This window comes from Aotus nancymaae, unplaced genomic scaffold, assembly GCF_030222135.1.
Source record: "Aotus nancymaae isolate 86718 unplaced genomic scaffold, 86718_ANA_hifiasm-v0.15.2.pri h1tg000010l, whole genome shotgun sequence".
Classification (NCBI taxonomy): Eukaryota; Metazoa; Chordata; class Mammalia; order Primates; family Aotidae; genus Aotus; species Aotus nancymaae.
In genome coordinates this window covers 26,394,778-26,498,607 of record NW_026988421.1, presented here as the reverse complement: position 1 = coordinate 26,498,607, position 103,830 = coordinate 26,394,778, and the positions used below count along the sequence as shown (strand labels likewise).

The 103,830-nt window shown below is 38.3% G+C and overlaps 2 protein-coding genes across 10 annotated transcripts; one reads left to right on the top strand and one right to left on the bottom strand.

The window, feature by feature from the left end:
* Positions 1 to 217: 217 nt before the first annotated feature.
* Positions 218 to 5,161, top strand: SFR1 (SWI5 dependent homologous recombination repair protein 1). 6 transcript variants are annotated; one of them, XM_021673010.2, is made up of 5 exons: positions 218 to 441; positions 590 to 712; positions 2,009 to 2,082; positions 2,753 to 3,148; positions 4,526 to 5,161. In XM_021673010.2, the coding sequence occupies exons 3-5, from the start codon at positions 2,035 to 2,037 to the stop codon at positions 4,715 to 4,717; spliced, it is 636 nt and encodes a 211-aa protein (XP_021528685.2). In that variant the 5' UTR covers positions 218 to 441; positions 590 to 712; positions 2,009 to 2,034; the 3' UTR covers positions 4,718 to 5,161. The 6 variants fall into 6 exon arrangements, with proteins under 6 accessions (XP_021528685.2, XP_021528682.2, XP_021528680.2 ...); XM_021673007.2 differs by having other exon boundaries at positions 2,009 to 2,130; XM_021673005.2 differs by lacking the exons at positions 218 to 441; positions 590 to 712 and adding an exon at positions 1,216 to 1,243 and having other exon boundaries at positions 2,009 to 2,130.
* A 1,757-nt stretch (positions 5,162 to 6,918) lies between these two features.
* Positions 6,919 to 102,523, bottom strand: CFAP43 (cilia and flagella associated protein 43). Of its 4 annotated transcripts, XM_064373896.1 has the most exons (38): positions 102,459 to 102,523; positions 100,863 to 101,116; positions 95,905 to 96,001; positions 86,019 to 86,186; positions 84,078 to 84,228; positions 80,660 to 80,819; positions 78,927 to 78,994; positions 77,049 to 77,180; positions 71,352 to 71,468; positions 70,273 to 70,353; positions 67,073 to 67,221; positions 65,418 to 65,521; positions 61,855 to 61,995; positions 60,901 to 61,073; positions 59,568 to 59,717; positions 58,611 to 58,741; positions 56,287 to 56,434; positions 54,088 to 54,180; positions 53,263 to 53,340; positions 47,030 to 47,155; positions 43,350 to 43,454; positions 42,222 to 42,338; positions 41,095 to 41,325; positions 39,027 to 39,233; positions 37,267 to 37,356; positions 36,887 to 36,967; positions 35,964 to 36,089; positions 27,119 to 27,238; positions 24,115 to 24,222; positions 22,486 to 22,572; positions 21,708 to 21,796; positions 19,804 to 20,017; positions 18,652 to 18,764; positions 17,186 to 17,345; positions 11,009 to 11,173; positions 9,495 to 9,575; positions 8,712 to 8,865; positions 6,919 to 7,329 (listed from the first exon to the last, which is right to left on the bottom strand). In XM_064373896.1, the coding sequence occupies exons 1-38, from the start codon at positions 102,521 to 102,523 to the stop codon at positions 7,163 to 7,165; spliced, it is 5,001 nt and encodes a 1,666-aa protein (XP_064229966.1). In that variant the 3' UTR covers positions 6,919 to 7,162. The 4 variants fall into 4 exon arrangements, with proteins under 4 accessions (XP_064229966.1, XP_064229967.1, XP_064229968.1 ...); XM_064373899.1 differs by lacking the exons at positions 100,863 to 101,116; positions 102,459 to 102,523 and having other exon boundaries at positions 7,241 to 7,329; positions 8,712 to 8,923; positions 95,905 to 96,090; XM_064373897.1 differs by lacking the exons at positions 37,267 to 37,356; positions 100,863 to 101,116; positions 102,459 to 102,523 and having other exon boundaries at positions 95,905 to 96,091.
* Positions 102,524 to 103,830: the final 1,307 nt, after the last annotated feature.

Genomic DNA, 103,830 nt, shown 5'->3' with positions numbered 1-103,830 from the left:
ACTCTCTTCTGGCCACTTCTAAGCCATTACTGTCAGATGTTACTAATAGTAAAGAGGCGATATAAATGTTTAAAATGGCCATTCAGTAAGAGGACTGAAAACACTGGCCTCCGGAAAGTCCCAACTTCCACGTGACTCAGAAGTTACTCAACTCTTTCCCTAAACCCAGTGCTCCACCCAATGTAGTTAACTTTGTCGTCGCGTAGCCACAGAAACTCGCCACACTGGAAGCCGAAGGGGTGGAGGGGTGGATTTTCTAGACTGAGGATGCTGCTGCCTGGTGGTCGGCAAGGGCCCTATCGGTCTCAAACATCTGAATTTTGGACCGACATAATCTCATTTAGTGATTATGTGTTGCGCCACAACAAATTTCCTTGGGCTAATTTTTCCCTCAGATTTGAGTAAAAGATTTGAGGTACCCTAAGGAGCCTGAATACTGAGGTACAGAAACAAGTTTTTTGTTTACTAAAAAAAAAAAAACAAAAAAAACCTAGCGACGCGACCGCCGAGTTTGCAGCAGCCAAAAAGCGATGAGCCCAGCTAAAGTGCCGGGACTCTCGGATAGATTTCTATCTCTTATTCTCAACAGGCTGGAAACCAACGCTGCTCTTTTGTGGTCTCTGCCTCTGGGGAGTCCACAAGCTGTAAATCTAACGGACAGCCAGCCGTACAGCTTCCGGCCGCGCCACGTCTGAGGAAAGCCTTTTCTGCGGTGAGCGGAGAGACTGACGGGAGCCAGGGAATGGAGGTGGCGGGCGGTGGGGCGCACTTTCAGGCGCACTTCACAGACGCACAAAAACAAGGAAGCCGGACGGAAGGCCGTTGAAAAAAAGGCAAGGGAAGCCAGGAACAGAGCGCGCGCCCCTCAGGACCGGTTGGTGGTTCCGAAGCTCAGCCTTGGCCGCCCGTTAAGCCCTGCTGCCGATCACGGCCGCGCGCTAGCGCGCACTCCCGCTGCTCTCGGGCGCTGGGCGGGGAGAGCCGCGCGCGCTGGTTAATTCTGTCAATCACGTGTCTCCGCCGCCTATTGCGTGGCCAAGCCCCGCCCTACCCGCCCACTGGCGGAGGCGCGCGCGCAGACCCGCCGCTCTCAGTCGCTGAGTGAAAGCGGCGCCTCATGCGTCAGTCAATCTGGCCAATTGCGCGTCTTTTCCGCCTCTCTCACTGTCCCGCCCTGCCACAGGATCGATTTACGGCCGCAGCTCCGCGCGCTTTTTGCTCTCGCTGGGGATGGCGGAGGGAGGTACCCTTCTGAAGGGAATGGGGCTACCTGAGACGTGGCCTTTCCTCGGGAGTCTGCTGTGGAGTCGAGTTGAGCTCGCTTTCCCGGTCGGGGGAACTGAACCTAACCTCATCTCTGGAGTCTCCGGGGATCTAGTGGGCTTTCTGCAGAGGGGGGAAGGAGGGACTCCCGCCTCTGGTTTGCCCCGCAAAAGTTTATGCCTGTCGGAGGAAGTAATTCTAGTGCACTCTCCTTTTCAGTGCCTATTCCCTGCTTAAACTAAAAGGCTGCAGATGGGCGTAAAGGCATCTCCGCTGTGTTTTTATGCCTCGGGCCGGCAGAGTACGGGTTTTAGTCACAGCTTGTAGAATTCAGGATGGGTGATATACAGGGTCCTCTTATTGTTTTTGAGTCAAGGTTTTGGCTATATCTCCTTGAATTGTGAAGCTGTCATAATAAAGAATTCCTGATTTTCTAAAGCTGTTATTTTCCCCTCCTCCCAAGGCAGAATTTGAATATTTTTTGGTAGATGAAAACAAGGACAGTCGTGACTGAGATACTAGCTGGTTGTGAGATACTAGCTGGTTGATGTGTCATGAAAAAATTAGTAGTCCCTATGTGGGAAGGTAAATGGAAAACTGCAAAAAGAACAAGAATGAATTATAAAGTGAAATTTGAAGAAGTATCTATCTTACTTGCGGATGCTTTGTACACAAAATAGTGTGATAAAAACTGACTATGGAGAGGTGTGGTTTTGATTCTCATTTTACAATTTTTCTTTTTTAGAGAAAAACCAAGATTTCATTTTCAAGATGGAAAGTCCATCAGACTCAGCTGCGGTTTTATCTAACACTCCTCAGGTCTCTGCAATTCCATCATCTCCCTATACAAGTAGTTCACGAAAACAAGTATGAACATCTTTGTTCTTCCAGTTTCTGTGTTTCTGGTTATTGTGGCAGTGGTGATTTAAATTCTACTAAAGATTGTTAATTAACATAATGTGTAGCCTAAATAAGTAGACACTTTATTAAATAATTTTATGTTTTTCTTCTAAGTTAACATATATGATACCCACACTAGCCTCCAGCCATATTTTCCTCTTGAATTAATTCATTTCAGTTAGTTTCAGATTAGGTTATTACAACACTCCAAATTGAGAAAGTTTGAATCTGTGCAGTATTATTATGAAGGTCTTTAGTGGCAGGGTCTAGGTCTTTTCCTTACTCTGTAATTCTGAAGCACCTGGATTACTGTCAGGCATGTGCTTGTTATTGAACAAATGCTTGATTACTGGGACAAACCTCTCAACACTTTTAGAAAGGTGTTGATCTTGCTGAAGTGAAAAGAGAATAAAACAAATGGAGTTTCCAGAAATTAAAGACATTTTGTGATGCCTTCTTTAGATATGGAGACAGAAAGCCATCTAGTGGTGTCTAGCATAGAAATGTAAGGCCTTTATTTCTGGTAGATTTATTTACATCAAGAATCTTCTTCTTGATTAACATTTTTAATGTTTTGTGCTCTTTACAGCCTATGAGTGCAACACTTAGAGAAAGATTAAGGAAATCAAGATCTTCATTTAATTCCTGTTACAATGTGGTGAAACGTCTTAAAGTAGAGAATGAAGAAAATGATCAGATCTTTTCAGAGAAACCAGCATCTTCCACAGAGGAAAACTGTTTGGAATTTCAAGAAAGTTCTAAATACATAGACAGTGAATTTGAAGAAAATACTTTGAAGAATCACAGTGTCTGTGAATCTAAGTCGCTTAATTCTGAGTCATGCAGTGCTCTCCAAAATGAGTTTGTGAATGAGAATCTTCCTAAACAAAGATTAAGCGATGAAAAAGCCAAATTGATGAAGCAGGTTCAGGAGAAAGAAGACCTTCTTCGGAGACTAAAACTAGTCAAAATGTATAGATCAAAGGTGAGAAGAATTTGAGGACCATTGCATAATTTTTATTTTTATATAAATTGCAGGAAAGTAATTTCAAAAATAGAGCTTTTTTTCTTTTTTTAAGCATAATAAGCAATAAGCCAAACATTCAGAAACCTGGCTTCCAACAACTTTAATTCAACTCCAGATTTAGAGTAGAAAAGGCCCATAAACACCAGGTAAAACTTTTAAAGAATCTCAGCTCTTATTTAATATGCAGTTAAACTTTTCTCTGTAGTTTCTAGCTTGCAGGAATATAAGTATTAAATGTTAGATGAAAGTACGATGGTAACAGAAGGGAAAGCTGACAGTGAATTAGTAAAACTAAAAATGAGCTGTAGAGTACAATAAAAGGTATTTTTAGTAATCATCTTGTGTTCCCCCCCCCAAATAATTAATGTGATTCAGCCATTTTATTTGAGAAAACAAGTGTATATTAGGCTTTAGATTTCAACTCAGATAGGTTGAATTAAATAGAACTTGGAAGGAGATAACCTTTATTACCTGAAAAATTCATATATATGCAATAGCTCATTTTCCCCCAACCATGTGGAATAAATGATGGGATAGAGTATCTCATTTATCTTAAATTTTTAGAGTTTTTAAAAAATAAAATTATTGAATGTTGAAAAATTGTATTTATTCATTCATTCCTTCATTTATACTTTTTTTAGAGACATGCTCTCTGTTGCCCAGGCTGGAGTGCAGTGGTGCAGTCATAGCTTATTGCAGCCTTGAACTCCTGGGCTCAAGTGATCCTCTCGCCTCAAGCTGCCTAGTAGCTGGGACTATAGGCATGTGCCGTCACAGCTGGCTAAAAAAAAAAAATTTTTTTTTGTAGAGATAGAGTCTTGCTATTTTGCACAGGCTAGTCTTGAACTCCTGGGCTCAAGCAGTCCTCCCACCTTGGCCTCCCAAAGTGCTGGGATCACAGATGTGAGCCACCACGCCCAGCCTAAAAAAAATACTTTGAACTTGAATGTTGTAATTTTAAAGAGCAGTTTTAGATTCACAGCAAAATTGAGTGGAAAGTACAGTATAGTGTAATTTTTTTAAAAGTATGGTTGTAATAGAGTAGATTTTTCCTTGTATTGTTGCTTCTTGACATAGTTTTGGCCCTATTTAATGATTTGATTTTTCCCTTGTCATAAGGATGGCTCAGAGCTTGAACCAACAAAATAGCCCTAGAACTTGCGTGGCATTGTAACCATTCTACATATGACCATCCTACTTTTTCCTAGATAGAATTCCCATTCATCTCCATGTATGTTAGCCTTTAAACCTGCACATCCCACTGATTTAACAACTTTAAGTTGAATTAGCATGACTAGTTATTGACATACATACATTTTTTTTTTCCTGTTTCAGAATGATCTGTCTCAGTTACAGTTGTTAATAAAGAAGTGGAGAAGCTGTAGCCAACTGTTGCTTTATGAGTTGCAGTCAGCTGTGTCTGAAGAGAACAAGAAACTAAGCCTTACTCAATTGATAGACTACTATGGGTTAGATGATAAATTGCTACACTATAACAGAAGTGAAGAAGAATTTATAGATGTTTAATTCTTGATATTTGCTCCAGAATATCTTTGATAATGACAACTTAATTAAAAGATACTTATGCATTTTAAAAGGAAGATAGAAACCATTAGGGCTTAGAGGAAGGTATTCTGATGCACATTAATTAAGGGCACTCTAATATATAAATTCTAAACTAAGTTCTAAAAGGAAAATTAGTATTTTGGATAGATTTGCCAAAGAAAAATTGACATTTAAATCATGTTTAAAAAGTTATTTGGGCAGTTCTAGAAACTAGTTTTAATACATTTGTTTTTTTGTGGCAAAAAGTTTTATTTTAAATGTCAAAAATTGTCCAATCTGGTGAATGTCTAAAGTTTAAAAATTTCTGCCTCAGTCTCCTAAGTTTATGCACCTTGTTTCCATCCATTTACCACATATTTTCATCTGAAAATCTAGCAGGTAATTAAACTCATATGTCCAAAACTATTCTTCCCTGTCTCTTCAAATTTGTTTCTCATATTCGTCATTTAGTGAAACAACTATCTATTTCTTTTAAAACTACATTTCCTTATCTCCCACCCACATCAAGTTTTCATGGCATATAAGATTCTTCACATTTGTTTGCCTTTCTAGCTTTATCTGTGAAATAGATTAAACTTCGACTGCTTATTTATAAACCCACCTCCACAGGATTGGGTTTCTGCTGACAAGTTATACAATTGTACCTATCATTTTGGCCATATATGGATATAGGACCCAAGCTGGGCTGGTCCCTGAGAATTTGGAATTTAGCTCAGGAAAAGAAAGCCCATCTCTTTTTGTGACTGGAGCTGTTGTATGTACACCTGGAAGGAGCAGAGCTGGCATGCTTAAGGGCAGTGGGTGTGCTTACGGAGTGATAGGAGAGAACTTTGTGGATCAGAGGCTTCCTGGTTTTAGTTGCTAGTCATTCCTGGGGGCTTTCTGGATTTCTGCTTTTGGGTCCTTTTAAGTGTTTAAAACAGCTTTACTTAGCTTTTTCAAAAGCACTTCCCTACTAGTTTAGCACTCCTCTGAACCCCGGTCAAGTACACGCCAATTTCAGCCCAGCCCCTCCCCTCCCCATAATCTAACCAGTATTAAGTGTTGACCTGGGAATCGACAGAGAATTATCTAGTGAAATTTATGGCACTGACTACTGGCAAATGGAGTCTCCAGACAGCTCACTTAGGTGAAAATGAAGTTTGTGTCGCCAGAAAGATTGTAAAAAATCAAGTCTAGTACATCTATGGTTGACTCAAGCCAATAGGACCGAGAACTGGCAATCCCATCTTAAGTTTAAAGTATTTGTACCCCCATCCTGGGGTCTGTCCCCACAACTCTCATCTCAGGGATAATTTTAAAGGACCCCAGATGTAGGAAATGTTACCCATGAGCACTTCCCTACTGAATAAGCCAAACTGACTACTTCAGGAGTCAGTCTAGTACAAAGGAGGGGAGTCATAAAAATGCTGGTCCTATCATTTCCCTTATCCCCATCCAGCACAGATCACTATGTGGGTGATCAATTACATCTAAAGATTTTTTTTTTCTAAATAGATTTTATAATAGCTCTCTTACTTTGTCTACATCAGTGTATATTGGATATGGTACTGAGGATTAAACTTAACGTTGAGTTCATAAATTGCAGAACAGTGAGATACTGACATCATTTGGAGATTGTTGTCCATGATCCCAATGATATAGCAGTCCACAGGCTATGGAAGGGCAAAGGAGTTTTCTGGCCAGTTAGTCATTTCATTATGTAATTATCAGCATCTACATGGGTAAAGTGATAAACTATTTCATGGAAATAAAGTATTTTTCTGTTTGTTAAACCCTATTGGGTAGAGCACGAAATTGAATTCTATTACAACATAAAATAAATGTAGATTATGTTTCTAAAATATGTTGTAAGGTACAAAGGATAGAAGGCTTGGAAAAAGCTAACAATTTATCTTGTTCTCATTGGTGAAGCAGGGAATAATCTATTCTCATAATTTTTTTTCTGATTATGAAAGAAATGCTTACTGAAGAAAACAAACAGAAAAGCATAAAGATAAAAATTATCCATAATTCTCATAACTTTTCTGACAGTTTTATAAAATTAGAAATGCTAGTGTGGCAAAGAATTTCTTTTTAAGTTTTCTATACTATAACTATGAAAATATATCAGCTTTGATCCAACTCAGATTAAATGAGTAAAATAGATCTTGAATACTTTCTGATCTCAAGTCTTGTTTATTCTTGAATAAAAACAATTCATGGTATTTTACACATTTATTCATGCAGGACAAAAATTTGTATACAATTAAGGCTAAAACTAAACATTTTTTTTTAATCTAAAACATGCAATTAAGAGGACATACTACTTCAATTTGCCAGTAAAAAAGAAAAGGAAATCATTTTGCCCAAATGAAATGATTTTTTAAATGATTGATTTGGCCTTGTGTTTTCCTGCCAGTGTTTTTACATTTGAACAAGGGCAGGAAATGTTTTCATCCTTAATCTTTCAACTTCAGCCTGTAGTACTGAAATCTCTTCAGCTTGTTGTTTTGAAATATTTGTTAACTTCTGCTGTTGCATCATGTTTTCATACCGTTCTTTGGCAATCTTTTCACAAGTCAGTTTAGACCCTATCCCAAAAATGAAGAAAGGAATTAGATTATTTATCAATACTTTCAAATACAGAAGCAGCACTCAGAATCAATTAAGCATGTAGAAGAAATGCTGGTAGCAAAAAGGCATATGCACTTGTATGTTCATTGCAGCACTATCAAAATAGCAAAGACAAAGAATCACCCTAGGTACACCATCAACAGTGGACTGGATAAAGAAAATGTGGTACATATACACCATGGGACACAGCCATTAAAAAAAGAATGAAATCATGTCCTTTGCAGCAACATGATTGCAGCTGGAGGCCATTATCCTAAGCAAATTAATACAGAACAGAAAACCAAATACCACATGTTCTCACTTATAAATGACAGCTAAACAGTGGATACTTATGGACATAAAGATGGCAACAGGAAACACTTGGAGACCACCTGTAATCTCAGCACTTTGGATAGCTGAGGTGGATGGATCACTTGACCTCAGAGGTTCGAGACCAGTCTGGCCAATGTGGCAAAACCCACTCTCTACAAAAAATACAAAAATTAGCCAGGTGTGGTGGTGCGTGCCTGTGGTCCCAGGTACTTGGGGGCGCTGAGGTGGCAGGATCACGTGAGTCCAGAAGGTGGAGGTTGCACTGAGCTGAGATCATGCCACTGTACTCCACCTGTCTCAAGAAAATGAACAAAAAAAATCCCAAAACACTGGGGACTACTAGAAGGAGGAGGCAGGGAGGGAGGAAAGGCTGAAAAATTACTGGGTACCATGCTCAGTACTTGTGTAACAGGATCATTCCATATCCTAAACCTCAGTATCACACAATATACCCAAGTAGGTAGGGGTTTCTGTAGTGTAGTGGTTATCACATTCGCCTCACACAATATACCCAAGTAACAAACTTGTATATGTACCCTCTGAATCTAAAATAAAAGTTGACATTATTTTAAACAATTTTTTGAAAAGAAATGGTGGTAACTTTTTAACTATTGTATAGATTTTAGGATTACTGATTACTTTTTTTTTTTTTTTGAGACAGAGTCTCACACTTTGTCACCCAGGCTGGACTGCAGTGGCACCATCTCGGCTCACTGTAACCTCCGCCTCCCAGATTCAAGTGATTCTCCTGCCTGTATCCCAAGTAGCTGGGACTACAGGTGCGTGCCACCATGCCCGGCTAATTTTTTTGTATTTTTTGTAGAGACAGGGTTTCACTGTGTTAGCCAGGATGGTCTTGATCTCCTGACCTCATGATCCACCACCCTCGGCCTCCCAGATTGCTGGGATTACAGGCATAAGCCACCACGCCTGGCCACTGATTACTTTTAAAGAAACCTACAGTTAAAGAAAAAAATGCTTACCCATTGCATTATAGATATCAGGAAAAAAGAAAAAACATGCTTACCCATTGCATTACAGATGTCTTTTCTCTCTGAGACAGCTACCAACTCTTCTCGTAGATTGCAGCTTAGGGTATAATTTGCTATATCTTTTTGATTGCTGACCTTTCCAAGTTTTTTGAGTAGTTTCTTGCAGTTTTCCACATTCTTTTTGTGGGTCTGAAATTTTTGTTCCCATGATACCCCACAAAATTAATTTTGAAAAATGTAAGTTATCCTATAAAGACATTATTCTTATATTTTAAATACATTATCATCATTAAGATAACATCTTACCACCATATCCATAGTGCCTGGCATAGTAGGGACTCAAGTTGTTTGTTGAAAGATAGAATGGTATGTTAATACCAAATTTTAGAAAAAACATGTAAATTCTTAAAAAGAGACTATTTAAAAAGCTTGAGATTGCTTTGTTTCTATCTAATATATGCTACATAATAAAACTATGCATTTTTATTCAGTTATGATTAAATAAAATGTTTCCAATGCCGAGCAAAGACTACCAACATTCCTATTACATAAATCCTAACCTAATGTGAAATAGGAAATCCACTTACACTCAGATAGGTCCCCAGGAGTTAATTCTAATGTTAAAGGAAGTGCTTAATTCTATTTCATTGGGTACGACTGCAAAGACACTACTTAGGGACTTCTAATTACCTCATAAGTACTAGTAAATGACCAAGATTTTCTTAGGGCCTAGGTAAATTCATGATTTGAAACACTATTACTTCGTTCAAATGATTTACAACTGTTAGGATATAATAACCCATGTCTTTGAGACTTACCTTATCTATAACAGCAATGGTTTGTTCCATTATTCCAATCTGAATACTAATCAGAGCCTCATAGTTTGGTTCATTTAGGAACTTTGAAATTTAAAAAAAAAAAAGTAAGGATATTTTTCTCTCTTTCAATAGGTAACTTTATAAAGATTGTTTTAGTTTTGAAAGTTACTGTTTTTCATAATAAGTATCTATGTAAGTTAAGATTGACTTGGCTTGGTCAGGCGCTGTGGCACATGCCTGTAATACCAGCACTTTGGGAGGCTGAGGAGGGTGGATCACCTGAGGTCAGGAGTTTGAGACCAGCTGACTAATAAGCCTCGTCTCTACTAAAAAATAAAAAAATTAGCCGGGTATTGTGGTGCATGCCTGTAATCCCAGCTACTCAGGAGGCTGAGGCAGGAGAATCACTTGAACCCGGGAGGTGGAGGTTACAGTGAGCCAAGATCATACCATTGCACTCCAGCCTGGGCAAAAAGAGCAAAATGCTGTCTCAAAAAAGAAAAATTGATTTGGCTTTTGTGCCATAATATTTCCTTGTATTTAGTCATCAATACATTCACGTACACTAATTGTTATATCAAAGCACAAATTATTACAAATGCCTAGTTTATTTTCTCATTCATTCATTCATTTATTCAATTCACCAAACATTTAATTGTTCCACTTGAGTATCACACTAACAAAGTCCTAGTTAAAGACACTGAGGGAGATACAAAGATAAGTAACATGTCCTAGTCTTCATGGGAAAATGATCATATAGATATGATTGGCTGCCAGAAGACATGTAGAATGTCGTGCTAATTCAAAGGTGGTTTGTGATGAGATGGAATTTCTCCAGGCTTGGGAAACCAAGAAAGGTTTTATGAAGGAGTGGGTGGTATTTAAACTAGATCTTGAAAAGTAGATTTGGGATGTACAAAAAAGCAAACTAAGAAGAGAAGCTGCTAGGAGGTGAAAAGTATACAAATGGGGCATGGCTTGGAATCCACAGAACTTAGATTAGTTTTTAGAAGTAATTGTTGAAGTTAGAAAAACAGAGGACATCATCCAAGGAGAGGTATGGAAAAAACCACAAACATAGCTAAGGCAAAAATCTTGAAGAACTGCTACACTGAAGTGTTAGAGGCAAAAGAGAATCCAGTGAAAGAGGCAGAGTGGTATGACATGTTGGAAGAAAAATTAATTTAGGGTGATGAAAGCCAAAGGAATGGGAAATTAAGATGGTTAAATGCTACAGAGAACTGAAGGACGGTAATGACTGGGAAAAGGACCATTGGGTTTAACTGGAAATCCTTAGTGAGCTCTAAGTAAAATGATTCTACTGAATGGGTCATGAAGAAGTGGACGTAGAAAATGCAAACTACTGAAAGAAAAATAACTCACAAATACATTAGAAAACACTCCTGGCTTAGAATATGCTTGATATCATAGAGGCTTCTTATTAATACTGGTTAAATGAATGAATACACTAATGAATAAAATTAAAACTATGTAGGTGGGTAGGGAGAACTTACCTTTTGACGATCTCTGGAAAAAAACAGCATCTGAATATCCCAAGCCTTCTGATTTAGATCTTCCCTTTCCATCTCCATTTTCTTATGTTCCCACTCAATCTGAAATATTCTTTTGTGTACATCTTTACTTTCCATCATGCTAGCAATTTTCTTTTGTCCTTGAGTCTTTTAAAAAAAGTACATTAGATATCCATGTAATATGATTCTGCATATAGAACATAGAATATTTGAGGCTGACTGCTAGTTTTAGAAAACAGTTGGATCACAGGGATAATTCTATCTTCTTTTTAAGAAGCAGATATTAAAAAATGGCTTCTTGGGCAAAATATCACTATAAAGCATGATAGTCACTAAACAGAAGAGATTATAAGATACATTTAAATGGCAATTTACTTTATATGTCAACAATTAGGCAGGAACTTTTTTGTCTCACCCAGTCTACCAACCTGTATGCCTTTTTATCCCTACTCATTGTCCTCCCTGATGCTATGGATAAAGGACTATAGTTTAATGCAGCAAGGCACAGCAGTATCTGGCTGGCAGGAAGAAAAAAAGTTAAAAATGACACTTCAACATCTAGCTGTTTTGCACTTCACTTTGAATTGTCTACATAAAATTTAGGAATATTTTCATAAAATTGCTCATAGATTGCTAATTGTGAAACCACTATGTCTCCAAAATAAATCTGTACAGGAATTCTATCAGTTAACATTTTACATTCTTCCTCGCTTCGCTTTCGCTTTTTTTTTTTGAAGTTCATGCCACCAGTCTATATTATCTGCTACTGTTTTTTGTTATTTTCATCTTCTGATTATGGCTTGATCTTTCAATTCCTTGGATTTCACATTTTCGGTGATATTTTTCTCCATCTCACTTCAGCCACCCAATTCCCATGGTCATATCCTTTGCCTTCACTAGCTCCAAACCTTAAGTTCAAATATTTCTCTGGAGCTTGAACTTTCTCAACTGGGGGAAATATTTCTCCACCAGAGAATATTTGGAAACATTTTTGGCTGATATAACTGGAGGTAGTTTGTTTTACACATCTAGTGGGTAGTGGCCAGGGATGTTGCTAACCATCAGGCACAGGACAGCCCCCACAACAAATAATCATCTGGCCCCGAATGTCAATTTTCCAAGGTTGAGAAACACTGCCTTAAAGCTGTATCTTCTCTCTGGTTTCTTTTCAACCCATTTTTTGGTAAGACTTATTTATAGTCACTTTTTTAGGGGGGCAAGGGGATAGAGTCTCGCTCTGTCACCAGGCTGGAGGACAGCAGTGGCCAATACTGCGGGAAAGGCACAAAACCCTGCCCAGATCCTTTCTCTTACAGAACAAAAGCTTTGAGCCACTGAGAGAAGGGCAAGAAACCCTATCACTCCCAGGGCCAGAAAAGCAATTTCCTCTAGAGGCGAGTTGTGATAAATACATCATAGGAACCACAGTTAGGCACATTCTACAAAAAAAAACTGACTATTTCTCTACAAAACTGTCAAGGTCATCAAAAACAAGAAAAACTGAGAAACTGTAACCATCTAGAAAGACGTGACAACCAAATAAAATGTATCCTGATGAGATCCTGGAACAGAAAAATGACCTTAAGTAAAAACTAAGAAAAAGTAAATAAAGTTTGTACTTTAGTTAATAATAATGTGTCAATATTATTTCAAAGTTGTGACAAACGTACCATACTGATGGAAAATAATAAAAATATAGAAAACTGGATAAGGAGTATATGGGAATTCTCTGTACTATCTTTATAACTTTTCTAAAACAAAAATTTTTGGAAACGGTAGACAACATGTATGAACAAATGGGAATTTCAGCAGAGGGATGGAAACTAAGAGTTAAACAGAAATACTACATATATGTCTGTCTATCTATTGATCTACCTATCAATCAACAATAATGTGGTAATGGATATTTTGCCTTTGATGGGCTTATAATCAGACTAGACACAGCATAATAAAGAATGAATGAACTTGAATATAGGCCAATAGAAATTACCCAAACTGAAACACAAAGAGTGAAAAACAATGAGTATAGAATATCTAAGAGATATGGAACAATATCAGACAATCTGACATGTGTGTAATTGGAATCCCAGTAGAAAAAGAAAGAGCAAACAGTACAGAAGAAATATTCAGAGATAATCAATGAGAATTTTCCAAAGATAATGACAAATATCAAATCACAGATTGAGGAAGCTCAGAGAACCTCAAGAATCTCACGGACACATGTGCACACCACCCCCATCCCTGCCGCCTAGACACATTGTGTTCAAACTGCTGAAAGCCAAAGATAAAAATCTCAAAGGCAGACATATTAAATTCAGAAGACCAAAGATAAAAAATATAGCAAAAAACCTTGTCAGAAACTATATAGATGTTCAAAAGAAAATTAACATCTTTAAAATGAAAAGAGAGAGAGAATAAATGAACAAACCTGGCAATCCAGTGAATCTAGCAAACTATCTTTTAACAATGAAGGTGAATTTAAAACTTTTTCAGATAAAGAAAAATTAAGAGAATTCATTACTAGCAGACTTGTACTTCAGTTAAGTTAAAGGAAGTTCTTTTTTTTTTTTTTTTTTTTTTTAGAGAAAGAGAGAGAGAGAATAGGAAGGAGAAAAAAGGAAGAGAAAGAGAGAGAGAGAATGGGGAGGAGGGAGAAGGAAAAGAAAGAGGGAGAGAGAATGGGAGTATTGCTTTCTTGCCCAGGCTAGAATGCAATTTAGTAATGGGTATTGAAAACCTCTTTTATACTGATAATTATACTTAATGATGTAATCAGGAAGGAGTAAGGGAAGAAGATAACAAACAAACAGCCAACCAATATTTAATTTAAACCTATGAAATGCTATGCGATTACTGAGGAGTGATTTACTTCCAATTATATAGTCACCTTTGGAATAGGTGTGAGGTGGTAATGTATGTTTTGTGTATTTGAAGTGGAGAGTACTATAAATATTTATTAAGTTTACTTGTTCCGGGTCTGAGTTCAAGTTCTGAATATCCTTGTTAATTTTCTATCTCGTTGATCTATAGAATCGTTAGCTCTTCTTGTTGCATTGATCCTTTTGCCATTATGTAATGTCATTCCTCGCCTCTTTTGATCTTTGTTGCTTTAAAGTCTACTTTATCAGAGGTGAGAATTGCATCTGCTGCTTTTTGTTTATTAGTTTATTTTTACTCTCTGTTCAATTGGTAAATCTTCCTCCTTCTCTCTGAGTCTTTGTGTATTGTTTCATGTAAGATGGGCCCGGATGCAGCATACCGATGGGTTTTGGCTTTTTATCCAATTAAAATATATGTAAGTTTAATACCAGCATTTGATGCTAGCTGGCTGTTTTGCCCATTAGTTGATGTGAATATTTTATTGTGTTAAAGTTCTTTGCTTTTTGATATATTTTTGGAAAGGCTGATATTGGTTGTTCCTTTATATGTATAGTGCTTCTTTCAGAAGCTCTTGTAAAGCAGGCCTGGTGGTGGTGAACTCTCTAAGTACTTGTTTGTTCGCAAAAGATTTAATTTTTCCTTCGCACATAAAGCTTAGTTTGGCTGGATAGGAAATTCTGGGTTGAAAGTTCTTTTCTTTAAGGATGTTAAATATTGGTCCCCACTCTTTTCTGGCTTGTAGGGTTTCTGCTGAGAGATCTGCTGTAAGTCTGATAGGTTTCCCTTTATGGGTAACCTGAACTTTCTCTCTAGCTGCCCTTAGTATTTTCTCCTTCATTTCAACCCTAATAAATCTGGCAATTATGTGCCTTGGGGTTGGTCTTCTTGAAGAATATCTTTGTGGTGTTCTCTGTATTACCTGGAGTTGAATATTACCCTGCCTTGCCAGGTTGGGAAAATTTTCCTGAATGATATCCTGAAGAGTATTTTCCAACTTGGATTCATTCTCTTCATCACATTCAGGTACACCTATCAAACGTAAATTAGGTCTTTTCACATAGTCCCATATTTCCTGGAGACTTTGCTCATTCCTTTTCATCCTTTTTTCTGCATTTTTGTCTTCTCGTTTCATTTCACTGAGCTGGTCCTCGACTTCTGATATCCTTCCTTCCGCTTGATCAATTCGACTGTTTAAACTTGTGCATGCTTCGCGAAGTTCTCGTGTTGTGTTTTTCAGCTCCATCAATTCACTTATATTCTTCTCTAAATTGTCCATTCTCATTAACATTTCGTTAAACCTTTTTTCAAGGTTCTTAGTTTCTCTGCATTGGGTTAGAATAAGTTCTTTTAATTCACAGAAGTTTCTTATCACCCACGTTTGGAAACCTGCTTCTGTTATTGGAATACCGGTGTAATCTATTAAGCCTTGTTCCGTTACTGATGAGGAATTGCAATCCCCTGTAGAGGGAGAGGCATTCTGATTTTGAGTATTCTCTACCTTTTTACGCTGGTTTCTTCCCTTCATTATATATTTGTCCGTCTGTCGTCTTTATAATTACCGACTTTCTAACTGGGTCTCTGACGTCCAACTTGTTGATTCCCTGCGCCGAAATCTGAGCAATCCACTGAGCCGGCCAAAAGAGCGGTGTTAAGATTGATGGTGCTTTTCTGCCCGGGAATATCCGGACTCTGCACCAAGAACTGGCGTGCTAAGGCACCAGCAAAACCGCCACGCCGGCCACAAGAGTCGCCCTGGCGACCCGTGGAGCTCCTCCACTGGGAATCTCGTGGTCCGTTAGCAACTAATATTCGTCTGAAAGTGTGGCGTCCTCTCGTTCTTTGCGCTTTCACTGGGAGGTACATGCCCGAGCTGCTGATCATCAGCCATCTTGGATCTCTCTCTTAAGTTAAAGGAAGTTCTTTAAGCAGAAGGTAAATGACACAAGATGGAAATTTGGATCTACACAATGAAATAAAGATCTTTCGAAATAGCAAAAATTAAGGTAAATAGAAAATACTTCATTTCATATTTTTATTATTCTAAAAGATAACTGTCTGAAGCAAAAATAATAGCAATATATATTTCTGTTTATGGCATCTGTAAAAGTAAAATGTATGAAACAGCACAAAATCCCCATACATTTAGAAATTAAATAACAAACTTTTAAATAACCCATGAGTCACACAGGAACTCACAAAAGAAATTAGAAAATATTTAAATGGAAAGAAAATTAAAACACAAAATATTAAATTTGTAGAATATAGATAAAGTAAAGCTTATAGGGAAATTTTTTTAAGGACTCAATTATACCTAAAGCTTATAGGGAAATTTATAACACCAAATGTTAATATTAGAAAAAAAAAAAGTAAGGACTGAAATCAACTAAACAAGCTTACCTAAGATTATCTTTGTGTGAGTAGGTTGGGCCTAACAAAATGATGGCATACTAGAATGAACATTTAGCCCTGTGATCCTTCCTGAACCTTACAATTATGGAGGGAGGGCTGGGCGAGGTGGCTCATGCTTGTAATCCCAGCACCCTGGGAGGCTGGGGCAGGCAGATCATGAGTCAGGAGTTCGAGACCAGCCTGGCCAATATGGTGAAACCCTGTTTTTACTGAAAATACAAAAAATTAGCCAGGCATTGGGGCTCACACCTGTAGTCCCAGCTACTCAGGAGGCTGAGGCGGAACAATTGCTTGACCCGGGAGGCAGAGGTTGCAGTGAGACTCTGTCTCCAAAAAAAAAAAAAAGAATTATGGATGGAGGAGGGAGGAGCTCTTAAAAAATACTCATGCCTGGGGTGGAGGGTCTGGGCACATTTATCAAGTTCTTCAAGTGATTCTAATCTGCAGCCACAGTTAGGAAATCACTGACTTAATTGAACTAAAATTACTTATGAAAATGGGAGAATAATGAAGAATATTTGACAGGGCAGGCAATATGTTATTTTTTTTAAAAAAAGTATAATTGGCCAGGTGCAGTGGCTCATGCCTGTAATTCCAGCACTTTGGAAGGCCAAAGCAGAAGGGTCGCTTGAGCTCAGAAGTTCAAGATCACCCTGGGCAACATATTAAGACTGTTTTTACAAAAAAAAGAATTGTAAAACCATTAGTTGTGTGTGGCGGTGTGAACCTGTACTCCCAACTACTCTCAGGGTGAAGGCAGGAGGATCTATTAAGCCCAGGGGTTAAGGCTGCAGTGAGCCATGATTGTGCCACTACATTCTAAACTGAGTAACAAAGCAAGACCTTGTCTTAAAAAAAAAGTATCATTACCCGAATCACAGAATTCAGGTCTTCAATTATGTTCTTGTTGATGAGAATTGCATCAGCATACTCCAGTACTAGCTGGAAATTTTCCAGTTCTACTTGTCCTTGTTTAAGAAGAATTTGGATTGTCAAATTCAACTGGAATCTCACTTTCTCGTCCTGTAATCTAAAGTAAAATGGACTTCAAAGCAAGTAGTTGTAATATATTTCAAATTTCATCTATTATCTGAGAATATAAAATTCAAATCAGCTTAAGGAAAACATGTCGAAGATTAGTGTGGAGAACATTTTCCTGATGATGAGCTTTCCTGGAGGTCTCTCTGAAACCTTTTCCTATTGATGTGGAATTATACCTGGGTTGCTCAAAGAATGGTATGGACAGAAATACATTTATAGACTTTTACTTTACGATTAAGAAAAGAGTATATAATTTTGACCACAATAAAAGTAAAGTAAAAATAAAGAAAATAGAGATGCTTTTAAATAACAAATCTGGCCAGGCACGGTGACGCATGCATGTAATCCCAGCATTTTGGGAGGCCGAGGCTGGTGGATCATCTGAGGTCAGGAGTTCAAGACCAGCCTGGCCAACATGGCGAAACTCTGTCTCTACTAAAATTACAAAAATTAGCCAGGCATGGTGGCAGGTGCCTGTAATCCCAGCTTCCTGGGAGGCGGAGGCACGAGAATCTCTTGAACCTGAGAGGTGGGGGCTGCAGTCAGCTGAGATTGTGCCACTGCACTCCACCTTGGGTGACAGAGTAAGGCTCCATCTCAAAATAAATGAATAAATAAAAAATAAATAAATAATAACTCTATTAAAATTCTGAACTTATTTATTGATTTCTTACACTGTATTAACAATATTTAATCTGTAAGCTACTTAACAAATCTATTTCTGGGTAATTCATATTCCTCTCTATAGCCTAAATCTAAAAATGATGTGTAACAATGAATTTGGGAACATCAGAGAAGTATTTATCGATGAAACTATAAATATAGCCAAAAAATGAAGCAAGGACTTAAATATCTTAATCACTTAGTAAACAACAACAAGCTCCCTTAAAGAAAAAGATATTAGTTGGCTGGGTGTCTACATGAAAAGTTCTTAGACATCTGCTTAAGTTTCCACACAGTTAGCTAATATGGCTTGAGCCCCAAAATACTGACTGGAAGAAACAGGTTCTTTGTATTTTTATTCAGAATAGACAGAGTTAAAATAATATTAAGATTTTTCTAAAACTTGTTTATTTGTAATAAGAGCAATAAAACATGTGGGAAAGTTCCATCCTGAATCAATGTTTTATTTAAGAAAGCGCACTTTTTAAAATAGAAATTTTAAAGCACAGTGCTGGAAGGGAGATAGCTGTAAAGCAGTCAGTCAGTAGACATTCCCCCACAGTGATAACACAACCTGACTTAGCCCTACTTAGACTTTGAATAGGTGAACATGAAAGAAAGCTTCAAATTACAGGATGAGTTCATGGAACACCCTCTCAATCTCCTGTTGCACCTTTTCATCCTCCTCAACTCTCTTCTGGAGGAAAGCTGCCATTTCCAATAAGCCAGCTGCTTTCTGCTTTACCTAAAGAAACCGAGTCAGAAACATGTCAGGACATATGGAGCTTCAATTTTAGAGAACATACATCTTTTAATTTTTTAAATGTAAAAATTTAATAGGTCTATCTTTCGAAGAAAGTAATAAAAATTTAAATTTAAATGTCTGAAACTTACATGGGATATTCCATGAACAATTTGAAAAGCACAAATTTGCTTCTTGGTGAAAATTAAGTATGCAAGCAACTATAAATTCTCTTATATCTTATTTTTAAAATATGTTCTCATCACTTTAAGTGAAATTATAGAACTACAGGTACTTTAACAAAAATATGCCAGCCAGATGTACGTGGGCACTAAATTTATGGAATTTGGGTGAGTGGTCAAGAAGCAACAAGAGGAAGGATTGTCTTCCCAAATAAACACGCTCTCAAATTTTTACCCATTGCTACCTTCTAGCAAAATTATAAAGTTGGTTCTGCTGAGCTAAATATAATTCTAATCTATGCAAAATGAGATAACCTACAACAGTGCTGTCCAAGAAAAATATAATGTGAGCCATAAATGTGAGTTACATATATTAATTTTAAATTTTAGAGTAGCCACATTATAAAAAGTGAAATGAAAGAGATGAACTTAATTTTACTAATATATTTTATTTAATTCAATTTACCCAGAATATTATCACTTCAACCTATAATCAATATAAAAATATTAATCAGATGTATTTCTTTTTGTTCATATTAAGTCTTCTAAATCTGTGTATGTTTTCCACTTACAGCACATCTCAATTATGACTGGCAATATTTATTTCAAGTGCATAATAACCACTTGGCGGCTAACGGCCACTATTTTGAACAGCGCCAGTCTACAAGCAACAGGCCTACACTTAGCCTTCAATAGCACCAGGGTTAATACAGTATTTCATTATGTTCTTATTACTATGATCAAATACTACCCTAGCAGGGAAACCTAAATAATGAGCTTTTCTGGTTACACTGACCAATGTAAACTATGAATTTGATATTAGTATACTAAAAATTAAATTAAGTTAAAATAGTATATACTTTCTGTTCATTTTCCACTTTTGCTCGTCTTGTCATGCAGAAACGATTCCAGACCAAAGGGTCCAAGCCTTCTGGCATGCTACTAATATTGTCCAACTCATCCATGGCTTTCATTAACTGGGCAAAGGCATCCTTATTCAACTTGCCAGATCCTGGTCGTTCTCCGAAAGGGACAACATGAGTTGTATCTGAGTGCATTTTCTGTTTGGGAATCCTGGTATTAACAAGAAAAGCCCATCAACATTTCACATTCTCACAAAAACATCAATGTTAAACAATTAGGCCCTTAGCACAGGCATAACATATTTTATGGCTCTTTCCTTTGGCATTTGAGGGCTGGTGGGTGAGTTATTCCACAGATAAAGGCACCCACTTTGCCCTTCCTTCCATACTCTCCAGATTCTCAAATGTGACCTTGGTAGACTATAGATGTCTCCAACTGTTGTTAGCACTGACAGCCAGCCATACCTGTGCTAGGACACGTTTCCTTTCTGTGTACTCTAAGCAGACAAATAAATCAAGCGATTGTCTCATTTTGGCTTCCCAGCATTGGGATTACAGTGGTGAGCCACTGCCTGGCCAACTCTCTTTTTGTCTACATTAATAGATTAGTTTTGTTTCCCTGTGCTTCAGCTGGGAAGGGAAGAAGGGTACAAAGATTTGTGCGAGGCACTCACTATCAAGATGCTTTACAATACACTGTGAGGTTGAAACTATATTATCATCCCCATTCTCTAGCTGAGGAAAGTCAGCCTCTGAGAGAAGCTCATGGTCCAAGATTATAGGTCTGATAGGTGATAGAGTTAGAATTTAAAGTTAATTCTGTTTGACAAGAAAGCTTGTGTTTTTCCCACTGCTGCAGGAGGTCTCACTTCTTTTTTCACAAGGAAAAGGTATGTAATTGGGCTAATTATTGCTTGCTTTTTTAAAAATAGGAAAACCAAGACAAGAGGTATATTCTAGGTTAAATTCCCTAGGTTGCCTGTAAACCTGTCAGAGTTTGTATCTCAAATACAAATTAGCCTACATCTTTGTGACAAACTCCATGATTTCTAAATTACATTTGATTGAAAACTATGAAAATCTGCATTTATAATGGTGGAAATCAGTGAGTGCTACTTTCTTAGAACTCTTTTCAAATGGTTATTTTCAACCATTCATACTGGCATCTTTCAAACTTTGAGCACAAGCACATGAGATAATCTGAGGAAAAGCAATTTATAGCGAAATAAGTTTGGAAAACACTGCTTACTCTGTTTCTTATACTTGGAGATTGAAAGGCCAATAACAAATTCTGCAGTAAAAAAAAAAAAAGCTGCTTAACTTCCTTTTTTTAACCCAGTATTTTCCCCAAACTTATTTAGTCCTGGAAGCCTATTACAAGTAGTTCTGATTTATACATCAAGAAACCTGTGTCTGTTCAAACACAACTTGGAAAAAACTGTTTTTAAATCTGTGTGGCATCTATGACATAAGAGGAACTTCCCTAATGTATAAAGCAGAACCTACAATAGCACCATGCTTACATAGATCCTTAACTATTTTTAAATAATGAAAACAAATTATTATTCTCTACCTTAAAATATAGACATACTCTCAAAAAATACTGAATTATGATCAAAATCCTTAAACATCTCCACCTAAAAGATATCATATTGAATAATTCCATTTTTGGGAGAAAAAAGCTGAAATCTAGTAACACTCTTCTTTCTTTCCTTTTTTTTTTTTAAGACAAGGTTTCACCATGTGGGCCAGGCTGGTCTTGAACTCCCGACCTCAGGTGATCCGCCTGCCTTGGCCTCCAAAGTGCTTGGATTACAAGCATGAGCCACCATGCCTGGCCAACACTCTTCTTTATTTACAAACTTTTTTCTCAGAAACACAATAGTGAAGGAGAAACAAACCTTGGTCGGCGTTTAAAAAGTTTGTAGAGAATGTCCACTTGATGACTGGGAATTTCAGCAAATTCCTTTTTAAAGCTGCGATCCATAACCTAAGAACAAACGTGATTTTGAGGATTGCAACTTGGTTTGGAAACCTTTTATTTGTTAACAATATGCTTCAAAATACAGGTTGTAGCATTTTGGTTTTAAAAATTCATGAAACCTTGATTTATAAAGTTGTCAGATATTAACCATTCTCTGTGCAAAGATTTCTCAAATATTTGTTTTGAATAAGAAGCATCTAAGTGTATTAAAAATATTATTTCATATAAGAGGTCTTAGAAATCATCTAGAAGTTTCCCCAAGAAGTTTCCTAAAATATATTTACCCAAAAAACATGACTGTTACCCTATTATTTTCTTTTCTATTCCATTCTGTCTTCTTTATGCTATTCCATCCTATTCTTTTCCATTATAAAACTGCTGGTCACAGCCTACTAAATTGATTTCATGGCCCAGTAATGGGGTCTGCAACCTAAAGTTTGAAAAGCCTTAAAGCCTAGATGATTGCCCTGTATTTTGTTTAAGAGAAGGCTTAAACCAGAAAAGCTTGTAAAAATTCATTTTACACATGGATTTTCAAAAATATACAATGGCATAGAATGAAGTTCACCCATAACTGAGAATTAAGTGGGAGAAAAATCTTTGAGAAAATTATATTATATCCCCTTTAACCTTCCTCCAATCTAGGCAGCAACAACTCTACTGCACTGTCTAGTGAGTAAGACAATGACTCTCACTTTGTCTTCTGCCAGCAAGTTGTCATAGTGCTCCTTGTACACATCCAGGTCTTCTCTAGATTTCTGGACAGCTTCTGAAGTCTGGCTCTATAACAGCATCAGGAATAGTTGATTGAAACTGGAGACTTTCCAGCAAAAACATAAATATTGGGAATACTAAAAAGAGCAAGAAATTTCCTAGTACAAGAGAAATATGTCCATGAAGTATTCATTATAGATAACATTTATAGAAGAAAATAAACCAACTAGGGACTTTGAAAGAACACCCAATCACTTGTTTCTAAATAGTCAGCTCTGTATGTGAGCATGTGAGTGTCTATGGAGCACACTGCATTCTTGGTAGGTCAGTGTGGAGGATGAAAGTGCACAGGCTTTGGGATCACTTGGACCGGGGTTCTGAGAGACTGAATATACATGTAGACAAGGGCCAGACCATATACAACAGAACTCTGACCCACAACCTCTACAATCACCAGCTGGGAAACTAACAGCCTTTGTAAGGATTGACCTCAAACTTTCAGGGCTTGATTATAACCACCAGCTTCCATAATTTTGTCCCCATTTCCAACCTAGGACCATCCAGAGAAAGCCAAATACCAAACCAATCACACGGGTTGTCTCACTTCTAATTGGTTTGCCTCTAGCTTCCTCATGCCAACAACTTCCAATCATGTTGCACCTGAAGTCCTCCCTTCTTTGCATTATAAAGCTTTCCCACTCCTTTCCTGCCTTTGAGTCTCTGCCAAAAAACTGACAGTGGATGAGACCCTTGCTGTGCCAAGCTCAGAATAAACAGCCTCTGCTCATTTGCATTTGGATGGTCTTCATTTATTCCCACAGTTCATGCTGCTGCTCTATTACACACTAGTGGCTGACTTAGGCATGTTACCCAGACTCTCTGAGATGGTATCCTCATCCGTGAAAGAAATCTAGTATGCTGCAGGGTTGTTATATGTAATGTTGTATCTAGAAGCTGCTTTGCATATGCTGTTTAACAGTCTCTTAGAAAAAAGTTAAGTTCATATGTTATTTATGTTACAAGTCACACATTCATAAATGCTCTTTACTAATACTACTAATAAAAGCTGGTATCTGTTGAAACATATTTACGTGATAAGCAATTGGTATTCATTGTCTTTTTAATGAACCGTATCTATCCATGCTCATATTTAGAGTTTTTCATAATACGACAGTTTTTCATTCTATAGGCGAGCCCATTGCTTACATCTTAGTAAATCTTAGAGTGTCAAATGGTCCAGAGAGAGAAACATTCCCTAAAGAAGAGCCTGTAAACAGCTTAAAAGGTTATAGGCCTTGTCCAAGGTCCCACAGCCAGTGCTTTCAACCATGAAGCTATATGGCCTCATTTTATAAACCTCGCCATATGAAAGCTACACAGTTTTTTTGGCTAAATGACTGCAGATGCAGAATCACATAACTTACACAGATTGGAATGGGTACTTTCATCTGGCCCTGGAGCAAAGTTCCAGACAGGGAGCCAAGGGATGCACATGGTTATGTGGGAATGGTGGAAAGAAGGAAAGAAGGGTCAAGACACATGAGCTCTTGCTCACAAGGAGCATGTCTATCAGAAAATGTTTGTATTCAGATTTCAGACACTATTCTTACCTTCTCCTGCTGCTTCCTTGAAAGGTAGTTGTTCAGGAATTTTTCTCTGGAGCTTAATTCTTCATCCAACAGTAAAGAAAACACAAGATTATTTATTTTCAATTCCTCCTGTAGAAATATTTAAGAAAAAGGTTGGTGGAGATGATCAATACTTCTACCTGAGACAGTATTTTCTATAGACTTGGCATGAATCAAGCAAGTTTATGACATACAGGTAAGAGAAATATTTTAAAGAAAAAGGGAACATAGCTTATTGCAACAACTTTAGTTATTTTACCTTTTTCATCATTTCATTGTTAGGTAAATCACATATACAAAAAATACATAACATGAACATATAATTTAATGGGTTGTTATAAAGGCAAACACCCTTGTTAGCACCACTCATTGCAAGACAGAGAACTTTGACTGCAGATGCTTCTTCCAGGAGTCCTCATCAAAATCTCAACTCCAGTACTAACCACTGTCTTAACTTTTATTATATATTGTGTTTCTTTGTAGTTTTATTACCCAGGGGTGTATACTGCTGTAGTTTAGATATTTGTCCCTTCCAAACCTCATGTTGAAATGTGATCCTCAGTGCTGGAGGTGGGGCCTAATGGGAGGTGTTTGGGTCACTGGGCTGGATCCCTCATGAATAGATCAATGTCCGCCCTCAGGGATGAGTGAGTTTATACTCTATTAGTTCCCCTGAGAGCTGGTTGTTAAAGAGAGCCTGGCACACCCCTGTAGCCTCTCTGGCTTCCTCTCTGGTCATGTGATTTCTGCACACACTAGCTCCCCTTCACCTTCTGCCCTAAATGGAAGCAGCCTGAGGCCCACATAAGATGTCCAATCTTGCACCGTCTAGCCAGCAAAATTATGAGCCAAATAAACCTCTTTTCTTTATAAATTATGCAGCCTCAGATATTATTTATAGCAACACAAAACAGAATAAGACAGAAACCTAGGCAATACAGTATAACTTATTCATAATTTTTTTTCATGTCTTTTAAATCTCTTTTTACTACCTGGATGATGAAATAATCTGTACAACAAACCCCTGTGACATGAGTTTAACTATATAATAAACCTGCACATGTACCTCTGAACTTAAAATAAAGGTTAAAAATAAATAAATCTCTTATAATCTTCATGTTTCATTTCTTTCTTTTCCTCACAATTTATTCATAGTTATCAGCAGTCTCTGTAGTGTTGGACTGTCTGGTTTTAATGCCTGTATATTCATGGTGTAGTTTATTGAAGCTTCATCTTTTTTATTTCTTGAAAAATGGCAGCTGGGTCCAGAGGCCTGATCAAATCTAAGAAGTTTGATCCTTTTAACAAGACTATAGGTGGTATTGTGTTCTTTGATCGGGAGATGTATATAATCTGATTTTCTTTCTGTGATGTCAGCAGCTGTAGATACTCAATGCCCAGGTTCATTAATCCATTGAAAGATGCAAAATAGTGAAAATCTGTTTTTAATTTCCCTTTTCACTTATTAATTGAAATACTTTTATAAAGAGATGCTTCTCATCATCTACTCTGTGGTTTCCCAGTGGTATACTTCAGTTTGTATAGGAAAGGCAGAATAAATACTTGATGCATTGTTCCCTTTATCAGTTTTTAGATAATGAATTTGTTGTCATCCTCTGAAAGTGACTGATTGGCACTTCTCTTTTTAAAATATCACAAGTTCATAAATTTAAACAAATGTGATGGGTTTAATTAATTGCAACTACTAAAGATAACAGTTGTCTCATTTAAGGGAAATATTTTAAATTAGCTCCTGAATTATTTTGATATTACTGAGTAGTCTGATAGTTTCCTCATTATCTTGTATGGCAAGGGGTTCTCAGCATACCTTTAAAAAATAACAACTTTGTTGAGATATAATTCACATACCATACAATGCACCATTTACAGTGTATAATTCAGTATATTTTAGTATATTCACAGAGTTGTGTAACAATCACTACAATCCATTTTAGAACATTTCTTCATTCCCAAAAATCCTTTTTAGCAGTCATTTCCCATCTGCCCCTCTGTTACCTCCCAGAGGCCTCCTCCTCCCCACAAAAAGCAACAACTTTCTAATTTCTGTCTTTATAAGTTTGCCTATTCTAGAAACTATGTGATTCCGCATAAGTGGAATTATATAATATGTGGCCTTTGTTGTCTGGTTTCTTTGACTTAGCAAGTTTTCAAGGTTCATCCATGTTGTACCATATATTAGCACATTCCTTCTTATTGTGGGATAATACTCCCTTGCATAGATACACCATATTTTACTCATCCACTCTCAGCTGTTAAATATTTAGATTGTTTTCACCTTTTGGCTATGACTAATGCTACTGTTAGGCTGGAGCATTCATTTCCAATCTTCCCCCTCACTCCCAGTATATCCATATACCCACTCCCTGCCAGGCCAGTGATTATATTATTCCTACAGCTGGAGATAAAGACAGATTTTTTTTTCACCTGATCTTTTGGGATATGAGGATTACTTTTCATTCAACATATATTATGAACCGAGTCCTTTGCTATTTGCTGGAGATACAGGGATGAACAAGACAGACTTAGTCCCTGCACTCACGGAGTATATAGTCTTGAAAGCATTAAAAATAATCTCACATAAATTACAATTCAGTGGCAATAAATGGTAGAGAGGGGAAAAAAATAAGAGTATGCAATAGGAAGGTATTACCTAGTCCTGAGGAACTGATTTTTGAGCTGGGATCTGAAGGATGAACATAGTTCAGGAAGTAAAGAAGTTGGTAAAGAGTATTACTGGCAGAGTTGGCAGAGGCATGAGGAGGGAGAGTATTGGGTGTGTTCAAGATGCTGAAAGAGGAAGTGTGGCAGGTAAAGGGGAAGGTGCACAAGTAGAAACTGGAGAGGGACCCAGAGTCCAGAACACACAGGATCTCAGTACCTGGTAAGGATATTAATCTTTATCCTAAGAACTATGGAAGGGCCCTGCAAGCTCCTTAAAAGTCACATAAGTAAAGCTTTTATTTACCTGGTTGGTAACCATCTCTGCCTTCACTCTCCTTTCAAAAAGTCTTTTCAAATGTTCATCAAAGGCCTGTGTGCTTTCTTGAATAGAATTTTGAAGTTTCTTCAATTCTGCTTCTAATGACTAAAAGGAAATCAATAGTAAAGTTAACATTTAGGAATATTAAAGACTCCTAGGAAGTGGTGTTTACATTTCACCAAAAGGGAGGGGCAGGTGGAGGGCAGCTCTCGAAAGGTGTTCTGAGCCCTGTACCCTCTTCAACTAGAGATCCTCCACTTAGATTTGTTTAATATACTGTGTGTCAAGATTTTTGCTTAGAAAAGATTACATTGGGAAAAAAAGCTTAAAATTACTGATCATGGCTAATGATACAGGCAGAAGTAGGCCTAAGAAAGCAAATTGCAGCAAATCTTTCCAGAAAATCCTTACTCTTTATATAGGACAGCAATTTCCAGACACACGATTTAGCCCTAAAAAAATTTTATTTTTTCCAAGCACTGGTCATTTTCATGGAATTATTTCTATTTCAAGGAAATAAGAAGTGAATGTACATTTATATGTATTTATATATTTGTACTCTTTTGTTTTCTATATGTTTTGTCTCTCCAAACAGTTCTACAACAAAAGGAAAAAGTTCTCTTGTTCTTTCTTTTTAAAAAATTACACCAGCACATAAGTGAAAAGCTATAAATTTATATTTTTAAAGAGAACAACATCAAAATATGAGGTATAATTCTGATTGCACAACAGGGTGACTATAGTCAACAATCACTTACTGTACATTAAAAAAATACCTAAAGGAGTGTAACTGGATTGTTTGTAACCCAAAGGATAAATGCTTGTGCAGATGGATATCCCATTCTCCATGTTGTGATTATTTCACATTGTATAACTGTATTAAAACATCTCATGTAGCCCACAAATATATACATTTACTTTGTACCCATAAAAATTAAAAATATAGAAAGTAAAAAATGTGTAAAAATATGAGGTACATTGTTATAAATCATTTTTATCTTTAAATTTGTAACTTTTTATTTTGATTTAACTTCAAACTTATAGAAAAGTTGCAAGAATAGTACAAAGAATTCCTATATACCTTTTTCAAAGTCACCAATTGTAGACATTCTACCCTATTTGCTTTATCACTTTATCTCTCTCTCTATTGCCCCACCTATCTACTTTTCTTCCTACACTTTTCTGAACCATTTGAGAATAACTTGCAGACACTTGAAGACAGGTCACTTATTTTGCAGAATGTCACTCAGTTTAGGTTTATCTGATGTTTTCTCAATTGTATACCCAGGTTATACATTTTTAGCAGGAACACTACATAAGTCATGTTATGTCCTTCTCTGTCTACCCCATCAGGAGATACATGATGTTGGTTTGCTTCATCACCAGTGATGTTAACTTGGGTCACTTGGTTAAATACTGTCTGCCACTTTCTCTATTGTAAAGTTCGTTTTTCCATCTGTGCTTTATGAATTTGTGGAAAGATAATTTGAGACTAGGTAAATATCTTGTTTTTCATCACACTTTTATTTACCAGCTTTAGCATCCATTGCTAATTCTTATTCGAATTAATAATTACTATGATGGTAGTAAATAGTTTAAATATACATCAGTTTAAAGAGTTTAAAAAGCCAAGTTCTCTCTATGCCAGATTAATAAGAAAAGAGACTGATTCTGGGAGGATCATGAAGAAAGAGGTTTAGCAAAAATAATAGAGACATATGATGCCAGGAGAAAGACCATCCAAATAAAGCTAACAGTGAGGAGATATGAAAATAAAACAAACAAATATGAAAAAACACATCTCAGGGTCATTTGCTTGTAATAATTTATATCACTATCTCATAGCCATGGAAAAGTCCCATGGACTATGTCCTCCTGGTGGCCCTTTATCAGGTTCACCTGTTCCTAGATAATGAAAACATTAGCATATGGCAAATGGCCACAGACTCAGCTTGCTGAGGCCAGATTGTCTATGTGTCTTAGAAGTACCCTTTTTTAAAAACACTGAGATTCATTCTGGGCCTTTTGAGGGTCTCTGGTCCTGAAAGAATCTTTTTGTAATGTAAAATGGCCCTTTGCCATTTCTTCTTCAAATACCCCAAATTATTCTCATTACAGGTCCTTCTCACATGCTCTTCTGTCTACCTCTGCTTCATTTCCTACTCTTCAACTTCTTCAGTCTTTCTCACTTTTCCAATGCAAGCATAAATGCCATGTTCTCAAGAAAGACTTCCTTGGACCCTGTCTTAAGACTTAGAAGCAAGGCTTGAAACAAGATTCCAGTGCACATGATTTCTGGAGGGAGCACTCTTTAGGGGATGAGGGGAGCAGGGCAGGCAAGGGGCAAGAGCTGAGCAATGATGCCATCTCAGGTGGCTCAGCCTTGGCCTGATTCCCAGGGTTGGGAGAAATGAGAGGGATCCTGCTGAGCTGTCTCACCTTGGGGTGAGAAGGCTGGGCTTTTGTGCCCCCTTCCCCTCAGGCTCTATCAGCCCATTATTGGCTGCCCTGAGTGGCAGCAGTGGTATAAACTTGGGGATGTCTCTGGACAAGGAAGCTCCCTCGATCATCCAAGGGCAACATTCCAGAGAAGATCTCAGGTGTAAGCCTCTATCAGGAGCACTCATAGCAGTGAGGGATGGGCACAGCAACCTGCAAAGGGGACCTGGTGGGTACCAGTGGCTGATCTAAGTCAGTGCCTCTGTGTTCACTTTCATAGATGGCACCCTGAACTTGCCCTTCTAATTTACCACATTCCTGTTAAATAATTATCTTGCGAATGCACAGTTACTATATAACCATCTCCACTCCACATAATGGTCATAGTGAAGGAGGTCAGGGAGGAGAGACCAGGTCTGTCTTGTTCATGCACATCCCTCAGGACCTGCCATTGTGCCAAGCACATAGTGGGCACTCAAGGAGTACATTTGTTAAAGACATGAATGTCATTTTTCTTCAAACATTCCTAGAAAAATCTAATTTTGTCTAAAAATGTCTGTATCAGATACTGAGAAATGAGAAGTAGGGGACATGCAAAGCGAAAAACCAAGTAGGAGGTTTGTATGAACCATGCGGAAATCCATCACACCCAGAATTTCTCCCAGCTCTGAAACAACAAGGACAAAAGAAATGGCCTTCCATTTAAGAAGGTATTGTTTTAGCTGACCAGGCTGGTGAAGGCAAAGGCTGTATGCTTTAATCTATGAATCCCCAGTACTCAGAAAGAAGAGTGCCTGGCACATAACAGTTATCAATAAATTCATTTATTCATTCAAGAAATCTTCCTTAAGTGCTTATTATTGATTGAGTATCGTTCTAAAAACTAAGAATATAATATTGAACAAAAACCAGTCCTCCTCCCTCATATTGTATTTTAGTAAAGAGGACTGACAATAAGTAAACAGGTAAAAATGAAGCCAGACAGGTGGTGATAAGTATTTGGAGAACCATAAAGCAAGGGAAAAGGGACATACGGCAGGATTGAGGAGAAGCAGCGATCTCCAACATAATAGGGAAGAGGTGACAACTGAGTAGAGATCCCAAAGTGATGAGAATGCGAATCATGTAACTAAATGGGGGAAGAGAGCTCCAGGCCAAGGATACAGTGTCCCAAGGACCTGCAGTGAGAATGTGAGCTATGGGTGTTTGAGTCAAGAGTTTGCTGGGTATCTGAGGAACAATAAGGAAATCAGTGGAACTGGAACAGTTATTGAGGGAAAGAATGACAGGAGATGAAATGATATGGGATACAGGGATTGGGGAAGGGGGCAGGGAGCAGGGGGCAGAGGAACTAAGGCAATAAATCCTGGGAAAGCTGACAGTAGTCTGCATTAGGGTGGTAGCTGTAGAGGTGTCAGAAAAGCAGCTACTTTGAAATAAAAAAGAAGGGACTTAAAAGGGCAGAGGTGCAGGGGAGAAAACAGCAACTTGAAAGAGGGAGGTGCCCTGTGGAGACTTGGGAGAAAAGGGAAAGAAGGAAGAGGTGGAAATTAGGGGTCATGCAGAAACAAAAGAAAAAATAATAAAATCAGAGACACAACAGCCTCTTCCCCTTCAAATAAGAACACCGTTGCTTAAAGAAGTCAACTGTGTATCAAACTGGTAATGAATGTTATCCACCCAGAAAGGGGAAAAAAGAATTAGTCAAAGTAATTCTCAACATAATATGTTGGTGTCCTCTTAGTGGGCTATATTCTAAGAACAAAAAAAGTACAAGGAAATCTGAAAATTGCCACAGTATTTGTTTGTTTCTTTGGAGGGACTGATTCTTTATTTCCAAAAAGATACCTGTCAATATTCAGTATCAAAATGGTTGCACTATTGGTTTCTCTTTCTCCCAGTCAGCCCCAAACAGACTGCATCAAAGGAGAGTACATTATAAGCCAATAAGCTTCAGGATGTAAACCTAACAGACCTTACACGAAAACCTTACCAAAAAGCGGGGAGTGGGTAGGGAAAGAATCTTTAAATGATCAGCAAACTGCCAGCCCACAGACTGTAGAGAACTCTCACAGCCAGACAGGGTGGCCGGATGCCACAAACCCAAAGAAGCAAAGTTCTAAAATAATATAAAATGTAAAAGGTTTTGTGCATAACCTGTTCAAAATTTCTCCAGCACCCTGAAACAAAGCACAATGAGATGGCACTTTTAGTGACAGTAGCTCCAAACCCAGAAAAGGGCAAGGAGATGGCATTTATATGGCTAAATTGGTGGCAAAAACATAATCTTATTTCTTTATTTCAAGGAGGCAGGAGAGCCAGTAAGTGGTCCCCTCAACATAAGGAGCACATTGTCCATTCTGTAAGCAGTTGGGAAGGGGAGAGGGATGGGACAAAAATTTGGCCTCAGAGGTCATCTTAATTTTGGTCACTTCTAATGAAAAAAATAAAACAAGTAAAAATAGCATCGTCCAAAGATACCTTAAAGCTGAAAACCTGAACTGCACATTTTTGTTGTTGTTCTTGTTTGGTTAACACCTCCTGGAATCACCTTTCTGTTTTGGCTGATACTTTGCAGAGAACAATGTGGTTTCCCACAGGGGAGTCTTTCCCTGGGCTCCGTTTAGTTCTCAGTAAGGCAGGCCCATACACTTTTCCTTCCTCTATGGAGAGGGCAATGTGCATTAAGCTGAAAAGTCACCTTCCAAAAGTGACAAAGGGATTAGATTGCAGAGATGTAGAAGTATTTGGAATGTTTTACAAACGGTTGCTATAAAACAACAAAAAAGGTAATTACAAAATGTGCACATCACAACCCGCTTTTAAGAACATTATGCATTGTGCTCATGTTCCCTAAAATGTTACCAAAAGGCTCAGCCTCTAGCCAGCTGGAATCTCTGGGAAGAGGCAGAGGCAGTTTGGTGAAAAAAACACAGAGGGTAGATGGGGCAGCATTTTTGATAGAGCTATTTTATATACATTGTAAGACTGAGCAAATCAGTAAGTATATTTATATTTTGGGAACTAGAGTTTTCACTGAAAAAGGAGTCTAAATATTAAATGAAGGAAAGAGAAAAGAACCCTGTGCTGTTGAACTGGAATTGGGTTGGAATTGGAGCTAACTGGATGTGTGTGTGTGTGTGTGTGTGTGTGTGTGTGTGTGTGTGTGTTGAGAGAGAGAGAGAGAGAGAGAGAATGACTCCCAATCCCTACAGCAAAGAGCACATTTAGTGTCCAGATCTTGGTCTCTAAATACCAATTCCAGTAAAAGGAATCCAGGATTCTTTTAAAAAATTTTAGCTGATTCTAGGTGCCTAGAACATCTTGTTGTGTTAGAAATGGAGAAAGTGCTCAAAAACTGATGGGGACAGGTGAAAAGGACACAGATAATAACTTGAAGAAGCTCCAAACAATTAGAACAACAGAAATAATAATGACAGTCATGGATTAAAACACATTAAGTTAGAGTATGCCTCTGTAGGGCAGAGGAAAGCTCCTCTTTCCAGAAGAATACTAACTAATAAATATAGAATAAATGATAAAAACTAGAAAGGCACCATTTTGCAATCACTATAGTAATAATTGATTCAGGCAAGGCTCATCAATGGATGCCAAAAGACAGAATGAACAGAGAGTCAGACTCAAAATGTCACCCCACAGATTAGTTATTACACACAAATGAGAAAGGGAACTTCTAATAAAAAAATTTGGAGAAACCCTCCTTACCTATGATCATACTTAATGTTACCAATAGTGGGACTGACTGAAATCAAGAGCCTCCTGATATGATGCACCAAAGACACAGCATCATCTACTTAGTATGATTGTCAAAAATTTGCACCTAAATCTAATCATGAGAAAACAATAAAATTCAACTGGGGGACATTCCACAAAAAAATTGGTCTCAATTTTTAAAAAATGTCAATGTCATGGAACACCAACACAAAGCCATGAAACTGTTCTGCATTAAAGGAGACTAAAAGAACATTAAAAACTAAGTGCAATTGATTAGATTTTTGGATAAACAGCCACAAAAAGCTATGAAGGACATTACTTGGATAACAGGGTAATCTGAAAATGGACTCAATTAGATAATCACATTAATATTAAGCTTCTTTTGTATGATAATTGTACTGTGGTTATGTAGAAAAAAATTTTTGTTCTTAGAAGGTTTATGCTGTATTATTTAGCAGTATCATGATATTTGTGATTTGTCTATTCAGGAGAAAAAGAGAACAAATGTGGCAATATAAAAAACTGATGTGCACAGGTATATACATAACATATATAATATATATGCTAATGGTATATATATATGGTATATAGATGGTACTATTTATGCAACATTTCTGTACATTTGAATAATTCTAAAATAAAAATTGGTGAAAAATAATCCAATGTTAGGGAAGTGGGGATATAAAAGGAAATAAGACTGGCCATGAGTAGATAATTGTAGAATTATCTGGACAAGGGGGTCATTATACTGCTCTCTCTACTTTTATACATGTTTGACATTTTCCACAATACAAGATTTTTTTTGAGAGAGAGAGAAATTGAAAACCATTAACACAGATTTTTTTGAGTTTTGCTGTAAAGGAGACCAGAGACATTGAGTAGATCCAGGGGAAAGAGAGGTCAAAGGAGTTGGGTTTTTTCCTTTTACTCTTTATTTTGAAATAAATTCACACTGACCTAAATGTCACAAGAACAACAGAAAGAACTCTAGCATTTCCTTCCAGGAAGTATTTTTTTTTAATAAGATGAGAGATGTATGCAATTATAGCATGTGTCTATGCCGATGGGAAAAATCCACAGGGAGGGAAAAATTGACGATGCAGGAAAGATGAAGGTAAATTGATGAGTAAGGACACTGAGTAGGTGAGATGGGATGGTGGCTAGTGCACCAGGGGAGGACCAGGCTTAGGTGGATGCGAGGCCATTTCATCCGTAAGAAGCAGAAAGGCAGCTGCCATGAATTCAAGTGCAGGTCGGGGGTGGATGTGGCAGTAGAGGAGTAAGGGAAATCACTTTTAGTTGTTTCTCTTCTCTTAGTGAAATAGACAATAAGGTGAGAATTAGTTGAGGGCATCAGGTGCTGAAAGTCTGGGAGATGAGCAATGGGTGTAAAATGGTATTCTAGGATCCTGCTACTTAAAGTAGGGTCCCACTGGCCAGCAAACCTTGTTTGGAATGCAAAATCTCAGCATCCTTCCATTTTTCCCAGAACAACAATGAAATTTGAATCTGCATTTTTAACAAATCCCCCAGGTGACACGGACTCACATTCAAGTGTGAGAGTGCTTTGCCAGGGGAGAAATGGAGTAGCACTGTGGAGCAGCTCTAAGGACCCAACTGAGATTAAGGCATTGATTTAGAGTAAACTCGGTCAATAGTTTTTCTTTAGCCACTTCATGGGTGCAGGTGCAGAGAAGGCAGAGTACCATTTAATCAAGGCTGGGGTTTCAGCAGCGAGTATGAAGAAGGTGCAGGAAGTGAGGGTGCAGGCTGTGGACTATCTTACAACACAAAACTGTGAAGTAAATGTAGTTGATAGGTCACCAGCCTTTATTCCTTAGGCAGCTATACTCCCTAACTCTTTAAAATCTTTACTTCTTTCAGCATTACTGATTTTGGCTTTAGGTAAGTACCATTTTAGGTTAAAATACAAGGGACCCTAGAGGGATGCAGTGAATAAAAATGTGGACAGGTTCATAACAGATTCAAAGAAGCTCTTCATGAGATACAGCCACTAGCAAGCTGGCAAGCTGTCCTACCTTGAATGATGGTATGACTTTACTTCCTTCACAGAAGAATAAATATTATCTACTTGGCTGCACACGATCATCTTTTATATCTCTACTGTAATTGTAGGTAATTTTAATGTGACAGTGTTTCCTTCTGATGGACGGAGATAAAAGTAGAAGAACTGCACTGTAAAAACTTTGAATTAGAGTTGTAAATAAGATACTGCATTGATTGTGCCATTCGTTCTTCAAACCCTTTTCTTGAAATGGTGAACAAATCAAGCAAAAGTATTACTGAATTGAAATAAATGTACACAACACAGAGCAATACCTTGTAGTGACTTGAACATGTAATAAGTGTTCATTGAACACCTGTAGAATGAATGAAGAAATGAATTGTAATGACATGGGAAATGTTGAAATCAGTAAAAGCTTTAAAAAAAACTATTGCTATATGTTTCTTTGCTTTAAAATTGTTTTAACTCCTTAAATATATCTCCACCTACTTCTCTAACTATTCTTGAGAACTTAAGCTAAAACACTATCCTTAAGCTATTAAAGATATTGAGAAAATAGAAAACATTTGAAAAGATATTTAAACAGCACTCTGGATACGGTAGGTTATATTAATTCTTTGCTCTTCTGACCTTTCTATACTTATCTCTTTCTTCATTTAACTCCTTTACTTTTTTCTCATAATCTTTGAATTGTTTTCTTTCTTCTTCAGTCCACACAGCATCAGGTTTTGCCATGAAAGCAGGTTGAGGAATCACCTGAAGATATGAAGAAAAGCACATATTTCAGCTCAAACATAAATGTAGTAGTACAGTAAAAGCTCAGAGTTTTTTTTAAAAAGCCCTTTAAAAGGATATAGTCCTTCACATTGGCAAGGACAATGACCTGACACCTTGGGGAAAAGATATTTTAAAATGTTACAACAGTTCTTCTGTGACTTAGGTGAAGGTGAGCAGGGTGGGATATACCTAGACTCTTAGGTGATGAACTCAGAGGGGTGTTTTGGTGTTTTTATAACTATAAGTACCCCTGAGATCCAGGAACAACTATGTCAGGTATCAAAAAAAATGTTTTCTGGTTTATCTGAAGTATTACTGATGAAACAGTATTCCTGCCTTCAGTAGAGACCAAAACCACTATAGTTACTTATTTTTGTTGATTTGTTTGTGTCTTGTCAGATTGGAAGGTAAACCTGCAGTTTGAAATTTATTATCTGCCTAATGTGGTACGGTTTTGGTTTTCTGAGATAGGGTCTTGTTCTGTCTCCCAGGCTGGAGTGCAGTGGTATGATCACAGCTCACTGTAGCCTTGAACTCCTGGCCTCCTGCCTTGAACTTCTGGCCTCCTCACGTAGCTTCCTCAAGTGCTGGGATTACAGGCATAAGCCACCATGCCAGACCCTAGTGTGGTATGTTTATGAGGTACTTTGGAAGTTGTAGAATATTTGTTGCTGTAGAACTTCTAAAACCCAGGTTTACCTAGGACAAAAATGGTAAAATTTAAGTAGCTCTTTCCACCCCATTCCACCATCCACAAGGATGAACAGAAATATCACCATTCTCAAAATGTCTTCCTTCTTGACTTCCAGAACTCCTCCCATCATGTCCATCAGAGCTTGGAGTCTTGTGTTGGTGCCCTGGGAAGGAGGCAGAATCAAAGAGGAATGCTGAGACAGAGACCTGACACTCTGGGTGGCTCCAGAGGCAGCTTTCCCCCCAACATTAGAATGACTGCATTTGGGACTGGGGAAGGTAGACAGTGCCTGGAGGAGAGAAGGGAAGGAGGTCAATTGAGATTCAAGTGACCTCTGACTGTGACAAATAGGTTGATGGGTTTCTATGAGAGCATACAGGTAAAAGACTATTAAACCAAACTAGAAAACAGTATCCCTAAAGCAAAGAGGGCCTTAGGTCCTGTGTAAGTGAAGCTGCATGCCTGTATCAGAAGCCAGTGCTCCGTTTCACGATTCGTGATCAATTCTGCTTTGGCTTTGTGCCATGGCTTAACATGTTTGTTGGTCGTAATCTGAAAGAGAAAATGTCATTTCCTGCTATTATTCTTATAAAATTTAAACTCAACTTTCCTTCCACGTACTAGAGGCTAGAAGATACTAAGGGGATTAAAGTGGCTCTGCAGACTTTGCACCCAATTTTCTATTTTGGAATGAATATGAGGTCTAAAATGAGAGGGAGGGAAAAATAGATCTTTACTTCTGTATTAACTCTCAAAGTATGTGTCCACCACTAAAAAGATTATAACAGGGGACCTGAGAGATTAAGGAGGGGAGGGATGGGGGGCTCAAAGAAGGGCCATCTAAGCCAAAGCCTGAAGGATGGGGGTCCAAAGAGGTCGAGAGCTTGGGGCATTCAAGGGACTGTGAGAATAAAATTGTGACCAGAATGGAGCCAGGTGGGAGAGCAGTTGGGCAAGAAAGGGGGTAGGGGTGGGCAGTTAGGAGGAGGCTTGTGGGCTTTATCCTAAATGAAGTGAGCAACCACTGCAAGGGGCGAGACGGAAGAGAGACATAGTAAGTTTGGCTTGCAGCAAGATCACTCTCCTAAATGTAGGATGGATTAGAGCCCAAGAAGAAGTAGGTAAAAAGTGACTGCCCCAAGCAGGGCTCTATAGAGAACAGCAGAATGAGGTTCTTGCTGTCATCTTGCTTCAGAGTTTTAGGTCACATAGTGAAAGTCTGGTTCAGGAAAAACTTGCTTAAACAAGTACAGCAGAGTGTCCAGGCTAAAAGGATGAACTCTAAAGCATGATGGTTTGGGTCCAAACCCCCAACAATGACATAACTGTGGTCAAACTACTCAAACTCTCTGTGTCTCACTTTCCTCATCTATAAAATGGAAGCAATATCAGTGCCTACCTTATAAGGACTTACAATGATAAATTCGTTTCCATCCACCTAGGGCACCTAGAATGGTGCTCAGCCAGCATCCAGCAGACTGTAAAAATATTTGCTATTACTTCTAAACACCACAACTATCTTTTGCCCCCAGGAGTCAAGTTGGTTTTATGTGAGAAAAGGTTTTTCTTTGGGTATTCTCTAGCATTTTTTTTTTTTTTTTACTTTTTAAAAATAAAATATTGTCATAATTGTTTTCTTTAGGCATTTATTTTTAACTGGATCTATGCCAAAACCTTTAAAGAAGGCTGTTTGGAGAGCCCCTTTCTCTGGGATTCACACTGCCCAAATGACCTAGATCATTACTGGAGCTCCACTGGCCTCATTCCTGCAACGTGACCCAACCACTCTGAGTATAGGCACTGGACCCAAGCTGGGCCATGGAACCCCTTCCCAAATGAAATGGGAACTGGGACTAAGAGATTCTAATTCAGACCAGCTGCTTTCTTGTGTGGAGAAGAGACAAAGCAGAAATTGCTAGAAGAAGTAGAAATGCAGGGTAATGTGAACTAAGAGATGAAGAAAGAGGGCTTCTGGACCTCCCACGAGGCTCTAGTCTTTGGTTTCTGCTTCTTCCTGGGCTCAGTGTCCAAATCTTCCCTGGACTCCATGGGATTCGTAAAATAAATTCTCATTATTGCTGAGGCTACATCGCCTGTTTCTTTTATCTGCAACTGAGAGTGCTACCCAATACAATCGTTTCCCATAGAGGCAAGGTAAACAGATAGGAGCTGGGAAATATCTCCTGAGAAAGAAGGGAAGGGAGAACACAGCTAGCCAGTACCTCCTCATCTCGCACAACAAGCGTTCTCTCTGGCTTCTCACAGTCTTCAAATTCTGGTTGCCAGACTGCTTCTTCCAATTCCAGATCTAAAATAATTTCTCGAACTCGAACATTTCTTTCCTTCACGCGTGCAATTTCAAACTCTTTTTGTTTATATGCAGCATCAAACTCATTATTGAAAGCAGTTTTTACTTTGTAAATGATATCCTGAAATATTAACATGTTACTGAAAACACATCACATATTATATCTTCATTGATCCCGCAATTATACTTTCCCTCCAAAATCATTCCATGAATTATCTTTTAAGAATGTAAAATGAGTCTTTCAGAATACTACTTATATTAATTCCTTGGCTCAATAATCCACAGTGGCATCCAAGTATGGGTAGCATTAAGACAAACACGTAACTGTTAGACCATAATCTACTTCCTGAAATATAAATTGTAACTCCATGTGCAGGTTGACAAATGCTGAAGTGGGTGATGGGTACTTAGAAGCTCATTGGGCTATTCTCTCTACTTTTGTACAAAATCTACTATAAAATATTTAAAAAGCAATATACAGGATTTAAGTTGGCACATGTCTTTTCTTTGGAACCTGGATTGGGGTAGATATGGAAAAGAAGAGATGGCTTTTAGAAGGTATTTACAGAACCTGCCAGAGAATCATCACCACACACAATGCTCTTCCTCTATAAGGACATGTCATTCTCAAGTAGGAAAGAAACGTGCGCTAGCCAGCTGGAGAGACCAATTCCTAAGGTGCCAGTGGGACCAACTAGATTGCTCCCACTCCTGCTGATGGGTCAACCCAAAGTGGCCTTTATGTTGCCATGGGAGTTTAGTCTATATGTCTATCCTACTGAAGATGAAACCATTAAAGCAGGGTGAAAAAATGATCTTAACAGCTAGTACGAGAATTTCTCCTGGGCTGAAATTACCTTCTTGTAGGAAAACACCTTAATAAAGCACCAAGAAGGTGAGGCCCTCAAGGCAGAAGCTGAGCAACAAATGAGGTAACTAAATAGCTCTGAGCATAAATGAACAGAAATTTCAGGGACAAGAGGAGAAAAAGAAAAGGATAGGAAGAGAGAGCTGAGCACATGGCAGGAGACTAGAAATCAAATTGCAGACATGGCTGAAGGGCTTTCAGGAACAGGGATTGCCAGCATTAAATTTCAAACTATCTTCATTGGCACAATCTCAGTCATCGGATTTTCAAAGACCTTCAGTCAGGGCTTTTACATGTACAGATGTATTCTGAGACTGGGAGAAAGTTAAGGAGTAGGAGCTTAGCGTCAGAGGGACCCCACATCTTATCCTTGAACCCCCAAATTTACAGAAATCTTAGAGGAAATTGTCTTTCCCAGGTTAAGCAGATAGATAAGCAATCACATCTTGATCTTACAAGGAGATCCTAATTGACATTTGGGTTTACTGAGAAAATGGAATTCAAGTGTTTTCTTTTCTCTTTCAGCTTACTGAAGATCAAAGCAGAAGAATGGTTTGTGGTGTCAGCTGTTGTGGGATGTTCTTTAGAAAACTTGGTATCACCGTAACCTAGTCCAAATGGTTGAATGCAACTCTTGTACACAAGATATGGCTACGGGACTTGGAAAGTATCTGTATATTCCTCTATTTATTTTTATTTTTATTTATATATTTATTTATTTATTGAGATGGAGTTTCACTCTGTTGCCGGGCTAGAGTGCATTGGCACCATCTCAGCTCACTGCAACCTCCAACTCCCTGGTTCAAGAGATTTTCCTGGCTCAGCCTCCGAGTACCTAGGACTACAGGCATGTGCCACCATGCCCAGCTAAGTTTTGTATTTTTAGTAGAGATGGGGTTTCACCACGTTAGCTGGATGGTCTTGGTCTCTTGACTTCATGATCTGCCTGCCTCGGCCTCCCAAAGTATTGGGATTACAAGTGTGAACCACCATGCCTGCCTCCTGTATGTATTTTTAAATCATTTGATTGGCATTAGTTTTCAATGTGAACCGTTGAAAACCACCTGATGTAGAGTTTCTAGAGATTTTGAGAATAAAATGAAAATTCACCCACTTTCAGTAATATAATTTGGTTGATTTTCTCTTCTCTGGAATGAAGTTCCAATTGGCTTGACAAAAAAGAGGTGTCTACCCCAAAATCAGTACTCAGACTACCAAGCAGGTAATTGGGCAAGTTGCTACATTCTACTTTCTTGTCTTCCTCTTCCTCTTCTTCATCATCCTCTTCATGACACTTTTTAACCAATGTAACTCCAGACTGAGCCTCTACAATTTCCTTCCGTAGCTAAATGTAGAAAAAGATGACACAGAAGTTATGCAATAATAAGAATCCTCTAAAGGGAATTTTTGTGACAACTTAATTATGTCAACAATCATTTTAATTTGCTAAATTGTCTTGCCAACAACTGAATTCAAAGTGATGAACAGATTCCAAAACTGCTGCAGAAGAGATTAAAGCTTCAGAAACTGATAAACGATGGATAAATCAAAGGAATAAAAATTGTCCTTGATGATGTGTAATATTCATATCTTTCTGTCAGTATGACACCTGCTTGTAACTATTTTGAGTCTTTCTTGGTACTTAAGAAATATATCTTCTCTTTATATTTACAAAGAAACTTGTTCACAAAGGACCGGTGGGTGAAGTTTAAGAAGAATTAAGCATGCTTCCATTTTGTTTCAGAAAAAGAGTCAGTGCAAAGTTCTAGCCAAAACAAAACTACACTGAAGGGCAGTGTTTTTTTAGTGGTTTGGCAGAGATTATAGCTTAAAAAGTTGGGATTTAGGAAAACCATAATTCTGTCAAAACAAATTCTACTTCATTCTTGATCAGTTATCTTAAAACACAATCCCTAGTGACAAGGGAAGATAAAAAAGGATATGTGTGCATGAAGACAACCTCTGTGCGGATAAGAGCAAAATCCCAAATCTCAGTTTTTAAAGGTATATCCTTATATTTGAGGGCTAGCCAGTATTGTGTAGGATACAGGCTCTTTGATTTATTTTGGGGATATAGGCTCCCTATATTCATTAGAATATATTCTATAAATTAACAAGAAATAAAAATATAAATACATATAATACCTAAACTTAAATTATATCCCAACTCAAATCTGAACAAAGGAGACTCTAAAATAAAGCACATCACTTATATAAATACATATATATTTAAAATTGTACTTTTAGACACTCTGCTTCAGTCTTCTTTTGCTGTAAAACTCTTTCCAATTCTTTCAGCTCTTCAGCTGTGCGTGCTTTCATTGGGAAGTTTTCAACCACACAGGGGATATGAAAACACTTGGAGAAAAAAAAACACAAGATGAAATAAATCCATTTGTAGTATAATTGTGTGTATCTGGTGTTAAGCAAGGGATGTTTTCTGTAATTAAAATTAACCCATAGGTTATCATGCATGTGTAAAATTGGCAATGAAAACATTAAAAAAAAAAAAACAATGTATTCCCTAAGTATTGGTATATTATATAAAATACTGGGCTTTTGTGAAGGATTTATTTCTAGGTCAGTAGTTCTCAACTAGGAGCATTTTTACCCACTCCTTCCCTCTCTGTCATTTTCCCCCAAGACATTTGCCAATGTCTGGCAACATTTTTTTATTGTCATTACTGGAGGTGAACAATGCTATTGTCTCCAGATAGAGGCTAGGGGTGTTGCTAAACATCTTACAGTGCATAGAACAGCTCCCACAACAAGGAATGATCCAGCCTAAAATATATGACTCATGAGAATGCTGTTTTAGAGCAATACTTGATTACATAAAATGTAGGGTGGCTGTATACTTCATTGTCTGTACTGGGAGCATATTTAAAAGTGAAAAGGGTGCTGAAAATGGTTACTCTGGGATCACAGACATTACCTGAGACTTTTGGTCATCCTGTACAAAGAGAGAAATTGTATCGGGGAGAATCTCAGTGAAAAACAGCTCCTTAGAAAATATGAAGGCAGGCACAGGCGAAACATGAACCAGATTTTGTCTACCTTTCAATATGTGTAAAATGTGAGTGAGCAGATGGCTAGTAAGACCCAGATGCAGGGGATATCTGAGAGGAAAGGAGGAAAGAAATACTAAGACAGATCTCCAGAAATGCTGGCTGGGAAGCACATGGGGACTGAGCACAGAGGGAAGAAACCAAGAGACCGGGACACATCCAGGTGAAATTCAGTATAGGAAGGGGCAAGCCATGCTCTCAGTGCTTTGCTAAGCTATGAATTTTCTTAAATTTATTTGTAAAACTTTCCTGAGCTTTCGATGACAAATCTCATCAGGTTTTGTACCTAGGATTCTGTTACCTTAAGAGCACGACCTTTTACAGCCATTGAATTCCAACATTCTTCTTTGATAAGTTCAGCCAAATAGTTCTTGGCTAGGTTATGCATCTCTACATCCTTTTTCATCTTGAAGAACACAGATAAAGGGAAAAGATAAAAATCAAAGTGTGGCCTCAGAAACAATAATCTCTACTCTAAGTTCACTAAGTATTCATTAGCTGCACCTTCAGTGGTAGAGTTTGGTTGTCTTTTTCCAACACTTTGAGCCACCCTGCACTGAGATGTACTTCTGGGAAACACATCTCTGCCTTTAAGAATGTCTCCTGAAGTTTGTCTGTAGGCTTGATTTCCCTTCCTTGAGGACATACAGTACCTCTAAGGTTGGTCAGTCACACACATGAGTGAAGTGGGGTGTGAGGATGGATGCACTGTGGTGGTGAGCTGCATGGCCAATGTGTACAAACTCCGCTGGTTGGAACAGCAGGGAAGCAAAACCACTGAGCGAAGTCTTCCTGTTTTATTAGAGAGGATTGGAATTCATATTTTTATGTGAAACTGCTGGATATCTAAACGTTGGCTTAAATCTCACCAACACACATTTGAAGTGCCAGTTTGTGACCTCTGTCTGGGAGTCTTTACTGTACTTAATTCTTCTATTATTTATGTCCACAATAAAAAGAACCCTCTACTTACTACTCTTGGAGATCATACAATTTGCATTTTTCCACTTAAAACATGTTACTTCAGTTAGTTTTACTTGCTTAAGTAATCCCATTGCTTATTACTTAAATAATTAAGTATTCCTATTTTAACAGAGTTTGCTGAAAGGCCTGGTGTGAAAGTGAGACCTAACAATCTTTAGTCCTTAGGATCCTCTTCAGGACCTTTGTGCACTTCATTTTGTTGGCAGAATTATTAGCAAACTAGCTAAGAATAATGTCTCCCAGATTGAAAATGTCTTTTTTAGTACTTCTTGTAAATTTCTATTTATTTTATTTATTGTCTGATTAAACGACTTTAATTTGCAATTCATTTCTTTTTTATTCTGATCCAGCGAGCTAATAGCTAAAACAGTTTTAAATTATTTCTTCCTAAATAGACAGCCAGCTTGGCATATCAGTTGTCAGAACCTGCCTGATTCCAAGCCCACTCAGCCCTCCTCTGCCCACTGCTGAGGCTGTTCGATCAACTCTTCCAAACTCAGTCCCTAGTACTGTGTCTGAGTTGTCACGATTGGGCTTTGGTCTTTTTCCTATTGTTGAGATCCTGGCCAGGGCAGGGTAGTAGCCTAGTCTCTCATTCACATCCCTGACTGGCAGGTGCCACTAACTCCTCCCAAGGACTAGTATTCTGCTCCTAAACATGCTGAAAGCTCCTAAACAGCTGAGTTTATGGTGTCATCTGCTAACGTTGTTCTCTCCTGGACCACTATTGTACCCAATCTGGTGTTAACATCTCTTCAAAGGCACAGAGCTCAAGAAAAAAAATAAATAATATGAGGGAAACTAGTATGTAGAGGGCCTTTCTCTGCACCAAATCCTGCCTCAGAGGATCAAGGAGAACTCTTGAGGGATGAGGATGAATTTGGTAAATGGCAAGGAGGGGCATTTGGGGCAGAGGCACAGGGTGGTGGTGGAGTGAATAGGATGAGTTTGGCAATGGTAAATAGTTCAGTGGGCCAGGGGAGCAGGTTCACTGTGTCAAGTAGTCATATACAGCCTGGAGAGAGAAGCAACGGTGAGGAAGGGGGCAGGCATCAAATCCACATGCATTGCTGAGTGGTCAAGACGAGTGGGCTGGGAGAACCTGATGCAGAATACCAGGGGGCATTCTGAGCCTGAGCCAAGCCAGAGCCAAGGAGGAAGAGCCTGTGGCCTGGTGGCAGCAGCCAGGATCTTCCTGGCTCTGATCTTAGCCATGTGACTCTAGCTCTCTAAGCCTCTATCTAAACCTCAGTTTTTTTCAAGTGGGGCAAACTGTCACCTGCCTTTTTGGATTGTAATGATCAAAATAAATAACATTCAAAAAGCTCCTACATTGGTGCCTACTTGTTGTGCTAAGAAAATGGGATTTTTTTCCATAGCTTCCTTTTGCACATTGAATAAAAAAGCCAAAGTCTTTACCACAACATACAAGGTCTTCAGGGGCTAGCCTCTGCCTATCTCCTCCATCTCATTCCACAAGGCTCTCTCCTATCCGCCATGCTTCTGCCTTTCTGGCCGTGCTGTTCCTGGAATACTTCAAGCCATTTCTGCCTGTGGGCCTTTGCTCTTGCTGCTCCCAGTGCTTGACATTCTCTTCCCCCAGATCTTTGCACAGCCAGCTCTCTCTCTTCCTTTAGTTCTCGACTGAAATATCAGCCCCTTGAAGTGGTTTTCTTTGACCACAAAAGTAGATCTCCCACATTTACCACAGCATCCAGTTTGTTTCCATCATATACTATGTAGAGACTTGTTTATGGCCAGTCTTCCTCACTACATTAGCCCCATGACAGCAGATATGTGTCTGTCTTCTATATTGTATTCCCAGCATCTAGATTAATGTGTCTGGCACATTAATAAATGTTGCAGAATGAATGATTATCCCAGGTAAATTTTATTGTACTAAGTCAGTCTGTTGAGGTACTCTTGTCCAAATTATGTTATCCACTACATTTCCTCATCTTCTCAGTCTCATGTCATTCACTAATTTGACAAATCCTCTTTATTTCTGTATCTTCACCCAAGTCATTAATAAACATGTTTATCAGGACCAAGTCCTGGGGCACACAGTGGAAACCTCCCTCCTAGAGACATCAGTCAAATAACCAGCCTCTTCTTGGTGTAGTTGTTTAACCTATTATAATCCACCACAACCGTCCTTGAATTCAGCTCTTTCATTCTCCTGTGTTTTTATATTTGCACATTCAAAAAATTAAACTGCACTAGCAGGTTGAGAAAGAGGTAGCTTCAGAATAGCCTGTGTAAAACACACTTAGGGCTTTTATTTAAAATAAAATCCATATGAGCAAACAATCTGATGTGTCTGTCACAAAATAACACAAAGGCTGAATTAATAGAAGTATAATATGAATGGAAGTTTCAGTTTATACTTTTCTCTAAACTGGACATAAAATAATTGGAATTTTTCTGTGGGTACCATATGCAAATATAATTAATCCAGAGGAAAACAGCATGATGATGATGAGGCTATTGAAACCATAATATATGATGGTCACAGGAGCTGGGATAATTAGCCCAGACAGAAGAAGATCCACAGGGAACAAGGAAATTGCTAATCCTCTACCACTCTCAGAGGGGCTGTAGAGTAGGAAGTGCTCACAGAGTAGAAGGATCAGTGAGTATAAGAAGAAAGATTTCAACTCTAATTAAGAAAGGACTTACTAAGCCAGAAGTGTCCAAAGTTGGCATGAGGTGGCTGAGAAGACTTCCAAAAATGTTCAATCATATGGTTGGCAGAAATGTCATGAAGGAGAAGCAAACATCAGATGTCTGGCTGGCCTAGATGTTCTTCCTGCTTCTAACCCACAAATTCAAAGGTCCTCTGACTCATTACACTCATATGCACTATGTTTGCTTTATTCACATTATACTGGAAAAAGTTTTGTCATATTCACATTATTATAAAAGAGTTCCCTTTTCTATTATCTTTTTACTTCTTTCATCATAACTTTATGGTGCTTAAATTATACTTTTTCATACCTTTGCCACTTCTTCCTGACTTTCATCATGAAGCCTTTCCAGTGCCTCAAGATCCAGGCCAAATTCCTGTTGGTCTAACTTTGCAATATTTTCTAGTTTGTCATTTTCTTCCATCATATTCAGAATCTAAATGTTGAAATAAAAAAGGGTAGTGACAAAGAATTAAACTGTAACGAGATACTTTTCTTAGTTTATTTTAGGCAACAATCAATAAAAAATACATGTTCTACTTACCTAAATGTACTACTAAGTAAAGAATTAGATTATAGGCTTATTGTGGTTACTGAAGTTTTAAGGTTCATCCTTAAAAACTCATTAATCTAATAAGAAAAACTACAAAAATATATAAGCTCATCATTTCATTCAATGATATTAAAGCACTGTTGTTAGTTTGAGGTATACTAACAGCATAATGGTTATGTGTTTTAAGAGTATCACTTAGAGATACATACTGAAGTAATTAAAGATGAAATGATATGATGTCTGGGATTTACTTCAAAATAATCGGGGGTGGTAATGGATGGAAGCATCGGTGAAATGGTATTGGCCATTGGGTGTATTATGTTACAATTATCTCCAATTTTGTATGAATTTAAACTTCTGTACAATAAAAATTATCTTTAAAAGTCCATAATGTCAAAAAATTCAGGGGCAAAGGATACACTGCAACACATATGACAAAATATTAATGTCTTTAATGTATGAAGAGCACTTACAAATCAACAAAAACAAGGCAGACAACATGATAGAAAAAATGGGACTTCAGCTTCAAACTGATAGACTGAGAATTAATTTGACTATTTTTCATTTTTGCCCCAAAACATAAAGTTAAGAGAAAAGAAATATAGAATAGATAAATCTGTTACTACAATGAAGAGGAAAAAAGAAATAGAATCCTTCAGGACCATGAAAACTATAACAACTGAAAGATGGAAATCAGATGGATCAGAAGATGCATCACAGACCGGAATGCCCTCAGGACAGCACTCAACAAGAGATAGAAGCTACAGGAACCAGATACAGGAACAAGGGTTTACCTAAGAGTCCTGGCAGGTTGGTTAGCTGGGGGTACTGTATCAGAAACAGACAGTAGAACCTGCCTGTACCCCCATCTGGTAAAGTTCCCTAGGGCCAGCAGTAGTAACTGGAGTGCTTGTCTCCAGGTAGAAGCAACTGGAATGAATATTTAGATTGGAGAAACAGGGCAAGGCCCAAGGAATCTGTTAGTGGCTAGAAAGAATGGAGAACACCCCCCTCCACACAATGGGCTGCCAAGACACTTCACAACACCACCCACCCCTTCTCTTTTCACTGAGAACAGACAGCATATCTGCTAAAGTCAGATCTCCTATACTACTTCTGAAGCAGACTGAGCAGGTATCATGGAATTATAACAGGGAGTTTCAATTATAAAGACAAGCATGAAATAATAATAATAAATTACTAAATATTTGGGGAACAACAAGACCACTGAACAGAGACAATAAATTCAACAAATAGAAGACTTGTTGCCCAAAAGAAAAAAGTTAATTAAGCAAGAAGAGTATAATCTTACAGTAACTAGGGATACACAATACTGTATTTCATAAAAAAGATCACAAGAAAAGAAAATGAAGTATAAAGACTGATAATAGAGAAATACATTATTTGCAAAAGATATGATAGTCTACCTAGATAATCTAAAATAATCAAGTGAAAAAATAGTAGAACTAAAAAGAATTCAACAAGGTGGTCAGAAAAAAAAATCAATAGCATTCATATATACCAGTAATATATATATTAATATATAACATATACCAATTGTATTAGTCTATTTTCATGCCACTAATAAAGACATACCTGAGACTGGGCAATTTACAAAAGAAAGGTTTAACGCACTTAGAGTTCCACATAGCTGGGGAAGCCTCATAATCATGGCAGAAGGTGAAAAGAAAGGCACATCTCACATGGCAGCAGACAAGAGAAGAGAGCTTGTGCAGGGAAACTCCCCTTTTTAAAACCATCAGATCTCCTGAGACTTATTCACTATAGTGAGAATAGCATGTGAAAAACCCACCCCATGATTCAATTATCTCCCACCAGGTCCCTGACACAACACATGGGAATTATGGGAGCTATAATTCAATATGAGATTTGGGTGGGGACACAGCCAAACCATATCACCAATGTAATAGAAAAATATTCCATTCACAAAAACAGTATAAACTATAAGATACCTAAAATAAACCTAATAAGAAATTTACACGATGTCACTTTTGGAGAAACTATAAATTTTCACTGACAATTATCTCTTAAAACTTGAATAAAGATATATAAATATATAATTTACATATATAAGTATTATATATTTAATGAAAATATAACTTGAAAAGGTATATATTATAAAAGAAAGAAATACACAGGCCTGGTGCAGTGGCTCATGCCTATAATCCCAGCAGTTTGGGAGGCCAAAACAGAAGGCTAGGAATTCAAGATCAGCCTGGGCAAAATAGGGATACCCTGTCTCTTCAAAAAAATACAAAAATTAGTTGGGCATGGTGGTGCATGCCTGCAGTCCTAGTTACTTGGAAGGCTGAGGTAGGAGGATTGCTTGAAGCCAGGAGTTCAAGGCTGCAACGAACTACAATCATGCCATTGCACTCCAGCCTGGGTTACTAAGCAAGTCCCGTCTCTAAATAAATAAATATATAAATATATAAATATTCAGATGCTCCTCAACTTATGATGGGGTTATGTCTCAACAAACCCATCATAAGATGAAAATATCATGTCAAAAGAGGCATTTGTAGACATGATGGGATGCAAAAACATAAAACACGATATCCAAAAAATGCTGGCAAAATAGTATTCAGAGTTTTCATTGTTTACCTTCGTGATCACATGGCTGACTGGGAGCTGTGGCTTACTGACACTGCCCAACATTGTGAGAGAGTACGGTACCACATATTGCTACTCTGGGAAAAGACAAAAATTCAAAATTTAAATCACAGTTTCTACTGAATGTGCATTGCTTTTGCACCATCATAAGGTTGAAAAATTATATGTCGAACCACTGTGAGTAGAGGACTGTCTGTATATATCTTAATTCAAATTAAAAAATATTCTTCAGTAAAGTTTTATCATATATATTGATATATTATATATACTAAGGTTCAGAGCTGGCAGATAAATTCTTCTCCAAATCAAACTATAAGCAATATATTCTCAGAGTTTTTCATGGAGTTTAACAAGCTGATTTTAAAATTCCAATGGAAAAGTAAGCAAACGTAAAAAGGCCTTTTTTTTAAAAAAAAAAAGAAGGGCAAAAGAAAAATTATTCTCAATATAGAAGAACTGTTATAAAGCTATAGTAATTAAAATAGCTTGGTATTGGCTCAAGAAAAGATCAATACTCAATCTTAGAACAGAGAGTCCAGAAACAATCCTATATCCAGGGATTGACAGAGGAGACACTGCAAATCAGCGGAGAAAGGATAGTATATTAAATAAAGTGGACCAGGGAAATGGGCTATTTATTTGAAAACATAAAATTAGAACCATATGTCATACCATTCAAAAAATAAATTAAAGGTGAAGTCAAAGAGTATTAAAAGGAAATACGTGAGACTTTCGAAGGCCATTTAAAATCAGACGTAAAACCCAAAAGTTATAAAAAAAATCAATAACTTGGTTCATGCCATTTTTTTAAAATTCTGCTTTATAATAAAATTATTTAAAATTTAGCACATTATAAAAGTTAAAAGACAAGACAGAAAGTATTTGTAGTAGGATGAGCCATATACTTTTCTAGAAAATATTTGTAGGTGGAGTCACATAAAACACCAATTGCGTGCAGTTCCACCTAATAATAAGGACTACCTTTAGATATGTCCCATGCACACTTTTATGCTATTTTTCCTTCCAGCTGATTCAGATGAGATCAAGCAAGGCAACCTTAGAAGCCATGAGTTGAAGACAGCAGGGTCTCCAACAGCCTGGGTCTCTGAATGACTGCTTAGAACAGAGCAGCTGCTGAGCTGAATACCCACCCAGGATGGTTAAATGGGAATGAAATAAACATCTCATCACTGTGCCATTATGTTTTTTTGAGTTTATTTGTTACCACAGGCTAGCTAACTCTAATTATCTTAGATACATATAAATAAAAAAATAAAAATAATGAACTGTTATAATCAACAAGAAAATGACCAATTACCCAATAAGGAAATAGGCAAAGAAAATAAACAGGAAATTCACAGGAGAGGAAATAAAATAGTGTTTAGATTTATGAAAAGGTGCTCAACCTTATTATTAATCAGGAAAATAAAAACAAAGGACCAAGGAAATGATTTAAGAACATTTTCTAAAACTGAGAGAGAAAGGTTTCCTATTAAAATGCCCATCGAAGTCTAGCACATGAAAGAAGAAAACACCTAGGGTCCTGGTAGGAAACAGATAACATATTCAAATGGGAAAATTGAAGAGAGAAACTTTAAAAAAAGATTTGGCAGAGTAAAGAAAGCCAGCAAGACATGATAAAGCATTAGGCTACGAACTGCGGGAAGCCATCTCTGCTGCTAGGTCTGAAGGGCAAGAGCTGGGAATGGTTAATGAACCTGGAGAGAACCATAAATGCAGGAGAGGGATGACAGTCATTGCCAACAAATAACCCTACAGGGAGGTAACTGGGAGAATGAAGACCCTGGTCTTAGTCCCTGCAATCCATGCTCTGAGCCCCAAGAGGCTGGCCTTCATGAACAGCAACAATGGGGGCTCTTTTGCTGATGCCACTTATTGCCTAAACCCAAGTGGAAGCCAGAAGGCAAGAGAGTACATTGCTACTGTCCACAAAGGCCAGCCTCTTGGGGCTCAGAGAAGGGTAGAAAAGGAAAGAGAATCTTGGTTTGCACTAGCAAACCAAGAATACTCATCAAACATATCAAGGTACATAATTGTAAATTTCCAAACACTATGGATAAAGAGAGGATCCTATAAGTCTCCTGGGAGTTAGGCATTGGATTCTCTAAAGCAAACACTGGAAGCCAGGAGACAATGGAGCAAGCCTTCAACATTCTGAAGGCAAACTCTCAAATGAATATGAGTGTAGGATAAATTTTAAGAAAAACCACATCTCAGAAAATGTACCTCCCATGTACCATTTCTCAAGAACAGAGCCAAAGCATCTGACAGCTCTAGCAGCAGGGCACCATTCACAGTGGTTTCCACTTAGACGGCACCCCAGAAGCACAGCTATGTCATAAAGACGTTCCCAAGCATGGCGCAACCCAGCAGTCATGTGTAGGAAGTTACTGAAGCATACATACCAAGAAAACAAAAAAAAATCGCAAGGGACTCAGGAAATAGGAGCTCCAACTCAGGAGGCAGATCTCTAGGACAGCAACCATACACCTGGTCTACAGAGCAGAGCAAGGTGCTTTGACTGGAGCTGGAAGATGGAAAGCTCTAGAAGGGAGGTTGCCAAAAAAAAAAGATGCACTGACAGATTGATCACTTCAGGTATTTGATTGTATTGAGAACAATTTTTTAGCATTTTGAGTTTGAATAGGTCATAGAAAGGCTTACTCCAAAACAAAGGCAATTATTAATTCCAAGAAAAATCAAGTTGTAAAAGCAGAAATGTAATCATAATATACCACGTGGCTCAGCTTGGAAGAATATTCATATAAGTATCACAGTATGTATACCAAGCATGTGTGCTATAGTAGGGGTGGGAAGAAGTAACACACAAAACTACTCATGTTCCATACCAGGAAGCATTGCTTTTGCACCATCATAGTTAGCATCAAAACAGAAATATCAAGAAATAACAGCAGTATTAAGAAGACTAATTAGACAGACAGAGGTAAAGAGCCCAAATGAAAAAGTGGAAAGAAGTGAAAACAGTTACCTCAGGAGTGCAGGAATTAGTCAAGAGAAATAAGGCAATTGCTGTTTTAAAAATATTATTTTTAACTATACAACTCAGTATTATTTAATCTGTAAAAATAGAAATGCACAACATTGATGTATTATAAAAACAAATAAGATGGTAATTTGGGGGAAGACAGGGAAAACTACTGTTTATATGGAGTGTGAATTGGTGAAACTTCTATCTTGTTAAAGTACCTCAGAAAACTGAGTTTACAAGCAGACAAAAAGGAGGTACAGTTCCTCAGAGTAGAATAAAATTAAGTTCAAAAAGTAATTTTAGAACAAGGGCCAAATGTATTAGATTATGAAATTACAACACTTACAGTTTTGGAAAGTGCTTTGATTCCTTTTTTTATCTCTTTCCTTTTCTTGGAAAACAGATTAACCTCTTTTTTGATGGCCTGAAACGGAACAAGTGTATCACTTAACAAAGCAAGAGAAACAACAGAGAGAGAGAGAGAGAGAGAGAGAGAGAGAGAGACAGAGATAGCAATTCTCTAGAAACAGAAACTAAAATTTGTAAAGACTAAATAAAAAGTGTTCATGAAGTAATACCACTGCAATACCTTACTTAAATTTAACTGCTACTAGGTAAGTGACATTAAAGCAACATGAAACTGACGTCAATTATATGGCCAATGGAAAGAAAATAATTAAGTAGTGAAAAATTAGTGAATAGTTGACTAAGAAAAACCAGTATGCACTTTTATTGGGAACTTGAGACTAGATCAATAGGCTAAATCCAGACACAAGCTGTACTGTCGGTCACCTTCCTGAACAGCTACAGCCACAGCATGCCTTCCCTTGTTCCTGGTCCACAGGACAGAGGAAGACAAGCATCCCCTAAAACTCACTCCACGGTGGAGTACGGCAGTTCATCCTTTGCTGTGGTTTACCTGGACAGCATTGTTGGGTTGCAAGTCAGCCTACGTATAGTTCTTAAAGCTCATATAACTTGATCTAAATGATTGGGCTGTGTTTAGGGTAGTTTATTTGCTTTCAGAAAAGTTACACCTGTATACTGTACTGCTCTGCCAAGTAGTGTCTTGTTCCATCTTCTAACTTTCCAGTAGGTTTCCACAGGAAGCTAATCTATTTGGTGCATCTACAGAGCACTATTTCAAATACACTCTATTTTTCACAAATACCTCTTGGCTTTTTTGTTGTATCCAAGGAATTTCCTTCTTAACATCAGTTAAAACTAATTCATCTTGTGATGAGTCAGTGCTTGCCTTCTGTTTCTGATTCATGTTAGAAAAAGACAGAAATGTCTTAAAGTTAAAATTCATCAAGTTTGTCCCCTCCCATCCTACTACATGTAATGGCTTTGAATTCCCTTCCATTTGTTGCATTTTTGAAAATAATCTCAAACATTTTGTCTGCTCAAGATGTAACATTTTATTCACATGTCTTACCAGTCTGCTTTTATATTAACCACAGCTTCCACTGAGGAAGCAGAGATGATGAGACCAGTCATACCGTCACCACTCTTTGCCTTCTTTGCTACTGTGACCCAAATGCTCCTGCCCATCAAGGCCTGTACCACCATCTGTGCTTAGAATCTTTTTCCTTCTTTTTGAAGTTTTAATACTTAAAATTTTTTTTTCAATACCATCTCCTTCTGTATCATCAATTTCTCCCTTTTACTGGATTTTTCCCAACAGTATCCAAACATGCTCTACTATCTCCTGTCTTAGGAAAACTACTCTCACTTGACTACCACATTTCTCTTTGGCCATCACCCTATTTCTATGCTCCACTTTGCAGTAGAATGTCTTTAAAGAGTTTGGGATGCCACATTCTCCTGGTTCTCCTGTAACGTCACTGGCTGCTTCTCCTCAGGCTCCACTGCATCTCTGAACTCTTTTCCTGGCTCTCCAGAAGTTGCTCTGTCCTGATCCTCTTCTGCTTCTTGCCATTCATGCTTTCATGATGACCTTACCTAGTGTTATGGCTTTAAATCCCATCCACATGCCCTTGACTCATATAAACATATTCAGTCCCAACCTCTTCCCAGAACGCAAGGTTCATCCATCCAACCGCTGAACTGGCATCTCCTCTTGGATGGCTAACAGGCTTCTCAAGCTTAGCATGGGTAAAACTGATTTCAAATTCCCTTCTTTCTCTTCATAGCTACGCCTTTCCCCCACAGTCTGTCCCATCTCCATGTATGACACCATCTTCTATATAATTGTTCACGTAAAACAATCTAGGAGATCTTGGGCCCTTTCTTTTCCTCTCTCTCTATGTCCAATTCATCAGTGAGTTCTATCAACCCTACCTCTGAAACCTACCTGGAATCCACCTCTTCTCTCCTTGGCACAAGACTCCTCTACCTCCATCATTGCTACCTGAACTTCTCTGCCTTAGCCTCCTGAGCAATGTCCCTGCTTCTTATCCTTCTTATCCCCCACAGGAAACATTCTCCTCACAGCATCAAATAATCATTTCAATAATGTCAATTATACCTTGTTAATCCTCTGTTCAGAACAGAACTCAGTTCTGATTACAAGTAAAATAAAATTCAAACCCTTTACCTAGTTTACAAAGCCCTTCGTTACCTGGTCTCCTCCCACTTTGAAGATATCACCTCCCACCACTTTCTCCCTTGCTCACTTCGACTGCACAGGTCTTTTTTTAGGTCTAACATATCACATGCCAACCCCTTTCCCCCTCTGCCCTGAATACTCTTGCTGCCCTCCCATTGTCTTTGCATGGTGGTGTTTTCTTTTAATTCAGATCTCAGCTTAAATGTCTTCTTGGAGAGGCTACACAGCCCAACACTATCAGATCAGCCTATTTTTATGCACTGAGTAGAACTTGTTACTATCTGTTTCTCCTACATTTGCTTGCTTATCTGTCTCTCCCTGCCCACCCCAACCCCCACTTAGGAGGTAAACTCCATGGAAGCATAAATTTTTCTATCTTGTTCATGGCTATGTCCCCCACAGCCTAGCACTCTGTAGGCACTCTATAAATATTGTTAAATGAATGAGCGAATGCTGTTCTCTAGCTAGACACTTCCTAAATAATATATGTGATACGAAAGTATAGAGAGATCATTTTGACCAAGCACCAGTGTGGGTGGAAGATTTTTTTTTCCAGGCAAGCCAGATCTTGTACCATGGTTTAAATGAGATCTGAAATGCACTATTTGCAATTGCTTTGAGAAAGGCTGAATATTTTCTCTCAGATGTAGCTTATTCTCTTTTTGAAAATCATGGGATACCTGGATAAAGAGAAATATTACTAAACATCTGCTTATAGAAAACCACAAACTGAAAATTTCTATCTGATTTACAAAGAAAGAAATGTAAGCAAGCAAGCTAGCCACATAGGAACTCAACCGTGCGTTCAGAATTGGATGCCAAATCTATGGAAACTTTTGGTGTTCTGCTTAAATAATCATTCTCCTTGTCCATGGTGCTGCTCAGGAAAATTAATAGTTTCTGGTAATAGTCCAGAATGTCATTGGCTAGGTGTCCTCCAAACCGCCTATATTAATAGAAAAGAAAACAAATAGGCTTAAAAAATCAGAATTTTAAAAATCACATTTAGCTGTATCATTTTCAGGTAACTAACCATTCCCGTTTCTAGATAACTAACCAAGGAAATATGTGAACAATTCTCCACAGTGCCTTGTGGAAACTTCTTCTTCAGTACCTACTTCTTTTTTAGAATTTATTTATTTATTTTTAAAATTTTATTTTTTAAAGAGAAAGGGTCTTGCTTTATCACCTAGGCTGGAGTACAGTGACATGATCACAACTCACAGCCGCCTTGAACTCCTGGGCTCAAGTGATCCTCCCACCTCAGCCTCCAAAGCAGCTAGGACTACAGGGGTACACCACCATGCTCGGCTAAAGGACTGCTTCTTAGAGGAGAACCTTTCATGGGTTCCAGGTCAGGACAAGCTTCTTGACCTCTCTAGGATGCCCTCTCCTCACACTGTCCTCATACTCTTACCCAACATGCCCTCTGTACCTGCCTTGGCCATTGCAAAGAGCCAGTGCACTGACTGGGCTCTCAGAATGCACCAGGCAGTGTGCTGTTTCACACACATAATCACAACACCACATGTGGCCCTCATCATCCCACCCTGCATTGAGAGTGGTATTATTACTTCCACTCAATTCACCAGGGCATTGCAAACTTTAGGTGCATCAGCATCACTGGGAGGGTTTAAAAACAGATTCCTAGGCCCCACCTGCAGACATTCTTACTCAAAGTCCAGATGGGATCCAAGAATACGCTTTTCTAACAAGCTCACAGATGCTACAGACCACCCACCTTGAGTAACATTGTAATAGACAATTTAGAGGGGTTGTCATATGCCAAGGTCACAAAGTCAAAAGTCCTAGGCCATTGTTTCAAACTCAGCTTTGTTTTGAGTCAGAAGTCCAGATCAAAATGTCCTTTTTGAGCTGCATAAATAAGGATCAACCACTTGTTTGTTGTTGCCTGAGACAGTATTTATTTGCTGGCTATGAAGAATATGTTAGACTTATATAGTAAGATAAAAGTTAATATTCTATTCAGAATTCCATGTATAAAATGGGAATAATGATGCAATCCTCAAATGAGTCTTTGAAATAAGTAGCTACCAACATTGTTATGATACAAAATCTCCACAACATTTAACATTTTCACAATGTTGCAGAGAAGGGCCATATTTTATTACTGCTTTGATCACAGGAGGCACCATGAAAAACTATTTTTTCCAAAATGAATTGCATGAGTGAAACTGCCTTTGCAAAGGTTATGACAGTGAAAGAAGTCTAGCATGGCTGACTCCATCTTGTTTCTAGTCTCACAGGCTGGATGTTCTTGCTCATTCCTCCTAACCTGGGAGGAATTTAGGAATTTAGTTTGCATTTTAACTTGGAAGAAAGGATGATAATAGTCTTTTCCTAAGACTGATCCCTTCCTTGTTTGGGGACTGAAACTGTTTGATTTAATCTAAGCAAAATCTAATTAGGAAAGTGTGTGTATATATACATACATATATATGTCAGGGATAAACAGGAGTTTTTAAAGTTATTTGAGGTTCAGAATTGTCCTCATTTCTCATGTTATGAGAGATAGGACTGATCATTCTCAGATATATATTAACTATGTCTTTTGTGTGTGTGTGTGTATTTTGATGATCTGCTATCTCAGGCCTTGCTGACTTCTGGAAGCTAACCAGTCCCTAAAGATAGTAAACAATTTGCTCTGGAGCACTCCTTTCAAATGCAAACCAGCCAATCTAGAGGCTACACCCCCAACCACCTCCTCTAGTGGGCTTTCACAATCAGGGCCACCATTTCCCCACCCTAATCACCCTAGGGTCAAGTATGAGACAACTACAGCCAGCACCTATGCCTCAGAATCCACTGATATTATTCAAATTAGCCAATTCTAAACCTGCCCAATCCTCCCTGTGGAAACCATACTGGAGGATCTCATCTGTTTTCCTCACTGTCTCAGCCTCCTGACCCACCCCCGTGCTGTCCCATGTAGTCCCCTAGCATGCAGTGCCCTCTTCTCTTGGGATCTGTGAGTATAACAAACTTTCTTTGCATTGGCGGTTGTTTCCTGGTACGTTGGCCTTGCTGTACTTAAATAATTATAAAATGTCTATTTTAAAACACTATACAACATGGGGTTACATACTGTATACTATACGTACTTCCACTTTAGGTAGACAAGGGTGCCATCATCTCTCCCATTCACTAGAATGTTTTGTCCATCCATTGAAATTCTCATTGACTGAATCCCATGACCCTGGTGAGAATGACTCCGACACCAAGCAAATGTTTCCTCAATAGTTCAGAAATAAAGCAGAAAAATTACAAATGCAATTCTACAATATGGCTTTTCTAATGGGGTTATATGCCCTTTTTTTATGGAAAAATGATTTTCTATTTGCTAACAGCATTTAAATAGGTATGGAAGTAGCCAATTGGCAATACATAGCATTTAAAATCCCCAGTTCAAACCACATTCACCAATACTAATTTGTTCTTACACTATATTTGTATAGTATGGAAGGATGGGGATTATTATCATCAATTTATAATAGGAAATCAGGTACAGAGAATTGAATGGATTGCAGAAGTCTATAAAGCTAGGGAAGGGGCCTTCACCAAGCAGAGATGGTGAATTCAGATGGCTTCAAGAGTCAGGCAGGTTCCATTTATGTGTGAAGTGGCTGAGTGTAATGAGAGAGGGTGTGGGCACTGTGAAGAATGGAAGATAACAGGCTCTGAAGAATGCTAACTAAGCCAGTTTGATTAGAACTCAAACAAAATGCATCACCAATTTGGTTATATAGGGCAACAATTCAAAAACTGGGATTTCTGAGTCATACTGGTTCTCAACCATGATGCCTCTTCTCATTTAACTTTTTAAATAGGCAATATGTTCAAATGGCTTAAAATTCAAAAACTATAAAAGAGTATTCTGTGAAATCTCCTTTCTGTTCCCATGACCTAATACTTCCAGTGGCAATCAATGTAATTAGTACCTTCAATATCTTTTCAGAGTTTTTATGCATACATAAGCAAATTTTTTATATACATATAAAATGTTTCTCTATATGAGATCAATATACACCCATAATATTTTTTTTAGGAAAACAGCTTACCAAAGTATAAACGTCTCGGAAACACAGAATTCCACATTTAGCTATTGTTATGAGCAACAATCCATGTGAAGACAGATACAGTATTCCAGGTCCATACTGTCTGCTTTGCACTTTTTGATATGGTTTAAGAATGTAGATACCAATATGTTCCTGTCAATCAAAGAAAATAACCACATTATAGAAAAGATCAGGTGAGCAGCACCTGTGGGTTTACAGAAGAACATGACTATATGGTCAGATTCAAATCTGCAAATATTGCCATTGTAAATAAACTGATATGTGATAAAGTGGGCACCTGTGTTTGCATCATGTTATCCCATTTTTGCAAATAAAAGTTTGTTTCTGCCAACTAAGGAAAGTCTTCTTTGTTTACTTGCCATTAAAAATCCCAGCCTATACTGATAATCTTTACTTTTACTAATCATTTGCACATATCTTCATGCTTAAGTCAAAATAACGTAGTCAATATTCCCCGTGTGGTTCATGCATTCCCATCTCCAAGCCTCTGCACATGTCCTTCCTTTTGTCCGGAATGCCGTTCTCTACTCCATCTCCACTAGTCCTGCCCTGCTTCCCCATATGAGTGCTGCCCACCAAGACTGTATGCAATATTTCTCCATGTCTAAATCTGACTTATTTTTCAAAGTCCAGATCAAATATTGTTTCCTTCATGAAACTTTTCTTGAATCTCTCTTGCCACAAATCATTTCTTCCTTCTCTGAATTTCTATGTCTAATCCTGGCTACTCTGTGAAAGAAGGGCTTTGACTGAAGAATTTAGAGGAAGGAAGGTACACCTTATCGGCATGGGTAGACAGACATCAAGGGAAACTGACAGGCCAAGGGTCAGCAAGCAAGAAGGTACTGGGCCATTATGCACAGCGGGAGGTGACACGATGCATGAGAAGTCCAAAGAGAGTGGAATGAAAAAAATGCCGGAAACACAGTTTAATTATTTTTTGCAATTTTGCTTATAGCTTAGGTGCAAAGTTCCACTGAAAATCAAATCATCTACCTTGTAGCCCCTGGCATCTATAGAATAGATTTTCTAATGCTAAGCTTTTTTTAAAGCACTAAACTAATATTGTATCGTATGCATGTTTAACTGACAAATATGATACATGTGACACAAGTATCAGGTTGCTCAAATATATTATATGATAGGTTAACAAATAACACTATATATCTAATTCAAGGGAATTATATTAATATAATGAAGACATTTGTTAACTGAACTATTCGGTTAAAGTAGTCAAGAGGATCACATCTAATCAGCACAATGTGTCCATCTTGATTGCTAAGATAAATGGGAGCACACTTAAGTGCTGACATACTTTTTTAGGGAGAAGGTAGCTACAGATGTATGGCACTTGACTACAGAAGCCATGTATTTGTTTACTTTGAAAGTCCAAGACTGCAGAGGACAGAGTGTGCTCCAACTCATACAGGTACTTATGAATGAGTTCATCTTTCAGCCTTCCTCTTTCATCAGTAAAGGTTGTGGAAACTATTAGATTTGGAAAAAGAAGAGAAATCACTTGCACCATATATTAATTTTGTTTTTTAAAAATTATTATGAACAATTATGAAAAGCAAAATAAAAATTTAAATGCTTAATTAATATTGCAGAAGCTAGTAGGTGATAAAAATGATTTAAAAACAACTTGTCTCCCTAGAAATACTTGACTATTAAATGACTGATAGTGCGTAAAATATTTCTCTAATGCCTTAATTAATTTTTAATCAATTAACTTAGAGACATATTAAAAGAAACCCATAGTAGTATAGAGATTCTTATTAAAACAAAAAGTACTTTGAGATTTTCTATTCTATTCTGTTCTATAATGATGTATTTGCAAAACTGCTAACCAGATATATTTGCCATTAAAACAAGGGAAAAGTATCCATTTTCTCATACCTTTTTATCCAGAAAACTTCCTTTATAGTTTTGTCAGTGAAGAGAACTACACTGTAACCTATCTGAATTTAACCACGTCTATTTAAAGCTACAAAACAAGACATATCACAAAAATAACAAATCAATTTGATGTGTCAGTTGATCCTATCTCTTTTCCTCTGGTAATAAAGCAGACTCATGAGTCACGAAGCCCAGAGGAAAGTCCACACTTCACGCTGTTTAGCATGTAGGTTTTACTTTGTAAAGATGGACAAAAGGTAGCCATTTTACCTCTTCACATGTCAAGAGAAAAACAAAACAAACCCCAAAAACCAGTAACAATCATGTATCTGGGCGCAGGAACAGAATTGGTTGCTTGTGTTTTCTTTACCTTGTGACAGTAATGTAGGCAGTGTGAACATCTCCAACCTGCTTCTCCCTGCTTCTGGAAGTGAGGAAAGCACCATCACTTGCACTGTGTCTGTTTCTAAAAGAGACACTGTGGATATCTGTACAATGTCTTTGGCCACCTCTGAAAGCAAATGGAAATCAACAACACAAGCGGTCACGGATAAGTTTAAAGACTCGTTTACCTTTCCAATTAAGATATTACCTTATGGACTTGACTTCACTAAATCTTTAGAACCAAATTATTTGCTAGACATTTAAAGTGACCTTTAAACATAAGTTACAGGGACATTTTTGATGAATGGATGAGGGATTCTCCTGATTAGATGTCTAGACCAGCAGATGCGAACCAGCACAGCCTGTCTGGGTTTCTTTCCCAGCCAGGGTGGCCCTAGAGTGTACCACCTCCACCCTCCATCCCCCAAACCAGCACCTGCATGTGCTGTCCCCGACAAGTTCACTCCAGCCAGATTACCTACTCTCAATATTGGGTAAGCTCAGGCATTGGTCTTCTTTGCATCTGTGGTCAAGGACTGTGGGTGTGGTGGAAACGTGACTTTATGAGTTTGCTCCATTAGAAATCCAGCTGATCTAACCTCTGCAAGGTGTGCCAGGCTGGAGCCCACCCTGGATTTGTTCCAGATTCACTCTTCCACTCTTCATGGGACTGTGCTGCAGGTGCCCACTTTCTCAGGCCCTGATACCAGCCTTTCCCCAGGTGGTCAGCAGATGACTTTCCCTCTTACTTAACAAGGAAGACCAAGGACATCTATATAAACTCAACCTCAACTTTATTATTCTGAGACTCACATTTTCCTCTGTCCGTTTCCATTTTCTCCCTTCATTTTCTGACATTGAGGTAGGAACAAAAAGTAATCCCTTCCGGTCTGTGATTTCGAGCCCATTCCTCCAATCTCCTATTAGACCATGCATTACCAATTACCTCTTTTTAAGCTTCTTGAGTCTCTTATGGTTCCTTTTATTCAGCCCTCATGACTCTGAAGTCTTCAAATAAGAACCTTCCTCCAATTCTGTTGTCCCACAACAGTTACCATCTGACTCTCTTTTTCTCCACTGCAAACTTCGTAAAATAGGTTTGGCACTTACTTAATTTTCTTACCTCTATTCCCTCCCCAAACTTATTGTCTCTCCATTCTACAGAAACAATTCTCTCATGGATCGCCCGTGATTGGCAAATATATGAGAGCCTATCCCAGCCCTCACCTTACTCACACTTCTGTGTTAGCCTGTACCTTCATCTGCCTTCCTTCCTTAGACTGTTTCTGGAGAGGATGACTCCTAGTTTTCTTATTACTCTGGCCCAGCCTCAGTTTTCTTCACTGCCTCATCTTCCTCTGTCCACAGCTTCAGTGTAAAATGTAAACCAGCGTTCTAGTCCCAGCTTCTTCCATCCCACCCTCTGGCCAAACAGATACATTAAAAAATGGGGCCAGGAACACCAGTTCACATCTGTAATCTCAACACTTTGGGAGGCTCAAGTGGGAGGATTGCTTGACTCCAAGAGATCAAGAACAGCTTGAGCAACATAGGGAGACATTTTCTCTACTTAAAAAATAAAAAAAATCAAAAAAGCCAGGCTTTGGGGCACAAGCCTGTAGTCCTAGCTACTCAAGAGGCTGAAATGGGAGGATTGCCTGAGCCTAGGAGTTCAAGGCTGTAGTGAGCTATGATTGCACCACTGTACTCCAGCCTGGGTGACAGAGCAAGACTCTATAAAATAAATGAAATGAAATGGAATATATGTCCACTCTGAGGTCAGCCACAGGTTCTACCATACTTGGTGCCATCTAATTTGCATATTTAATTATCTCTTTTGCCCCATTAAGAATCTAGGTATACTTCTACTCTGTTTAGCCATCTCATCAGCTTCCATGACTTCAAGATCAGAATTCTATCATTAAGCCTTGAACTACATATCCCTGTTTCCAAACTTATGTGAAATATGCCCAAACGAAGAGCTTATTGGCTTCAAACTTACAGAATTCATCAGCTCAACCTATCCCTCAATTTCTATGACTTTCTTCTTCAACTAATGACATCACAAACTTCCACTATTCAGGCTAGAAATTTTGGAGTCATTGTGGATCCCTTCCTTTCGCCTGTAATCAAATACCAAGTCCTACCAATTCCATCACTCATAGTTGTGCCCTCTTTTCTCTTTCCATAACTGCAGCATGAGTTTGTGCATTATGGATAAGTGCACACACTCTGAAACTGGATTTCCTTAATTTGGCTCTGTCACTAACTAGATGCATGACCTTGAACAAGTACTTAGCCTCGCTGTGCCTCAATTGCCTCATTTGATGGGATAATAGTAGTATCAATTTCATGAAAGTTGTCTAAGTATTCAATGGGTAGAGACATGCTGAGGGCTTAGAATACTGGCTACCACACAGTAAGGCATTCCTCAATAAGTGTTGGCTGTTGTTATGATTATGACTATTATTATCTCTTGCCTTGGCTAGTATTATAGCTTCCAATCTCTTTTTAATTTCATTCTTTTGCCTACTTCATCCTTCACACTGGTGTCAGAGTCAGTCCCTAAAAACCAAGTCAAATCATGCCAGCTCCATCTTGAAACCACTGATGATGTCTCATTAACCACAGAACAATTCCAGACTCTTTGGAATGATATTCAAGGTCTTTCCTCTTTCAGACTTCATTGCCATAGTCATCTTCTAGTAAACTCTTCCATTTACCTGTTATACCAGACTTTTTACCATTCCAAGTACCTTTGGTTGGGTTATTACTTTGAGTAGGAATACTAACATGTCCTATCCTACACCTATGAAAATCCTTCAAACCTACTACTTTAAGCCCTTAAAAAACTGTCTTCCAATCCTCTGCGCCCCCTGACTAGTGCCCACCTTCACCTCCACTGCTCTGCTCACACGTGGCAGAATTAATTGCTGCTGCATCTGAGCCTACACACCACTCTGCTTTTTCCTTTTCTACTAAATTGTCTCCTTAATATTTTCATCCCCCTACAAGGCCTAGATTTGGCATTTTGCACCTAGTAGGCACTCACTAATTTTTATAAGCCAATGAATGAATTTAAAAATTTAGGGGTGAGACTTGGCAAAGTGTGAGGAGCAAAAAAAATTTTTAAGTCAAATTTTTAAAAAATTGTGTATGTGTGGAGAATATACATATATAGTTACCATGTAAAGCTAGAGAGAAAAGAATTTTCTTAGAGATAAAATATTAAAAAATATTTGAGAGAAATCAACCCAACTTCTCTGTATGTTAGTATTAGAAATGCCCAGCCATTTCATTAATTTATTCAATAATTGATTCAAGAAAGTTTATTTAGCATCAATTATGTACCAAGCAGATAACTCTAATATTCCAAATACATCAAAATATAATGTAAGAATTCTCCTAAGTAACTTTAGTTATTTAACTGTTTCTCTTTCAGAAAATATGCTATAAATAATTGTTTCAATATAATTCCATTTTCATAACCTTCAATTCTTTGGAATAAAGTAATCAATATTTTAAATTAATAAGCATTCTATGTTGTACCTGTGAATCCAATAATCTGAAATGAGCTTGAGGAGTTGGCATTGACGACAAAGACTTTTCCTTCTGATGTTCCAACTAACAGAAATATTCCTCGCTGATCATAACTAGAAAAGAAGAAATCTGATGATCAGATACCAATTGTTTCATCAGCTAGATGGTAAACAAGTTTACTGAATGACCACAGAGATATGTTCAAAGCCAGTCATTTTTATGGTTTGTGATTTTTAACATTCTCTGACCTTATACAAATGGAGTGATTATATATAGATATAATCATTGTACTTTAGGCCAATGCTATTTCCAAATTGTAACTTTAATAAATACAGTCAAGAAGATTTAGTAAAGATGGGCAGTTGGTTCATCATAAGTGAATGAAACGTGTCGGTAGAGTTTTCTTGATGTTTTAAGCGCAAATAAGCAATTCTCAAACTGGCAGTGGGAGTGACATTTCATTACCCTGTGTCTGGTACCTATCAGTGGGAGGAAGAATGTAGTGAAATATGTCTACAACTTTATGAAGTTAGAAAAAGTGGGAAGACACAAATTAGAATAAGAGATGTGAGAAAGGAAAGGCACAAAAAAAACACAGTGCAGAAGGGCTGCGGGTAAATGGAGGGAGGTTATACATCCTTCCCCACTGAGCTAGGGTGGTGGAGCTGGGCAGTCCACAGTGGCAGGGCCAACTCCTCAGTGTGCTAGCTGTGTAATGTGTAATTTTGGGCAATGCTTCTCTTCAACTCTCTTACCCTGAAATCACCAATTTGTCTAATAGGGATACAAATAACACCTTTCTGACTGGTATTTTGAGGATCACATTCAACAAACTACAGTGATCTCAAGCTGTAAAGCAGAATACAAATGTCCATTCTTATTAATACCTAATAATATATTACAAAGAAAAGGTAATAATGATAGCAACTACAAGTCCAATCTAATGTCTCTATATTGTCATCTTAAAAGTATTGCTTCAAGAGTTTTGAAATACTCTAAATGTTCATCAATATACTGTTTTTAAAAAATGATAGTATATTCATATAATGGAATACTATGTGGCTATAAAAAGAATAAGGATGGTCTTTATGTGTGGATATAAACCATTCTCCAAGATATACCACTAAGTGAAAAAAGAAATGAGGCATTGTACATAGTTTTCTCCTTTTAAGAGCAAAGGCAGTTACTCTGGAGCCCAACTACCTGGGTTCAAATCTCGACATTTGCCATTCACTATCTGTGTACTATTGAGCAGGTTATTTAAACTCTTTGTGCTTCATCTTCCTCGTCTGTCAAATAGAGACAATAAGAGTGTTTACCTCATGGAGTTAATACAGCAGAAGTACCTGGCACACTATACACACTTGATGGCTATTGATACAAATAAAAAGAAGTGCTTATTAGTTTTTGCTTGTTCATGGATAAACATCTCAGGAGAGACATGAGAAATTGGTACCAGGCTGCCTCCAAGGACAGACCTGAGTATGGAGGGTACTTTGCTACACAGCCCTGTGTACCTTTTGAGTGTTAAACTGACTGAATGTATTGGCATTCAAAACAAATGAAACATGTAAAACTTAAAATTAAAAGAAATTATGGCTTCACTGGAATTTTCAACAGATGGGTGTGACACAGAGCTGCTCCTGGAAGTAGAAGGTACTTACACAACATGCTGCACGGACGATTCCGAGAGAAAGGCCTCGTGCACGACCTGAGGGGATTCCTCATTGTAGACGCTGATGAAGTAGACAGAGCCACTCTCGGTGCCCACGGCTGCAGAGAAGGAGGACGGACAGCAAGCCAGAACCGTCGCCTGTTTAAAATAAACCTCAGATGCGTATCTCCATTGTGCCTGCTCTCCTACACATAAGAATGTTATTATACAATGTATTTGAAAAGCCTGCAGGGTGAGAAGAGTGGCAAGTGTTGTGTGGTGGGTTCTTTTGAATTATAGCCTCAATGTTCCTGAGCTGATCAACTGTATAAGAAGGCACAATACATCTTATTCTTTTATCCTAAAATTAGAGTGATAAAAATTATAGAGAGATTTCTTGAAACTTAAATCATGGCTTCATTTTTATCCCTAAATGATGATGAAATGATTATGTCAATATTCTATCAAAGTGCTTGTGAAACGATTAGACCAATAATAGTGAAAAATAAAATAAGAAATGTAAAAGAAATTCTTAGTATCTTTTAAACACTTTTAAATTTTTATCTATCTATCTATCTATCTATCTATCTATCTATCTATCTATCTATCTATCTATTTATTTATTGGTGATGAGGTCTTTGCTCTGTCTTGAACTACTGGGCTCAAGTGATCCTACTGTTTCAGCTGCTGAGTCGCTGGGATTACAAGTTTAAATCAGCACACTTGGCTTTTTAAAACATTTTTATGGATTCTGAGATGCTGGTATGACTAAGGAAGACTTAAGAAAATGACTATATCACTGGAAGATGTATTTAATCACCAAAGAAATGCATAACCAATTCCCATTTATCTCACAATGATTTATATAAAATATGATGTCTAAGAGAATAAACTGACTTTCATAATACTGGAGAAATCAGTATTATTTCTCTACAAACACTTTGTGGATTGTTTTGAATAAAATCATGGAACTTAGGACTGAAAAAGAACATTAAGAGATCATTTCGTAAAATAGAAAATGCAAGGCAAGGAAGTGCAGCAGCTTGCCCTAGGATCCCATATGTGGTGACAAACTTCAGATGAGCACTCAGGTGAAGAACATAAGAGATCATTTGGCAAAACAGAAAATGCAGGACAAGGAAGTGCAGCAGCTTGCCCAAAGATCCCATATGTGATGACAAACTTCAGATGGGCACTCAAGTGTCCTGCCTTATTAGAATGCACAGTCTCCCAGTTGAGTGGCCTTTTTTTTTTTAAATTGAAAACCTTTATGGGACGTGTGTGTGTGTGTGTGTGTGTGTGTGTGTGTTTTCCCAAAATAATTAGCTGCAATTCTCCTTCATTCCAGGGCAACAGTGTGCTAGTCTGAAAATGTACAGCAAGGGCCAGAGGGGTGTTATGTACCTTTGCAGATGTCATCAGAGGAGGATGCTAGTGTCCAGGTGTCTTGCCACTGTGATGCTGGGCTGGGATCCTGCAGGACCACTGCCTAAAGGAAGGCAAAACAGTCCCGGACACAGAGAGACCTGGCTTCAGCATTACTGTGTCTGTCTACCCAGTTGGATCAATTCTCTGTAGGGTAATGGTAACTGTATCCCTCCCTGCCCAAGAGGAACAAGGTAAATCCTGATTATATGGGGCCCCTGGGTGGGTTGTTAAACATTTGTATGTCTCTCATGTGTGAAAGGAGATGTGATTAAATGCACTTGTAAGATCTCTCCTAGTTTACTATTTCTAATAGAAATGAGTATGTATAACCCTTTGTCACATAGATTATGGAGTCTTTTCATATTTCAAATTTTTTCAATAAGAATTTTTATCTTTACTTTTGTGGGAGAGTTTTATTTATCACATTGAATTATGTATCTTTTGCATCTTATGCAAAATATGATGCTTAGTCTTTTATAATTGAGATTTTTGTTTTATAAAAGGGAAGGATTGAAACTTTCGTACCTACTACCAAGATCTGTATCTCAACTAGAACTATGTAATATAGCAAATAATAATACTATTTTTTTAAAAAAGACAGCATTACCATTGTTTCTTGGCCCTTTTAAAAATATTATTTTATGCAAAATGCACTGTGAAGATGGCAGAAATAATGGTATCACATTGTGACAGGTGTTGTGGGCAACTCAGCACCCATACACCCTCCTTCTGGAAGGTGTTTGCAACTCAGCACCCATACACCCTCCTTCTGGAAGATCTCTTGACTATTCACGGAGAAACTATGCCTCCCCTATTTTCAGGGTTGAGTGGAATCAATCTAACTCCTATTTCCTGGGCTGAGTTTGTGCATTAATTATGCACTTAATTGCATTTCTCATCACCTGTGCATATGATTAGTTCAGAGATGTTATTAAGACATTAGAAGGCATTTATTGAACCTTCTGGAAAGGAGAAGCATCTTTGTTCTTCCTCCCCCTACAAGAGGAATTTTTCTTCCCTCTCTGACAGTATGATGTGAGGCTGGCACCTGTGGTATCTGGGTGCACCTCAGTGAGGCCTAAGATGAAACTAAAGGCACAATGTAGAGATAGAAAGACAAGGTCCTTGGTATATCATTTAAGCTGCTGGATTGAGGCACACATGAGGCCAGATAAGTTCTGTACTTTATAGTTGATAGTGCCAATAACACTCACTTTTTAATTTTTGGCTTAAACTGGTTAGAGTGCCAATTTGCTTTCATTTCTAATTGATTCTCAATAAATGGGACCATTTAACCAGTTATGACCAAAGGGATATTTCATTTCTGAGAAAAAGTACTTAACTGCTGATTAAAGAGCATCCCCTCTCCCTCCAAAAGACCTTCCAGTACTCTCTTCCTCTCCTGCCACACAGCATGGAAGAGCTATTCCTTGGTGGAACCCCCATCATCCTGGCTCCCTGAGAGACTGTGCAAGAGGGACCCCTGTCAATCCACAATGAACTTATGGCATGAGTAAGATATAAACTACTGGGGTTTCAAAAACAACTGCCACCACAGAAAAATTTATTGTTTCCTATAACCAATATAGTATGCTATGGTTCCACTCTTGGGGCTGTGGTATATACTTTACACACAGGAATTACTCCAAATCTGTAAGACAAAAATGCAGTGAGGCTTCTGTAACAAGTATTTCCACAGACTACCGATGTGAGAATATGAAAAGGTAGATTGGATTCGAATTCAATATATTTTTAAAAAATCCATTTATCAAGTATACTTACTGGGGTATTCAGATAAATCTTGCTTACACAAGCACAATCCTCCAGCCACCAAACACAAACTTCCCCTGAATGTGTAAGTGTCTGCAACAAAAAGAAAAATAAAACTATACATGGAAAATAAGACTTTCCTATGGAAGCATGTTCTACCTCCCTTTCCAGTGTGTCAATCTGATGATTTAGTATGAAATTTTATTTTATGTACGTGGATTATAAATACTTATTTTATAATTTCAATGTCAATACTTCTTTTCTGAACAAATATTAACTAGTATCTTTAATGCAATTTAAGTAACACATAACAGCTAATTAGTATTAGGAAAGTAAAATAAAGATTTTTTCATGTAACATATTAAAGATAAAAGTTGCTTATAAAAATCAGTGAAACTATTGCCTACTGAACAAAAGTAGAAATAGGAAACCATACATTGTTCTTTTTTAAATTACTAGAATTTTTTTTAGAGCATTTTCAGGATTACAGAAAAATTGAGCATAAAGTAGAGAGTTCTCCTTCCCCTTCCCCTCCACACACACAATTACCCTATTATTAACATCTTGCATTAGTGTGGTACATTTGTTACAACTGATGAGTCAATATTGACATATTATTATTGACTCCTTAGACTGAATTAATGTATTGTACATGGCAACAATTTATTTTCAACCTCAGGTGGTGCTGCTGCATTACCCAGAAAAAAAAGATTATTAAATAAATATTAATAGTTTACTGAGTGTTGATGACTCATTAGCAATGAATGTGTTTTAAAATGTGTTAAAGCCTGGCTTGCAGAGCTTGGGGGGTGAAAACCAAAAGATGACTCCTAAGATCTCAATTGTGTTGGCTATTTTCAGACGATGATATTATGAAGTCACAATATGAGGACATCATTCTAACTAGGAGACAGATTTGAGGATAGAAGGGTCTGGCATCTCTACCATAGTCTTCAAGGACAGCCTCTGCCTCCTATTTGCATTGCTTTGCACATGAACTCTCAAAATTACCCAATAACATATAAATAGGGATTTAAATCTTGCAATATCATATCTTTAGTCCTACTGTGACACAGTAAAATATTCTTTACCATGAAGTGTTGGGTTCCAGGTGTGATAAAGTCAATTGCCTGAAAATTCCCATCACAAGCATCTAGGACTTTATTTAAGATTGGTTTCTCACCAAAAGTGTAGATATAAACAGATCCCTGAAAAACATACAAAAGAAAATAAACATATTATAATTGTTGTGTATACAGTTCAACAAATATTTATTAAATGCCTACTGTAACCAAGGCACTGTGTGGAAACAGATAATGGGAAATCATAGATCAACTCAGTAAGACCTTGACCTTGAGGGGCTTATAGACACTTGATTTGTTTGTTTATTGATTGATCGATTCATTCATTCATTCACTTATTCATCATTTTATTTTATTTTATTTAGGGTTTTTTTTTTTTTTTTGAGACAAAGTCTTGCTCTTGTTGCCCAGGCTAGAGTACAACAGCACAATCTCAGCTCACTGCAACCCCCACCTCCCAGGTTCAAGTGATTCTCCTGCCTCAGCCTCCTGAGTATCTGGGATTACAGGGGCCCGCCACCATGCTTAGCTAATTTTTGTATTTTTACTAGAGACAGGGTTTCACCATGTTGGCCATGCTGATCTCAAACACCTGACCTCAAGTAATCTGCCTTCCTTGGCCTCCCAAAGTGCTGGGGTTATAGACATGAGCCACCACACCTGGTCTCCAAGACATTCGTTTTTTAATTTACAAGACATAACAAAACATTTTTTTCTGTTTCAAAAACAGTATCTATTTATGTAGAAAATTTGGAAAATATAGAAAATCCAAAAAGTTGTTAAGATGTACTAAATTCTACCACATGGAAGGGACACTAAACATCTAAACAAGCCTTTGTAGAAATTGTCGAGGTACGTCACCTTATGACTTATTATTTTCGGCTCCCGAACTCACCTCTAAAAAAAAAATCTATTCTGTAATGTATGCATCTATACCAAGTAACTGGTAATATAATATGATCACTTAACGAGCAATAAGAAGTCTGCTTTCAGCTGATCACAAGTTCTTCATGTTTACTTGAGTTAATTATAAATATTTCTGGTCTTATTTATTTAAACAAAATATGACTCTATAAGAGTTCAAAATTTGGCAGATATTTACTAATTTTATCTTTCTTTCATTTCTTCAATAAATATTAAGTGGATATACAGCACCAGTCACTGCTCTAGATGCTGGGGTTACAGCAGAGAATAAAAGAGACAAAATATCCTACCCTCATGGAGCTTACCTTCTGCTGGAAGATTCAGACAATAAATAATATAACCAAATAAAACATACTGTAAGTTAAACAGTGATAATTGTAAGAAGAAAAAGAAAATATAATAGAGAAGGAAAACACTGCATAACAAAATAAGAGGGTGAAATTTTAAAGTCAGGTCTCACTAACAGCTGAACAGGCAGGCCTCCGTGACAACTGTTTCAGCAATGACTGAGTGGTTAAGTTAAATATTAAAAGCTAATAGAGCCAGCACCCTTATACAAAGGTTGCAATATAAAAGAAGCCCACCAAGAGTTTTGCTTAGGCCTTTCCTGGGCCTTGAAGCATGATAAGATAACGAAAGAATTCTTAACTGGACCCGTTTAGGATTAAATCAGTTTTATTGGGGGTCTGAAGAAAGTCCTCAGACCTCTACAAACAAGTTTTCTTGGAGGTCTAAAGGAACTCCCCAAATCTCCATGATTTAGCAGGAGACAAGATAAAGGTATTCACCCCTGGCACTTGAACCCATCTAGATTAAGTAAATTTACTAAGCCTTCAGAGGAAGGTCTTCAGGACTAGACCTTAGTTATAGATTAGAAGTTAATCACTTACATCTTTAGATGAATGCACACTTACATGTAGACATATAGCTTAGAAGGTATATAAGCTCTGGAAAACTTTGTAATACTGAGTTGGTCCAGTGATATTTTCCCAGCCTTCTCCCTATACCCAGTTACAGAAATAACTCCCTTCTTTCCCAGTTCATCTGCATCTCATTAGCAGGCCAGGAGAACAGGCAGCCCAACTCTCAGTTTGAGCTGGGAAGAAAGGTAACTTTAAAGAAAAGACTTGAAGGTTCCTGCCTGTAATCCTGGCACTTTGGGAGGCTGAGGTGGGCAGATCACTTGAGGCCAGGAGTTTGAGACCAGCCTGGCCAAAGTGGTGAAACCCCATCTTTACTACAAATACAAAAAATTAGCTGGGCATGGTGGTGCACACTGTAGTCTTAGCTACTCAGAAGGCTGAGGCATGAGAATCGCTTGAACCCGGGAGGTGGAGGTTGCAGTGAGCTCAGATTGCACCACTGCACTCCAGCCTGGGTGACAGAGCAAGATTCTGTCTCAAAAAATTAAAAAAAAAAAAAAAAAAAAGACTTGAAGGAAATAAGGAAACAATCCATGTAGATTCTGTGGGAAGAGCATTCCAGACAGAGGGAAAAGCCAATACAAAGACTCTGAGGGAGAAGCATGTCTGGCAGGTTCAAGGAAACAGCATGATGGCCAGTGTGGCTGGAACAGGGTGGACAAGAGTTCACAGTACTGGTAGATAAAGCCAGTGGTGGGAATTGCAGTCCACGTCATCAGGCGTCTTTTAAAACATAGTAAGGATGTTGGCTTTTACTCAGAATGACGTAGGAAATCACTGGAGGGCTCTGCCTAGTAGAGAAAAATGCTGTGCTCACCTTAGCTGCTATGTTGAGAACACATTGTTTATGTTTTTTTTCTTTCTTTTTGAGACAGAGTCTCACTCTGTCACCCAGGCTGGAGTGCAGTGGCACAATCTCAGCTCACTGCAACCTCCACCTTCCAGGTTCAAGTGACTGTCCTGCCTCAGCCTCCCAAGTAGCTGAGATTACAGTGCCCACCACCACACCCAGCTAATTTTTGTATTTTTAGTAGAGACAGGGTTTTACCATGTTGGGCAAGCTGATATCGAACTTCTGACCTTGTGATCCGCCCACCTTGGCCTCCCAAAGTGCTGGGATTACAGGTGTGAGCCACCACACCCAGCCATACATTGTTTATTCTATCACGTAATGAAAGAAGTGTATTAAAATGCTCCATATCACAGCTTTGTTTCTCCTCACTCTGTCATGTTTTAAGTCTCTGAAGCTATGTTATCAGCTATATACATATTTGTGTGTGTGTGTGTTTAGCTATGTACATATTTTAAGTATTTATATATTCCTGGTAAATTTAAAATTTTATTATCTGAAATAAGCCCATTTATCTTTAGTAATGATTTTTACCTTAAAGTCTATTTTGTCTAATGTTAATATATTTCCAATGGTTTTCTTTTGGTTAATGTTTGCACATCTTTTTCCATCTTTTCATATTTGGGTTTAAACATAGATTTTAATTTATGCTTTTTGTTTATCTCAATTGTTTTGCCTTTCATTTTCTTTCTCTTTTTTACCTTATTTTGGGTTAAACTTATTTTTTAACATTTCACTTTCTCTAGTTTGGAAATTTCATCTATTGTTTCTATTCTTTTATTGGTTACCTTAGAAGTTATAACATGCATACCTAACTTATCAACATCAAAAGTTACTTAAAAGTTTTACTCTCCTCCTGTGTCATATGGGATCCTTGTAACACTTTATTCTATATATACCCTGCCCTCCCCCCCACCAACTTATACTATTGTTATTTGGGATTTTAATTCAATATTATTTTTAAACCTACTTTCACATTATTTTTGCTGTTGTATGCAGTGTTTATTTACTGTACATCTTCTACAATGTGCCATTCTCCACCCATTACTACTGCTCTTTGTTTTTCTTGTATCACAGACCTTCTACCTGGGATCATTTTCCTCTGCCTGAAGTAAATTTTTTTTTTTTCCTTATACCTTACACAAAAATTAACTCAAGATACCTGAAGTAAATTCTTTAGAATTTTCTTTAATGATAGTGAGCTGCTGACACTCTCTTACCTTTGGAGTGTCTACAATGTCTTTTTTCACCCCAATATTGAAAAGATATTTTCATTGAGTATAGAATTCTAGGTGGCAATCTTTCATTGTATCAGCGGTCATCAAACTTTTCCTATAAATAGGCTGATAATAAATATGTTAGGCTTTGCAAACCATGCAGTCTCTGCCACAACTATTTAATGGTGCCATTGTGGTGTGAAAGCAGCCATAAACAATACATAAGTGGGTGTAGCTGTGTTCTAATAAAATCTTATTTGAAAAATAAGCAGCAGACTAGTTTTGCCCCATGGAGCCACAGTTTGATGACCCCTGCACTACATTGAAGATATTATTCCACTATTTCTTACTTACATTATTGCCACAGAGAAGTCAGATATTAGTCTAATAATTACCTCTAATTCCTTGGAGGTAATTTGTCTTTTCTCTGACTGCTTTTAAAATTTCTCTGGTTTTCAGTAGTTTCACTTTGGTAACTCTAAGTGTTGATGCCATTTTATGTATTCTGTTTGGGATTCACTGGACCTCTTAAATCTGTAAATTCATATCTTTAACCAATTCTGGAAAATCCCCAGCTAATATCTCTTTAATTATTGCCTCTGCCCCACTTTCTCCTCTCTGTATTCTAATCAAACATATGTTAGATCTTTTCACTGTATTGTTCTTGTCTTTTATGTGCCCTTCTGTATTTCCTACCCTTTTGCTTTTCTAGGTGACATTCTGAATAACTTCTTCTGATCTATCTTCCAATTTATTTATTTTCTCTTTGGCTATGTCTAATCTTTTGTCAGACATGTTCATTTAATTTTTACTTTGCTAGTGTATTTTTCTTCTTTAGAAGTTCTATTTGGGTCTTTCCTCTTTCTTTTATGATACCTTTTTCATAGTTTCCTGTTCTTCACAGATATTTTAAGTTAGTAATTTATTTATTAAAACAAAGCATAGGTTTTTTTAAAAAAACTTCTGGTAATTATCAGAAACAAAAGTCTTTCCATATTTAAATTTAAGTTTCTTTTAGGCAGAAAATAATTTAATTTTGTTTGTAATTCATCTAAAAATATTGTCTAACATCAAAATCTGCTAATCTTAATGTCTGAAGATCATTTCATTAATTAGGAGTTTTCCTAAGAGTATAATTGAAGTAAATGTTTGTTTTAATCTTGCAATAATTCCTTTTTCTTCTTATCTTATAGAACTCTCATTTTCTTTGAAAAACAACCTATGTCCCAACCTCAGTTCTCATTTGAGTGGGCTGACTCTACCCAGCATCCAAGGGTAGGCATGTGACTTAGGCCTGGCCAATCAGAGCTTAGAATTCCTATGGTCAAAGTGATTGACTTGGGGTAGACAGGTGATTCAGCTAGTCCAATGAGTCTATATTCCAGAACTTTTTTTTTCCTAGCTGGTATCTTTCCACCAGGGATACCAAGCAGGCAGAAATAGAATTTAGAGCTGCATATAACTCTTAACACCACAAGGGGAGAGTCTGCATGGAAATAGAGGCAGTAGAGAGGAAACAGAACCAAGAGATGGAAAAAAACAAGGCTTGGTGGGATCATGGGACCTCTTGTATTCAGATTCACTCCTTGCCCTTTCAGTTATATGCACAAAAATAAACCAATAGCTCTTTGTAATTTAGGCCTTTTAAATTGGGTATTTTTTCATTTACAACCTAGAGTCTTGACTAGTAGAGTATTACTGTGCAGCACACTCTGCTCCTCATTCCTGTCATGCAATGGTGATAATAATATTATCTGAAAATCACATATCAAGAAATTACCATCCAACATACCTTGTCTGTTTGAATCAGCAACATTGTATAATTTGGAGAAAACATCATATGTTCTACAGGTCTTTCAATCTCAAGAAAATCCTCAATCATGTAACTTCCATCTTTAATAATAAAAGAATACACAAAGCCATCCTAGAGATGAGTGAGATAAATGTAGAAAATCAGTCTTAGTCAGTGCATAGTATACATGACTCATCAGATAAGCTATGGCTTAATGATTTAACTACTGTTTATTTGGAATTATCATCTATGTTTGCACAGATGCACTGTCCTTTCATCTTTATTTAGACAACTTTCAACTATGTTCCCTAGTCAAGCTTCAATTTGATCTCTTTTGTGATACACTTTGCAATTACCTAAAACTTTACTGACCTCTCCTTTCTTTGAGTTTCTCTACTATCCCTCTTCTTACTACATTCTTCACTACACAGGAGGTGGGGAAAATGAAGCAGAATTTGTGTGGCTTATATATAGCAGTCTCTCCTTCAAAGGACACTAGCCCTCCTGTACGTTCTTTAATCATTATTATGTGCATTTCTTATCTCCCTAAATGACCCAAGGGTAAGAGTGTGCCTTTTATTCTCTTTGTATCCTCTTTTTCAGTTCCTCACACAGTAGTAGAACATGGCAAGTATCCAATATTAATGGGTTGGTTGATTGGTTGGTTGTGAATAGATTTAGGCTAATTTTACTACTCTCAAGAGGAATTTGAGTTATTTTTACAATAGCGAAAATATTTTGAGGAAGTTTTATTTAGAATTTTCTAGATTAGACCTGTTATAACTAAGAGTGAGCACTTATGAGATGGCTGGGTTCAATTGCTTGGGCTCTGGAAGGGAAAACAGACAAGGTGCTTTTTTCAAGCTCATCTTCATTCTCCGTCACTCACCAGAGCAAATGCTACAATCATTCCTTTAAAGGGGGTTAAACAAACATCAAGGGTGGTCTTGAAGAGGACAAAAGTCATAAAAAGGCCACAAATGCAGACTAAATGGAGGAGGAGGAGGGATAGTCCACTGCCTAGCTACCCTCAAGGTCCTAGAGATGTCAACTGTGGTAGTGGAATGGACTATGCTAACATATGGGACAACTACAACTAAACCTAGATTTTAGTATAGGTCAGTTCCAAACCTTAGCATTGTTTACATTGATTACAATGGCATGGAAAAACATGATCTGACCCCTTTTCATACTTACTGAGGCTGAGTTCTAATTAATGACAGCAAAGACTTTGGAGTTTGACACACTATGTTCAAGCCCTAACTCTTCCAATTACTTGCTGGTGAACCCTGTAGGATTAGATTACTTGTCTGTAAAAGGAGTATGTCAATAGTTTCTATTTGATAAAGTTGTTGCGAGGACCAATAAGATAATACCAGTAAAGTACTTAGCTTGGTGCCTGGCACAAAGTAAGCACCAAGTAAATGGAGGCTATTAATACTGATTCGAATATCAACAATAACATTATGAATCATGTAAGCTAAATGGGCATTCACAAGAGTCTAAGCTGCAGCTTAGACAAAGCATTCCAAATTTATTTCTGACAACCTAATACATTAAATGTAGAAATTAGCATGGAATTGGGTTACAGATATTAGGTATTTTTTTCTTTGCAAAAGGGCAATGGATTTTTAAATTCTATTTGTCTCTGCTTGCAGTAATATATGGTAGTTCATTATATTGTTCCCTCTATTTTGTATAGATTTGAAGTTATCCATAATAAATCTTTTTTTAATAGTACCCAAAGAGGAAACAATTTTAATTAATAATCTGACAGATCTAACATCCTAAAATATAGCTCATAATAGTAAATGGCAACAAATGGGAATATTGTATTTTCTTCAAATCAATTAATTTTGAAAAAAAAAAATACATTACAATTCCAGAAGCCAGCACGCCCTCATTCTGATACACCAAGGTTACTGGACTGATAAAATTTCTTCTGTCTTTTGGAAAAGAAAAATAAGGTAAAGCAGGTGACATGAAGTTAAAAGTACAATGCAACAATTAATAATTAAAATTGCTTTTACTGATGTAAATCATATAAGTTGTTTCTGAGTTCTCTATCATCAGATCTATGTACAGAAATGCTAGATTAGAGAGAGGAGCAAGGCTGGAGGGTACAGTAGGAGTAAACGGAAGAGAGAAAGGGAGTAGGGCAAGAAAGTGAAACCTGATGGCCTCAGTTTTACAGGGAAACTGAGTCACAGAATGGGAAAGATGGTAGATTAGGGACATTGCAATGGGAAAACTTGCTGGAGGGGTTGGTATTTGAGCTGGCATTGGCAGATTCAGAGACAATAAATACCAAGGGAATGGGCTAGAGACATGTCTGTGAAATGGTGAGAATAAGTGACTGGCTCAGAAAACTCATACTGGGGTATAGCTGGAAATAATACTGATAGAGCAGGTAGGATCAGATTAGGGAGAGCATGAAATCAAGGTAGAGCAGTTCTTGAGCTGGGTGTTAAAAGTGGCCTTCAAAAGGAGATTTGGCAGAGATAAGCTGCCTGGTTTGGGTCAGATGTAGATTAAGGTCAGTGAAGTCCAATCTAAGGTTGTAACAGAAATCAAAGTGTGAAATAGTAAGAGCAACTGAAGTAGAGAATGCTTTGGACAGGTTTGAGGAGCTTGTCCTGGCAAGGCCTCCTCCTCACAGGGTCTACATCTACTGCTCAATGGGTGGACAGTGGCTCCTGTGACCCAGGCCCAACCATGGCCACAGCTGATGGGGTCAGGAATAGACGCTAGATCTAAGGGAGAAAGATCAGATTCTTTTTAAAATTCCAACTGAGCAATATGGCAGGGAGTGGTGAATCATGCCTGCAATCCCAGCACTTTGGGAGGCCAAGGCAGGCAGATCACCTGAGGCCAGGAGTTCAAGATCAACCTGGCCAACATGGCAAAACCCCATCTCTACTAAAAATACAAAAATCAGCCGGGCGTGGTAGTATGTGCCTATAATTCCAGCTACTTGGGAAGCTGAGGCACGAGAATTGCTTGAACCCAGGAGGCAGAGGTTGCAATGAGCCAAGATTGTGCCACTGCACCCCAGCCTGGGTGACAGAGTGAGATTCTGTGTAAAAAAAAACCAAAAAACCAAAAATCCAAAACAAAAACAAAAAACCCACAAAAAAACACTTCTAACTGACCAATAGAAAGAAAGGTTATTTTCAAGATGGCTTTTGGGCTTAAGAGATCATCAGCATGGAGAAAAGGGTTGGGATTGGGGGCAGAAAAGGGTATGATTAGCTGACTAAGCAGAATGGGCATATGTATAGAAAAGGATACAGCACAGTAGCCAAGAATTTGGACTCTCGGGTCTTATAGCCTGGGTTTAGGTGACAGCTCCAGTTTATGTGGATTGGGCCATGTTTCCTGATGTATCTCTTCTGTATCATAGAGGTTAAGGTGTCTCTCCTCATAATGTTGTTCTGAAGATTATATGAAATATGCACATAAAGTGATGGTAGAATGCCAAGAGCATAGTAACAGCTAGAGGATAAAGAAGGAGGAATCAAAGATGTCTCCAGGAAGGAGAAAAATAGGGAAAACCAACAAAACCAACACCCATGGCTATACTAGGAATATGAAGCAGGGCAGTTTCTCACCCAATGGTGATTCCTCTTCTATCTTATTAAGCACAGTCACCTTCAAGGTGTCTCCATTAATCACTAAAAGATGACCCTCTTCACAGCCAATGTACAGGTCACTTGTTGGAGTCCAGCAATGCATAGTCGGGTGAAGCAAAGGATATAGATCATCTTTCGGCTTCAGGAAGAAAATAAAAGCCTTGTGTTAAGCAAACAATCATGGCTAAGAGCCAGAGAAATACCCACCAGAACAACTGACAAAAAGGAACCATCCTTAACCCCATAGACACAGAAAATACAGGAACACTGAGCATTCATCATCTTTTTTGTAAAAGACAGATTGACTTTAGTTGTATATTTTGTATATTTCATGCCCTCACAGCCTTAGATAGTTAGAAAATAAATACTTGTGTAATGATCTGGTCACCCAATGGATCAAGAAAAAGGCAAACCACCTTGCCCACTCCAAAAAATTAAACTGCTGCTGAATAATGACATGTCTGTGGTATCTGACTGAGATTTGACTTACAAGAAAAAGAGTTACTCACTGTTATCTCCATTATTGAAAAGTTTCTTGAGTTTTTTTTATGACATCTAACCTTAGACTACAAATCACAAAAAGAGAGACTTATCTGGAATGAAAATAGGCTCAAAATCTTAAACTAAACAAAACAAAAATGTCTCTCATTTTCGTAACACCAATGAATCTGTGTGTACAAAACAAAATGTGAAGATTAAAATTTGAAATTTTCTGGCCTTGGTATGTAAAACTAGTATTGGATGTGTTTTTTTTTTTTTGTCTTTAAGACAAACCTGGGCTGGTCTTCCTGTTACTTTTTCATCAGTAAATATATTCGATGCCATTTAAAAATGAATGTGATTATATAGATTATGTAAGCAGGAACAATAGTTTATAATTCTGAGATGTTTAAAAAGAAAAGGTACTAATAGTGTTTAAAACTGTTTGTTGATAACACCATCTCCTTTTTCAGTCCTCTAGAATCAGAAATCATTTTGATCACTTGATAACAAAACATGAAAAATTGCAGTCCAATTTAATCCTGCTTTAGAAAATGTAAAAATCCATATATGTTTCAAAATATTTGAGTTTCTAAAAGAGATTCCTATTTAGCAACATCTGTTTGAAAAAATTATAAAGGTAGATGGAAAAAGGAAATTAGACACTTGAGATTAAGTTCACGATCTTGGATCCAATTTCTGCCCAGATAACATCTGCCTTTGATTTTCCCCGTGCTGCGACTTAAAACTGGATACATTTCTAATGTCCTAAATAAGTTGTGTAATGTGACTCAGGGCTATTTAAAGGCCTGTAATGTATCCTTCTGGCGTTAGCTATGAAAAGATAATGGGATTATTTAATGTTTGTAATTTTTAAAAAGTCCACGGCTTATCAATTTTTAAGAACTTATATAGATTGAGTCATTATTGATTCCCTTGCCATTGGTACCCAGGTCACAAGAAATGACATTGAAGGAGAGAACAGAATCAAAATATTTGAGATCTATTTTTGGTTATGCTTTCATTCATTGTATAGACATCAATCAATGTTTTAAACATTTTCCTCACTTTATTTTGCTACAAAATGAAAAAGTAAACTACTGGGAAAATGTCTAAGTTAAATACAAAGTATATGACTTTATTAATAATCCCTGAATGATTTAGGGATGTCAGTCATAACATTACATTTCTGCTTTCAGAAAAAGCTTGAAATACACTGAGTAAAAGTCCTAGGAAATAAAGATGTCTGCCTAATCTATCCACATAGCAAAACTGCATGTGTACCCCTTACATTTATACAAATAAAAAGATTTAAAAATAAAGATGTCTATTATGAGCATTTTAAAATAGTAACTTCACATTTGAGTATTTAAAGAAGGCATTTCATAGCACTTTTCAAATGACAAGGACAATTGTGTGAATTTTAAATGTTTTATGCAGAGTTCATCATGTTTGTACAAAATGTGAAATATAAGGGCTCCTACACATATTTTCTGCTCAGAAAAACCCAATTTGAGATAGTAGAAATTTAGGGGCTCTAGGCACTAAATACTAAACATAGAAAAATTTGAGTTGAAAACCTAGATGGCTGATGTCTTTGTTCTTACTTTGCTGCCCCACTGTGGCTGAATGTAGTTATATTCCCAAGACTGAGACCTGTGCTATAAAAGGAACTACAGTATCCACAGGTGATGGGTTCCAGTACTCTCCACCAATACCAAAATCTGTGGATGCTCAAGTTCCTTATATTAAATGGCATCGTATTTCCATATAACCTACACACATCCCCCTGTATATTTTTCTTTATTTTCATTTTTTTTTTATTTTTTCTCCCATATACTTTTAAGTCATCTCTAGGTTACTCATACCTAATACATGTTATATAAATAGTTGTTATACTGTATTGTTTAAGAAATAATGACAAGAAACCAAAGTGTGTATATATTCAGTACAGATGCAACCATACAACTCTTTTCTGAATATTTTGATCTGCAGTGGGCTGAATACACAGAAGTAGAACCCGTGAATACAGGAGGTTGATTGTAATCTTTTTCCATCATTTAAAAAGTTGAATTATTGTCATTCATTAGAGGAAATATTAAGGGCATGTAACCCTTTCTCTTGCTTGCCATAGATATTTTTTAATGAACTAATCCTCACATTGAATTATTTTTATTTTTATTATTATTTTTTTAGACGGAGTCTCACTCTGTCACCCAGGCTGGAGTGCAATGGCACTATCTAGGCTCACTGCAACCTCCACCTCCCCGGTTCAAGCAATTCTCCTTCCTCAGCCTCCCGAGTAGCTGGGATTACAGGCACCCACCATCATGCCCGACTAATTTTTGTATTTTTGTGGAATGAACGAATGGGGGTGTAACATTTGGCAAACTCCCTGTTTTGAAACGTTCTTATGCTGTTTCCTGTGGCCTTGTTCCTCCCTCCTGGGTTTGCTCCTACTTCTGTGACTGTGCCTTCTCAGACTTCTCTTTTGCCCCTGGGCTCTTGTTCCCTTCTCTTCTCTTGCACCCTTTCTCTCTTTGCTCATCACACCCCCTCAGTGCTCCCATCATCCTATCCGTGAGAATGACTCTGACAGTCCCACCTCTCCTCCCTAACACTAGGTCCACTTTGCCAACTTCCACCCAGCATCTCCACCTGCGATCTTCCCTGCACCCCAAATTGTTTATGCCCCAAATGGAACTCACACCTGGGCCCCCCGTTTCTGTTAGCAATGCCATCATCATCCCAGTAATTCAAACTCAAAACTCCAGAGTCTTGCTCTCTCACAGTCTCTGTGGCTAATCTATATGAAAAACCAAGATGATCCTCTCTATCCTGCATTTCTCATGGGATGGTTATGACAATCCTAGACCTCAACCCATTAAGCAAACAGGAAGAGGTGCCAGATAATTACCCGGAAAGTCTCTGCTTCTTCACCTACTAGCCCGGCGATGGCTGACAGTGGCAGCACAGGTCCATAGATGAGATCTTTCGGCAACGACTGGGGAAAAACTACATCCGTTTCATTAAAAAAGGACCCATCTTCTAGAGGCAGTTTTACCAACCTATAGACAAAAGAGACATCAGAACAATCAGAGGCAGATAAACTTCTTATTGAGGCAACCACTACATTATCAGTGTAAGTGAGGTGGGAAGGTATTATAACTTATAAAAATCAAATAAGAAAATAAAAGCCAAATGATAGATTTAAAACTATATAACAGGTTGTAAAAAGACAAGTTATACAGTTTTAAACTAAGTACTTAGGGATTATAAAAATTGTTGAAAGTTAATATCTAAAGTAGGAGTTGTAAATTTGAACACTGGATGGGGGTCAGGCAGGTGATATGTGACTGTTGAGGATGGTAGAAAATGAGAAAATATTTTTCCCTCCTCAAGGTAGCAGGTACCACTCAGTTCAAGCCAAGAAGATTGTTGATATGTGAGAATTTTAATTCCAGTATTTCGAGAGAATACCACAACCTGGATATTTATAAGAAATCTCTTAAATTTTAAATATTGGCAATTAATTTAAATGAAAAACACTGTAGGTCAAAATAAATACATATTTAAACATATATTTAGGCTGTATTCAGCTACTTTTATAATCTCTGATATCAAGAGTTCATTTTCAACTTTATCATATATCCAAATTTATAAAGGTTAACTTGGAGAATTGGTTGTTCCAAGCATTAAATTAAAAACTTCCTTACCTAGATTTTAAGAACAATTTTGAAAGCCAAGCACATAAAAACAGCACCTACTACTCAAATGTAAGGCTTAAGTGTGTTTGAATCCTGTTTGCTTCATGAACCAGGACAATCCACTTGTTTTGTCTTCCATTTTATTTGCTTATAGAAAAGTCACAACTCAGTATTCGGAACTTGACTAGAACGTTTGAGGGAGGCAAAGGGAGAAAAGGGTGTAATAAGTTACTTGCCTGCCCTCACAAGGATCTGATAGAGATACCACCCACTTTTATTAAAAGGTGCAGTGTTGTCAACTCTCACAAGAGACAGATTTGGCTATTCAATGGGTAACTATGAAAAAGAAATTAAGACATAAAGAGCACTGAGCAGAAAGAAGTGCTTCTCTTATGTACTTGTCTCCATTTTGAAAGCTTTATTTACTAGCTTTAGAGTCTCTTAAGGCAATTTATCAAAAATTGTAATTTCAAGGGAATATTTTGAGGTCTCTTAAATCAAGAGATCCAACATCTCTTTAACTTTGACTTCATGGAGTACAATGAAACTGGTCAGCTCAGTAGCACCTTGAGTCTTTGAGCTCTTTCTCAACAAAAGCACCCATTATCACCAGGGCATTTTTCACAGAATTTCTCTTTGACCCAGCTCTATTTAAACAGGTAACTCTCATGGCTTCACTCTACACAACTACCCTTTTCTTGTGGATAATGTGGCTGAATGTATAATCTGCATAATTTCTATATCTAACCGTTACTTATTTTTGAAATTCTGGTAGGGCAGCCAAGTAATAGCCAAAAGTCTTAACTGTCCTTTTTATACAACAGGCATGTTTTAAAATAGTAAGAACAATTCAAATTTTGGAAAATTAAATCATGTTGAAAAAAGCTCTCAGAGAACGTAATATTTTCAATAAATTCATTGGGAAACAAGTCACAGATAATTTTTTTGAAATGCAAAGAACCACTCCAAGGTAATCACACATGTAGAAAGATGTTATAACAAGATAAGCTGAGTGTATATATGTATGTGTGTGTATGTATATATATGTATGTATAAAGCCACTTAATTCATCAAATTGACCCAATCACATTACATGAATGCAAACAAAGACCACCATGTTACTATTGTTGTATAGTAACAAAGCCTCCTACCTTGCTTTGAAATAATGCTCCTGGTTACTTCTTTCAATGGTCCACACGCTCACTGTACTTGGGCTTGATAAGCACAGCTGGCGCCAGTTCATGGGATTAAAAGACATTTGGTCCACATCCATACCAGGCTGTGATTTCTTGCACAAAATGATATTTGATTCCCAGTTCCTTAAAGAAAAATAGCATTCGATGAAAAAATATTTATTTGAATTTCATGTATTGAGAACATTTACCTATTTTTTAAAAAACTTACATAAATTGGGATATAATTTATGATACAATTTATATAATCAATGATATTAATGTCAAATTTATAAATAATTTTGCTTATCATTGTATTGTATCCTAAGAAAACAAAATAACTGTATGTTTTAAAAACATACTGTCATATGCTATATCAAGGCTATTTCATCCTCTTTATTAAATTTGCAATTAAACTCAGCCAAACCTAGAAAATGAAACGTATCATCACATTTGCTATAAAACAAGTGTAAGTGCCTGAATCTGTAAGTACTACATGTGAGTACTCCACATGGATCTGGAGTATTCTTCTCATCTATGCTAACTGATCATTTTTTGAGTTTTTAAAATTAAAGTGGTATATTTTAAAACGGATTTATTCATTTACCCATTTAAGAGAATATCCTGAACTCCTACCATGAACAAAGTCCCGTGCTAGATGAAAGAAAAGGAAAAATTAAATGTGAGCTATGCTCTCAAATAAGGAGTCAGAACTCAATTCAGAGCTATAATTAGGAAACTAGAGCTAATATTTATTGAACTCAGCTTGTCTTTCATTCCCTCCTGCCCTCATCTGTTGTTCCCTATGCCCTGACCATCACATCAACCACACTCTTGCTGAAATCTCCAGTTCCCTTGATACTTTGACTTTTTGCCTCAGGTACCTGGCAAAGACGATCAACTCTGAATGGATACAACTGAAGCCTGGGGTGCTGGAGACGTGGGAACAAACAAAACTGGGCATGGCAGTGACACTGTAAATTTATGGTTGCCACCCCCACCAGACCCTCAATAGGATCTCCAGTCCTGCTATGTTTCTCTGGCCAGTTCTCTCTCTCTCTCATTCTCTAAAATGGCCATTTAAAGTATTCTCCCCTCTCCTGAAACTTCTAACTCCTCTACTTCCTTCTCATTCTTGGTAAATGGTCTTGATGCCCATGAATAAAATAGAGGTCATCAGCTGAGAATTCCTGCTCTCAAGTATAACTAATCTTTAGGCTCTGCATGGTTCTCTCCTCCTCCCGTCCCCTTCCAATGGAAGGTATATCCTTCCTCTTATCTAAGGCCAATTCTACCACCTGTGCTCTGGTTCCTACAGCCTTGCCTTCTTAGGAACACTGGCTTACCCATGATAACAGCATCTTCTGACTCTCCCTCTGTCCTGACTTCTTCCTGTCAACACACAAGTGCCTTCCCTCAGTCTCACCTTTCTACATCTCTCTCCCCTCTCCTCTGAGCCAAACTTTTTGAACAAGTTGTTCTAAAGTCACTGCCATGACTTTCTCATCCACACTCTCCTCATCCCAGGATATCTGTATCCTGTCACAACCATTCCATTGACATGGCTATGCTAGATATAGTGAACTCCAAGTTTCTCTTCAAAGAATCAGTTTGTCAGTATGTTCAGCTCTCTTATTCTTTAATTCTCCATTTTAAAGTTTAACTTCCTTGTAGTTTCAGTAAACAACCTTTTCCACCAGTTCTAATCAGTAGTTCACATCTGTTCCTCTGGTCCCCGGCTCTGTCCTGACTCATCCTGATCACCTGCCTGGTCACCTGCTCTGGTCACCTGCTCTGATCACCTGCTTTGACCTAGGGCACCCCTGGCTACCTGCTCTAACCTGTTCCATAACCATCCTTCCTGCCAAACTACCCACCTCACCACTCCGGCTCATGCCCCTGCTCCCTTTAAAATAGCCAATCAGAATCAGCTTAGACTGTGTGGTCTAACCCTAGCCAATAGAGGAACGACACAGCAGCAGGGGCTACCTCCATCAGGAATAAGAACACCTTCCCCTCTCTTGTCCAGATGTGTGCTCGCTATTGTTCTATCTGTGAGCCACACCTTTCTAAAGAAGTAAATTGCCTTATTGCCTTGCTGAGGAAATTTATATTGGAGTGCTACTTCTTTTGCGGCACTGAAAATTTACACGTAACAGCTATATCCACAGACACTTCATCCTAAATCCAACAGACATTTATTGGTCATTGTCTAACTTTACCTCTGCAGAACTAGGCACTGTTCACCACAACCACCTTCTGGAATCACTCTCAGACTCTCCATCACACACTTCTTATGGGACATCACAGATCCTCTCAATTGTTTCTGAGCCCTTGACCACCTCTTCTGCCTAGCTGACTCAGTGGCTGTTCAATTCTGTGTGCTCTTTGACTAACTTCATGTAGGCACACCCCCACTGTGCCTCATCTCATACCTGTTTCACACGCCCAAGGCTTCACTGTGGCTCCTGGGGACAAGATGCAGGAAGTCATGACAAAACCTGAAAGTGTGAAGGAGTTACCACCCTGTGCAATGAAGCTTTGATCCATGGGATAGAGGAGTTGGTGGATAAATTATCATCTCCTTTCCCCTTCCCCACCCACAGTCTGTCACTGCCTGAGGACTGTCCTGATTCACAGCAGTTCATAGAACCTCTCAGAAGACTACCTTTCAGATAAAGTAATCAATTGCACTTGGTACCAAGTGGTAACCAGTGCAATGTGCCCTCAGACTGGCTCTCCTGCCCTGGGATCACACACCCTACCAAAGATGGGGTGCGTGAGCTCTTGCCTCAGCCTCTGCTTTCCATGGAACCCAGGCTGAGGTACATTCTAAAACCCTCCTTGCCTAGTTTCCCTCCTTCTTTCATGGCTACTCCTATGAGTCTCCTAAGTGGGTCCCTTCCATTGATATTCCTCTAAGTTCCACCTCAGGCTCTTCTTGAGGTGTTCTTATTTACATTTAGCACTTTGGCTATCCATTGACTTAACTCTTCCCAAATGTTTATCTCCAGCTCTCTCTCCTGAGCACCAGTCCTGGATATCTGTGGCAAGGCATGAGTCCCCCAACATTTACTCTCCATTTCTCCCTCTGAGTAACAGAACCCCCAAATATTAACCAGGCACATATGGCCACTCACAACAAAGACCATATGACTCAGTGCCCCCCTTGAAGCTAGCTGTGGCTTATGGCTGAGCGGGTCAATGAATGTAAGTCGCAATAGTGTGTGCACCTTCCAAGTCCTGAATTTCAACAGAAGGTTTGTGGCCTTCCCCTCAACGTTTTCTCTTCCCATTGGCTCCCAAAATACAGGGGTGGTTCCTAGAGTTCCTCTGCTGTTTCTAGAGTGTTGCCGTCATCACTAGTCTCTAATGGGGTAAATAAATACTAGAGATGAGGGCAACATCCTAGGAACAGCAGAGCAGCATTACAGTGGGTGACTGGCTGCTGACCACGAGGAGCCGCCATACATCCATAGCTGCTTGGGCCCAGACAACTGCATGTGAGAGAAGGAAACACCTGTTGGTGATTTGGGTTTCTGTGACCACAACTGACCCTAACTGATATATCAGCTGCCAAATAGTTATCTCCATTTGTTCATTTCAAGCAGTCACAGTTCAGTTTGTCCCCCAGCTCATCTGCCCCCATTGCATCCTCTAAATTCCCTGCCCCCAAGCCCTCATTATCTTTCTATAGCACTACAGTGTCCCTAAGTTGCCCAAGTCACAACTCTGGGTATAACCCTAGACCCATCCCTCTTCCTCAGCACCACACTCAACATTTAGTCAGTTACGAGTCCTGTGATGCTACCTCCTAAACACCTCCCAAATAGTTTCACTTCCCTCCATCTCTACTCCCACACTAGACCATGCCACAGTCATCTCTCACCTGGACCACCACAGCCACCTAATTGATGCTCATACCTGGTTTCCTTCCAATATACCTTCCACAATACAAAAGTGTTGGAGGGAAACAACTGGCTGGAAGGAGTCTTCTTAAATGCAGACATAATGGTCACATCCCTGCTTAAAATCATTTAGTAGCTTTGCATTGCCTTTAGGATAAAAGATTTGTCCATTAGCATAGCTTATATGGAGGGTGAGTATCCTTCGCAGTATGCCTAGGAGAAAGCCAGTTTAGGCTAAACCCATTTTAGGTGCCCTGCATTCATTAGCAACACCCCCTTTCAGGACTCTCTAAAGCATCCTAATGTGGATGATAAACTACATGGTCACCTACTTATATGGCTGCTCATGAGCTGACCTCTGACTGTCCCTCCAGGCTTGCCTATCTCATGGCAAATGTCTTGTTCCCATTACTATGACCTTTTCATTAAAACCTGCTGTACTTTCTCTACTTCATGGCCTTTGCACATGCCATTCCTCTGCCTGGGATCTTCTTTCTTCTCGTCACAAGGCTGACTCCTGCTCATCCTTTAGGTATTGCTGTGGGTTGAACTGTGCCTCCCCCAAATTCCCATGCTAATATCCTAACCCCTAGCACTTCAGAATGTGACCTTATTTGGAAATATGGTCTTTACAAAGGGTAATCAAGTTAAAATAGGTCAATAGGATGGGCCCTAAGCCAGTAAGACTGGTGTTCTTACATAAAAGGATCATTTGGAGACAGACACACACAGGGAGAATGCCATGTAAAACTAAAAGCAGAGATCTGGGTGATGTGTCTATAAGCCAAGGACTGCCAGCAAACAAATGAGCAGAAGTTGGTGAGAGGCATGGGAGCAGATTCTCTCTCACAGCCTTCAGAAGGAACCAACCCTGCTGAGACCTTAATCTTGGAATTCTAGTCTCCAGAACTGGGAGACAATACATTTATGCTGTTTAAGCCACCAAGGCTGTGGTACTTTGTTATGGTAGGTCTAGCTAATTAATACAAGTATCTGCTTAAACATTACCTCTTCTTCCAGGAAGCCTTCCCTGACCATTCCCCTACACCATCAGATTAGTTGAGGTACCCCTACTACATGTTCCCATTGTACCTTAGATTAATGAAAGCTATGAAAGAGCTTAGAAACCAAATGAGTTTAAAGCTCACTCAGCAACTTACCAACTATATAAGTTTAGGGAAGTAGCTTATATGAACAAAAAAGAAAAATGAAACTTGGTAAAAAGAAAAATTGTGTTGGCTTGATTTCTCACATCGTGTTGCAAGCATTTTCCAACAAGACTCCTCAAACAAAAACCAGACTTTGTACCTTGTTTTGCCCCATATCTGACACTCCTGGAGAATGTAACTTTGTTATCCTAGTATACTAACAGCCCCAATGTGATAAAAGCAGTTCTGCTTTTACAGGTTAGAGTTTAACACTAGAACATATACAATGCTATGATTGTATTCCCTGGTAGAAAATAAGTTTAAGATGCTAAGGTTATAGGGATCTCTGGAAAGTTAATCATTCATGTATCTAACCTAGAAATTTTATTTAAGCATTCCTTTTTCTAACTGTGTGTGTGTGTGTGTGTGTGTGTGTGTGTGTGTGTTTTGAGGTGGAGTCTCGCTGTCACCCAGGAGTGCAATGGTGTGATCTCAGCTCACTGCAACCTCCTCCCAGTTTCAAGCAATTCTCCTACCTTGGCCTCCCGAATAGCTGGGACTACAGGCACCCACTCACCAGGCTAATTTTCGCATTTTTAGTAGAGATGGGGTTTCGCCATGTTGGCCAGGCTGGTCTCAAACTCCTGACCTCAGGATTAAATCCACCCACTTCAGCCTCTCAAAGTGTTGGGATGGCAGGCATGAGCCACAGTGCCTGCTGTATGTTCTTTTAAGCACTCAGGAATTGCTATGGTCTGTTTGTGCCCCCAAAATTTCTATGTTGAAATCCTAACCCCAATGGTGATAGTACTGGGGATTGGTGGATTGGGACTTTTGGGGAGTGATCAGGTCAAGGGTGCAGAGCCCTCATGATTGAGATGAGTATCCTTATAAAAGACAGCTAGCTCATCCCTTCCACCATGTGAAGATACAGTGGAAATTATCATCCATGAATCAGGAAGCAGACCCTCACCAGACACTGAAGCTGTTAATGCCTTGATCTTGGACTTTCTAGCCTCCAGAACTGTAAGAAACAAATTTCTGTTGTTTATAAGCCACCCAGTCCATTGGACTTTGTGATAGCTTAGTAAGACAGAGACCAGCTTCTTTTGTCTTCCTGCTGGTTCCATTATTAAGGAGTTTATGAAACCACCTTACGATTTACAATCTGTTTGAAAATTCTACTTTAACATCTCATCTCTCTAAAGTTTCAGTCTCTTTCTTTAAAATGAGGACCATCATAGATGTCTCATGGGGGTTTTGTGGGGGCGGCGAGGGGAGGCAGGGATTAAATAGACTAACCCATTGGAAATCTCAGTAAATGCCTCTCTGATGAAACTCGTGATGGTGGTATAGCTGGTGTATAGCATATTGTCTTTGCTTGTGAACCCCAGATGTCCCAGACCCCACCAGCCTGAGACTACAACCATAAGACCATTCTCCACTTAGATTCTTTTTCAAAATTCTTATTTTTAATAACAGAAATAATATATGAATCCATTCTGCTCTTTTAAAACATTGGAACAAAAAGGTAAAGTCTTCTTGGACCAATTTACTTCCTGGAGTCAAATCATGGTACTTGAACTCCTCCTGGTCTGACTTCCAGAAGTTCACCTCTTTTGAACTTTTACTAAATTACTGTCACCAAGTGAGTTGCATCCTCCTCCCTGCTTATCTTCCAGCTCCCTTGTGTTTAGACCCACTGCTGGCAAAGCTACTTGGTGAAGAGGACTATTGGCCCTCATCACAGGATAAAATCCCACTCACATTTCTATGCAGCACCCAAGGGTGCCATCAGGGTTGCTGCCAAAGTTTCTAATCTTGGGTTTCCAGAGCAGAGGCTGGGGGAGTGTCTGTCTCCCAAACTCTGTTCATACTCATTCTTGGGCCCCAGGGCACCTCCGCTGCCACAGAGCCTCACTGAGAATCTCCTGAGAGCAGTGTCTGGTTCTCTCCTCAGCATCTACCTTGTCCTCCCCTGCCCTTCTCACTCCTGCCCACTCTGACTCAAATTTTCTAAATAGAAGTGCACATGAATATTAAGACATGCAAATAAATCTAGGGGAAGGGCTGGGACAGGGAGAAGATACTACCTACCCATAGTCTCAGTCTCACCTCAGCCTATCAAAAATGCCCCCTACAGAAGGCTCAGATGTACCTAAAATGTACATAAGAAGAGATATGTTTTATTTCCAGTAGGAAGCAGGAGATACAAGCTTATGGAATGGATTAAATCCAGTGAGCAAATTCAAATGCTTATAGGGGCCAGGAAGTTAATGTAAACGATGAAATGGACTGAGTACATACACTTCTAGGTCAGGGGTTGGCAATCTCTTTCTATAAAAGACCAGACAGTAAATCTTTTTAGCTTTGCAGACCACATATGAGCTCTTTTACAACTCAAGTCTGCTATTACAGAGCAAAAGCAGCCATAGACAACATATAACCAAATAGCATGTTCCAATAAAACTTTATTTACAAAAACAGGTGGTGGGCCACATTTAGCCTATGGGCCATCATTTACCGACCCCTGCTCAAGGTGGTGGGCATCTAGGATGAGCACCCACTTACTAGCCCACACCAGACTGTGACCATGTGGGAATAAAGGTCCAGGGTTGCCTGTGTTTGAGAAAGTCTATACAGATAACTTTTTCTCTAAATTTTTCCAATTTTAAAAATATTTTATGGCCTAAACAAAATACATTGGTGGCAATCATCATTTTTGAAACTCTGACTTAAATAAACATCATGTAATAGACACTATTAGGTATAATGCATATGTTTTACTCAATGAATTATTAGAAAAACCATATTTAGGAGATATTGATATATCCATTTTACAGAGGAAGAAACTAAGACAGCCTTTCTAAGATCACACAGCTAGTAATTTGTGGAGCCAGGATTCAGGTCTAAGTCTGTTACACTAACACATCTGTGCTCATTCCCCTTCACTGCTTTTTTAAATATTCACAGGTTGTACTTAGGAAGGACAATTGGAGCCTTCTGCTTTTGGAATTATCAGAATGTATGCACTTGTCGTCTCTCCCCAGCTGCTTCCTATCCTGCTATCCTGTGTATCCAGAACTGTGAGATGATACATTTCTGTTGTTTGAGACACTCAGTTTGTAATACTTTGTTACAGAAGCCCTAGCAAGCTAATACAGTACATCAACAACAGGTGAATAAAGTATGGTATATCCATACCAAGGATTAGAAAGCAATGACTATTGACACATATATGCAGTAGCAGAAGATAATTTCAAAATAATTATGCTGCATGAAAGAAGCTAGACAAAAGAATAGACACTGTATGACTTCCTGTATATGAACTACCAGAAAATGCAAGCTAGAGTGACAGAAAACACATCACTGACAAAGGCTAATAAAGAAGATCTTTCTGGGGTGATGGATGTATTTACTATCTTGATTATGGTGATGGGTATATACATAAGTTGAAACTTATCAAAGCATTTACTTTACATGTAAACAGTTTATTGTCTGTCAATTATACCTCAATAAAGCTGTTTTAAAAAATTTTAGGGCCAGGTGCAGTGGCTTATGCCTGTAATCCCAGCACTTTGAAAGGCCAAGGTGGGCAGATCACCTGAGGTCAGGAGTTCAAGACCAGCCTGGCCAACATGATGAAACCCCATCTCTACAAAAATACAAAAATTAGCTTGGCATGATGGCAGGTGTCTGTAATCCCGACTATTCAGGAGGTTGAGACACAAGAATTGCTTGAACCTGGTAGGCGAAGGTTGCAGTGAGCTGAGATTGCGCCATTGCACTCCAGCCTGGGTGACAGTGCAAGACCCCGTCTCCAAAAAAAAAATTTTTTTTTTTTTATATAAACTAAATGTGGCTCCCTGAATCTAGGTTCTTACATTTTTGTATAAGAAATGCTGATATACTCACACCTGTAATCCCAGCACTTTGGGAGGCTGAGGCTGGAGGATCACGAGGTCACGAGATCATGACCATCCTGACCAACATGGTGAAACCCTGTCTCTACTAAAAAAATATAAAAAGCCGGACGTGGTGGTGCACACTTGTAGTCCCAGCTACTCAGGAGTCTGAGGCGGAAGAATCACTTGAACCACGAGGCGGAGGTTGCAGTGAGCCGAGATTGCGCCACTGCACTCCAGCCTGGTGTCAGAGCGAGACTCCATCTCAAAAAAAAAGGAAAGAAAGAAAGGAATGCTGGTATATTATCCTTAATCATTCCTGGAATATCTTGTACTTCCCCTTGAAAATAAGAAAAATATCCCCTTGAAGGTTAAGTTATATGACGGATAGAAGAGGGAGTACAGCCTTAAAATTGGCCACATGAAATAAGAAAGACGAGAAGTGTGTCTTAACCACAGGTATTTCCACACAGTAGGCAAAAGTGGTATAATACTCCACTCTCTGAACGTATAATTATTCTAATGTCTCTAACAACAATTACTTTAAACTGAACTCTAATATAGAGACCATCTCAATATCAATATTAGCAGGAAACATGCAAACAACTCCAAGATGCCATTTATTAAGTGAAACTTTATGTATTTATAAATATATTATCTGAGAATACAGAAAGCATGTTAATAAAAGAGAATGACAGTAATTTAGTTCTCATATAGTGTTTGCCCTGACTGCCAAATTTTATGCCTAAACATAGCAACTATATTAAAACTTGTGATTGGGATTTTTTTCCTTCTGTATTTCCTTGTTTCAGATTTTTCACATCTATTTCCTTTGATAAAATCCAGAACAGTAAGAGGAAAATGTAACCCAGTAAAAGGAATTACACAGGATGCTGAAACTTACCAAAGGGCCAGTTCAAATTCTGGGAGAGAGGAGTAACTAGCCAGGTAGGTGCCACAGTAACTAAATGAAAGTAAAGTGTAGTCCAGAAGAACGTTGCCTAAAATATAAAATCCATTACAAGGATTTGATTATGTTAAGACCATGTTCAGTTAACTACAGTCTTACAGTTTATTTTCCTTTGCTAACGATTTTCAAATAATTCAAAAGCATTTAACTATTAGAATAAGAAAGCACCTGGCTAATTTCTAAGACCATGAACAGAAAGCTTAGAGCAAAGCTAAGATCCATTTGTAAAAAATACTAAAGTGAATTAGGACCATTAGGCTACTGTCTCTAGACTTTAATGCAGAACTGAGCATACTGCACCATATATGTCCCAGAATGATTTGAAATGACCCAAGAATCATAGAGTATCTCATAAATATAGGGGACACTGTAATTAGAATATTTAGACATCTTTAAATATCTTGGAGGGTTGTAATCATTCTAGCTCACTTCCTCATTTCTACTATCTTAGGCCATATCTGGCGCTTAGCTTAGTATCTTCCGGCTTTTGAACAGCTATAAAAAGTGATATACACCTTTGTACCTATAGTTGAAGAAAAGCAACATGAATTCCAAAGTCTTAGCAACAAACGTGTTTTAAAATGCATCTCACAGGGAGGCCAAAACAAGAAGTGCCTGTCTTTGCTTCCCAGTATAGAATGGTCTGATTTTCCCTCTTCTTCATCTGCTGTTCTTTAACGTGGCTCCACAGGTGCAAGCTTTGCCCTCACCTCAGTCTGTCTTTGTATGTGTCTTGATTCCTTGTTGTGTGGATTTTTAATGGCTGTTTCTTGCTTTTTTCTCATTCTCATTTTAATTGACCATAATATAATCCTACAATTTAACTTGCATCATGTATTGAATATCTTTAGCATAGTCTAATCAACAAAGAAAAAAATATGTATCTATTGAGCATTCACTACAAAAACTAAGTTTTTCTGTAGGCAGAGACCTTAATGATTTTTAAATGCTACCTAAATAGACATTTTCCTCCACAATTGAAGATGACCCATTTTAGATATTCTTTAAATCTAAAAAAATATGGTGTTTGAAGAAAATGCAAAAAAAAAAGAGAGAAAAATATATCCTCTATAATCCTACCACCAAACTTGGTAAATTTCTTTCTAGTATTTTCTTCTGTGTTTACTTGAAAAAAAATACATATATATTTTCTTTAAATATAACTCTGCTTTTTATAGCTTTACTAGCAATAGATTAAATACTATATATGAGGCTGAGTGCGGCGGCTCATGCCTGTAATCCCAGCACTTTGGGAGGCTGAGGTGGGTGGATCACCTGAGGTCAGAAGTTTGAGAGCAGCCTGGCCAACATGGCGATCCCACTTCTACTAAAAATACAAAAATTAGTGGGGCATGGTTACACACGCCTGTAATCCCAGCTACTCAGCAGGCTGAGGCAGGAGAACTGCTTGAGCCCAGGAGGCAGAGGTTGCAGTGAGCCAAGATCGCATCGCTGCACTCCAGCCTGGGTGACAGAGCAAGACTCTGTCTAAAAAAAAAAAAAAAATAGCCAGGTGTGATGATGGGCACCTGTAATCCCAGCTACTCGGGAGCCTGAGGCCAGAGAATCCCTTGAACCTGGGAGGCGGAAGGTGCAGTGAGCTGAGATTGTGCCACTGCACTCCAGCCTGTGAGATAGAGTGAGACTCTGTCTCAAAAAAAAATTATTTATGATAATCCACTTTTAAATGGAATTACATCAGTGTTGCCTCCTATTTTTATTTACATTACATTGAGCATTTTATCATTATCTTAACACCTCTTTAAAAATGTTTACATAATACCCCTTTATAGTATGTTTTAATTTTTTTAACTATATCCATAATACTGGAGATCTAGGTTGCTCCAATCTTTTGCTATTATGATAGTGCTTTTTAAACTCCTTTGCATGTAAATCTTTGACCATATTTCTAACCGTTTCCTAAAAATTGAATTCTTCTTGAAGTGAGTATACTAGGTCAGATTGAGTATTTACTTCACAGGAAGACACTATCGACTTACAGTCCCACCTTCAGCAAATAAAAGTGCTACCAATTTCACTGCACTCTACCTAGCAATTATGATCTTAAAAAAAAATTGTGACCTTGATTGGCAGAAAAATAGTATCTTGGTTTAAACTATACTTTTTAAAAACAAATGTTGAGATAGATTTGATGTCTTTGGTCATTTGTAGTTTAGTGATTTGTCTGGGTTAATTTCTTTTCCATTGTTCTAAGAGGCTGTCTGTCTTGTTTTTATTATTTCATTAATGCTCTGAAAATATTTGATCATATTTGTTCCAAATATTTTCCTCAGTTTATTATTTCCCTTTTAATTTTTCATGGCGTTTTAAATGTTAATCAGTTTAAAATATATATGCAATCAAATGTCTGTCTTTTCTAAGTTTTTGTTTTGTGTGAAAAGTTCTTCCCCTTCCTGTAATCACTCCTCTATTCTATCATATTTTCTACTATTTTCAAGTGGATTTATTTCTATTATTTATATTGAACGCTTATTTTCATCTGATATAGACCATGAGTATCTAACTTGATACTTTTGTTCAAATATTCAGTTTTCTTAACACCACTGTTGAATAATCCACATTTTTCCTTCTTTTTCTTCTTCCTTCTTCCTCCCTCCTCCTCTTCTCCCTCTTCCTCCTTCTTTTTGGTGGGGCCTCTTTCATCATTTACTCAGCTCTTAAACACTTTAGATTCTGTCCCAAGTTTTCAACTCTCCCACCAATCTGGTGATCCCTGCACCAATGTCATACTCCTAATTACTATGGCAACATAGTATTAAAATGACCCTCTGCATTGCCATCATTCTCTTTCAAATTATTCTCATTCTCTGTTTTATTTTCCCAGATGAATTTTTGAATCATTTGAGTACTCCTTGCTGTCTAAAACATATGATAAACCTATATGATAAATTACTTTCTGTGACAAATCTCAGAAATATATTTATAATAATCAGCCTTTCCATCCAGGCATATATTTCTGTATATTTAAATATTTTTAAATCAATGATTTTTGTAGTTTTCTTCACCTAGGTCACTCACGCTTATTTTTCTGAATTATTTCTAAGTATGTTTATCTTCAAACTGCATGCATATTTATCTCAACACCAGCATCTTACTGAGCATTCTTTTGTTAGATTATTCCGTCATCCATCATCTCCTTTCTCATAGCTATATATTTTTTTCAGTTTTATATTTTGTTGCCATTGGCTAGAATTTCCAGATTGATATTAAATAACAGTGATAATAACAGGTCTGATGACTTTTTTCTAATATCACTGTGAATTCCTTTAGGGCTTCATTATTCAGTATAACTCTTAGCTAATGGTTTGAACTAACTTTCAATTGGCTCAAACAGAACTACAGCCAAATAACCAAGCTAAGGAAATTTTAAAGAAAAAGGGTAGTTATAGTCTAACTAGATAGTCCCCAACTTGTGAATGGGTTATCTTTTTTTGTTTTATTTTGTTTTTTGAGATGGAGTCTTGCTCTGTCACCAGGCTGGAGTGCAGTGGTGCAATCTTGGCTCACTGCAACCTCTGCTTCCTGGTTTCAAGTGATTCTCCTGCCTCAGCCTCCTGAGTAGCTGGGACTACAGGCACGCACCACTATGTTCAGCTAATTTTTGTATTTTTAGTACAGATGGGGTTTCACCATGTTGGCCAGGACAGTCTTTATTTCTTGATCCACCCGCCTCAGCCTCCCAAAGTGTTGGGATTACAGGCATGAGCCACCGTGCCAAGCCGGGATATGTTTTAAAAGTTGTCTTAATCTGTTGAGAATGCAAATTTCCCCACAAACAAAGTATTATAAATTATACTGAAGTTCCCTGACTTTGCCCAAACACTTATTTGACCCTTAAGACTACAGAGCTAAGTCCAGCCTTAAGCATGAGCTTTCTGTCCATGGGGTGTTAAATGAGGGAATCATTAGGTAGAGGCTCCAGCAGATGTGCAGTAGCTGAGTGTGGGTCAGCTGTATCTAAGAATGCGTCAGTAGGCCAGGCACAGTGGCTCACACCTGTAATCCCAGCACTTTGGGAGGCGGAGGTGGGTGGATCACTTGAGGCCAGGAGTTCCAAACCAGCCTGGCCAACATGATAAAACCCCATCCTCTACCAAAAATATTAAAAAACAGCCGAGCATGGTGGTGCACATCTGTAATGCCAGCTAATTGGGAGGCTGAGGCAGGAGAATCACTTGAACTCAGGAGGCAGAGGCTGCAGTGAGCCAGGATCACGCCACTGCACTCCAGACTAGGTGATAAGAGCCAGACTCTGTCTCAATAAAATAAAAAATAAAATAAAATGTAGTAATTCAAATGGTAGGCAACACTGATTGAGCACTTGGCTTACATACATATACGGCATATTATATTATTGTATCTATCATCATTACCGCAGCCTTCACATTAGACACTATCTTCGCCCCTATTTCATGGATGAGGAAATTGAGGCTCAGACACTTGTCTTTAGGAATTATACTAACATCAATTCACCTGGATTTTCAACACATATTAGGGAAAGAAAAATCATTGTTCTGAAAAAGGTAATAAAGTCTTCTAGCCCAGTGCTTCTCATAGTTTAATGTGCATATGAATCACCTGGGGAATTTTGTTAAAATGCAGATTCTGATTGAATAGATCTGGCTTTGGGAGCCAAGTTTTGGCATTTATAACAAGCTTCCCAGGTAGCACCAATGTTGCTAGTAAACAGACCACACTTTGAACAGCAAGGTTCTAGCCAACATAATTAAATCCTCAGTGATCAGCTTGATTCCTTCTTTAAAAATGTATATTAAAAAAAAAACACCTTTCAATCTTCACTTATAATATTTAGATTTGGTCAAATCTTAAAATCCTTCAATTACAGGCAAAGGAAGGGTTCTCCAGAATACCTTTCAATCTGGTCCTTCTGGTCAATCCAGGAAAGCTGTATATGTAGATGAGGGGTTTTAGCCTCCGGTCAGCAAAAGCCACAACTTCATAGGGGATGTTAGTTGCCACGACGCCCACAATTCCATTACTACACTGGAGTACAGTCTTTTTCTTTGTTTCAATGTTAATAAATATTATAAAATTCCCACAAGGGTAGCAAATGGTGTTGTCGTTGACAAAATGAACATTCTGCTTAGGGAATCCTTGCACCCATCTTTGGGAAAAGATATGTCAACATCAATATAATTTCAAATACTTTTTTTTTTTAAACAAAGCAAAGGGTCATAAAAACCTTTGAAACATGGCTATTTTCATATCTTTTCTGCCCCCAAACAATTTCTAAGATAAAAGAACACACATGCTGGCTGTGAGATCTGTTTAAGTCAATGAACTATAGAAATTTAAATGCAGACCTAAAGTTCCACAGGTCTCCCAGGCCTTCTTCAGATAACTTTTTCAGCAAAGAAAACTCTCTGACCAAACCTGAGAAAGTCTCAGAAGGACTTCTGAGGTCTTTTACACTTGGAAGACAAAAAGTGAAAGTAACAGAGAAAAGAGCTTGATCTGGTTCCCACACCACATCTACTCAATGAGAATTATAAAAGAATAGCCATTCTTTTATAATTAGATTTTTAAAATAAACTTAAAAAACAACTTTGCATAGGACAGCCTGCTTTGTGTGTAAGCCAAGTAGGAAAATTGCTTATTTACACAGATGAAGAGTATGTGGCTGTATTTCAGATCTAAAAATACAGATGAATGTAGAAAATAAAAGGAACGAAGTCGATGTCAATGAAAGGCTAGCACACAAAAGGAACCCTTAGGTAAGGAGTGCGTGCTAGGTGTATGCTAGAAGGAAGGAGAGATGAAGGAGATTTTATTTTTATTTAAATACTAAAGATTTGCTTGAAGATGGTAGAAAAGGCAAGTGAAGGACACTGGTTTGGTGAGAAACCTCGAGACATCAGAGTGCCCAGGACTAGCAGGGGGTGCTATATAGAGTGGGGATGGGGGCTGGGAGTAGGGGGGAACACGCAAGAATGCAGAAAAAAAAATACCACCCATATTCGCGCAGTGCTTGATGCTTTTCAAAGGCCACTATAAATGCGAATAAATCCAAAGCTAGTGAATGGGAGTTAGAACGGATTCGGGATCCTAACTTTGGGGAAAATCACCAAAGATAGCAAGGACGGGATCGGGGCTGTCCCTGGGTGGAGGGGGAGGGGGATGTGATCAGGGGAGCCGGATCACCGGCGGGAATCCCGAGCCAGTGAAGGGTGCAGGGGGCGTTGCTGGGTAAGCGAGCGAGGGCCAGGGTCGCAGAATAAGGAGTGGGAAAGACAACTGGGGGACGGGGTCACGGAACAAGGGGATGGGAGCGCACAGAGGAGGTCACAGGGGAGGGAGGCTGCGGGAAAGCACTGGGGACGGAGAGGAAGGGGGCGAAGCTGCGTGGAGAGCTGCCCTAAGGAACGCGAGGGAGAGAAGGGAGGAGGGGACGTCGGGCAGGAGGTTCCGCGAGACTGAAATCGGTCGCGGGGTCGTTGACGCCGCACCTCACGGACAGGGACGAGCCGCCGGCGGAGTGGGGGCCTTCGTCGCGCTCCCGGCCTTGCGCCATGGGCCCGGTTTTCCTCAGGCGGGAGCGGGCAGCGCACGCAGTACCCCGGGGCGGGTCGGTGACGGTTCCTCAGCCGCCCGGCTGCTGGCCGCAACGCCGCTGCTGTATACACCAGTATCCCGGCGACCGTAAGCCCCGCGCCCATTGGCTCTGCGTTTTGGCCTTCGCCCTCCAGAGCCGAGCAGATTGGTGGAAGGGCCTCCGCTCTCGGCCAATGGGTGAGCGGCAAGCCAAGCGAGAGGCGGGCCCCTCCGAGTGTGGGCTGGAACGGCCCAGGTCCGGGCCAATAATTGCAAGTAAGGTTCATGCCTGCGATCTCCGTGCTTTCGGAGGCCAGAGGGGGAGGATTGCTTGAGGCTAGGAGTTGAAGACCAGCCTGGATAATATAGTGAGACCTTTTCCCCTCCCCCCATCTCTACAAAAATTTTAAAAATCAGCTGAGCATGGCAGCATGTGCCTGTAGTCCCAGCTACTTGGGAGACTGAGGTGGGAGGATCGCTAGAACCAAGCGTTCCAGGCTGCAGTGAGCTGGGATGATGCCGCAGCACTCCAGCCTGGGTGACAGAGAGAGACCTGTCTCTAAATAAATAATAATTAAAAAATATATATTTCTAAACAGACATTCATTTTGAGTGCTGTGCCAAATATTGTTGCAATGTCTTCACATCTCCCATCAGCCCCATTTACAGATAAGTAAAGTGAGGAAGAGAAGTACCTAATTTGTCTGAGGCTACAAAGCTGAATGGGACTTCATTTATTTATGTTATTTTATTTATTTACTTTTGAGACAGGGTCTCACTCTGTCGCCCAGGCTGGAGTGCAGTGGCTGGATCTCGGCTCACTGCAACCTCCACCTCCAGGGTTCAAGTGATTCTCCTGCCTCAGCCTCCCAAGTAGCTGGGATTACAGGTGTGCGCCACTATGCCCAGATAATTTTTTGTACACACCCAGCTAATTTTTTGTATTTTAGTAAAGATGGGGTTTCACCATGTTGACCAGGGTGGTCTCAAATTCCTGACCTCAAGTGATCCGCCTGCCTTGGCCTCCCAGAGTACTGGGATTACAGGCGCACCTCACGCCGCCCTGAGTGAGACTTAAATGCAGGTCTCGCCCAATTTACAGCTCCAAGCCCTTAATTACTACGTAACACTTAATTACTACATAACTGCTTCCACAGGGAAGCAGACTGCTGTGGCAGTAACCTGATTGAATGATCGGCAGCTTGTCAGTGCTTCTTCTCTCCCAAACCTTCCCTTAGATTCCATCCCTTATCTTATCCTTCACCTTCCTTTCCCTCCAGTCCTCTT

Bases quoted from the DNA above. Each gene is read 5' to 3' on its own strand.
- SFR1 (XM_021673005.2), top strand. The intron at 2,131-2,752 runs GTATGAACATCT...TGCTCTTTACAG, and splicing joins CAAGTAGTTCACGAAAACAA to CCTATGAGTGCAACACTTAG. The intron at 3,149-4,525 runs GTGAGAAGAATT...TTCCTGTTTCAG, and splicing joins TCAAAATGTATAGATCAAAG to AATGATCTGTCTCAGTTACA.
- CFAP43 (XM_064373896.1), bottom strand. From the start codon at position 102,523: ATGGCGCAAGGCCGGGAGCGCGACGAAGGCCCCCACTCCGCCGGCGGC. The intron at 80,820-84,077 runs GTAATTATCTGG...TTCTTCCTGAAG, and splicing joins AAGAAGCAGAGACTTTCCGG to CCGAAAGATGATCTATATCC. The intron at 37,357-39,026 runs GTACTGGCTAGC...TTTCTCTTTCAG, and splicing joins TTGTTGTGCGAGATGAGGAG to ATTACGACCAACAAACATGT.